Below are 144,179 nucleotides of genomic sequence, written 5' to 3'. Positions count from 1 at the left end.
ACTATCCTCTTATTGGGTATTCCGAGATTGCAACTAGGACTTGCTACTATACTTACCTTGGGTTTATGTGCTTTGGTTACCCTACCGCTAATGCCCCCAATACTACCCTCTGGAATATGTTCTGCGTTGAGTATCTCTACCTCTGAACTCTCTCCCTGTCACCTAGTTTAAAAAACCCTCTAACTTTTTGGCCATCTTCATTCCCAGCTGATCTGCACCCTCCTCATTTAGGTACAGTCCGTCCCTTCTATAGTACTGTTTATCAACTGAGAAGTTGGCCCAGTCCTCCAGGCACCCAAACCCCTCCTTATTGGACCAGCAACTCAGCCACTTGTTTACTGTTGTGTTCTGACAGGGGGATGACCCCCACCAGAACACTCCGGTAAGTGCAGTCTCTGCCCTTGGCTGAGAGTGCTGATCGGGAGCCGGTAGGTTGCTGGTTTTCCAGCATGCCCATCCACCAGAAGCCAGCCAAAAGGGGCGAATGTCCGACGTTTTTCATTTTTCATTGAACCGGCCGATGTCTCCTGACATTTGGGCCATGTGTACTAGGCATTAGTCCTGGGAACAGCACCCATTTTATCTTATGTAACAACCACATCCTACAAGGCTAGTGGCTTATCCTATCATTCTCCACTGGAGATTAGATTATCAAAACGTAGAAATGCTAAGTGACCTCAATGGAAGGTCAACCCATTTTGGTTGAAACTTAAAGGGTTTGTAAAGGATTTTTTTTATCTTAATAGCTTCCTTTACCTTAATGCAGTGCTGTTTTCATGTCCTCATTGTTCGTTTTTGCTCTCAAGTTGCTGTAATTCTTCTCTGATCTCCACACTTCCTGGTTGTCTGTTTCCTTATAACCACAGTATTGGGAGCTTTCTCTCTGTGGTCACTAATCAAGGAGGTGTGATTACTGTGTGTCTAAAACCCCACAGCACCAATCAGTTTCATTTTCCAAACCATCACTGTCCTGTATTGGCTCTGTGGCTCTGTACAGCAGAGAAGCAGGAAACATGCAAAAACGAAACTAGAAACTACAGGTACATTATATGATTGATTCTTATCTATTTTTAATCTAATCGTTTTTAAAAGGAATCGGTTAACTATTATGTCTCTATACCCTGTAAACAGTCATTTCAGCAAAACATTTTTTTTCCCTTTACAACTCCTTTAAAGTGGGGGTTCACCCAAAAATCAACTTTCTGCCATTAGATCCAGCATACTGCTGACATCTGCAGTATGCTGTTTTTTTTTTGTACTTATCGTTTTATCAGTCTATGTTATCCGGCTCCGAGCGGGGATTCCTTCCGGGTATAGGCGTTCCTAAGCCAAGCGGAGTTGATTGACGGGCTGCTAAAGCGCGTCATGCCTTCCGAACATACCCGAAGTGACGCTCGAGTGTTTACGGCACCTGCACAGTCAGCTCTACACGGCAGGCGCAGGCGCCGTAAACACTCGAGTGTCACTTCGGGTATTTTCGGAAGGTGTGACGCGCTTTAGCAGCCCGTCAATCAAATCCGCTTGGCTTAGGAACGCCTATTCCCCGCAGGAATCCCCGCTTGGAGCCGGATAACAACGGCTGATAAAACGATAAGTACAAAAAAAAAAACCCAGCATACTGCAGATGTCAGCAGTATGCTGGATCTAATGGCAGAAAGTTGATTTTTGGGTAAACCTCCGCTTTAAGAAGGCCATAGATGGTGTGATTTGCTTTCCTGCAACCCTGGGTTTCAGAGTAGAAAATGGCTTGATTCCCTTATCAACACAGTCAGTGTTGATGGAGGAATCCCTCCTGCAGAGCTTTTGTGTTCTCCTGGCAGGAGGGAGGATGCGGGGAACCGTCCCTGACGAGCGAACAGTGATTATTGCTAGTGGCGATAGGCGATGGCAGTAATTACATGGAAATATCTAACATGCTAGTTGTACCCAAGTTGTACCCAAGTTGACTGATGTGTACAATCAGCCTGCACACAGATGGTTCAAATCTTGGCTGGTTCCTGCTGAACTGGCCGAGATTTAAACTATCTGAGGCCATCTTAAAGCGGAGGTCCACACAAAAATGGAACCTCCCCTGTCCGGATTCCTCCCCCCCTGATTGGGTTATCATTGATTCATTCTTTAATATAGGTACGGTAAGAGTGCACACTTCCTTTGAACTTGTTGACTCTGCTAACCTTTTTTGGCCCCATTTTCATCTTATTTCCATCAACAGTATAAGAAGGTATATATTAGAATTTATTTCCCTTTTTTTTTTTGTATCTGCCTAATCTTTGTTACACTGATTCAATGACTCTTATGCCCTGTACACACGATCGGTTCATCCGATGAAAACGGTCTGATGGATTTTTTCATCAGATATCCGATGAAGCTGAGTTCCATCAGTCTTGCCTACACACCATCAGTTAAAAAAACGATCGTGTCAGATCGCGGTGACGTAAAACACAACGACGTGCTGAGAAAAATGAAGTTCAATGCTTCCGAGCATGCGTCGACTTGATTCTGAGCATGCGTTGATTTTTAACCGATGGATTTCCCCACAGAAGATCGTTTTTTTTCTATCGTTTTTTTAACCATCAGATCATTTTAAAACTGGTTCTAAGTTTTTTCACCGATGGGGAAAAAAAACGATGGGGACCACACACGATCGGTTCGTCTAAAGAAAACGGTCCATCAGGCCGTTTTCATCAGGAGAACCGATCGTGTGTACACGGCATTATTGTCTGTATGTCTTAATATTGGTCTATAGCCCTGTCACATCACCATTTCACATATATTCCTTTCTCACGGTTTTTACTTAAGCTGTAAGGTTTACTCACCAACCATTTTAGTCATTTGTATTTTTATCCACTTGAATATTTTGTATTTAGACGCAAACCCCCAAGTTTGTAGTTCCCCTATATTTATTTACCCCCTCTCTCTCACTGTTACTTTCCCTTCATTTTATCTCACTCTTTAGGGGTCATTACAACACAGCACATAGTTTTAGCAATTGATTTATCTATTCACAGTATTCACCAGCATTTTTCAATTTTATTTTTATTTTTTTATATTTTTTTCACATTAGTTATTATATCAATTTTCAAAATAAAATAAAATAAGGTACTCCAAATAATTCTTATGGAGTATCAAGATAATCAACCAAATAAATAAAATACAATTAAAACATTAATAATAATAAAAATAATGAAAAATACTATGGGCCAGATCCACAAAGAACTGCCTATCTTTAGGCAGACATAGCGTATCTCAGATACACTACGCCGCCGTAACTTAGAGCATAGTTTCCTTATCCAGAAAGAATTTGCGTCGTAAGTAACGGCGGCGTAGTGTAAATGTGTCGGCGTAAGGGCGCGAAATTCAAATGACTAAGATGTGGGCGTGTTTTATGTTAATTCATCTTGACCCCACGTAAATTACGTTTTTTTTAACGGCGCATGCGCCGTCCGTGGGGGTATCCCAGTGCGCATGCTCGAAATCACGTTGCAAATAGTCAATGCTTTAGACGTGAACGTAATTTACGCAAAGCCCTATTCGCGAACGTTTTACGCAAACAACGGAAAATTTGACGCTGTCCCAAAGTCCATACCTAACATTGCGTACACCTCATAGAGGCAGGGGCTAACGTTACGCCGAAAAAAGCCATACGTAAACGACGTAAAAAAATGCGCCGGGCGGACGTACATTTGAGAATCAGCGTATCTAGCTAATTTGCATACTCTACGCGGAAATCAACGGAAGCGCCACCTAGCGGCCAGCGTAAATATGCACCTAAGATCCGACGGCGTACTAAGACGTACGTCAGTCGGATCTAGCTCACATCCAGGCATATCTTGTTTTGTGGATACAAAACAAAGATACGACGGCGCATCGTAGAACTTAGTCGAGCTCTCACGTGTATTGAATTGGATATGGATCCACCGATCTCCGCACTGGGGAGCGCGACTGGGCACATTAAAAAAACATAGTTGGTTGTGTTCAGCAGTGCACAGGGCCGGCCCTATGATGGGACCGGGTGGTACCATGGGTACCAGGTAGCACTTTTAGGGGGGCAGCATATTTTTTGTGCTATAAATATATATATTTTTTAACTTTTTGCTATAATAAATATCCCCAAAATTTAGAAAAATAAACTATTTTCTTCAGTTTAGGCCAATATGTATTCTTCTACATATTTTTGGTACAAAAAAAAACACAATTAGCGTACATTGATTAGTTTGCGCAAAAGACATTGTGGCCGCCGGCAATTCACAGGTCCCTTTATACTCCTGGATACATGTATAGAGCCATGGCAGGTCCTTTTATACGCCTATATGCATGTATAGGGCCATGACAGGCCCTCTTTATACTGTACATCTATAGAGCCATGACAGGCCCTTGTTATACTCTTTTATACATGTATAGAGCCATGACAGGTCCTCTTTATATTCCTATATACATGTATAGAGCCATGACAGGCCCTTGTTATACTCTTTTATACATGTATAGAGCCATGACAGGTCCTCTTTATATTCCTATATACATGTATAGAGCCATGGCAGGTCCTCTTTATATTCCTTTACATGTAAAGAGTCTCGACAGGTCCTCTATATACATGTATAGAGCCATGACAGGCCCTCGTTATACTCCTTTATACATGTATAGAGCCATGTCAAGTACTCTTTATAGTCCTATATACATTTATAGAGCCATGACAGGTCCTCTTGATATTCCTTTACATGTAAAGAGTAATGACAGGTCCTCTTTATACTCCTTTATACATGTATAGAGCAATGACAGGTCCTCTTTATGCTCCTTTATACATGTATAGTGCCATGACGGGTCCCCTTTAGTTATCACAATATAAAATAATGAATGTGGGGGCCTTTTGGTTGGCGTGATTTTATTCGGGGGGGGGGGGCAGCATTTCATTCTTGGTCCCAGGCAGCACAATGTCTTGGGCCGGCACTGGCAGTGCAACATAAGGGGTCCCCTTTTTTGCCCTCCACTGTGATGACCATGAGTGCCTGTCCTTTCATGCCAATATATCAATATAGTAAACTATATCAAATTAAAATTTTCAGGTGTTGGGGCCCACACAATGCTCCCTCCCTTTTTCATCCCTCTGGGGAGCCTACAATTGTGTGACCACTTGTAAGCCTAACGGATTGGGGTGGTTGCTGCCCCTCGGGCTGGGGGGCGGGCGTCCCATCGACATGGTCCAGAATCATATCTGAGGAGATCATACTGAACTACTTTTTAACAAAGTCTCTGGTAAAGCGAGCTGTGGCAGAAAGGGTTAATATGCAGAAAACGTAAAGTTAAACATATGCTAGCACAATTTTTTGTAAAAAAAATGTGATTATATTATATATGCACACTATGACTAATAGGATATAAAAACATGTCATTTTTTTTATGTATTTTTAGAAATGTAAGAACCCCCTGGGGAAGATCCAAAATTCTGTAGGTCAAAATGCATTGGGGCATTTCCATGCATCGGACAGTGCCAATATCAATCAAATAGGGATTCACTGTTATATGCATATCTGTCTCTGAAACCATTGTCTGTCTCGCTTTTTGAACTTACCAGTGCTCATATTTTTAAACTTTTGTACATTGTGTCATTCTCTTGTCTCCTTTTGTTAATAAAACCATTATATTTTACAAATATTCAATTCTCATTTGCTGCTAAAAAAAAAACCCTGGGGAATTTTTCCTTTCTTTCCAAAATACCATATATTTAGCTGACCCCGCAGGAGAGGCGCTCAACCACTTCACAGACATATTTTTCTTGCAAAGAATTTTTTTTCTCACTGCATAAATATTATTAAGGCCTCATGTCCACGGACGTTTTAAAAAACGGGCTGTAAAGCTAGTACAGACGCCAGGAAAAAAGCGGCGTTTTTAACACAATTGCACGTTTTGCCGCGCTAGTTTTCAGCGGCATTTTTCTGTCTCTATTCAAAATAAATGGTTCCCTATGGGAGCCCATTGATTTGAATAGAGGTCGCACCAGAAGTCGGATCAAGACGATCCGACTTGCGGGGGGACTGGTGTGCGGAGAATCTTAAAGGGGAACCCCGCGCAAATTAAAAAAAAAATTTGCGTGAGGTTCCCCCACAGGATGATACCAGACCCTTCGGATGGATTTTAAGGGGAACACCTACACCGATAAAAGCACCTTGTCCCCATGTTGATGCCCCCGCCCACAGACCCCGACAACCAACGGCCAGGGTTGTCGGGAAGAGAACCATGTCCCCATCAACATGGGGACAAGGTGCTTTGGGGTGGGGGCGCACCCACCCCCCCATGTTGAGGGGATGTAGCCTGGTACGGCTCAGGAGGGGGGCTCTCGCTCATCCCCACCCCCATTCCTGACCGGCCTGGGCGGCGTGCTCAGGTAAGGATCTGGTATGGATTTTGGGGGGAACCCCGCGCCGTTTTTTAGGCGTAGGTGTTCCCCTTAAAATCCACACCAGACCGAAGGGTCTGGTATCATCCTGTGGGGGAACCTCACGCACATTTTTTTTTTTAATTTGTGCAGGGTTCCCCTTCAAGATTCTCCGCACACCAGTCGCCCCGCAAGTCGGATCATCTTGATCCGACTTCTGGTGCGACCTCTATTCAAATCAATGGGCTCCCATAGGGAACCATTGATTTTGAATAGAGAAAGAAACGCAGGATGAGGTTTACAGCTCTAGCGCTGGAGCTTCAGAACGCACTGGTCCTGTTTTTTTTTTTGCAGCTTAAAAACGGCTCAGCCATTTACAGCTCAAAAACGTCATGGTGGGCATGAGACCATAGGCTAACATGGAAAGCCGTTTTTAAGCTGAAAAAAACGCTCAGAAAAGTGTCTGTAAAAATGTCCATGGACATGAGGCCTAAGAGGTCGAAAGTATGGGTCATTTAGTGAAGTGAAAGAGGACTGCACTAAGGTAAAGGAAGCTATTTAGGGAAAACATTTTTTTACCTTTACAACCACTTTAATGATGAATATATGGACCATTTATGCGCTGGGCATAGATGGTCCTCTATCAGAAATGTGCAAAATAAATGGCCATATTCTCATACCTGAACTTTTATAAGTCCTAAACAAAGCATTTCAGTAGCACTTAATCTACGAATGAAGTAATAGTATGTCCTAAATCGTGGAAAGATGCTTTCTGCCCAGATTCTTATTACCCATTCTCACATCAGATGTTAAAATTCTAGATAGGGTCCTACCAAACCACTTAGCTAAAATTTATGCAAAAAAAAATACAAATCAGTTAGGCTTCATCCTACAAGATACACTGCTATTAACCACCTAAGCCCCGGACCAATATGCAGCCTAAAGACCCAAGGTGTTTTTACAGTTCGGGACTGCGTCGCTTTAACAGACAATTGCGCGGTCGTACGACGTGGCTCCCAAACAAAATTGGCGTCCTTTTTTCCCCACAAATAGAGCTTTCTTTTGGTGGTATTTGATCACATCTGCGGTTTTTAGTTTTTGCGCTATAAACAAAAATAGAGCGACAATTTTGAAAAAAATGCAATATTTTTTACTTTTTGCTATAATAAATAAATATCCCCCAAAAACATATATAAAAACATTTTTTTCCCTCAGTTTAGGCCGATACGTATTCTTCGACCTATTTTTAGTAAAAAAAAATCGCAATAAGCGTTTATCGATTGGTTTGCGCAAAATTTATAGCGTTTACAAAATAGGGGATAGTTTTATTGCATTTTTACTACTAATGGCGGCGATCAGCAATTTTTTTCGTGACTGCGACATTATGGCGGACACTTCGGACAATTTTGACACATTTTTGGGACCATTGTCATTTTCACAGCAAAAAATGCATTTAAATTGCATTCTTTATTGTGAAAATGACAGTTGCAGTTTGGGAGTTAACCACAGGTGGCGCTGTAGGAGTTAGGATGCACCTAGTGTGTGTTTACAACTGTAGGGGGGGTGTGGCTGTAGGACTGACGTCATCGATTGTGTCTCCCCTATAAAGGGGATGACACGATCGATGCGCCGCCATAGTGAAGCACGGGGAAGCCGTGTTTACATACGGCTCTCCCTGTTCTTCAGCTCCGGGGAGCGATCGCGACGGAGCGGCTATAAACAAATAGCCGCACCGTGGTCCCGGATCGCTCCCCGAGCGAACCCGACCGCCGCATGTAGCGGGGGGGTCCCGATCGGACCCCCTACCCGCTAATAGGCAAGGACGTACATTAACGCCCATGTGCCTGTACGTGCCATATTGTGGACGTACATTTACATGCGGAGGTCGGGAAGTGGTTAACTGGATGAGATAATTTCTGAATATGCCAATGCCAACAGATAATATGGAACATAGGGCTATTATGCCACTGGATGCTGCCAAGGCATTCAACAGCATCAAAAGACAATAACTGTTGGAGATTTGCCACACTTTTGGACTTGGAACACATTTAAATCCTGTAATCTGCATCTTGGAGGTGTATGTAAATTACCCACATTATTTAGGACACCTTTTGCTGAATTGAGGTACAAAACAGGGATGTCCACCTCTTTGCATTAGTGGCTTAACCATTGGCAGCATCTATAAGACAATCTGATACTATAACGGGCTTTAGGAGAGATAAGAGTGAAGATAAAATCACGCTACAGTGCCTTGAAAAAGTATTCATTCCCCTTGAAATTGTCCACATTTTGTCATGTTACAACCAAAAATGTGAATGTATTCTATTGGGATTTTATGTGATAGACCACAAGTGCCACATAAATGTGAAGTAGAAGGAAAATGATAAATGGTTTTCCATTTTTTCTTTTTTACAAATAAATATGTGAAAAGTGTGGCGGCCATTTGTACTCGCCCCCTTTACTCTGATAACCGTAACTAACATCTAGTGGAACCAATTGCCTTCAGAATAACCTAATTAGAAAATAGAGTCCACCTGTGTGTAATTTAACCTCAGTATAAATACAGCTGCTCTGTTAAGCCCTCAGAGGTTTGTTAGGGAACCTTAGTGAACAAACAGCATAATGAATGCCAAGGAACACACCAGACAGGTCAGGGATAAAGTTGTGGAGAAGTTTAAAGCAGGGCTAGGTTCTAAAAAAATATCCTAAGCTTTAAACATCTCACGGAGCTGTGCTCAATCCATCATTCGAAAATGGAAAGAGTATGGCACAACTGCAAACCTACCAAGATATGGCCGTCCACCTAAACTGACAGGATGGGCAAGGAGAGCATTAATCAGAGCCACAGCCAAAGAGGTCCATGGTAACTCTGAAGGAGCTGTAGAGATCCACACCTTAAAAGGGAGAATCTTTGGAAGAGTGGCAAGAAGAAAGCCATTGTTGAAAGAAAGCCATAAGAAGTCCAATTTTCAGTCTGCGAAAAACCATGTGGAGTAAGGTGACCAGATTTTTTAAATAAAATCCGGAAACATATTTTTTTTTTACTAGTAATGGTGGCAATCAGCGACTCTCTGCAATTCGTCGCCGCCGCCCGCCTCACAGCCTGGCAAGTCTTACTCTCCGGGCCCCAGCTACTACTAGGTGGAGAGCTGAGGAGAGCTCTCTGCCAGGGAGGGCAAGGAGATAAGCAGGCAAGGAGATAAGCAGATAGAAGAACATGTTCCCGATACTGAAAAAATATTCCCTCCGCTCCGACCAGCACATGATCATCAGAAAGGGGTACAGATAATAGAAAAATGACAGCCCCCCTAAGCTAGTAGGAGCAGTGGAGCGGGGTGTGTAATTTAGAATTTTATTTTCTGTTTTTGAAATTGCCCCAGCCCCTGTTCAAATCCAATCCGGGGACAAAACCGGGGACAGACTTGGTCCGGGAACAGTGTCCTTAATCCAGGGACTGTCCCTGGAAACCCGGGATGTCTGGTCACCCTAATGTGAGGGACACAGCAAACATGTGGAAGAAAGTGCCCTGGTCATATGAGACCAAAATTTTACTTTTTGGCCTTAAAGCAAAACACTATGTGTGGCCTAAAACTAACACTGCACACACGTCTGGGCAATCTTAGAAGTCTGCAAAGGATACTGGGGCGGATGTTCACCTTCCAGCAGGACAACTACCTTAAACATACAGCCAGAGCTACAATGGAATGGTTTGGATCAAAGAATATTCATGTGTTAGAATGTCCCATTCAAAGTCCAGACCTAAATCCAATTGCGAATCTGTGGCAACATTTGAAAATTGCTGTTCACAGACACTCTCCGTCCAATCTAACAGCATTTGAGCTGTTTTGCAAAAAAGAATGGGCAACAATTTCACTCTCTAGATGTGCAAAGCTGAGAGAGACCTACAGTACCCAAAAAGACTTGCAGCTGTAATTGCGGTGAAAGGTGATTCTACAAAGTATTGACTCAGGGGGGCTGAATACAAATACACGCCACACTTTTCACATATTCATTTGTAAAAAAGTTTGAAAACTATTTATCATTTTCCTTCCACTTCAAAGTCTATACTATTTACCAGATCTACCTAACTTTCTGAAAATATAATAAAATAAATAAAATTAATGTTAAGCTGATTTCTAAGTACAGTGTCTTGAAAAAGTATTCATACCCCTTGACATTTTCCACATTTTGGTATGTTACAACCAAAAACGTAAATGTGCCACTTTGTGTTGGTCTATCACATAAAATCCCAATAAAATACATTTACATTTTTGGTTGTAACATGACAAAATGTGGAACATTTCAAGGGGTATGAATACTTTTTCAAGACACTGTACTTAGAGTTCAGCTTAACATAAATTGTATTATATTTTATTATATTTTTAGAAAGTTAAGTAGATCTGGTAAATAGTATAGACTTTTCTGTAGTCCTGCAACAAAGCAAACCATCTATTTAAAGAGGCCCCAAAATAGTAGCTTTGTTTCCTGTAAGTGGCCTTGATGCTATTGTTCTGTGGGTGTGCTAGCCATGAAATGTCAGCTGGGGGAGTTAGACGTAATGTATGACATTTTGGAAAAATATATGCTGCAGGACTTTTTTTTTACATTCATGGCTTTTTCTTAAATTCTACTTAAATTCAAATAATTCTAATATATGCAAAAGCATTTTGCAACCCCCTTCACAGGAAAGTCCATTGGTTCAATTCCCAATAATATATATATTTTTACACGTAACTGCTTTAAAAACACACACACATACACACATATATATATATATATATATATATATATATATATATATATATATATATATATATATATATATACACATACACACACACATACAGTATCTCACAAAAGTGAGTATACCCCTCACATTATTGTAAATATTTTATTTTATATTTTCATGTAACACTGGAGAAATTACACTTGGCTACAATGTAAAGTAGTGAGTGTACAGCTTGTATAACAGTGTACATTTTCTGTCCCCTCAAAATAAGTCAACACACAGCCATTAATGTCTAAACCACTGGCAACAAAAGCGAGTACACCCCTAGGAGAAAATGTCCAAATTGAGCCAAAAGTGTCAATATTTTGTGTGGCCACCATTATTTCCCAGCACTACCTGGTTCCTTGCTAAGAGTGGATCTGATGTGGAATTTCTGATCAGAAGTTGGATTTTTGAATACAAGTGGAAGAGTTAAAAACCAGGAGTTTAAAACAAGAGTTAAGACAGGAGTCTTCTAAAACTGTAAGTAACTTCTTAAAACTTCCTACAAGTAATTGTATTGTAACTGGGAAATGAGTGCTAGCAGGGTTGAAGGGTTTGCTCAGTGCACAGTGTGTCACATGTATGCAAAATTGGTGCAACAGCTCCAAGATGGATACCGCTGTGACAGATGTGAGCAGGTTGCCCTTCTGGAAGCTCGTATTTGAGATCTGGAGGAGCAAGTTGCAACACTGGGTAGAAATGACAACCTTGAAAGGGGTCCTCTGCTCGCTGAGCAGGTGGTCAGTAAGGTTGATGTGGAGGATGGAGGGGCAAGTCAGGATTATCAGATAGGGAGATGGGTTAATGTAGTTAGAGGGAGTGGAAGGGGCGTGAAGAAAGGGTAGGCCAGTCCTGTATTTGTGCATCAAAACAAATTTGCCAATTTGGGTGATGATGTGGAGGTGGCAAACACAGAGGTGGCAGCCCTAGATGTTACTGCTACCCCTAACAGCCGGGAGAGCAACCCATCTAGTAGAGGTGGGGAGGGGAGTGCAGGTAGGCCTAGACAGTTGGTGGTAATAGGGGATTCTATAATCAGAAGGACTGATAGAATAATTTGTCGCCAGGATCGCTTCAACCGAATGGTTTGCTGTCTCCCTGGTGCCAGGGTTCGGCATGTGGTGGACCGGGTGGATAAATTACTGGGAGGGGCTGGGCATGACCCAGCTGTCTTGGTCCACGTTGGAACCAATGACAGTATACATGGAAGGTGGAGGCTCCTTAAGAATCAATTTAAAGAACTAGGCTGCAAGATGAAGGGAAGGACCTCCAAGGTGATATTCTCTGAAATATTGCCTGTGCCATGCGCAACACAGGAAAGGCAGGGGGAGATTAGAGAGCTGAATGCATGGCTAAAGACCTGGTGTAGGAAGGAGGGATTTGGGTTTCTAGAGCACTGGGCTGACTTTTCATTGGGGTGCAACCTATATGCTAAAGACGGTTTGCACTTGAATGGAAGGGGGTCTGCTGTGCTGGGGGAGAGGTTTATGGGAATGCTGGAGGAGTATTTAAACTAGCATTGAGGGGGGAGGGTGAACTAGAATTACATCAGGCACACAGGTCAGCTAGGGGTCAGACATTAATGGAGAGTGGAATGGGGATAGATGGGGGGAGGGTTATGGCAGGTGACAAGAAAGTTCCCATGTTGCAAACAGCCATTGGAAATAATGGGCCAAATTCTCAAAAAGTCTGCGTAACTTAAATTTCAGCAGTTAAGTTACACTGACTTAAAATTTCTACCTAAGTGCCCGATCGTCAAAGCACTTAGGTAGAAATTTCAGGCCGTGTAACTTAAGTGCCGCCGTCGTAAGGCGGTCCTCCTCTCCTGGGGGCGTTTAAAATTTAAATGAGGCGCGCTCCCGCGCCGGCCGTACTGCGCATGCGTGTGACGTAATTTTCCCGACGTGCAGCGCGCGAACGTAATTAACGCCGGGCGGCTTTGAGAATTTCGACGGGACACTAAAGTTGCGACGGGTGAAAAAAAAAGACGCGCCGGGAAAACAAATAATTAAAAAAAAAATGACAGCGTCGCTCAGCATGCATTCCTGAGAGGGAGAACTCCATGCCAATTTTCAAAGAAAAAAACGGCATGGGTTCCCCCACCAGGAGCATACCAGGCCCTTAGGTCTGGTATGGGTTGTAAGGAGACCCCCCCACGCCGAAAAATTGACGTAGGGGGTCCCCCTACAATCCATACCAGACCCGTATCCAAAGCACGCTACCCGGCCGGTCAGGAATGGGAGTGGGGACGAGCGAGCGTCCCCCCCCCTCCTGAGCCGTGCCAGGCCGCATGCCCTCAACATGGGGGGGTTGGGTGCTCTGGGGCAGGGGGGCGCACTGCGGGCCCCCCACCCCAGAGCACCCTGTCCCCATGTTGATGAGGACAGGACCTCTTCCCGACAACCCTTGCCATTGGTTGTCGGGGTCTGCGGGCGGGGGCTTATCGGAATCTGGGAGTCCCCTTTAATAAGGGGGCCCCCAGATACCGGCCCCCCACCCTAAGTGAATGGATATGGGGTACATCGTACCCCTATCCATTCACCTGGAGGCAAAAAGTAAAAGTTAGTAAACACACAACACAAGGCTTTTTAAAATAATTTATTATTCTGCTCCGGATGCCCCCCCTGTCTTCGTTATTAGCTCAATTACCAGGGGGGGCTTCTTCTTCCACTCTCCGGGGGTCTTCTCCGCTCTCCGGGGGGGGTTTCTTCTTCCGCTCTCCGGGGGGGGCTTCTCCGGACTCCGGGGGGCTTCTTCCATCTTCTCCCCTCTTCCGCTCTTGACTCGGCGAACCCCGGTTCTTCTGCAGCTCTCCGGTGCCTTCTTCTTCAGCGCTGGCTGCCTGCTATGTTTGTGTGTTAGCTCAATTAGTAACAGGCAGCCGGCGCGGTCTTCTGTGACGTCAGGTTCTTCTTCTCCCCTCTTCCGATGTTGACTCGTCGCCTCTTGTCGCTGTAATGATGGAAGCGCGCCTTGCATCCCATTTATATAGGCATCACCGTCCCATCATGCTCCGGTAGGTACCCACGTGGTGGGTGCCTACCCACGTGCACCCACCACGTGGGTACCTGCCGGAGCATGATGGGACGGTGATGCCTATATAAATGGGATGCAAGGCGCGCTTCCATCATTACAGCGACAACAGGCGACGAGGCAACATCGGAAGAAGGGAAGAGAAGAACAGAAGACCCTGACGTCACAGAAGACCGCGCCGGCTGCCTGTTACTAATTGAGCTAACACACAAACATAGCAGGCAGCCAGCGCTGAAGAAGAAGGCACCGGAGAGCTGCAGAAGAACCGGGGTTCGCCGAGTCAAGAGCGGAAGAGGGGAGAAGATGGAAGAAGCCCCCCGGAGTCCGGAGAAGCCCCCCCCGGAGAGCGGAAGAAGAAACCCCCCCGGAGAGCGGAGAAGACCCCCGGAGAGTGGAAGAAGAAGCCCCCCCTGGTAATTGAGCTAATAACGAAGACAGGGGGGGCATCCGGAGCAGAATAATAAATTATTTTAAAAAGCCTTGTGTTGTGTGTTTACTAACTTTTACTTTTTGCCTCCAGGTGAATGGATAGGGGTACGATGTACCCCATATCCATTCACTTAGGGTGGGGGGCCGGTATCTGGGGGCCCCCTTATTAAAGGGGACTCCCAGATTCCGATAAGCCCCCGCCCGCAGACCCCGACAACCAATGGCAAGGGTTGTCGGGAAGAGGTCCTGTCCTCATCAACATGGGGACAGGGTGCTCTGGGGTGGGGGGGCCCGCAGTGCGCCCCCCTGCCCCAGAGCACCCAACCCCCCCATGTTGAGGGCATGCGGCCTGGCACGGCTCAGGAGGGGGGGGGACGCTCGCTCGTCCCCACTCCCATTCCTGACCAGCCGGGTAGCGTGCTTTGGATACGGGTCTGGTATGGATTGTAGGGCGACCCCCTACGTCAATTTTTCGGCGTGGGGGGGTCTCCTTACAACCCATACCAGACCTAAGGGCCTGGTATGCTCCTGGGGGGGAACCCATGCCGGTTTTGAATTTAAAAATTGCCGTGGAGTTCTCCCTCAGGAATGCAAACCAAATGCCGTCGCTGGAACGGGCCTTTACAATGTGTGACTAACTTTCCACATTATAAAACCAGCCCTAGTTTTGCGCAGGCAAATTCGGAACTTACGCAGAAATCACAGTGCTGAAATGCTTTGAAAATCTGCTTAAGTCCTCATTTGCATACGCAAAGCTGCATTTCAATGAGAAATGCCCCCAGTGGCGGATGCGGTACTGCATCCTAAAATCTGACCGTGTAAGTGTCTTACACATGTCAGATTTTCTGCCTAACTTTGGAAAAAGCCTTTTGAGAATCGTTTCCAAAGTTAGGCACAGGGATACGCAGGCTGAACAGCAGTTAAGTCTGCGTATCTCTTTTGAGAATCAGGCCCAATAGTGCCATTTGTACTACTATAAATTATATGAAAAACACCAGAACAAAAAGGTAACAATACATTTAAGTGTTTGTTCACCAATGCCAGAAGTCTGCCAAGCAAAACAGGTGAGTTGGAAGCTCTGGCGCATGAGGAGAGCTATGATGTAATCGGTATTGCTGAAACTTGGCTTCAATCCTCACATGACTGGGCTATTAATATTCCTGGCTATGCTCTCTTTCGGAAAGACAGGGTAAAAAGGAAAGGTGGAGGGGTCTGTCTCTATGTGAGAAGTGACCTCAAAGCAAGCGTGAAAGAGAACCTGGTTGATGGAGAGTGTGATGAGGCTGAAGCATTATGGGTGGAACTGCATACAGATGTGCGTAGTTCAAAATTAATCATTGGAGTTTGTTATAAACCACCCAATGTTAATGAGGAGGTGGAGACTCAGCTCCTTGCACAGATGGAAAGGGCTGCAAGGGCTGGGACGGTGATAATAATGGGGGATTTTAACTACCCAGAAATTGACTGGATTAATGGCACTTCTGGGACAGTTAAAGGACACAAATTTAAAAACCTATTGCAGGACAATTTTATGGTGCAGTTTATTGAGGCCCCAACTAGGAATGATGCTCTGTTGGACCTGATAATCTCAAACCATGCAGAGCTTATTACTAATGTTCAGATAAAGGAACACCTGGGTAGCAGTGATCATAACATGATTTCATTTAATGTTAACTATAAGCAAGAAATACATACAGGAAATATTAAAACACTAAATTTTAAGAGAGCAAATTTTCCAAGCATGAGGGCTGCTCTCCAGGACTTGGACTGGGAGGGACTATTGGCACAATTTTATGGTGCAGTTTATTGAGGCCCCAACTAGGAATGATGCTCTGTTGTACCTGATAATCTCAAACCATGCAGAGCCTATTACTAATGTTCAGATAAAGGAACACCTGGGTAGCAGTGATCATAACATGATTTCATTTAATGTTAACTATAAGCAAGAAATACATACAGGAAATATTAAAACACTAAATTTTAAGAGAGCAAATTTTCCAAGCATGAGGGCTGCTCTCCAGGACTTGGACTGGGAGGGACTATTGGCACAGATGAAAACAGAACAGAAATGGGAATTCTTCAAAAAGACTGTGTGGAACCTCACTGCAAAGTATGTTCCCATGGGTAATAAGTTTAAAAGGCTAAAAATAAAACCTATGTGGCTCACGGTCAAAGTTAAAAAAGCTATAAACAATAAGAAAGTAGCCTTTAAAAATATAAAAATGAAGGAACACTAGTGTTGTTTAAATGTTACAAAGAATATAACAGGATATGTAAAAAGGAAATCAAGGATGCAAAAATTCAAAATGAACGACAGATTGCAAAAGATAGTAGGACAAACCCCAAAAAATTCTTTAAATATATTAATAGTAAAAAGGTGAAGTCTGAGCATGTAGGCCCCTTACAAAATAATCTAGAGTGGGTGACTGGGGACAAAGAGAAGGCAAATTTATTAAATGCTTTCTTCAGCTCTGTGTATACAATGGAGCATGCGGGAGCTCATGTCCAAAATGGGGGTGGGAGTGACACAGCCCCAAATCCACAATGGCTCAAAAGTGATATGGTCCAGAAATATTTAGACAGAATAAAGGTGGATAAAGCACCTGGACCTGATGGCATCCACCCACGGATCCTAGGTGAGTTGAGCTCTGTCATTTCAAAGCCACTGTATCTAATATTTAGGGACTCATTAATGACAGGAATAGTACCACTGGATTGGCGTAGAGCCAATGTGGTGCCTATATTTAAAAAGGGAACAAAGTCTTTACCAAGTAACTATAGACCTGTTAGTCTAACTTCTATAGTTGGGAAGATACTGGAGAGATTAATAAAAGACCACATGGATGAGTTATTGCTGGAAAAAAACTATTTAAGCAGCAGACAACATGGATTCATGAAAGACAGAAGTTGTCAGACAAACCTGATTTCCTTTTATGAAGAGGTAAGTAAAACCCTGGACAGAGGGGTGGCTGTGGACGTGATATATTTGGATTTTGCAAAAGCGTTCGATACAGTTCCGCACACACGGCTCATGTGTAAGGTAAGGTCTACAGGATTGGATATATCAGTTTGTAAATGGATAGAAAACTGGCTGAAAGACAGAATTCAGAGAGTCATGGTTAATGATTCTTACTCTGAATGGTCCAATGTTATCAGTGGTGTACCCCAAGGTTCAGTGCTGGGACCCTTACTTTTCAATATATTTATAAATGATATTGGGTCTGAGATCAAAAGTAACATTTCTGTCTTTGCAGATGACACCAAGCTATGCAGTGGAATAACGTCCGTGCAGGATGTCGCCAATTTACAAGCCGACCTCAATGCTCTGTCTAATTGGGCGACTGAGTGGCAGATGAGGTTTAATGTAGATAAATGTAAAGTTATGCACTTAGGGACTAAGAATATGCATGCATCATACATACTAGGGGGAGTACAACTGGGGGGATCTGTAGTGGAGAAGGATCTGGGGGTTTTAGTTGATCATAAGCTCAATAATGGCATGCAATGCCAAGCTGCGGTTTCCAAAGCGAGCAAAGTCCTTTCTTGTATTAAGAGAGGTATGGACTCCAGAGACAGAGATATAATTTTGCCCCTGTACAAATCATTAGTAAGACCTCATCTGGAATATGCAGTTCAGTTTTGGGCACCAGTTCTCAAAAAGGATATCGGAGAACTGGAGAAACTGATAAGAGGCATGGAGGAGCTCAGCTATGAGGAAAGATTAGAAGAACTAAATCTATTCACTCTTGAGAAGAGGAGAATTAGGGGGGATATGATCAACATGTACAAATATATAAGAGGTCCATACAGTGTACTTGGTGTTGAGTTATTCACTTTACGGTCAACACTGAGGACAAGGGGGCACTCTTTACGTCTAGAGGAAAAGAGATTTCACCTCCAAATACGGAAAGGTTTTTTCACAGTAAGAGCTGTGAAAATGTGGAACAGACTCCCTCCAGAGGTGGTTCTGGCCAGCTCAGTAGATTGCTTTAAGAAGGGCCTGGATTCTTTCCTAAATGTACATAAAATAACTGAGTACTAAGATTTGTAGGTAAAGTTGATCCAGGGTAAATCCGATTGCCTCTCGGGGGATCAGGAGGGAATTTTTTCCCCTGCTGTAGCAAATTGGATCATGCTCTGCTGGGGTTTTTTGCCTTCCTCTGGATCAACTGTGGGTATGGAGTTGGGTGTATGGGATTGTATTGTGTTTTTTATTTTGTTTGTTTATTTTTTTGTGGTTGAACTGGATGGACTTGTGTCTTTTTTCAACCTGACTAACTATGTAACTATGTACCTTAACCCTCTTGGGCATGGAGTTCACCAGAGCTTCACAGGTTTCCACTGGAGTCCTATTCCACTCCTCCATGATGACATCACAGAGCTGGTGGATGTTAGAGACCTTGCTCTCCTCCACCTTCCGTTTGAGGATGCCCCACAGATGCTCAGTAGGGTTTAGGTCTGGAGACATGCTTGGCCAGTCCATCACCACCTTTACCCTCAGCTTCTTTGGCAAGGCAGTGGTCTTCTTGGAGGTGTGTTTGAGGTCGATATCATGTTGGAATACTGCCCCGCGGCCCAGTCTTCGAAGGGTAAGTAATGCTCTGCTTCAGCATGTCACAGTACATGTTGGCATTCATGGTTCCCTCAATGAACTGTAGTTCCCCAGTGCCGGCAGCACTCATGCAGTCTTCAGCAAGCATTTTGCAGGCTTGACTGTGGACATAATATGAAAAATGGTCAGACTGCGAACATTTTCAAAAAGTTTGTCAGAGACTGTAGACATAATATGAGAGATGGTCAGAGACTGCAGACATGTTAACCTCCCTAGCGGTATGATTCTGTCTGGAATTTTGTTCCAAAAGCGGTACCATTTTTGTAGAATAATCTGAGGTGAAATCTGAGGTGATACAGTGAAATCCTGTCAGATTACACTGTATCATGTAACTTTATGTGTGTGTTTTACTTTTTTACATTGTAACATTGTAACTTTTTTGAATCTCCCGCCCACTTCCGCCACTGTGAGGCGCTGCGGTTCACAGAGACGGAAGAGAGAGGAGACATCAGAGAAGACATCAGCGGGGCTCTCACCGGGATTAGGTAAGAACACCGCTGCGCTCACTCTGCAATACATTCTGCCGGGGCTCTCACCGGCGATCACAGCGGGAAACCCCGCTGGATCGCCGGGATGTCACCACACCACCGCTGCGCTCACTCTGCATTTCCCCTGACTCATCTGACCGGCGATCCAGCGGGAAACCCCGCTGGATCGCCGGGATGTTTAGCCACCGCTGCGCTCACTCTGCATCCCCCCCAGCGGGACTAGTCTGACCGGCGATCCAGTGGGAAACCCCCGCCGGATCGCCAGGAATTTTTGGGGGAAAAAAAAAATGCACCCCGAGCGTGACTCGGGGTTACCGCTTCTGGCACTGAATGTTAACCCCGAGTCACGCTCGGGAATACCGCCAGGGAGGTTAAAAAAGAAGGTCAGAAACTGTAGATATAATACAGGAGATGGTAAGAGACTGTGAATATAATAAAAGAGTTAGTCAGAGACTGTGGACATGATACAAGAAATGGTCAGAGACTGCAGGCATGATACAAGGGATGGTCAGAGACTGTGGATATGATACAAGAGACTGGTATGTCACTCTATATTTAGGAAAGGGGTGGTGGGACTTAGGCCCCGTACACACGGTCGGACCGAACCGATGAGAATGAACCGAAGTTCAGTTTCATCGGACCAAACCGACCGTGTGTATAGGCCATCGGTCTGTTTTCCTTCGGTCCAAAATTTTAAAACATGCTTCAAAACCGAACCGATGGACCGCTGCCCGATCGGACCAAACCGATGGTTAGTACAGAAAAGCATCGGTTCAAAACCCGCGCATGCTCAGAATCAAGTTGACGCATGCTTGGAAGCATTGAACTTCGTTTTATTCAGCACGTCGTGTGTTTGACGTCACCGCGTTCTGACCCGATCGGATTTTGGACTGACGGTGTGTACGCATATCAGGCCGTACGGCCACTTCAGAGGTGAACCGATGAAAACGGTCCGACGGACCAGTCACATCGGTTTGGTCCGACCGTGTGTACAAGGCCTAATACATGTTTACTTTATATAGTTTTATTTAAATAAAGCTTGAGTTTTGATGACTAAGCTTAATGTTGGTTATTGATACAGATACTGTATTATACTAGTTTATTATGCTTATTAAATTATTTATATAATATTTATTATATATTTATTACTAGTTTATTATACTAGTTTGTTTTATCTTATTTATTTGATGCTGTATAAATTCTTGATAAAATAAACCAATAAAGTGCAACAGCCATTTCTCTTGCCAAAAATGTGTGTCTTTATTGCATAATTATAAATAATAATGTGTGTTAGTCAACACTTGGGGTTCCACTTGAATGAAGTGATGGTAAATCTTGGGGCTCATTTAGGAAACAAAAAGAAATTGCTAGTAAAGTGGGGAAAAGTTAGAACTTCTAAAAGTTTTGATTGCTGTTTGTGCCTTCATGCAATGCTGAAAACCTTTTCCCAATTTCTTTTATAGGTGTCATAGGGTAAGGAAATTAGGGAAAATCTTCCCAAGGTGGTCAAAGACAAAAATATAAAAGTGTAGAGTTGACCAATAGCGGTTCAAATCTTGTCCGATTCCACAGGGACCGGCCAAGATTCGAATCATGTATGGCCATGTATGTACTTAATTTGTGAATATTGCCAGTGGCTCCTCCCACTATCCTCATCCACCCTGGAAGAACACAATAGCAGGATTCCACCATCAGCAATTACTTTGTTGATGGAGGAATCAAGCGATTTTCCTTCCAGGAACGAAATTCGCTCTTTGGCCGGCCTTAGGCTATTTGTCCATGCACATTTACGACGTAAAAAAATGCCCCGGGCGGACGTACGTTCGTGGATCGCCGTAACTAGCTAATTTGCATACTCGCCACGGATTTCTACGGAAACGCCACCTAGCGGCTGCCGAAAAATTGCAGCTTAGATCCGACGGCGTACTGTCGGATCTAGCCGAGATGCCGTCGGATCTTGTTTTGTGGATACAAAACAAAGATACGACGCGGGAAATTTAAAATTACGCCGGCGTATCAATAGATACCCCGGCGTAATTCTTTTGTGGATCTGCCCCCATATATTGTTCACAAGGACATGGTGTCTGTGTATATTTAGCTACCCTTACCAGTATATAAGTTTGGAATTTATCTTTAACACCTGAAACTAGTTTTACAACAGGAAAGGAAAAATTAATTCCTTTCCAGCACTTCATTCTGTAAAGATGAGACAAGTAATACTGAATGACGTGTTACAGGTTTTTTTTTTAGCTTGAGGTGATTTTATTAGCAAATATATGCAAATCAGCAAATGCAAAAGAGCACAAACTGTTGAGTTAATGTTCCATTAAAAAAAATATATATATTACACTATATACAGTATATTATATAGAATGTATGGAGATTTAGTTTCTAGTTTTTCAATGAAAATATAGTTGAAAAGGAAATCTAGTAAAAATAAATTAGAACCTACCTGTACTAGGTAAAGTACATCAAACCTAAAAAACACAAATGGAAGAACTAAAAATTCTCAAGATAACCTCAGCTTATACATTCAAATATGGACCATCTGGCTGGAGTCACCAGGTTTTTACCACCGAATGCCCTCCTTATAATTAACTTCCTTGTAAGGATACGGAAGACCCATATCAGGCCCCACCTAACATTTCAGAAAATGAATGTGTAAAACCGGTAACACCAGGTCCACTTGCCATCCTATACCACCCTAATATACTCCCCAAACCTCTCCCATTCTCTTCCCTACCTCTCAAGCCCGGGCCCCCGGATGTAAACAAAGCCGCAATCGCGACTAATAAGCATGAGATCAGTGAATTTTTTTTCTCAATCTCATGCTTTTCAGCCTGGAGGAGAGATGTGGTGTCTTATTGACCACGCATCTCTCCATAAAGCGGACCTGTCATGAACCATTCATATTACAAGGGATGTTTACATTCCTTGTAATTGGAAAAAAAGTGATCAATTTTTTTTTTTTTTAAGGTGTAATTTTTTTTAAAGTCCCGCCCACATATGTAAACGCCGTTCAAACCACACATGTGAGGTATTGTCACATGCATTAGAGCGCAAGCAACAATTCTAGCACTAGACTCTGTGGGCCAGATTCACAGCCAGGCGGCGCAGCGTAACGTAACTGATTTAGGTTACACTGCCGCAAATTTTCTGGCTAAGTGCCCGATCCACAAAGCACTTACCTGGAAATTTGCGGCGGTGTATCCTAAATCCGTCCGGCGCAAGGCGGGCCCAATCGAATGGGGCGAGTCCCGTTTAAATTAGGCGCGCTCCCGCGCCGGACGTACTGCTCATGCTCCCATCGCAAATTTCCCGACGTGCTTTCCACGAAGTTACGACGCGCCGACGTTTTGTGAATCGCAACGGGTAAAAAAGACTCGCGCCGGGAAAAATATAAAATAAAAAAAAAAATCGAAAGCGACGCGGGAAAGACGGGTATACTTTTACATGGTGTACTAAGTTTACACTTTGTAAAAGCAGCCCTATCTTTGCGACGGCAAACTAACACTTGCGGCGACGTAACGACGGGAAAAAATTTCGTGGATCGCCCTAACTGCTAATTTGCATACCCGATGCTGGTTTACGACGCAAAATCCCCCCAGCGGCGGCCGCGGTACTGCATCCTAAGATCCGACAGTGTAAAACTATTACACCTGTCGGATCTTAGGGATATCTATGCGTAACTGATTCTATGAATCAGCCGCATAGATAGAAACAGGGATACGACGGCGTATCAGCAGATACGCCGTCGTATCCCTTTTGTGAATCTGGCCCAGTAACTCTAAACTGGTAAACTGTAAAAAAAATTGAAGCGTAGCCTATGGAGATTTTTAAGTACCGAAGTTTGGCGCCTTTCCATGAGTGTGCTCAATTTTAAAGCATGACATGTTGGGTATCTATTTACTCAGCGTAACATCATCTTTCACATTATACCAAAAAATATGGCAAACTTTACTGTTTTGTTATTTTTTTATTCGTGAAACCATTTTTTTACAAAAAAAAAAGGATCTAACATGGGTAACTACATCTTTTTATACAGGGTATGCAGCAGAGGTCAAGGGAGAAAGGAGGGAAGTTTTTTTAAGAATAGTTAGAGGCTTTTCTTCCACTTTAAACAAGATCCCTGAGAAGCCCAATTTTTTTGTATTATTCCGTTATTTTCTTTCTTTCTGTACCATTGTTTATAAGCATCCGAAAATGTAATAAAAATAAATAAATAAGGGCGCATGCGCGGAGGCTCCCGTGATGGCGGCTTAGGCTTGGAGCTCCGCACTGCCCCGGCCATTCCGCCGTCCTAGCCTTGGACGAGGGCAGCCGGCAGCCGAAATTTTTGGTTGTACACCTCTGGGAACCTCAGGGCTACTAGCCCATGCACAACAGCTCGGTCCGGCGGGACCGGAGGACAATCTATACGCCGACGGAGGTCGCGGTCGAATCCAAAATGGCGACCGCACCTCAGGTAATAGAAGCTAACGCTGGGGGAAAGCAGGAGGGCAGACAGGCTGCATCCCAGAACCCGGTATCCTATGCTGAAATGGCTGCACATGGAGCTCCTCTCCTCTTGTCCCTCTCACCTGCTGCCTCAGAGCCTCATAAAGGGAACCCATCACAGCAGCACTCTGTCCCTCATAATACCCATATGGGAGCCGCTCTGTCCCCCTCAGGCGCCATATTCTCCTCAGGCAGCCAGGAACCCATTATGCCTCAAAACACAGGGGAACTTTTCTTAAAACTATCTGAATTGCTGGAAAGGGGCTTAGCCACTACTGCTAATAAGATAACTAATGATATTAGATCCGATTTCCAAAACCTTGGCTCCAGAATGGAGGTGATAGAGCAAAAATTGGATATCATAGTTTCCAGGGCTAACCAGAACACTGACCATATACAGTCTTTACAAGAACAACTGGACACTGCTTTGAACAGAATTGACGACCTCGAAAATCGTTCGAGGAGAGAGAATTTTAGGGTCAGGGGGCTCCCTGAATCCATTTTGGATGTTCCCACAGCAGTTCAAGACCTCTTAAAGCACCTTTTGCCGTCAATTAATGGTCATAAATTAGAACTGGACAGGGCACACAGATCCTTAGGCCCTCTCAGGAAGGACGGCTCACCCAGAGACATTGTAGTAAAACCACATTACTACTCAGTGAAAGAGGAAGTAATGAAAGCCTCACGTCAACATCCTTCCATTTTGTTTCAAGGATTCAACATTCAAATTTTCGCAGACATATCCCCCCTAACCATCCAGAGGCGCAGGTCCCTGAAGCCCCTGCTATCTGTTCTGTCTCAAAAGGAAATTTGGTACTGGTGGGCCTTTCCATTTGCCCTGAAATTTTCAATTAATGGAAAAAATTATTCCTTCACATCCCTAGCTGAAGCTCATTTCGTTGGATCCAGCAATGGACACTTCTGCCCCACAGACAGGATCGTCCAAAAGGCCTACTCCTACTAGCCCTATTTCGCCGCCATGGAAATCTAACAAAAGCAGACGCATAAAAGAATCAGCCGCGACTTGACTTTTTCATGTCAACACACCTGCTTTCCTTCTAAAGGTTTCCTGGGATGTCCCTTATGGGGGCTTCTCTGCCGGGAGTTCCCAACATCATTGGGGAATCTCGGGTCTACTTGGACCTAAACATGTTCAACTAATTCCGTTTACTTTTGCTCCTCCTCAGGATCGACTTTTGCAAGTCTTATTATTACCTGTTTTTTTTTTGTTTTTTTTTTTGGCTTTTCAGTGCTACTATGCTACTTATATAAGTTCATGATTGTTCCAGTTTGGTGAGAAAATCTGAGATAAATACTCCTTTGGTATTTTTTGGTATTTTTTTATAACATCTACACTTATTTTTGGCCCTCTCAGAACCTTAATTTAGTTTTCATTGACTCATGGTCATTGAACATAGATGCAAAATTTAGCAATATGCTATTGTTCTAGAATTACATGTTGCCGAGTTTGATTTAAATCTATTCCTGATCCAAGGGCTCCGGCTGCCCTCGTTCTACAAGTTCTACTATGTTACAGTTTTTCTGGATTTACATAACTATGATAATTTTATGAGCCTTATTCCTCTCAGGGATGGCTATGGCCGGGGCAGATGCCTTGTGCCCACGTCCGACCTTCGACTGTGGATACTTCGCAGTCGGGAGTTGGACTGGTAGCCCTTAACTTGGGCTATGTGAAAGTTTTGTTTGGCGGGAGGGGGTTGGGGATTTTCCCCCACCACTCTCGTCGGTATCATTTAATATGCTTTATTATATGCATTTTTCTTCTTCTTTCCTGTTCTTCTAGTCTGTCCTCTATTGTCGCCAGTCTACGGACACAGCACCTTCCATGCCCTCCTCGGGGGTATGGTCCCACTGGTACCGTCTGCTCTCGGATCCCACGCCTCCTACCGTCCGGGGTAAGTTCTCATAGCTATGATATGATTTTGTATTCCAATGGTTATGCCACGTAATACCATTCCGTCTCCACTCCTTAGAGTGGTGTCCCACAACGTCCAGGGCCTGAATTCCCCGGTCAAACACAAGAAAGTGTTCCAATCCTATCGTTCACAAAAATTGGGAGTACTTCTTCTACAAGAAACCCATTTTCCTGCAAGTTACTCCCCCTCGTTCATCCACACTCATTACCCACAGTTCTTCCTGGCAAATGCTGAGGATAAGACCAGAGGGGTCGCAGTTCTTTTCGCTAAATCTTGCAAATTTAAATCGCAGTTGATACACAGGGACCCAGACGGCAGATTTATTCTAGTGAAGGGGTGGTTAGATGAGCAACTCTTTTTTGTATCTTACTACACTCCTAATAGAGGCCAACTTAAATTTTTTCAAGATATGTTTAACACTTTAGATTCACTACTGGAGGGGATAGTCATATTTGGAGGAGACTCCAATGTGGCTTTCGATCAAAGTCTTGATAAGTCCAGACCTTTATCATCACAATTAACACGTCCTACTAGGATTAGTTCACACTTAGCAAAGCTGGTCTTCCAACGAGGTCTTGTGGATGTCTGGAGGGAATTTAATCCCTCTAAAAGGGATTATACTCATTTCTCCAACCCTCATCGCTCCTACTCAAGGATAGACCACATTCTTGTTACCTCGAGGCATGTCCCCCTGATCACTAAAGCACTTATAAAGGATACGTCTCTCTCCGACCACTCAATGGTGATCTGTTCCCTGCGAGGTCGAACAAGCGACTATCGTCAATTTCATTGGCGCCTTAATGAAACCCTCCTTAAAAACCCAAATGTTATCATGGACATTGAGAAAGCATTACTGGAATACTTTAGCTTAAATGATGTGGAAGGGATCTCAGCTGAGACTTTGTGGGCCGCGCATAAAGCCTCGATCCGAGGTAAGATGATACAAATTGCTGCTAAACTGAAAAAGGCCAAAGCTTTGGAAATAGAAAAATTAGACAGGGAATTTTCAGAACTATGCAAACAGCACAAAAAAAAACAAACAACAATTACGACTTCCCAGTTGGAAACCGCTAGACTTAATCTTAATCTAGCGCTTACCGTAAGGGCTGAAGGGTCCCTGGGTTGGAGCGGAGCAAAATTTTACCAACATAAGGATCGAATGGGCACTATGCTGGCCACCAAACTATCACCGACTTATCGCACATTCTCTCTCCCAAAAATTAAAACTCGGGATGGGACTACAACCCTCAACCCTGAAAGCATACTTAAAACCTTCCAAGGTTTCTACTCTACACTTTACCAGTCCGATGACTCAGCTGGGATTCCTGAGATTCAGTCCTATATTGCCAAGCTACCTATTCCTAGCCTTCACAGGGAGCATGTGGAACTCATGGAGGCTCCTATCTCCGTGAGGGAAACATTGGAGGTGATCAAGAACCTGAAGGGCGGTTCGGCCCCAGGGCCGGATGGCTTCTCAAACCCCTATTATAAAAGCTTTGCCGATACCCTGGCCCCTCACCTTACAAGGTTTTTTAACTCCAAAAGAACGGGGGAGGACCTGCACCCTCATCTGAACGAGGCGTTCATATCTGTTATCCCCAAGCCTGATAAGGACCCGGAATTAGTTGAAAATTATAGACCCATCTCGCTGATCAATAACGACATGAAAATTCTTACAAAAATTTTGGCTAACAGAATAAATTCGTTCATTTCCCATTATATACATAGAGATCAAGTAGGTTTCATACCGGGGAGACAGGGCCCGGACCAGATCAGGCGGGCGATTGATGTGGTCTCAATATTGCAGTCGGGGTGGGATGGAGGTCATCCCCAGGAGGGTATGCTCCTTTCACTGGACCTTCAGAAGGCCTTCGATTCTATATCGTGGCCATACTTATTTGAGGTTTTAAGGAGGTGGGGATTTGGAGAGAGTTTTATGGGTATACTGCGTTCCTTATATTCAGGACCACAGGCGAAGGTCAAACTACAGGGATACTTCTCAGACCCGATACAGATTAGAAGAGGGACCAGACAGGGTTGCCCCCTGTCACCGGTGATTTTTGCATTGGCAATAGAAACCTTGGCCATTGCCATTAGATCTAATCAAGACATTACTGGTGTTTGTTGCGGACAACACACTCATAAGTGTGCTTTGTTTGCTGACGATTGTCTCCTTTTTGTTACCTCCCCAAATACATCCTTGACGGCCATTTGCAAAGTACTTGAATCTTTCGGACATGTCTCGGGATTGCGAGTGAATATGAACAAATCACATGCTTTAAATATAAATTTGCAATCCACAATGGTAGAGAATCTGAAGGCCTCCTTCAAATTCCAGTGGGCTGTTTCTTCCATTCGCTACCTTGGGATAAATCTAACTAATAGATTTGAAAATCTTTATCAGGCTAACTTTCCTCCTATGTACCGCAAACTCGAAATGGACCTAAAAACATGGGCCACTCACAAAATATCTTGGCTAGGGAGAATTAATTCCGTTAAAATGACGCTCCTACCCAGACTGCTATATTTATTCAGATCTCTCCCCATTGCAATAAAGAAAGATCAACTTAAAAAATTCCAGGGAAAGGTGCTTAAGTTTGTGTGGGGTGGTAGAGGATACAGGTTGCCCCAAAATGTTTTATATGGGCCCATAACTAAAGGGGGTCTAGGACTACCACATCTCTTTCGCTACTATCAAGCAGCCCGGCTGGCTCAGTTGTCTTCTATCTACTCCGGTCGAGAGAAACCGGATTGGATGGAGATGGAGGGACAGGCAGTTCCTCACAATTCTCTGGATGACCTGCTTTGGTGTCCCCAAAGACTGAGACCGGCCATTATGGCCCCTACACTCTCCCAAGCCTTCAGGCTTTGGGATGACTTGCGGAAGTCTCCAGCTATAACCTCTGCCATACAACCTTTGGCTAATCTATTTCAAAATCCCTATTTTAATCCGAAGGGGGACTCTACAATTTTTCGCTGGTGGTCGGACAAGGGACTTTATAGGATTGGACACTTTCTTGCCCCATCGGGACTGATCTCGTTAGCACATTGTGTGGGGACCTTAGGAATGCCGGATATAGAAAAAGATAGATACTCCCGAATATCTCAATTTATTAACTCAATCTGGAAAAATAAGCCAAATCCCCCTGACTTTACTCCTTATGAGAAATGGTGCATCAATCTTACAGAACAAAGAGGTGGCATTTCCATTGTATACAATTCATTATCAGAACCTACATCCAAAACTTCCTACATGGAGGCGTGGGAGAGGGATCTACAGATGTCATGGACCATGGAGAAGTGGCATGAGGTAGGGTCGAGGGCTTCTAGGGGTCTCATCAACATCTCTCTAATAGAAGCTAACCTCAAAGTATTTATGCGGTGGTATTTGGTTCCCTGCAAGCTAGCTGCAATGTTCCCAACCACATCTCCATTGTGTTTCCGAAATTGCCTAGCCCAGGGTTCTATGTTGCATACCTGGTGGGAATGCCCTAAAATCAGGGGATTTTGGAACAAAGTGTTCTCTCTCATTAGGAAGGTGACCGGGATACCGGTGGATAAATCTCCACAAATAGCGTTATTGGGGGTTAATGTCCCCCAGGCCACCAAATACACTCAAAAATTGATAGCCTTCTTGCTCACTGGTGCTAGGATCACACTGGCTGGGGCGTGGAAACAACCTTCTGTATCTTTCCAGAAGACCAAAAGGAAAATCTCTTGGATCATGCACCAGGAGAAAATGGTCAGTACAATACTCAATTCTTCCAAATCTTTCGAGGCTGTATGGGAACCCTGGGCTAGATATATAGGCATCTCTTTGTTACAAGGATAAGGGAGGGTGGGGGATATCCATCCTTTTTGGATTGCTGTTATTTTTGATTTTGGGACGTATAGAGCGAATCATATAGTCCGTAGCTGGCGACACTAATCTATGTTCTCTTTCTTTCTGGTCTTCCTCTGTCTCTCTGTTTCTTTTCTTTCCCTTTTTCTCTTCCTTTTCCTTTACATATCTCCATAAATATATTAAGGTATGATAGGCAGTTGCATCTTGAAAAGATTACAGTAGAGAACTTTATCTTCTCTCTTCTTTGTTTATGTTTATGTGTTATAGTGAGCACTGGAGATTACTGCTTGTTAATTAAGCTCTCGTCAGGAGTCTCATGCTTTCACTAAAATATGGAAATAGGCTAGTTTAATCCCTACGTTGGGATGGGCCCATGATCTCGGAAATATCAGTTATTCCGGGATAGGGGGTCCACTCTCACCCTAAGTTAGGCACACATTGCGAGCTGAACGCATTCACTGGTTCTTAGGCACAGTATGAACCCATTGGGGGTGCCGGGAATGCAGTCAGTACCAGGTGCCATTTTATTCCTTTTTGATCGCATTCTTATTCTCGTTTTCTCCCTTTTGAAGACTTTAGTCTCAAAGTGGTGAAAATATCCTATTACATGTATAAGTGATGTCCTTGCTCTAAACTCCTTTTGACAATATTGTTACTTTAGTCTCTGAACTGTATGTATACCTTTTAGCCCCAGGTTGTGCTGGAGGCTCATGCCATGTACTGTACTGCCTTTCAATAAACTGCTTTGAAAATGAAAAAAAATAAATAATAAAAAAAGGAGGGGTAGAAAACACGGAACGTTAAAAAGTTATACGTGTATATAGAGCAGGATATCCTGTATTTGTAGGTGTTTTAAACACTGAGCTGTCAGCTTCACAAATATTTACAAAGCTATCACAACTGCTAACGATCTAGCATCAGATATGATTTTTCCTTGTAAATGCATACATGCTAAAACAATTGTATATGTAACACACATATATATATATATATATATATATATATATATATATATAGTACATCTGACAACAAATGCAGTATTCTTGATCTAATCTTAATTCTCAAGTTTTTTTTCCTCCTGAAGAAAGCAGTCTTTCTGGTTCAGGCATCAAGCAGAGTCTTTTAGCCAGATTCACGTAGATCGGCGCATCTTTGTGCCGGCGTAGTGCATCTCATATGCGCTACGCCGACGTAACTCTGAGAGGCAAGTGCAGTATTCACAAAGCACTCGCTCCCTACGTTGCGCCAGCGTAACGTAAATTGGCTGTCGTAAGCCCGCCTAATTCAAAGTAGGAAGGAAGTGGGCGTGATACATTTAAATTAACCGTGACCCCATGTAAATGAATGGCCGAACGAACGGCGCATGCGCGTGCATGCTCAGAATCACGTCGCATATACTCCCTAAGATACGGCGGCTCAATGCCTAAGACGTGAACGTAATCTACGCCCAGCCCCATTCACGTACGACTTACGTAAACGACGTAAAATATGACGGCTGTTCAGACGTCCATACCTTTGCATGGGCTGCGCCTCCTATATGGTGGTTTATCTTTACGCCGGACGTACGCCTTACGTAAACAGCGTAGATTACTGCGACGGGTGTAAGTACATTCATGAATCGGCGTATCTTGCTCATTTACATATTCGACGCGTAAATCAATGGAAGCACCCCTTGCGGCCAGCGTAAATATGCGCCCAAGATACGACGGCATAGGAGACTTACGTCGGTCGGATGGAGCCAAAATTCAGGCGTATCTTATTTCAAGAATCAGGCGCATAGATACGACGGCGCATCAGTGCACTTACGCGGCGTATCAGAAGATACGTCGGCGTAAGTGCTTTCTGAATCCGGCTATTTGTGTCTTCTTCCTGGACTTGGGTGACACAGTCATGTAAATCTTGGTGTCTGTTCAGTTCCAGGCTGTGTTCACAAATGTCTGACACAAATCAGCGTGTGAATGTGATTTGCTCTACAGCGGCCATGGTTGGATTTATGCATAGCCAACATAAACCATAGCCAAGGGTGACAAGGATGTTGGGGAAGCCACACAGGTACCCACACGTCATATTGCTGACTGGGTCCATACTCCCAGAACCAAGCTGATAGCAGAGTGGGGTTGCAGTTTTCACTGCTTTTCTACACCTTGGTCCTAGGAATACTGATGCAGAGTTGGTAGTCTGTCCCTTTTACCCTTTCCACCCCTAGCTTCCAAGTACCTTGTGTGACTGAGACAACTGATCTCGAGCTAATCTTGGGGATCTCTAGGGCTAGAGTCAACTGGAGTGAAAGGAGGGCAGCACAATATACAGTTGTAATCAAACGTTTGCATACCCTGGCAAAAATTGTGAAATTTTGGCATTATTATTGAAAATATGACTGATCATGCCTGTATTTCTCCTGAGGTTACCTGTGGGTTTTACTTTTTATCCTGAGCAATTCTTCCGCCAGTTGTGGCTACACTCTGACCTTGGCTTGGTATCAAAAGAGACCCTAATTTTCCACTTTTTAATACGTGATTCAACAGTACTTGCTGGCATATTCAAGGCTTTGGATATATGTTTATATCATTTTCCATCTTTGTAAAGTTTCATTACCTTGTTATGCAGGTCTTTTGACTGTTCTATTCTACCTCCTCATGGCTCAGTGTCTAACCTGCTTAGTGCATCCATACAAGAGCTAACAAACCCATTGACTATTTATACACAGACACTAATTGTGATCTAAAAAGTCACAAATGTGGGAAATTAAAGGAGTATACAGAGTATACCGGCCCCCCGTTATACTTGCCTGAAGTTCCGCGCTTGTCCCCAACATCCTCTTTGCTGCTCAGCCCGGCCGCTGATTGGCTAGAGCGGATGGATTGAAAGCAGTGCAGCCAGTGACTGGCTCTGCTGTCAATCACATCCAGTGACGCAGCGCGCCGAGGGGCGGGGCCGAGTGATACAGTGAGTGGCTATGGCCGCTCGCTGTATCACAGGAGCGCGCCCGCAAGGACTACACACAATGCGAGCTCTCTCGCATGACTGTATGTAGTTCTTGCAGGGAGCACCAGTGACAGCCGCAGAGGGACCTGAGAAGACATGGATTGGGGCAAAACGAGCTGCACAGTGGAGGTAAGTATAACATGTTTGTTATTTAAAAAAAAAAAATTTTTGTTTACCACCCCTTTACCCTTTAATTGCCATTTTAACCTGCGTGTGCCACGTTCAGTGTATGAAAACATTTTTATCATTATGATTTAAAAAGGATAAAAAAAACTATGGGCCAGATTCAGGTACATTTGCGGCGGTCTAACGTATCCCATTTACGTTACACCGCCGCAAGTTTTAAGTGCAAGTGCTTGATTCACAAAGCACTTGCCTGTAAACTTGCAGCGGCGTAGCGTAAATGCTTCCGGCGCAAGCACGCCTAATTCAAATGGAACGTGTATCATTTAAATTAGGCGCGTTCCTGCGCCGAACGTACTGCGCATGCTCCGTTTTGAAATTTCCCGCCGTGCTTTGCGCGAAATCACGTCGCACCAACGTAATCTTTTGAACGGCGACGTGCGTTACGTCCATTCCTATTCACGGACGACTTACGCAAAAAAAAAAAAAAAAAGTTACTACAGTTATGTAGTGTGATTACTGGGGGAGCTGAGATGAGTAGATGTTTTTTTCTACAGACCAGTTTTAAATCTTGCTCCAGGCCTGAGCAAAGGTTCCTGTTATTCTACATACAGCATATAGGTGTTATCCCTTTGGTTACTTTTATGTAGCACTTTAGTCATGACTCTGCTTCTCAGTGTTATCTGTTTCTGGTTTCCTGGTTTCGATAAAATGTACCCTTTTGGTTATGACTCAGCGTCTATTCTTGCTTGCTGCTTACATGGCTTGCATCTACTCTTTTTTTTTTTATTCTAATTATTACATTTTGTTAATAAAACAGTGCAATACTAAAAGCAAAAACAAGTGCAAAACAGTACCTATGAAAGAAAAGAGAGCAGAAGCACTGGCCATGCAGGACCACCCAGCCCCCCATATAAGACCCCCCTATCCCACATCCCTCTACTTAAGACAGCAGTCACCCCTCTTGACATCCCCAACAGACATATCAGTGATAGAATGCAAAGACCACCAGGACAGTAATACAAAAACGAATTTGGACCCCATATAGGCTATGCCCCATTTCACTTCACTTCAATAATAGCCATTATTGTTTTTTTACTGGAGGCATATACAACAGCTTATGTACAGAACAGAAAACTGATAGTTCATGGACCAACTCTTCACTAAAAGGACAATCAGCTCCATTCCAGCTCATGGCCATTTTGATCCTTCAATAACACAAGTCTTCCATCTGTCTGTATCTCCGGCCTAACCTTTATTTCAGCTGGAACATTGTGGGCTAGATTCACAAAGAGTTACGCCGGCGTATCAGTAGATACGCCGACGTAACTCGGAATCTAAGCCCGTCGTAAGTTTAAGTGTATGCTCAAACTGAGATACACTTAAACTTAGCTAAGATACGACGGCCTGCGCCGTCGTATCTTAGGGTGCAATTTTTCCGCTGGCCGCTAGGTGGCGCTTCCGTTGATTTCGGCGTAGAATATGTAAATGACTAGATACGCCAATTCACGAACGTACGCTTGCCCATCGCAGTAAAGATACGCCGTTTCCGTAAGAGATACGCCGCGTAAAGATAAAGCTGCCCCCTAGGTGGCGTAGCCAATTTTAAGTATGGCCGTCGTTCCCGCGTCCACATTTTTAAATTTTACGTCGTTTGCGTAAGTCGTCCGTGAATGGGGCTGGACGTAATTTACGTTCACGTCGAAACCAATACGTTCTTTGCGGCGTACTTTGGGCACTAGAAACTAGAATCTCTGTGGTCATCAGGAAACAGACAACCAGGAAGTGTCCAGAACAGAGAAAAATTACAGCAACATCAGAGCAAAAACGAACAATGAGGACATGAAACCAGGACTGCAGTTAGGTAAAGGAAGCTATTTAGCTAAAAATGTTCCTTTAGTGACCCTTTAAAGATGGCCCTGACCATCAGATATGACTGTACAGCCAGTTCCATCCCTGCAGTCAGAGCTTCTAGTGGTAATCATTTAGCAGCATCAAAATAAAGCATTTGGCAAGAGCCTTTTGCCATCTGCTGATGAGATAGAGCAGGGGTGTCAAACTCAATTTCATCACAGGCCGCATCAGCAGTAAGGTTGCCCTAAAAAAGGCCAGTTGTATCTTGGGTGTGCTACTTACAGAGTGCAGGGTTCAGGGGTGTGCTATGTACAGAGTGCAGGGTTCAGGGGTGTGTGGTGTACAGAGTGCAGAGTTCAGGGGTGTGTTATGTACAGAGTGCAGGGTTTGGGGGTGCACAGAGTGGAAACCTAATCCCCCCAAAGCTTCCTTATATCTCTTTCTCCTACCTGACCCGGCTCTAGACCTTCCTATGTAGGCCAGTCTGCCTCGCCTTGCAGGGAGATCATTCTCTCTCTCAGATTCTGGAGATCTGTCCCCGCCATGCCCTGCCCTGAGTGCTTACAGGGTTCTGTTAGTTCATGAGAGCAAAGCTGTCCCTTGAAAACACAGGCTTCTGTAATTACAAATGGCAGCAGGGAGCTGGAGCAGAGGGTGAGTGTCAGAGGTGGAACAATAGAGTTTTGGCTACAAACCTGGTGTGAGGGCCACATGACAAGGCCTGGCGGGCGGCTTTTGGCCCACGGGCCTTGTGTTTGACAAATGTGACATAGAGGATCCTTTAAATGTGACAGAGACATGTGACATTGTAAGGTCATCGCCCATATCCCCCCCCCCCCCGCAACTTGTTTATTCAGATAATGTTTTGTATTTATTAAAAAAAATACAAGCTGCTATTTTTGGTGGTTCTAGGCACCAACGGCACATTGGAACTGAAATATTGCCAGTAGCAGATCCACATTAGCGTAATATAGGCAGCTATCAGAAGTTCAAGGCTACTGAGGGGCCCATGCTTGTCTGTGCCACTATTGTAGGTCCTGGGTATTTGAGGAACGCCAAAAAAACTTAATCTAATGCCTCGTTTCCACTGAGCGGATCGGTTCGGTACGGTTCGGTACGATATTTTGGGTGTTTCCATTATGAAAGTGTGCCATAAAAGCGAACCGTACCGGACCATTCTGGGTCCTGCTTCAGATGCGGGGCCATAGAAAATGGAACGGTTCCATTAGGGCGGAGATGCAATACATTCCACTGATTGGTGGACGTGCTAGGCATTTTTTCTAAATCCTGTATGGTCTTATGCCACGCAGATTTTAGGCTGCATTCTTGCGTTGACCGCTAGGGGGCGCTCCCATTGTGGTCAGCGTATAGTATGCAAATTGCATACTTACGCCGATATACAATGTTGCACGGGCCCTGCGTACGCAAGTTACGGAGTTTCCGTACGGCGTCTTTAGCTCTTTAGCGTAAGGCTGCCCCTTCTAATAGTAGGGGCAGCCAATGCTAAAGTATACCCTCCGTTCCCGCGTCGTGAAATTTGAATTTCACGCCGTTTGCGTAAGTGATACGTGAATGGCGCTGGACGCCATTCACGTTCACTTTGAAGCAAATGACGTCCTTGCGACGTCATTTGCCGCAATGCACGTCGGGAAAGTTTCCCGACGGCGCATGCGCTTTACGATCGGCGCGGGAACACGCCTAATTTAAATGATTCCCGCCCCCGGCGGGATCATTTACATTGCGCGCGCTTACGCCGGGCAATTTTGCCGGCGCGCCCTCGCAATTGACGGAGCTACTGCTCCGTGAATCAAGGGCAGCGCAAAATATTTGCGGGGGCGCAGGGCAACGATTTCGCCCTCCGCAAATAGAGCGCAGATCTCTTTGAATCCGGGCCAGTGGCGGCTGGTGGGTTCTTCTTTTAGTGGGGGTGGCAAACAAACAACTACACCTGGCGGTGCGGCACTGAGACAGCGCCCCCCCCCCTTTGGGCGGTCCGGCACTTACCTGCTCGTGTGGTGGGGTTGTGGTGTCCTCTTCTCCTCTCCAGGAGTGTGGGCATCGGCGGCTCAGGTGTCCGCACCTCAAGTTTTCTCCGCTGTGTATCTCCTCCTCCACCAAACCGATAGGCATCACATAGGATCGCGTGACGCTTTGGCCAATTGGGAAACAGGTTTCGCGAACTGCCTCCTGATTGGTGGGGAGGAACTTTAGTGTGAAAATAGCGAAAATTCATTCACTATCGTCACACAACTGGGTGGGCTCGGAGCGCAATGCTCTGCTCTCCGAGGCCACCCTTTTTAAAGCCTATTGAAGCCTCTGGCTCTAATCGGGTACTTCAAAAAAACACCCCCACCCCACATTGGAATCCTTGGATCAGGGGGGTATACGCATGGATAGGGGAGGCGGCACCCATGCCCGCAACTGGTTAAAGTACAACTAAAGGCAGAACCTTTTTTTTAGTTTTGGATAGAGTGGAGATGGAGATGAAGAATACCTGTCAGTGGGGCTTTTTTTCAGCGGGAACGTGGGGAAACACAGTTCCACCACACTCAGCACTGAATGTATGCAATGGTAAGGGGTGCTGGGATGTGATGGAGGGTCTACTGATGCTGGCTGCTGGGGTATCCATTGTTGCTGGAGAGGATATCTTTTTGCGTGGCAATCTATTGTCACTGGCGGAGGATCTTTTGTTACTGGCAGGTCATTTGTTGCTGGAAGGGATCTATGGTTTAGGGAGGGGTCTACTGTTGCTGGAAGACCTGTTGTTGCTGCTGGGGGTCTATTGCTGCAGGCAGCGGGGGATATATATTATTGTTTTTTCTTGTTATCATTATCAAATTCCATACAAATTACTTAGCACTACAAAACGATACTTGGCTCTATATTCTCTAAAAGGGGCCGTGACGGGATGCTAGGTGGGGGGTGGAACCAAGTCTGTGCTCAGAGCTGGTTAGGGGCAGAACCAAGGGTCAGTGCTCAGAGGTGGGTAGGGGGCAGAGACACAAAGTGACTTAGAAGGGGGGAGTTCCTGCACCTATTCTCTGAGAAAAAAAAGCACTGCCTGTCAGTTTTTATTGCTGCCTGTGCCCCTAGAATCCATCCTCTCTATATGTCCTGTTTGCCATTATCATTAATAGTGAAAGTAAAAGAAAATCCAAAATTTTGAGTCGTCTCCAGAAAACGAATAGAGGGGAAATCTTCGAATGGCGACACTAGTTCTTGTAACCTGGGCGGCCCCAAGGGGCTCCCTTAATTTGCAGGCATTTCTTCTGACTTCCTGTTTTGGCTATAGGACAGGAAGTGAAGAAAATCTCCCCAAAGGGACACAAATAGAAAAAAATAAACCGACAGGGGTTATAACCCTTGCTTACTCCATCAAAAATTGAAAAAAAAAAAGATTTGCCTATAGTTCTACTTTAAGGCGAGGAGACATGTCCGATGAAAACGGTCCGCGGACATGTCTCCTGGGAGCTTTTGGTCTGATGTGTGTACACACCATCAGACCAAAATTACAGCAGACAGAGAACCCGGTGACGTAGAAGACACCGACGTTCTCAAACACGGAAGTGCAATGCTTCTACGCATGCGTCGAATCAATTTGACGCATGCGCGGGACTTCGGGACGCTGGTTACACATCATAACCAGCGGACATGTCCGATTAGGTGTACTAACCATTGGACATGTCCAATGGACATGTTTCCAGCGGACAAGTTTCTTAGCTTGCTAAGAAACTTTTGTCCGCTGGAAACCTGTCCGCTAGGCCGTACACACGGTCGGACATGTCCGCGGAAACTGGTCCGCGGACCAGTTTCAGCGGACATGTTCGACCGTGTGTACGCGGCCTAACTCTAATCAGCTCTAAATAAAGTACAACTGAAGTCAAAACTTGTATTTTTTTATTGTTTTAGTTTTGGATGTAGTGGAGAGGCATTAGAACACTTGGTTTTCCATGCTGTCTGTGCCCCCACACCCCCATTAAAGAGATTCATCTTCTTAGTTTACCTTTACCACCAAAAGTTAAAGAAACCCTCACATTTTTGGTTGCCACCTGATAAAGTTAGAAGCAGTCTGTATATACTGTAAAAATATATATTAGCCCATATTGCGCACAGGGAGAGGAAACACGCACACAGAATTGTTGCGAGAAAGATCTCTCGTCTATTGAGAAACTTAAAACGGCTTTAGTACAGTTTAGAGATAGGAATAAATCACGTGTAAGCAATACAATTCTATGTCGTAGTAGTCGCTCATGGTCACAGCTGGCTATACTCCTAGGAATAATGTTATCTCGGTTTTTCCCATGAGAACGCAGCTGAAGAAAACATTTTTTAAAGAAGAATCCTGTGTAATGAATATAAATTAAAGTCTCTAATAAAGTCTTGGCTTCTGAAAATTATGTATTTTTTCGGGTTGTAAAAATGATTGTGTGTGGGCAAAAACGAAGTTTTAAACCCGCGCATGTCCAGAAGCAAGTTATGAGACGGGAGGTAAAACTACCATTCATAATAGAGTAAGCACATTCATCACGCTGCAAGGCCTCGTACACACGACCGAACATGTCTGCTGAAACTGGTCCGCGGACCAGTTTCCGCGGACATGTCCGACCGTGTGTAGGGCCTACCGGACCGGATTCCTGGGCTAGCGGACAGGTTTCCAGCGGGCAAAAGTTTCTTAGCATGCTAAGAAACTTGTCCGCTGGAACCATGTCCATCGGACATGTCCGATGGTCAGTATGACTCATCGGACATGTCCGCTAGTTATGACGTATAACCAGCGACCCGAAATCCCGCACATGCGTCAAATTGATTCGACGCATGCGTGGAAGCATTGAACTTCCGCGTCAGAGAACGTCGGTGTCGTATACGTCACCGCGTTCTCTGTCCGCGGGGATTTTGGTCTGATGGTGTGTACACACATCAGACCAAAACATCCCAGCAGACATGTCCGATGAAAACGGTCCGCGGACCGTTTTCATCGGACATGTCTGGCCGTGTGTACAAGGCCTAAGGCCCCGTACACACGACCGAGGAACTCGACGTGCCAAACACATCGAGTTCCTCGTCGAGTTCAGGGTGGAAGCCGCCGAGGAGCTCGGCGGGCCGACTTTCCTCATTGAACAACGAGGAAATAGAGAACATGTTCTCTTTTCGGCCCGACGAGTTCCTCGACGGGTTCCTCGCTGAAAAGTGTACACAAGACCGAGTTTCTCGCCAGAATCCAGCTCCGACCGAGTTTCTGGCTGAATTCTGCCGAGAAACTCGGTCGTGTGTACGGGGCCTAACAGACAAAAAAGCGCAAATCGTCTTTTACAAACAAGGAATCAGCTAAAAGCAGCCCAAAGGCGAATAGAACTTCCCCTTTAGAGTGCCGTCGTACGTGTTGTACGTCACCACGCTTTATTCATCATTTTTCAAAAACGATGGTGTGTGGGCAACATCGTTTTTAATGATGAAGTTGGACATGCTGAAAAACAACTTTTTTCCATGCCGAAAAACGATTGTGTGTACACGGCATAAAGAATAGCTCTGAGCAACTTGCTTACCACCTAAACAGTAGTAGAGGGAAATCTTCCAATGGGGACACTGGCTTAGGTGAACCGGCTCACAACCAGTCATTTTCTCACTTTGAAGACATTTCCTGAAGAGTGTTTCAATTTTGAAAGGTTTTCATTATTTCTGTAAAGTGTGAATTAACCTTTTAACTTCTTCATTTCCTTCTCACTTTACCATTGCGTATGCTGTTTTTACCATACTCATGTAAGTTTTTCTTTTTTATGCAGTGTTGTGTTAAACAATAAAACAATTACACAAATGGTAAAAAAAAATGCCTTTATTTTCTTTGTAAATAACATTGCTGCGCTTTGTCCAGGAAATGTAATTTTAAAGTAATTTTATGTGGGGACTGGTTTGGTGGCATGACATTTTACTGGTACATATATGAAAATAGTAATATCACACTTCTTAATAGTTCCATTCTTGTATATGAGAGAATATTCAGGTTTTCCAGCTGCTGCTTTTAGGGCTCACCGAGTCATATAATGTGCACTACAGGCGTAGGGGAATCTGAAGTGTACACATACATGGTCCAGGGTACACTAAAACGTCCCACACATTAGTCATTATTATTTTTTTCCGTTCAACCAGCAGGTAAAGTGAATGACCTGATTCCCCCATCTACACGTTCAGGCCCGGTTCACACTGGTGCAACCATCTCACTGACTTTGAGAGCACAATTCGCATGACAAGTCAAAATTATTGTTTCCCCATGAGAGCCGTCTTAAGCCCTGTACACACGATCGGTTTGTCAGATGAAAACGGACCGATGGACTGTTTTCATCAGACATGTGTGGGCCCCATCGGTTTGTTTTCCATCGGTGAAAAAAAATAGAACATGTTTTAAATTTTTCCTATGGATAAAAAACCGATAGAAAAAAATGATCGTCTGTGTAGAAGTCCATCGGTCAAAAATCGATGCATGCTCAGAATCAAGTCGACGCATGCTCAGAAGCATTGAATTTAATTTTTCTCAGCACGTCGTAGTGTTTTACGTCACCGCGTTTTGGCATGGTCGGATTTTTGACTGATGGTGTGTAGGCAAGACTGATGAAAGTCAGCTTCATCGGATTAGATTCCATCAGATATCCGATCGTGTGTACGAGGCTTTAACTGGTCTGACTTTTGAAAAAGGTTCCTGCACTACATTGGTCCGACTTCAGCCCATTGGGGCATATTCTTAAATATCTGAGGCGGCGGAACGTATGTCCTTTACGTTACGCCGCCGCAAGTTTAAGTGGCAAGTGCCTGATTCCCAAACCACTTACCTGTAAACTTGCGGCGGCGTCGCGTAAAGTCCACCCGCGCAAGCCCTCCTAATTCAAATGATCCTGGTAGGGGGCGTGGATCATTTAAATTAGGCGCGCTCCCGCGCCGATCGTAATGCGCATGCTCCGTCGGGTAAATTACCCGACGTGCATTGCGCTAAATGACGTCTCACGGACGTCATTTGTTTTGACTGTAACGTAAATGGCGTCCAGCGCCATTCACGGACGACTTACGCAAACGACGTTAAATTTTCAAATTTCGACGCGGGATCGACGGCCATACTTAACATTGAGTACGCCACCTAGGGGGCATCTTTATCTTTACGCCGCGTATCGCTTACGGAAACGACGTTAAAACCCTACGGCGGGCAAGCGTACGTTAGAGAATCGGCGTGACTAGTCATTTGCATATTCTACGCTGACCGCCACCTAGCGGTCAGCGTAAATATTGCTGCCTAAGATACAACGGCGCAGGCCGTCGTATCTTAGGCATGTTTAAGTGTATCTCAGTTTGAGAATACACTTAAACATAGGATCGGACTTACGTCTGCGTATCTGCTGATACGCAGGCGTAAAGTATTTGAGAATATGGCCCATTGAATTTAATGTTGCATCCAAGTCGGATCAGCATCTTAACTGATCCGACTTGTGACATGCGACATGCTCAGAGGCAATGTTAGCAATGCAAAATGTATTGAAAAAGAAACAGCGTGGGGTCCCCCCCAAAATCCATACCAGAAATTTTGGTATGAATACTAATTCACACGGGGGGCCGGCATCTGGGGGCCCCCTCATAGATGCCAGATTCTGATAAGCCCCCTTGCCCGCAAATCCCCACAACCAAAGCCCAGGGTTGTGGGGAAGAGACCCTTGTCCCCCTGGGAACAAGGTGCTTGGGAGTGCCTCCAAGTACCCCCTCCATGTTGGGGGCTTGTGGCCTGGTATGATTCAGGAGGGGGGGGGGGCGCTCGCTTGTCACCCATTTCTTTCCTGACCTGTCAGGCTGCATGCTCAGATAAAGGCCTAAGGGTCTGGTATGGATTTGGTGTGGGGACCCCATGCCGTTCTTTCAAAGTCGGATCAAAATTGGATCCTGTTCATTAATGGGGGGTGGAAACCCTTGTGTTTTTTCACCTGATGAAAAAACACCTTGCTGTGCCTTACCCCCCCCCCCCCATTTTACTTAACTGAATCTCCGTGGGCGTGATCCTGTGTCGCTTTCCCCGCGGCTTCTTGGCTCTTCATTGGATAGATTGATAGCAGCACAGCCATTGGCTCCCAGTGTGGTCAATCAAATCCAATGGAGCGGCCGCCGGGGGGGGTCGGGGTCGAGTCAATACGCTATGGATGGTGATTGTATGACACAGGAGCGCGCCTGCAAAGTAACTCCCTCGGGAGAGAGCTTCCCAGAAGGGGTTAGCTATTGCAGGGAGGAGCCGCGAGAGCCACCGTGGGACCCCCAGAAGAGGACGATCGGGGGCCCCTCTGTTCAAAATGAACTGCACAGTGGAGGTAAGTATGTTTGTTATTTAAAAAAAAAAATTAACCCATAGTATCATTTTAAAGTAGCATGGAAGTCGGTTCGATATCGGACCGAAGTTGCAGGACAAAGTCGGATCAACAGTCGGACGACTTTCATGTCACGCCAGTGTGAGCCGGGCCTCATTGTGGATAGGGGACTCCTCCCATTGAGCTATTGTATTTTGACAGTGGGGAGACTTACCCAGCATATGAATACACAAATCAATGCTGCTGGCTAAAGCTGGGAGCGCTGATTGAGTGACAAAAAAACAAGAGTGGCAGTGTTAAGTTTGACGTAAAATTTTTATTTAGTTTTGGTTATATAGCCAGATTCACAAACCTGTGCCTAACGTTAGGCAGGCGTAGCACATATACGCTACGCCGCCGTAAGTTAGAGAGGCAAGTTCTGTATTCACAAAGCACTTGCGTCCTAAGTTATGGCGGCGTAGCGTAAATGTGCAGGCGTAAGCGCGCCTAATTCAAATTGTGAAGAGGCACATACTCCAAATTACGTCGCAAAGACTTATTGGTTTCGAAGTGAACGTAAATTACGTCCAGCCCCATTCACGGACGACTTACGCAAACGACAAAAAAATTTAAAAATTTGACGCCGGACCGACGTCCATACTTAACATTGGTTGGGCCATCTTTTTGGTGGACTAACTTTACGCCTGAAAACGCCTTACGTAAACGGCGTATCTTTACTGCGACGGGCAAGTGTACGTACGTGAATAGGCGTATCTTGCTGATTTACGCATTCTAGGCGTAAATCAGCGTTCATGACCCTAGTGGCTGGCCTAAATAGACAGCTAAGATACGCCGGCTTAACTCTTTCTGAATCTGGCTAATAGTCTTTTGACTATGCCATTTTAGGTTTAGTCGTATTTTAGTCACCTGAATTGTTTTAGTTTTAGTCGTACTTTAGACGACTAAAATAGTGTTAATTTAGTCTGCAAAAATATTTTCATCTATGAAATTAACACTGCAGAGCGGATGTACAGAAGTCGATTGGTGGATCGACGTCTGTAAAATCATCCTGCCCATGCATCAATCAAAATTTGTCTGTTCCCTGTTGAACCGGCCATATTTCGCTCCACGTATGGTCAGATTTGTACTGCTGCTGGTTAGTGTTCTTTAAAGTTTTATCAAATTTTAGGTTATGTCTTTACCCTTATCTTTCAGTTTGTAGACAGTTTTTTTCCTGAGTATTTTTCTTTCCATACCTTATCAACTGTTTTAAAGTGGCAGATTTTCCAGTTATAAGGGTATCTTTTACCTGGAAGAATGAAATAAAGTAGAATTCACATTTACGTAAAACTCATGCTGACATTACTCATTCTTTCTCGCCAAGTCTGATGTCTGCGACTCATAGTGCAAGGGAGAGGCATGTGACCCAGGAAGCTGTGAGGAGGAAATAGTAATAGTGAAGTCATCATAAATACGAGCTCATATCCTGTATATGTATTTCCACTATCTATTTATTTGAACACCTGGAGTTAAACAATAAAACCCAAGTTAGCTTTTACTCAGCATGAGAGGCGGTACTTACATTCAATGGCCCAGATTCAGGTAGATTTGCCCCTTTTTTACGGAGGCGCAGGGCAGCGTTTTTGCCCTGCGCCCCAGCAAATTTCCTGCGCTACCCGCGATTCACGGAACAGTAGCTCCGTAAATTGCGTGTGCGCTGTGTAAACTTGCCCTGCGTAAGGGCGCCTAATGTAAATGATCCCGTAGGGGGCGGGAATCATTTAAATTAGGCGCGCTCCCGCGCCAAGCGTAGTGCGCATGCTCCGTCGGGAAACTTTCCCGACGTGCATTGCGGGAAATGACGTCGCAAGGACGTCATTTGCTTCCAAGTGAACGTGAATGGCGTCCAGCGCCATTCACGAATCACTTACGCAAACGACGTGAAATTCAAATTTCGTGACGCGGGAACGACGGGTATACTTTAGCATTGGCTGCCCCTACTATTAGAAGGGGCAGCCTTACGCTAAACACGCTGTACGGAAACGACGTAACTTGCGCACGCAGGGCTCGCGCAACATTGTGAATCGGTGTTAGTATGCAATTTGCATACTATACACTGAGCACAACGGGAACGCCCCCTAGCGGTCATCGCAAGAATGCAGCCTAAGATATGCGGGCATAAGAGCCTTATGCCGCGCAGATCTTAGGCTGCAGTCGGCGTAGCGATGTTCCTGAATCAGGAGCATTCGCTACGCCGGAGCAAGTAAGCAATTGCGCGGTGTAACCTATGGTTACACAGGCGCAATTGCTTCTTGAATCTGGGCCAATGAGAATGGTCCCTTGTGCTGGGGGTCACTGTCTCAGATGAAATCCGAAGTCCTCTGCCCCCACCCTCATACCCACACAGCAGTAATTTTGCATAAGTTAATACAGCAGTTGGACCTGTCAGAGGCACTCGTCAATAGTGCAGACTATGCCCACTCTTTCTGCCCCCTCCTTCATTCATAGAAGCTGTACTATAGCCTTCATCTATGAATGGTGGCAGTGCTGTATCTTGGACAAGGTCAAGGTCTACGGCTGCACTTTGCAGGGGGCAGCAAAAAAGCCACCTGAGACTCTACTGGCCACTGTTTACTAGAGCCGCCTGGTGTCTAGCAACCAGTGACATCACGGCCACGACTCCCTGGCCCTGCCCATAGTTTAAAGCAGAGGAGGATTTAACTTCCTCCTCCTCCACGCCTAGTGTTCGTTGGGCCCAAAGCAGCTGCCAAGTTAAGCCCCTTGTCACGGAGAGTCCTGCCGGTCTGGTGGTGGTAGGGTGTAGGGCAGCGGAGCTATATCCGCCAATCCGGTGCCAACAGCAGCGACGTCTTCACACAATGAGAAGAAGGCCCCAGTGGCTGGCTAGAACCGAGAGCCCGGGAGGGAGAAGACCTCCACCACCACCCTGACCTGAGAAGCAGCATCCCTGGCACCTCCCAGAGCCTGCACTCCTTCTCCAACCTCCACTCCCAGCTGTGACATCAACAGGAAGACAGGGTGACCGAGGGACCAGAGGAAGAGGATGGCCGGAGGTAGGTGCCTCACACACACATACCCACAGGGGGAGACAGGAGTGACTGCAGGCAGGGCTAAGGGGTCTCTTACCCTTCTCTTTCTCCCAGCCCCCTCTCTCGCTCTCAGCCCCCCTCTCTCTCCCAGCCCCTCTCTCTCACCCCTCTCTCTCTCACTCCCTCTCACCCCCTCTCTCTAACCCCCCTCTCTCTCTTACCCCCTCACTCTCCGTTACCCAATCTCTCTCTCTCTCGCACCCCTTCTCTCTCTCGCCCCCTCTCCCTCACCCACCCTCTCGCTCTCTCCCACCCCCCCTTAACCCCTTCTCTCTGTCTCAACCCCTCTCTCTCTCTCTTTCTCCCCTTTTCTCTCTCACACCCTTTCTATCTCCCACCCAATCTCTCTCTCACCCCCTCTCTTCCTGTCACCCCTCTCTCTCTATCCCTCACCCACCTCCTCAGTCCTACCCCCTCTCTCTCTCACCCCTCTTTCTCACCCCCTCTCTCTCACCCCACTCTCTCTCACCCCCTCTCTCTCATCCCCTGTCTCTCTTGCACCCCCCCTCTCTCTCACCCTCTCTCTCCCACCCCCTCACTCACATTCTCTTTCTTGTGAAATCTCAGGGGTTCATGCTGGGACTTGTAGTTCTTCAATTTTGGAGGGAGTCACATCCATTAAACAGGAAGGGGTGGGGTAAATTTACAGAGGAGGAGGAGGGGGCGCCCAATTTTAGTCTTGCCTAGGCCACTAAATGGCGGACAGGCAGATGAATGAAAGGTGCGCTTCACCTATTAATAAAGGCACCTCATCATTGCTGGAAGCTATAGTACCCTCACAGCACAGTAAGATTACCGCTGCAGGGGTTGAAAATAAAGTAGAGCAGTTGGGAGACAGGGGCAGATCATTGTCAACATATATAACTTGGCATTATTTTAACTGAATCATGCTGTATTCTTATATTTGGCCTTTCCAGAATACCTAGTTCCACCCAAAAGCTACAGCAATGATAGAGACAAGAGTCATGATCATTCATTGCATTTTCCTTAATTAATGTAGAATAAACAAAAAATTGGTGGTTAGCTGAGATATCCCCCTGCCTAGCCTAAGGCCCCTTTCACATTGGGGCGTTTTTCATGCGGTACAGCACTAAAAATAGCGCTGCTATACCGCATGAAAAATCATGCCCTGTAGTGTTCAATGTGAAAGACCGAAGGCTTTCACATTGAAGGGGTGCGCTGGCAGGAGCACACCAAAAGTCCTGCTAGCCGCATCTTTACCGCGGTATAGGAGCGGTGTGTTCACCGCTCCTATACCGCGCCTTCCCATTGAAGTCAATGGGAAAGCGCGGCAATACCGCGGTAATACCGCCCGCAACGCGGAAAAATCCTTCCCCCCACCCAAATCACCCCTTCTAGCTCAAATACCCCCACCTTCCCTCCTAGCACACATCTTCATCCCTCCCACCCCAAATCCATTCCCCTAGCACAAATCCTCTTGCCCTAAATCCCCTCTCTTAGCACAACCCCCCCCCCCCAATGACCCTTCCTAGCACTAAGCTCCTCATACCCCCTCCTAGCACAAATCCTTCTCCTCCCAAATTGCACCCCCTAGCATAAATCCCCCCATCCCCCCTCTTACCACACATTAAACTACCCCCACAAATTACCCTTCCTAGTACAAATCCCTTTGCCCAATCACCCACACAAATCCTTACCCCCACCCAAATCACACCTCCTAACTCAAATCCCCCCATCCCACCTCCTAGCACACATCTTCCTCCCTCTCACCCCAAATCCACCCTCCTAGCACAAATCCTCTCACCCCAAATCCCCCCTCCTAGTAAAAATTGCCTTTCCTAGCACAATTCCCCCAAAATTACCCATGCTAGCACAAATCCCCCCCCCCCTCCACCTGAATCACCCCTCCTGGCACAAGTCCCCCATCCCCCCTCCTAGCAAAATCCTCCTCCTCCCAAATCACCCCTCCTAGCACAAATCCCCCCTCTTACCACACATTGCAAACCCCCCCATCCCCAATTACCCTTCCTAGCACAAATACGTTTGCCCCAATCACCCATCCTAGCACAAATCTCCTCCATCCCCCCTCCTAGCATAAATGCTTCCATTCTGGATTCAGCCTTCTGACACCCAGAATTATTGGCTGCTAAAGATTCTAGCAGCACTTCTAGCTCTGCAAATCACTGAACATTGGATTCATCACAAGCGGTATTGGTAAGTATCATATATGTAATATACATGTGTCATAATGACAATGGCCCAGATTCACGTAGGAGATATGACGGCATATCTCCAGATACGCCGTCGTATCTCTGAGTCTCAGGCCCCATACACACGGGAGGATTTATCCGCGGATACCGATGGACCGTTTCCACGGATAAATCCTCTCGAGGATTTCCGCGGATTTCTATGCGATGACGTGTACACACCATCGCATTGAAATCCGCGCCGAAATCCTCTTGCGATGACGTGCCGCGCCGTCGCCGCGATTATGATTACGACGTGCGCAACGCTGTCATATAAGGAATTCCACGCATGCGTCAAATCATTACGACGCATGCGGGGGATCCCTTCGGACGGATGGATCCGGTGAGTCTGTACAGACGAGCGGATCCATCCGTTGGGATGGACTCCAGCAGATGGATATGTTCTGCATGTCAGCAAATATCCGATCTGCTGGAATCCATCCCAGGGGAGATATATCCGCGGAAAAAGATCCGCTGGCGTGTACACACCATAGGATCTATCCGCTGAAACCCATTTGCTGGGATTTATCTGCGGATAGATTCTATGGTGTGTACGGGGCCTGAGGCGTCGTATCTTGGCGCCTGATTCAAAGAATCAGATACGCCAGAATTTGTCTAAGATCCGACCAGCGTAAGTCTCCTACGCCGTCGTATCTTAACTGCATATTTACGCTGGCCGCTAGAGGCGTGTACGCTGATTTACGCCGAGAATATGTAAATCAGCTAGATACGCCAATTCACGAACGTACGCCCGGCCGTCGCAGTACAGATACGCCGTTTACGTTAGGCTTTTTCCGGCGTAAAGTTACCCCTGCTATATGAGGCGCAGCCAATGTTAAGTCGGGCCAGCGTAGAATTTTCTGTCGATTACGTCGTTTGCGTAAGTCGTTCGCGAATAGGGCTGTGCGTCATTTACGTTCACGTCGAAAGCATTGGCTTTTTGCGGGTTAATTTGGAGCATGCGCACTGGGATACTTTCACGGACGGCGCATGCGCCATTCGCAAAAAGTATCATTTACGTGGGGTCACAATAAATTAACATAAAACACGCCCACATGTTCCACATTTGAATTAGGCGGGCTTACGCCGGCCTATTTACGCTACGCCGCACAACTTTGCTTTGTGAATACTGCACTTGCCTGTCAAAGTTGCGGAGGCGTAGCGTAAATAGGATACGTTACGCCTGCTCACAAATACGCGCTCCCTACGTGAATCAGGGCCAATGTCTCTTGGAGACAAGTTGACTTTCCCTAATTTAAAAGTCCCATCAAGTGACACAGTCCCGTCATTAGAGTAAGTGGGGAAGCTTGAATATTCTGGGAACTGCAACGCTGAAACTCAGAATGAGAAGTGATAAAAATTCAGACAAAAGCATTATAACTACTCATTATTGTCATGTAAATTTCAAAAGTTTCCAACCTACAAAGGTACTAATTTACTTCCTATAAGTGTGACAGAAAGTACGGTAATCTGTGGCAGAGCCAATAGAGGGGAATATTTGAATGACAACATTTAAATAGTCACCATAATTTCCAGGTACAGTCCAAACCTCTACACATTGATTTCATTATTCTCAGGGTACAAGGTCCTCAAAGCTTGGTCTAAGGGGTCCCCAAAGAGGAAGTGATGATCACTGCTAATCAGCACTAGTCCCTCCAGGGAAATGGTTCATCCTTTATAAATTATTCACTCATTTAAATATTTTTTGGCTTTAACAAATGCTGAATAAGCACATACTTTTCATTCAGTGAACCAAAAAAATCAAATTATGTATAGTGGCCCAGATTCAGGTACGGGCGCGCACTGATACGGCGGCGCAGCTTATAGTTTTTACGCTGCGCCTCCGTAAATTACTGGAGCTACGCTTCATTCACAAAGCATTTGCTCCGTAATTTGCGGTGGCGTATCATAAAAGGGGCCGGCGTAAGCGCGCGTAATTTAAATGATCCCGTAGGGGGAGTGGATCATTTAAATTAGGCGCGTTCCCGCGCCGAACGTACTGCGTCGGGAAAATTTCCCGACGTGCATTGCGGTAAATGACGTCGCAAGGACGTCATTGGCTTCGACGGGAACGTAAATGGCGTCCAGCGCCATTCACGAACGAGTTACGCAAACGACGCAAAATTTGAAAATCGCGGCGCGGGAACGACGTCCATACTTACCATTGGCTGCGCCTCCTAATAGCAGGAGCAGCCTTACGGCAAAAACGACAAACGCAAACGACGTAAAAAACGAGGGCCGGCCGCGCGTACCTTTGTGAATCGGCGTGAGTATGCAATTTGCATACTCTACGCTGACAACTACGGTTGCGCCACCTAGCGGCCAGCAAAGCAGGGAGTAAAAAGCGGCACGTTGCTTAGTAAAGACACCACACATTTTTAGGCACACAGTTAGCCTTTTGAGCACCCTAGAGGTTAACCCCTTCCCAGGCAGTGTCATTAGTACAGCGACAGTGTATATCAGGTGTAGTGAATAAAAATTCAAGGAGGTCCAGTAACTAAGAAAAAAATTCCGACCGAGGTCCGAATGACAAGTTGGTGCCAAGAAAGATTGTACGAGTCTTCTTTTCTTTTTTTTTGCGCAAGCCGCACTCTCTGGCACTTTTCTTTCTGTTTCCTCCACACACTCTGGTAATACTCTGTAAATGTAAATGTCCCCAATAGTGTTCCCCCTTACATCAGGTGCCCCTACCAGAGTAATTCATCAGACTACCCCCATAAATCTGTTGCCACCATCTGAGTGCCCACTTACATCCGGTGTCCCCATCAGAGTGCCCACTTACATCCGGTGTCCCCATCAGAGTGCCCCCTTACATCAGGTGTCCACATCAGAGTGCCTCCTTACATTAGGTGCCCCTACCAGAGTAATTCATCAGACTATCCCCCATAAATCTGTTGCCACCATCAGAGTGCCCACTTACATCAGGTGTCCCCATCAGAGTGCCTCCTTACATTAGGTGTTCCTATCAGAGTGCCCCCCTTACAGCAGGTGTCCCCATCACATCAAGTGTCCCCATCAGAGTGCCCCCTTACATCAGGTGTCCTCATCATAGTGCCACCTTACATCAGGTGTTCCTATCAGAGTGCCCCCTTAGATACACACCGCGTTTAGATGTGTCATTCAAATGAATGGCATCTCAAATGCGAGTGTCCCCATCACATCAGGTGTCCCCATCTGTGTGCCCCTTAACATAAAATGTGCCCACCAGTGTTGCTCTTAAAATAAAATGTGTCCATCAGCATGCCCCTTCACATAAAATGCACACATCAGAGTACCCCTTCACATAAAATGTGCCCATCAAAGTGCCTCTTAATAAGAAATATGGCCATTAGAATGCCCCTTACTATAAAACATGCCCATCAGAGTGCCCCTTAAAGCAGAGTTCCACGAATTTAATAATCAGACACTCACCTGCCCCACGGTCCAGCGATGCAGGCACACAAAGCCTCGCTCCTCTCCCCCTCCTCTCTGACTGTGGGTGCCCGGCTGTGCACTGTGAATGACCGGGAAATCTTCTGGGACCCATGACAGGGGAGGAAGTGGGAGCCTCTAAAAACAGGGTACCCACCCCCCCACCCCCAAATGTGGCATGTCAGGGGGTCAACAGCACTTAAAGCGGAAGTTCAATATAAAATATGCCCATCAGAGTGCCCCTTAATATAAAATGTGCCCATCAGCATGCTACTTATTTCATGTTAGGGACATTCTGATGGGCACATTTTATGTAAAGGGGCACTCTGATGGGCACAACCAAATATGACTATCAGTGTGCCCATTAAACAATATGCCCATCAGTGATCACCTTAGAAAAAAACGTGCCCCACATACCTTGCTTGCAGGACTCAGCACAATTGGCAAGCTACAGGGGACTGAAGCTGCAAGATATACCTTGCAAGGAGTGAGAGCCAGGAATCGAGAGCCGCAAACAGCAGGTGGGTTGGGCGAGCACTTTATGCCACGCCCCAACTCGCGGCTCGGCTGGGAGTGAGAGACAGAAGTCAGGAGCAGGGGGCGAGGCACACACATGACATCACTGGTTGCTGGGAAACCCGTGGTCCCAGCAAACCAGTGACTGCTGACATTTGGCACTACACTGGCAGTCTGGTGGTCCGGGCAGGAGCGGCGCTCAGTCCTTACTCGGACCGCGGGCCGCCATTTAATGGCGGCTGGTGTATATTATTAGTACTGATCACTGTATTAGTGTCACTGGAGATGTCAGCGTCAGTTAGCCAGTTCCCCTGACAACATTAGTTAGTGTCATATTTGTCGCTGCACTAGCGCAGTCCCATTTTAAGATGCTGATCACCGCCATTACTTTCACGCAATATACACTTATTGGATTTTTTTTTTACATGTCTTTTTTTTATACTATGCGCTTGAAGAAGATTAGTACCATAATAGCCAATATTTCATAAAGTAAAAAATATAGTTTGTTATTCAAAATTTAATTTTTTTTTTCATTTATATAATAATAATAATAATAATAATAATAATAATAATAATAATAAAAAAAAAAACTGTGGTTTTAAATAATAAAAAAAAAATGTGAAAAGAAACAGAAATAAAAAAAAGAAGAGGTTCCAGGGCTCACAGAAGATTTTACAAGGAGTCAGAAAAACACAGTAAGAAATCAAAGAAAATTATTTTGGAGACTAATGCTGGCCATACACTATACGAAAATTCGGCCGAACGAACTTTCGAAAAACGAAAGTTCTTTCGTGAGTGCAAACGATAGTGCCATCATGTGATGGGCGATAAATCGTTCAGTGGACATAAAAAAAAAAAAATGGTTCGTTTTTTTTTACATATACCTAGTACAGAAAGTTCGGACGGGAAACACATTAACCTTCCGATTTATCGTTCGTTCCGCAGAAAATTTCCAAACTTGTCCTTCGTTTTTTCGACTCAAAAACGTCCAAACGATTTTCGATTTTGTGCCCATTAACTGGCCGAAAAACGAAAGATCTTTCTTTACGACCGATTTTCGGACGAATTTTCGTATAGTGTATGGCCAGCATTAGGATATTGTTTAGTGTAACTATAATGATATCAATTGACCCTGACCTGCCCAATTTTTACTATTTAGCACAGCTCTAATTTAAAGCAGATTTCCGGCCACAATTTCACTTTTTAAATATAAATACCCCTGTAATACACAAGCTTAATGTATTCTAGTAAAGTTGGCCTGTAAACTAAGGTGCGTTTTGTTAGGTTGTTACAGCATTTAGACACTTTATAAAATAGAAATTGACTGGGGCCATCTTAAGTGTGGGCATCATGAAGCCAGACTGTATGACTTCCTGGATTTCAGCCTTGCAGATCTCGCACATGCTCAGTGCTGCACAAGCAGTGTCAGATCAGGTTTCAGCACCTGTGCTGTCCAAGTCACATGATTCTTTGAGACTGGGGAGTGCACAGACTCCTGGAAAGTTACACCCACTACATTCCCAGGAGTCTGTGCGGTGTAGGTTAGGAAACATTAAGCACCTAGGTGCAGGGAGTGGGAAGATTAACTATTCTGCCTAGTAACAACACTTTGAAGGCATCTAAAAAAAAAAAAAATTTGTAAAGGACTAATGACATTTTTTTAAAACTACTGATGTAATGTTATATTTATGGGTGGAACTCCACTTTAAGCGGTAGTTGAGCAGTCATGCAAAGCTGTACCCAAATTAAATTTATATATTTTTTTTCACAAAAATAGAGCTTTCCTGACAGACTCCCATGGGAGCATACGTTTGGGTAGCTCCGCCCTCGCTCCTACCGCATAGGACCCCACTCCCATAAATTTTCAGGCTGAGCCAGAGACTACGTTCCTTTTTTGTCCTCCTCACTCATAGGACCATTTCATATGAAGTTGACTGCGCAGGCGCCGTGAAGAGCCAAGTCCTATTTCGGCTATTTCCGGGAAGCGTGACGCGCCATAGCTGGCCGTCAATCATGTTCCCCTCTTGATAGGAACGCCTACTCCCCGAGGGAGTCTGAAACGGATTAAACAGTGAGTACAGCGGAATAAAATAAATGCATACTGTAGCTGACGCTAGTATGCTGCATGGCATGATAGACAAAAAAACATTTTTTTTTTAGGGTGAACCCCCTGCTTTAACCGATGAAACGTTCCTTCAGTCCGTTTTCATCGGTTATGACCGATCGTCTGTACACGGCCTGAGAGATACTAAATGCAAATACATATACATTTGTGCTCAATAGTTTGCATACCATGGCAGAAATTGTGAAATTTTGGCATTAATATCGAAAATATGACCGATCATGCCAGGGGTCAAGTCCTGGGGAAAAAAGTGTGGGAACTCCCACCGAAGATCCACTCCCCCACCAAAAAAAATAAAAAATGATACGCTCATATGCGTAATTACTAAACCGCATGTTTGTTTTTTTCGATCCACTGTACCTTAGTAATCCTTTATGTTACTGGCCGCTTCCTGTATATGGATTCATCAGGTAGTGTGCGGGTATTCTGTCACTTCCTCGATGCCGCAATGTCTCCTGGGAGCTTTTGTCATTGTTTCCAGGAGCAAGAAAGTTCTTTCTAAATCTCGCGATAACTTGCGTCAGACCTCCGAAATGTCTCCTGGGAACAATGACAAAAGCTCCCAGGAGACTTTGCGGCATCGAGGAAGTGACGGAATACCCGCACACTACCTGATGAATCCATATACAGGAAGGGGCCAGTAACATAAAGGATTACTAAGGTTCGCCTGCCCCTGACAGTGACTCGAGCTGGGCATCGCCGCTTAGTGAAGGATTGGCTCGGGCGGCTCGGCTGCTCTAGTCCTGCAAAGGGAACTGAGGGCCTGATTCCCAAAAACCTGTGTAAATTTAGGATTATCTAACTTATGTCATTTAAGTTACGGCGCCCTAAGTTGGTGTCGTAAGTACCGTATTCTCAGCGCATTTGCGGTCAAAATTGCGCCATCCTTAACCTAAGTTCCAATGCGTAAGGCGTGGTTATGGCAAGTGGGAATGAAGTGGGCGTGCTTCATTGTAATGAGCCGTGACCCCATGCAAATGAAGTGCCGGCCGTACTGCGCATGCGCGCACGAATCTGGACCTCACTGCGCATGTGCAGAACTTTGGTCAGCGCAATCAGTGAGATAGGTAAAAGGCCAAGCGTACTTAGTTTGAGGATCGCCCTGTGTCTAAATAGCCCCAGTCAAACACACTTCTATTGCAAAAGTATTTCCCTGTGTTCCCTTCCTAAAGCAAGTTGCTTCTGCTTTGAACGTTTGTCAGTGTTTGTTGGTAAGATTTGTTTGTGAGAAAAGTGTTTGTGGAGTTGGAGGGTATAGTTGGTGTTTGTTTTTCCTAATTTGTTCTTTGTTTTGATTGTTTGCCTGTTTGTTTTTGATAAGTGTTTCTTTTTTGGTGTGTGATTGTTTTTTGTTTCCCTTTTTTGCCTGTTTGTTTTTGAATTTATAGTAGCTGTCTGTATTTTTTTTTTTGCTTGTTTTTATTTTCTTTGTTGTGTGTGTGTATTGTTGTTTGTTTTTTGGGTGAGTTCCCTGTTGCTGGGTGTTGTCTGTCATGGCTCCCAAGCGCAGGAAGCTTAATTTTACACTGGCAGAGAAGCATATACTTGCTCAGGGCGTCATTAAATATGGGCGATTTCTCCATGGCCCTGAGAGCCACAACACCACCCCGGCCAGGAGGAAGGAGATCCTTAAAAATATTACCGATCGGATCAATGCGGCGGGGGGGGGGGGGGAGACCAGGACCATCGCTGGAGTTCAAAAAAAAAAAAAATGACTTGAGGAGCGTGTCCCGGAACAAGCTGGCAACGCTGCATGCCCATACCAGGGGCACTGGAGGAGGGGGACCCTGCCCAGTCAGGATGAGTGAGGAGGAATGGGCAGTGCCCCAGTGTTTCCACCCACAGCAGGTGGTGGGCCTGCCTGGCTTTGACAATGATCCTCTTATGAGGACAGGTAATTTTTTGGAATTTCTATCTGGTGATTAGCATGTGTGGGTGGGGGAAGGGAAGATGTGCCAAGTGTGTGGATCCAACGACCTGTGATTGTTTTGTGTCCTCCCCAGATGGCCAGGAGGTTGCAGCCCCATCAGCCCAGGAGTTTGCTGGGTCATCAGCCCAGGAGGTGGCAGCCCCATCAGGGCAGGAGGTGGAAGCCCCATCAGGGCAGGAGGTGGGAGCCCCATCAGGGCAGGAGGTGGCAGCCCCATCAGGGCAGGAGGTGGCAGCCCCATCAGGTCAGGAGGTTGCTGGCCCATCAGGGCAGGCTGCTGCACCACCCCCAAGACAGGCTGATGCAGAGTCCCAAGAAGGGCAGGATTCGCCATGGGAGGGGAGTGCCTACAACTCCCCTAATTTGGATGTTGAGTGGGAGGAGGATGAGGGGGAGGAAGATGACAATATTGAGATTGGGCAGCAAATCATGATGGGCCAAGATATGACCTTTGAGTCATCCCCTGAGGGAACTCCACAGGCGCCCAGCAGTCAGGCCACCATCATGGGTCGCCCCTTCCAACCCTCCTCCAACATGCAGCAGCACCCATGGCTCACTCCAACTCCTCCTCCAAGGCCACAAGCCTCAGGGGCAAGTAGGAGGCCGACCCCGGAAAACAGGGGGGGGTTGGTGCGTCTGCCGGTCAGTCTGTTGAGGGACAATGTCCGGCAGACCCGCAGTCTGTCTGCAATCAAAAAAACTATGACCAACGTGGAGCACAGCCTGGGTGCAATGAGGGAGTCACTGGGTGAGGTGGCCACCAACTCAGTGGGGGTCATCACGTGTTTGTGGGACCTGAAAAACGCAACAACAGGCGTGGCCCAGGAGGTGACTGCCCTCACCCAGGCTGTGCAGGCCAATACCCGGGCTGTGCAGGCCAATACCCGGGCTGGCCAGGCTAATACGGCTGACATTACTTCCTGTCTGACAAGGATAGCCGTTGCCTTGGAGGGAAGGCCAGCAGGAGGACAGACACCAGGGGAGGCTCCTTCTTCCCCTGCACAGACCCCCCCCATTAAAAAATACTCCCTCCCCTGCACAGACCCCCCCCCCGTGAAGATCCCCCAGTCGGCCGTGGCCGTCCCCGTGGCCGTGCCCGTGGCCGTGGGCAGCCCAGAAGGAGCACTCGGCAACATCCTTAAGTTGCAGGGGTACTTATTTTTTTATTTTTTTTTTATTTTTTTTGCTACTGTACTTATGATTTGGTTTATGTGTGTGAATGATGTGTGAATGTGGGGGGGGGTGGCATTCCTGAAAACATAAGGGTGTCACCCTCAGTTTTGGTGGAGTATGGATCCCCAGGACCAGGGAGAAGTCATCCTAGGTTCCTGAATGGTGTATGAATGCACAGTGACATAATTGGAGCCGTGGCGGGGCGTTACTGCTCCCAAGTACCAAAGGGGGGGGGTACTTGGATCTAATCCAATTCGATGTGCATGTGATGTGTCTGTGCTAGGGACCACAGTGACGTGCATTCATGCATTCTCATTGTGAGATAATTAATGTGCGTTTTGTACCAAAAAAAAACATTCTCATTGTCATATAAGTAATGTGCATTTTATGTGCAAAGAAAATGTTTAAAGGTCACATAATCTCTGTGATTTATTCTGGGCAAAGCAAAAAAATAAAGATAATTAGGGTCCATTTACTGGGCAAAGATGCCTTCAGCCAGTTGTCTCCTTATTACCTGGCCCTCAGCAGTCCGGGTAGAGGGGTTTGGGGGGGGGGATTGCCTGGGTGGGGGGTTAGGTCAGGACATATCTCAAGATGCAGGCCCCTTCTCACAGCATAATTATGGAGGATGCAACATGCCCCAATAATTTGGCAGACAAAGTCTGGGGAATACAAGAGTGTACCCCCAGTCTTGTCAAGGCATCTGAATCTGGACTTGAGAAGGCCAAATGTCCGCTCTACTATTGCCCGGGTTTGGATGTGCACCTCGTTGAATTTGCGTTCTCCGGGTGTTTGGGGGTTCCTAAAGGGGGTCATCAGGTGGGGTCCCAACGCATATCCAGAGTCACCTGTAAGGGAAAAGACAGGAGGATATTAGTCATGCATGTGCCCCTTGTGATGTCTGCATCACAGGGGGGGCATACCTGACACCAATGTCACTCACCAATCAGCCAGCTGTCTCCATACACATTCTGCTCCAAGTCTTGGTAGATCTTGGTCTGCCGTAGGATGTAACTGTCGTGGCACGACCCTGGAAACTTGGCACAAACGTGCCAGATGAGGCCATGGGCATCTACGATCACCTGGACATTGATCGAATGCCAGCCTTTCCTGTTTCTGAACAGGTGTTCAGTTTCATGGGGGGGCTGTAGTGCCACATGGGTGCAGTCTATCGCCCCGATGGTCCTTGGGAAGCCAGCAATGCTGTAGAAGTCTGTCATGGCTTGCAGACGCTGCTCCTCCTGGGTGGGCATCACAAACTGGTTGGTCATGCGCCGCAGTATGGCAGGGACCACCTGATGGACACATTTGCTCATTGTCGACTGCACCATCCCAGCCAGACCTCCAGATGCACGCTGGAATGAGCCACTGGATAAAAAATGGAGGGTTGCCATCACTTTATGAAGAGGTGTCAGGGCATGGGAGCGTCTGGTTGGGGTGATAAGATCCTCATGAAGTAGTTGGGTGATCTCCAGGATGGCCTCCCTATCAAACCTGTAGTTGCCATACACCTCATAATCTGGCATTTGCAAAAGATCACGCCGTGGACGATAAACTCTCGCCTGTGCCCTCATCCTCCTCCTCTGTGCCCTCCTCCTCCTTTGTGCCTGTAAGGCAGCAAGTGCCGTCAGAATCATAGCTGGCCCTGGCATTTTTACACAAAGATCCTTCTCAACTATAGCTCTAAGCTCTAGTCACTACCTACAGCAAACGCTTCTACAGCAGGTGTAAAATTAGGGCTGGTTTTATAATGTGGAAATTTAGTCAGAAAAACTAACAGGTGCGCACAGGGCGGAAAATACGGCGCACACGCTTAATTTTGAGAATCGCCCTAACTCCCTCATTTGCATCTTTGCCTATCAAAAACAGCGGCGAGCCTAGCGTAATTTGCGCCCGGGGATGCGCAGGTGTAACTAATTTAAGTACGGCTGAAAATACGGAAATCTTTGCTTAACTCGTTTTGAAGATCGTGCGCAAATATACGCGCCGTGTAAATTTAGAAAACTTGAGTTAAGTCTGCGTATCTCTTTTGGGAATCAGGCCCTGAGTTCCTGCTGTGAAAAAAGTGCAGGAACTCCGTTCCCACGCGTTCCCGCAGGACTTGAGCCCTGGATCATGCCAAAAAAATGTATTTTATTCAAGTATAGCAATCACATTAAGCCAAGAAAAATCCCAATAAGTATCCTGATGTGAAACAAAAAGTGCAGCGCTAATATATGATGGTCAATGTGAATCAAATGTGACCAATGGTGAGCAAATTAAGTCCAAATAATGAATCTCCAAACAAGTAAATGGATCACTTCAACAGGTGGGTAATTCACAATTCAAAATGAATGAGTGATAGATGGATATTTTCTCATATGGTATATGGCTTGTCTGAAGTAATCATCCAAAACATCAAGATAAATGAAATGGGTACTCTTACCAGCAGGTGTGGACTCACATGTTAATACTAACAGCAAGTCTGGAAGGCGTGATGGTCTCAACAGACCTGGAACTCTGCATGGATGGTCACTCCGGGCGGTGGTGGCTGTATTAATCCAATCAAACGAATACTTCCAGAACAGGTACCAAGCGAATGTGATTAACCACTTAAGCCCCGGACCAATATGCTGGCTAAAGACCCAAGGTGTTTTTACAGTTCGGGACTGCGTCGCTTTAACAGACAATTGCGCGGTCGTGCGACGTGGCTCCCAAATAAAATTGGCGTCCTTTTTTCCCCACAAATAGAGCTTTCTTTTGGTGGTATTTGATCACATCTGCGTTTTTTAGTTTTTGCGCTATAAACAAAAATAGAGCGACAATTTTGAAAAAAATGCAATATTTTTTACTTTTTGCTATAATAAATATCCCCCAAAAACATATATAATTTTTTTTTTTTTCCTCAGTTTAGGCCGATACGTATTCTTCTACCTATTTTTGGTAAAAAAAAAATCGCAATAATTGTTTATCGGTTGGTTTGCGCAAAATTTATAGCGTTTACAAAATAGGGGATAGTTTTATTGCATTTTTATTTTTTTTATTTTTTTTACTACTAATGGCGGCGATCAGCGTTTTTTTTCGTGACTGCGACATTATGGCGGACAATCCCGGCCAATTTTGGCACATTTTTGGGACCATTGTCATTTTCACAGCAAAAAATGCATTTAAATTAGATTCTTTATTGTGAAAATGACAGTTGCAGTTTGGGAGTTAACCACAGGGGGCGCTGTAGGAGTTAGGCTTCACTTTGTGAGTGTTTACAACTGTAGGGGGGTGTGGCTGTAGGTGTGACGTCATCAATCGTGTCTCCCCTATAAAGGGGATGACGCGATCGATACGCCGCCACAGTGAAGCACGGGGAAGCCGTGTTTACACACGGCTCTCCCCGTTCTTCAGCTCCGGGGACCGATCGCCGCACTCGAGCGGCGGTCGGGTCCGCGGGACCCGCGGTCCCGGAGCTTCGGACCGGGTCGCGGGAGTGCGCCGCGGGCGCGCGCCCGCGACCCACGGCTGGGTACAAGTACAGGACGTATATATACGTGCTTGTGCCCAGCCGTGCCATTCTGCCGACGTATATGTGCAGGAAGCGGTCCTTAAGTGGTTAAACAATGCAGGGCAGATGGCCGGCCTCAATGAGCAGGCAGAACATGCGTGATCATAGAAATAAAAAAGAGAGTGCTCCAGATGGTGCAAATCAAACTAAACCTTGGAAGGTTTTATTTGAAAAAATGTTTACATAAAATCACGTGAATAAGGTAAAAAGCAGTATAGGGTGCTTGAAGTAGCAGATCCCGACGCGTTTCAGCTTAAAAAGCCATCAACAGTGACACGCTCAGGGCTCCCACTGATTCTGCATTATGGTGAGCTGAACCAGCCATTTCCCCGATAAATTGCCCCTACCAAGACTAGACTCTGGATCCGCCCCTGGTCTGTGCAGCCTCTGCATCCCAATTAACATGAATGGGACTGTCTGGACGTAGATGGACGCAGACAAAACACGGCTCTCGTACAGTTGTACGCATAAGTACGCCAGTGTCTGGGGAGCTTTATATGGAGGAAATACCCTCTCATTCACTGTACATATTAGGTTATGTCACCGGCATACCTCCAAACTTTTTCAGGTGGGAACAGCTATTAACAAAAGTATGCAGACATATGACACACCCCCATCACGCCCCCTTAAAGGAGAATTTAATAAAACTAAATTAGTTAAACCCAGAAGTTTTTTTTTTTTACCACTACTACTCCTTTATACTGGCTTTTAAAATGTTCAAATGCAGCAGTTTAGAAATTGGATGAAAGATTTAGCACTGGGAAACTTTGAAAGATAAAAAGTGCATTTTATATACAACTATATAAATCAGACCAAAATAAAGGACAAAGGGACAATGGGACTTTGTTCCAAATCAGGGACAGTTGGGAGCTATGCACTGCACTGGGTTGCCAAAACATACAGAACATTCTGTTGCATTGTGAAGCAATCATTGCGTCTGTAGCAGTAACTATGGAATTCTCAAACAATCAAAGGACATAAGAGTCACTCTGATTTCCTTTTAATCATGTCACATTACAGTTACGTTGTTTGTCCCAAAACAGAAACGTGTATTGAATATTATGAGACAGCAGTACGTGATTATCTAACCTCCTAAAAAAAAATCTTGACCCTGTTTAGAACATGTACAGACATGTGCGTTATCCTATGACCATGCTTATATAAGGGAGTTACAAGACAGTATATAACTTCATTTTCATTGCAAAGAAACAATAATCTATCAGCCAAAAAATTCCAGCCCGGACAAAAGCCATTTCTTCCAACAGAGCTTAGAATGATATCAAACTCAAGACCCAAAATGTAATATATAGAATTTTACTAGTTATTAGATGTTGTGCTTGCATTTGTTTTCTTTCTTTTTTTTTCGGTTTTCAACTGGTGATCTGACTAGCGGTGACCTGTCCAAACGGGGCGCAGCCCCCCTAATCCATGCGCCCGGCCCCTAATTTACATGCAGGTCACTTGGACGCATGGATTCCAATAGGTTTATTTTTTTTTTAGAAGCACGTGATTAGAGACAGAGGGCCAGATTCAGAAAGAATCGCGTAAGTTTGGGCGCCGTAACTTAGAAAGGCAGGTACCGTATTCAGAAACAACTTGCGCCCTAAGTTACGGCGGTGTAGCGGATATGGGCCGGCGTAAGCCCGCGTAATTCAAAGTAGGTTTGCAGTGGGCGTGTTTTATTAAAATGAACCGTGACCCCATGTAAATGAGGGACCGAACAAACGGCGCATGCGCCGTCCGTTGACGTATCCCAGTGCGCATGCTCAGAATCACGTCGCAAATACTCAATGCTTTCGACGTGAACATAACTTACGCACAGCCCTATTCACGTACGACTTATGCAAACGATGTAAAATACGACTCTGTTCCGACATTTTCGATGTCCATACCTAACATGACTTACCCCTGCTTTATGAGGGGTAAAGTTACGCAACCCAAATCTCCATAACTAAAGCTGGCCTTACACACTGCCCTACATGGATGTCCAACTCATTCTTCAAGGAAGTGGAGCGATGTAAGGGAGTTTTTATACGGGGGGAGCTCTTCCCAGATTGGCAAGATTTACTCTGATTCTCCCAGTGCGCTGGGGAGGATTGGCACTGCCGGACCTTCAAGTAGACTTTTGGGCCGCTGTTTTGGTTACCGTCCGATGGTGGTTCACGCATTCGCCGATGAATGCGGCGGTGTGTCTAGAGGCTGGGTTCACTTATGAAGCTGGGAAACTTGGTCTATAGGGGACCCCGGGCTTATCCTGTTCTACCATACCCCACTAGGACCATACTCAGGATTTGGGCTACGGCTAGGAAAATATTTAATCAACCTAACCAATGGTCCCCTTTCACTCCACTGTGGGGGACCTCGGAATGTGCCTGTTGTGGGGGAGACATTGGCTCATATTTTCATATGTTCTGGAAGTGTCCAGGAGTAGCCCAATTTTAGGTGCCGGTGGTCAACCTTGTGTACTTCCGCCTCCAACTGATCCTCCTGATTACTCCCGAATTGTTGCTATTAGGTATTCATGATGACGATCAAGGGCCTAGAAACACCAAACTGCTAATCTAATTTTTGTTGTGCTATGCTCAGGGCTTTTTTTCAGGGGGAACTTGGGGGAACTCAGTTCCACCACCTCTGGCTCAGACCCTTTGGTGCCCGCTCACCACAATCACTTGTAAACACATAAGTCTGGTTTCTGTGTTTACAAGTGACAGCTCTGCACTCTGTGTGTAACCCCCCTGAACTCTGCACTCTGTATGTAATGCAATCCTGGTATTTAATGCCCCTTTAGGACCCTTCTACTGTTTGTGAAATCTGAACGGGTCGTGGTTGAGTTCCTGCACCTATTTTCTGAGAAAAAAAGCTCTGACTATGCTAGATGAGAAATAATTCTCAAGTGGAACTTCCGATCCCCTCCCTCCGTAGTCTCTTGGAAAAAGTCAATGAACTCTGCTCTTCCTATGTACAAACTAATGTATGTCAATAGAAATTGCCTTAAGAAATATGAGCGAGTATGGCAGCCCTGGACCGCATAGGGTGGGGTTATCCCCTGTAGAATCTGTTCCTCGCAGGTTGGCTGCTAAGGTCCCTCATGTGAATCTTTGCCTGTTGTAGGGTATTGTTAAAGTGTTCTTTATTTCTTATTTTGGTAAAGTATAATTTTGGTATGATGACTATGCTCCTCCATCCTTGTCAGTGTATATCATATAACTTTACTTATTTCCATGCTGTATTCAACCAATGTACCATGTTCAATAAAGGAACATCCTGTTTTTGTAAAAAAATAAGCTGGCTATACACAAGTTGAATTTCATTTTTACAGGTACTTATACAGCGCCATCAATTTTCCGCAGCACTTTATATATACACTATATTGTCAAAAGTTTTGTGATGCCTGCCTTTACACGCACATGAACTTTAACCAGTTGCTGACCGGCTCACGCTGATATACATGGGCAAAGTGTCACGTTCCCACAAATTGCCGTATAGGTACGTCAGCTCCTTTAAGAGCAATAGCAGGTGCGCCCGCTGCACGACGGAGGACGCGATTGCAGACGTGTGCCAGAACAGTAAACACACAAATCCTCGTTCTGACAGGAGAGAGGAGACAGATCTGCGATCTGGTTGTAGTAATTATGAACAGCGATATGTCTCCTCCCACAGTCAGTTCCACCCCCTCCACTGCAAGAAACACTAACCAAAGAACACATTTAACCCCTTGATTGCCCCCTAGTGTTAAACCCTTCCCTGCCAGTGACATTTGCACAGTAATCAGTGCATTTTTATAGCACTGATCGCTGTATGAATATCAGTGGTCCCAAAAATGTGTCAAATGTGTCCAACCTGTCTGCCGCAATGTCGCAGTACCGCTAAAAATCGCAGATCACTGCCATTACTAGTAAAAAAAAAAGCAATAAAAATGCCTTAAATATATCCCCTATTTTGTACATGCTGTAACTTTTGCACAAACCAATCAATATACGCTTTCATGCGATTTTTTTTACCAGAAATATGTAGAAGAATACATATTGGCCTAAACTGATGAAGAAATTTTTTTTTATTCTTTTTATTGTAAGAATATAAATTGTACTACAAAACAAAGCCTATTGGGCATATCCAGGCTTAAGTGAAAACGCACACATTAAAAGACAAAACAACAAAAGGCAAGGTGGTTGGTAACCAAGGCTAATGCCCCGTACACACGACTGGAAATTCCGACAGCAAAAGTCCGATGTGAGCTTTTGAATGGAACGTGTGTATGCTCCATCAGACTTTTGCTGTCGGAATTTTCGCCAACAAAAGATTGAGAGCTGGTTCTCAAATATTCCAACGGAATTCCGACGTGCAAAATTCCGACGCATGCTCGGAAACAATTCGACGCATGCTCGTAAGCATTAAACTTCATTTTCTCGGCTCGTCGTAGTGTTGTAGGTCACCGCGTTCTTGGCGGTCGAAAGTTCCGAGAACTTTTGTGTGACTGTGTGTATGCAAGCCAAGCTTGAGCGGACACACGATCAGATTTTCCGTCGGAAAAACCTTGGATGGTTTTTCCAACGGAAAATCCGATCGCGTGTACGCGGCATTAGGGGAACTGGAACCAAGGTATCTGGAGTGTGCAAAGTAAAAGAGTCGGGTGGTACATTCTTTGTATACAGATCCACATCTAAGCAGTAAACAGAGGCAAAACAGAGTATCCTATGAAGGGGTTGCAGAGGATCCGACAGTATCTCTGGACTCTGTCCAAATATCCCATACTTTGGAGAATTTTATTGGACATTCCCTAGATTTATATGTAAATTCATACAAAGAAACAACTTTATTGGTTATATTGTTCCAATAATCGAATGTAGAGGTAGATTTCCATTTAAGGAGTATTTTCTTACGTGCGTAAAACAATAAGAGGCCTATGAAAGTTCTCATAGATCTAGAGGTAGCTAGTAGGTGAACGAGATCTAAGGCTTCGTACACACGGCCAGTAGTGTTGCTCACGAATATTCGTATTGCGAATATTCGGCTCGAATATGGCATATTCGAGTATTCGCAATATATTTCGAATTTCACGGTGAATATTCGCAATTCCGAATATTCGCATTTTTTCAATTTTATTTTTAAAACAGATCACATCCTATCGACGTCTAAAAGCATTGCTGGTATGATTAGAGACCCTGGGCCGAGTAGCTAAGCTGAGGCGATCCTTTTATGTTGCCGAATTAAAAAAAAAAAAATTGCGAATTTTCGCTAATGCGAATGCGAAAATGATTGCGAATTTTCGATAACTGTGGTAGGAGAACTCTGATTGTCTCTGATGCAAAAGGGGGGGGCTTTGTGTATGTTTCTGTTATGAATATTTGTATGTTTGATATTTTTTTTTGTAAGAAGGAAAAAATTGCGCATACCTTAAAAAAAGGGGAGAATACAGCAGCAACTCAAAAATGTTATACAACATAAATTAATACAAGACAGAAAATGGAGTCGCTCTACAAGAATAAAAAATATGTCTAGTGACAAGACATGTGGGCAAATTATAAAATAAGCAAGCGCAAATAACTTGTGAAATACACAGTGAAACAAATATATAAAGAAATATAGTCCCAATAATAGAAAAATAATCTTTCATAAAAATGTCTTTGATATGTGAAGTGAAAAAAAGTCCAAAGCATGCAGCATGAACGTGTTCAATCTTCAAGGTGTTTGATTGACAAACGGCTGTGACAGATGGATAGAGTAAAGAATCACCACCAATGCAAAACACTTTTTATTTTCTATTGTAAAATATCACGAATATTCTGAGCCAATCAGAGTGCTCCTTCCGCATTTGCCGAATATTCGCAATTATTTTGTATTGTAAAATATCAAGAATATTCTGAGCCAATCAGAGTGCTCCTTCCGCATTTGCCGAATATTCGCAATTATTTTGTATTGTAAAATATCACGAATATTCTGAGCCAATCAGAGTGCTCCTTCCGCATTTGCCGAATATTCGCAATTATTTTGTATTGTAAAATATCAAGAATATTCTGAGCCAATCAGAGTGCTCCTTCCGCATTTGCCGAATATTCGCAATTATTTTGTATTGTAAAATATCAAGAATATTCTGAGCCAATCAGAGTGCTCCTTCCGCATTTGCCGAATATTCGCAATTATTTTGTATTGTAAAATATCACGAATATTCTGAGCCAATCAGAGTGCTCCTACAGCATTTGTCGAAATTGCGCAGTAAATATCGCATTCGCATTTTGCGAAATTTCGAAAAAATATCAAGAATATTCTGAGCCAATCAGAGTGCTCCTACCGCAGTTATCGAAAATTCGCAATTATTTTCGCATTCGCAATAGCGAAAATTCGCAATCATTTCATTTCGATAAAATATCACGAATATTCGAATTTAGCGAATATATCTCGAATATTCGACTATATATTCGAGATATATCGCGAATTCGAATATGGCGTATTCTGCTCAACACTAACGGCCAGACATGTCCGATGAAAACGGTACGCAGACCGTTTTCATCGGACATGTCTGCTGGGAGGTTTTGGTCTGATGGTTGTACACACGTATACGTATACGACACCGACGTTCTCTGACGCGGAAGTTCAATGCTTCCACGCATGCGTCGAATCAATTCGACGCATGCGCGGGATTTCGGGACGCTGGTTATACGTCAATAGTTTGGTCGAGGCCAACGTGAATGAAAAGGTTAAAGAGACATAGATATTGAAGAGAGTGGTTTACCTAGACTCGTAGCTTCAGTTCTGGACAAGGTTAAATTTATGGGCTGATTGCCAAATTGCATCTGAAAGGCGTGTCTCAACTGAAGGAACCTAAATCGATATGAATTGGGGAGGGCGTATTTAGAAGATTTTTTTTTTTAACTGCTTAAGCCCCGGACCATTTTGTTGCTAAATGACCAGGCCACTTTTTGCAATTCGGCACTGTGTCGTGCGACATGGCTCCCCAAAAAAATTGACGTCCTTTGTTTCCCACAAATAGAACTTTCTATTGGTGGTATTTGATCACCTCTGCATTTTTTATTTTTTGCGCTATAAACAAAATTAGAGCGATCATTTTGAAAAAAATTCAATAGTTTTTACTTTTTGTGATAATAAATATCACCCAAAAAGATATAAAAACATTTTTTTTCCCCTCAGTTTAGGCCGATACATATTCTTCTACATATTTTTGGTAAAAAAAAAAACGCAATAACCGTTTATTTGGTAAAAGCAGAAAAAATTAAAACAGCCCGCACAGAGCTTGTTAATAGTCCTGCAGCAGCGCTGCAAACTCCTGGTTTGATAGGAAAAAATGCTAGTGTAGGATGGCCAGATCAGATGTAGCCAGAATATGTGCTCCAATCACCAAAAGGACAATCACCACGTGGGGGGATATAGGGTCCCCTTCGGGGGAAACACTCACCAGACGGTTTCTTTAAAAATAGCGTTTCAATATATATCTCCTCGCATGCTGCCCTTAGATGTTGAAATCTGCATACCCCTCTCACTTCTGGATCACCGCTTTGTCTTTTCACTCTCAAAGTATCATATCCACAGATGTATAAGGGAAGGAAAAATCCATATAGTGCAGTATCGTTTTAAAAGCTTTAATGTCACCCCAAAAAATACATATACACCAGTCCCCTTATAAAACATGCGTACCAGATAGTAAAATTAGTCAGGCAAATATATAACATATGGATGTTTTGTGCAACTCTCACTGTTTGAGTCTGGACACCTGAAGACTGCTCTGGAGACTTTCCTGCAGTGTTTCACTTCCTGGTTTCACAGTCAGTGGAGCGCAAACGTTACTTTCGGTCGGATGCTGGATCGCAGCGCTCTGACGTTTCGTCCGTTCGGACTTTTTCTAAGAGCGTGCTGGTCCCTTGCATCCACCGGATAGATATAGTATAAAGCGCTGCCTGCCCACCAATGACTGACACAGATGGGGATGACGCTCCACCTGTGTGTCATTCGTTCCTCCTCCCCTCCGAGCGCCGCACAAGGCCACGCCCCCCGGCGGGGAGGAGATCACTGGGGTTTTCTTCCATGCTGCGCTCCCATTGGCACTCACTGCTCCCACCATAGAGCATACAGATGAGTCTCAAATGGCGCGCAGCAGACAGAGCTATTATTAGTAGTGGGGCCGTTCTATTGTGAAGGAATCAGGGTGTTTTACATGCTACATACTCAATTATGAAAATATGACTGCCTTGGACTCATTGTCCCCCTCCTCCCGGAGCGCCGTATTAGGCCGTTTATTGATTGGTTTGCGCAAAAGTTATAGCATCTACAACATAGGGGATAGTTTTATAGCATTTTTATTAATATTTTTTTTTTTTTTACTAGTAATGGCGGCGATCTGCAATTTTTATCGTGACTGCGACATTATGGTGGACACATTGGACACCTTTGACACATTTTTGGGACCATTGTCATTTTTACAGAGATCAGTGCTATAAAAATGCACTGGTTACTGTGAAAATGACACTGGCGGTGAAGGGGTTTACCACTAGGTGGTGCTGTAGGGCTTAAGTGTTCCCTAAGGTGTGATTCTTACTGTAGGGGGCATGGCTTGCTGTGACACGTCACTGATCGTGTTCCCGATGACAGGGAACACAATCAGCGACAGTGTCAGCTAGGCAGAATGGGGAGATGTTGTGTTTGCACTAACATCTCCCCGTTCTATGTCTCTGTAAGATGATCGCGGTACCCGCGCTCACGGATATCACTGCGCGAGCGTGCGCCCGCAACAACCTTTTCTTAAAGGGGACGTATATATTATTATTATTATTATTCAGGATTTATATAGCGCCAACAGTTTGCGCAGCGCTTTACATCAGGGAAGATGGTACAGTCACAATACAAATCAATACAGGAGGGACCCTGCTTGTTAGAGATTACAATCTAGAATATAATCCTTCTGCCTGCCCGTGCCATTCTGCAGACGTATATCTGCGTGTGGCGGGCGGCAAGCGGTTAAAGACATTTTTGGGGATATTTATTATAGCAAAAAGTAAAAAATATTGTTTTATTTTTCAAAATTGTCATTCTTTTTTTCTTTATAGCGCAAAAAATAAAAACCGCAGAGGTGATCAAATACCCCTTTACTTAACATCAAATATATCTGATGCTATATCAACTTTAAGTGGTCAATGTATAAAACGTTAATACAATCAGGGCAAAAATCGTGGTACTTCCTCTATTATGTGTGATTCCTATATAGCCAGCACCACCTAGTGGCCATAATGTGTTTTTTTTTCTACAAATACCTCAATCAGGAAAAGGGTATTCTAAATGTGCTATTGACATTAAGGGGCAGATCCACAAAAGTATTACGCCGGCGTATCTCTTGTTACGCAGCGTAATTTCAAATTTTGCGCGCCGTATCTTTGTTTTGTATCTTCAAAACAAGATACGACAGCATCTCGGCTAGATCCGACAGGCGTACGTCTTAGTACGCCGTCGGATCTAAGCTGCAATTTTTCGGCGGCCGCTAGGTGCCGTTTACGTTGAATTCCGCGTCGAGTATGCAAATTAGCTAGTTACGGCGATCCACGAACGTACGTCCGGCCGGCGCATTTTTTTACGTCGTTTGCGTTCGGCTTTTTCCGGCGTTTAGTTAAAGCTACTGTTATGAGGCGTACTCAATGTTAAGTATGGCCGTCGTTCCCGCGTAGAAATTTTAAATTTTTATGTCGTTTGCGTAAGTCGTTCGCGAATAGGGATTTGCGTAGAATGACGTCACCGTCGGAAGCATTGGCTTGTTCCGGGTTAATTTCGAGCATGCACACTGGGATACCCCCACGGACGGCGCATGCGCAGTTAAAAAAAATGTAGTTTAAGTCGGGTCATGACGTATTTACATAAAACACGCCCCCATCACAGAGATTTGAATGGTGCGCCATTACGCCGCCAAAGATACACTACGCCACCGTAACTTACGGCGCGAATTCTTTGAGGATTCGAAAAAAAAGTTACGGCGGCGTAGTGTATCTTAGATATGCTGCGCCCGTCGTATTATTGCGCGCAGGTACGTGGATCTGCCCCTAAATTTTCACCACATGAAAACAACTCGTGCAATCCATGCATACAAACAAAAGAAAACAAATAAGTTCACAAATTAAGTTATGTGTAATAAAATAGAATGACACAGGGAAAAAGTAATGAACAAGTCAACTGAAATGTATTTAATACTTCCTACAAAATCCTTTGTTGGTAATGACAGCTTCAAGACACCTCCTGGAGAAACTAGTCGCATGCATTGCTCAGGTGTGGCCCATTCTTCCACACAAATAGGTAGATTCACACACATTGGCCTAACTTTAGGGCGGCGTAGCCTAGCCTTTTTAGGCTACACCGCTGTAAATTAGTTAGGCTATTAGTGATTCACAATCTACTTACCTGCTAATCTACGGCGGTGTAGCCTAAAACGAGCGGGCGTAAGGGCGCCTAATTCAAATGACTTGGAGGGGGGCGTGTTGTATGGAAATGAGGCTTGACCTCACGTTTTTTGACGTTTTTTGACACTGCGCATGCGCCGGGCGACTACATTTCCCAGTGCGCATTGCGGCTAAGTAGGCCGTACGGGCCTATTGATTTTGACGCGTACGTAAACGACGTAACTCCCGATTCGCGGACGACTTACGCAAACGACGCAAAAATTTCGAACCTCGCGGCGGGAACGGCGGCCATACTTTAACATTGTTATTCCACCTCATAGGTGGAATAACTTTAGGCCACCTAAGGCCTTACGGAAACGACGTAATGCGACGGTGTAGGCCTGGCGTACGTTCGTGAATCGGCGTATCCCCTCATTTACATAATCTACGCCGGCCGCAATGGAAGCGCCATCTAGCGGCCATCAGAAACATTGCAAGCTAAGATAGAACGGTGCAAGCCGGCCTATCTTAGCTTTGTTTAAGTGTATCTCTGTTTGAGAATACACCTAAACAAACGCCGGCGTAGATTCAGAGTTAGGTCGGCTTATCTACTGATAAGCCGGCCTAACTCTTTGTGAATCTACCTAAAACAGTCTTCAAATCTTAAAGGTTCCATGGGCCTCTTCTATGAACTCTGATCTTTAGTTCTTTCCATAAATCTTCTATTGGACTCAAGTCAGGTGATTGCCTGGGCAGCTTTATTTTCTTTCTTTGGAAACCAATTGAGAGTTTCCTTGGCTTTGTGTTTGGGATCATTGTCTTGCTGAAATGTCCGCCCTCGCTTCATCTTCATCATCCTTGTAGATGGCAGCAGATTTTTATCAAGAATGTCTTAGTACATGTTTTCCATTCATCCTTCCTTCAATGATATGAAGTTTGTCGGTACCGTATGCTGAAAACCAGCCTCACACCATGATGTTCCCACTTCCAAACCTCACTGTTTGTATGGGGGGTGTTTTTGGGGTGATGTGCAGTGCCATTTGATCTCCAAACATGGTGTGTATTATGGCATCCAAAGCAGTGGCGGCTGGAGCTCAAAATTTTTGGGGGGGCGCAAACAAATGAAAAAAAAAAAGACAATTGCAGCCTCACTGTGCCCATCAAAGGCAGCCACTGTGCCCATCAATTGTCGCCACTGTTCCATGCCATCAATTGTCGCCACTGTGCCATGCCATCAATTGTCGCCACTGTGCCATCAATTGTCGCCACTATGCCATCAATTGTCGCCACTGTGCCATGCCAAACGCAGCCACTGTGCCATCAATTGTCACCACTGTGCCCATCAATTGTCACCACTGTGCCCATCAATTGTCACCACTGTGCCATGCCAAACGCAGCCACTGTGCCATGCCATCAATTGTTACCACTGTGCCCACATCAGTTGTCGCCACTGTGCCCACATCAATTGTCCCCACTGTGCCCACATTAATTGTCCCCACTGTGCCCACATTAATTGTCCCCACTGTGCCCACATCAATTGTCCCCACTGTGCCCACATCAATTGTCCCCACTGTGCCCACATCAATTGTCCCCACATCAATTGTGCCCACATCAATTGTCGCCACTGTGCCAACATCAATTGTCGCCACTGTGCCAACATCAATTGTCTCCACTGTGCCAACATCAATTGTCCCCACTGTGCCAACATCAATTGTCCCCACTGTGCCCTGTAAAATGCTGCCAGTCAGATTGCCCCCCCCCCCCCCGCCCGGCACTTACCTTTCTGGGGTTCGCCACCCTCCTTCCACGGTCCCTCGATGTGTTCTGCCGCCCTCGATGACGCTTCAGCCAATCAGGTTACTGATAACCAGAATCAGTGAACCTGATTGGCTGAGATGGCCGTCAGTCTTATCCAAGGGACGTAGCCCACTACGTTCCGAGGATAAGACATCCGGGAGCCGACCAGCTGTCGTTATTCTGAAAATCGTCACCCAATGTCCGGTTATCTGAATAGGCTGGCCACAATAACATACACTCATGCATGTATGTTACTGTATTTGCACGGCGCTGCAGAATGAATTTTTAAAAGCCTTAAAGGGCCCATTTGGTTTTTTATATGACTACAGGAGGGGGGGGGGGGGCGGCGCCCGGGCGCCCCCTATAGACGGGCCGCCACTGATCCAAAGAGTTCAATTTTGGTCTCATATGACCAGACTATATTCTCCCAGCATTTCACAGGCTTGTCTAAATGTTGTGCAGCAAACTTTAAAATGAGCTTCAACATGCTTTTTCTTCAGCAATGGAGTACTGCCTGCATAGTGAGCATGCGTATAGGCCATGGTGGATGAGTGCATTACTTATTTTCTTTGAATACTTCCAGGTCTTTCTGAAGCTCTCCACAAGTGGTCCTTGGCTCTTGGACAACTCTTCTGGTAATTCTTAACACTTCTCTGCCAGAAATCTTGGGAGAAGAACCTGGTTTATGGTGAAATTATGTTCTTTCCACTTCCGGATTATGGCCCCAACAGTGCTCACTGGAACATTCAGAAGGTTAGAAATCCTTCTGTAACCAATGCCATCAGTATGTTTTGCAACAATTGGATTGTGAAGGTCTTGAGAGAGCTCTTTGCTTCTATCCATCATGAGATGTTTCTTGTGGGACTCCTTGGTAATGAGATGCCTTTTAATAGGCCATCAGTTATTAATTTGCACTGACAAGGGGCAGGATTGATTTCTAGTTACTGATAAATTTCAGCTGGCATATTGGCTTTCCATGACTATTTGCACCTCCCTTTCTTCATGTGTTCAATACTTTTTCCCTGTGTCATTCTATTTTATTACACATAACTTAACTACGTCAGGACCGGGTCTATTTTTCAGACTTGGTGTTTACAAGTTAAAATATATATTTATTTATTTTTCTAGAAAATTACTTAGAATCCCCAAACATTATATATATTTTTTTCAGACACCCTAGAGCAGACCTGGGCAAACTACGGCCCGACGGTCCTTTTAAGCCGGCCCACCCCCGCCGCCACGTTAATCACCGCGGCGGGGAACATTACAGACAGCGTTCGTTTGAACAGCTGTTTTCCCCGCCGCGCATAGACACTCAATGCTCTGTCTAATTGGGCGACTGAGTGGCAGATGAGGTTTAATGTAGATAAATGTAAAGTTATGCACTTAGGGAATAAGAATATGCATGCATCATACATACTAGGGGGAGTACAACTGGGGGGGTCTGTAGTGGAGAAGGATCTGGGGGTCTTGGTAGATCATAAGCTCAATAATAACATGCAATGCCAAGCTGCGGTTTCCAAAGCGAGCAAAGTCCTTTCTTGTATAAGAGAGGTATGGACTCCAGAGACAGAGATATAATTTTGCCCCTGTACAAATCATTAGTAAGACCTCATCTGGAATATGCAGTTCAGTTTTGGGCCCCAGTTCTCAAAAAGGATATCGGAGAACTGGAGAAAGTGCAGAGAAGGGCAACCAAACTGATAAGAGGCATGGAGGAGCTCAGCTATGAGAAAAGATTAGAGGAACTGAATTTATTCACTCTTGAGAAGAGGAGAATAAGGGGGGATATGATCAACATGTACAAATATATAAGAGGTCCATACAGTGAACTTGGTGTTGAGTTATTCACTTTACGGTCAACACTGAGGACAAGGGGGCACTCTTTACGTCTAGAGGAAAAGAGATTTCACCTCCAAATACGGAAAGGTTTTTTCACAGTAAGAGCTGTGAAAATGTGGAACAGACTCCCTCCAGAGGTGGTTTTGGCCAGCTCAGTAGATTGCTTTAAGAAAGGCCTGGATTCTTTCCTAAATGTACATAAAATAACTGAGTACTAAGATTTGTAGGTAAAGTTGATCCAGGGTAAATCCGATTGCCTCTCGGGGGATCAGGAAGGAATTTTTTCCCCTGCTGTAGCAAATTGGATCATGCTCTGCTGGGGTTTTTTGCCTTCCTCTGGATCAACTGTTGGTATGGAGTTGGGTGAATAGGATTTTACTGTGTTTTTTTTTTAATTTTTTTAATTTTTTGTGGTTGAACTGGATGGACTTGTGTCTTTTTTCAACCTGACTAACTATGTAACTATGTAACTATGTAACACTCCCCCTTGGACGGATCTGTCCAATCGCGAGCAAGGGGGAGTCACATAGACACTCCCCCTTGCTCGCGATTGGACAGATCCGTCCAAGGGGGAGTATCTATGCGCAGCGGGGAAAACAGCTGTTCAAACGAACGTTGTCTGTAATGTTCCCCGCCGCGGTGATAACAGTAGGCAGGGCCGGGAGGGGTCACTGTGCCCATCACACGCAGCCACTTGTGCCAACACATGCAGCCACTTGTGCCAACACATGCAGCCACTTGTGCCAACACACGCAGCCACTGTGCCACCATAAATTGTCGCCACTGTGCCAATCACACGCAGCCACTGTGCCAATCACACGCAGCCACTGTGCCAATCACACGCAGCCACTGTTCCCATCAAACACAGCCACTGTGCCAATCACACGCAGCCACTGTGCAATCAATTGTTGCCACTGTTCCCAAACACAGCCACTGTGCCAATCACACGCAGCCACTGTGCCAATCACACGCAGCCACTGTGCCAATCACACGCAGCCACTCTGCCCATCAAACGCAGCCACTGTGCCAATCACACGCAGCCACTGTGCCCATCAAACGCAGCCACTGTGCAACCATAAATTGTCGCCACTGTGCCAATCACACGCAGCCACTGTGCCAATCACACGCAGCCACTGTGCCAATCACACGCAGCCACTGTTCCCATCAAACGCAGCCACTGTGCCAATCTAACGCAGCCACTGTGCAATCAATTGTTGCCACTGTTCCCAAACACAGCCACTGTGCCAATCACACGCAGCCACTGTGCCAATCACACGCAGCCACTGTGCCAATCACACGCAGCCACTCTGCCCATCAAACGCAGCCACTGTGCCAATCACACGCAGCCACTGTGCCCATCAAACGCAGCCACTGTGCCAACACATGCAGTCACTGTGCCATCAATTGTTGCCACTGTGCCCATCACACGCAGCCACTGTGCCATCAATTGTCACAACTGTGCCCATCAAACGCAACCACTGTGCCATCACACGCAGCCACTGTGCCATCACATGCAGCCACTGTTTAATCAATTGTTATTGATTAAACAGTGGCTGCCTGTCCCCAGCCTCTGTCCCCCTCCTGTGTCATGTCCCCAGCGTCTGTCCCCCTCCTGTGTCATGTCCCCAGCGTCTGTCCCCCTCCTGTGTCATGTCCCCAGCGTCTGTCCCCCTCCTGTGTCATGTCCCCAGCCTCTGTCCCCCTCCTGTGTCATGTCCCCAGCCTCTGTCCCCCTCTTGTGTCATGTCCCCAGCCTCTGTCCCCCTCCTGTGTCATGTCCCCAGCCTCTGTCCCCCTCCTGTGTCATGTCCCCAGCGTCTGTCCCCCTCCTGTGTCATGTCCCCAGCGTCTGTCTCCCTCATGTGTCATGTCCCCAGCGTCTGTCCCCCTCCTGTGTCATGTCCCCAGCGTCTGTCCCCCTCCTGTGTCATGTCCCCAGCGTCTGTCCCCCTCCTGTGTCATGTCCCCAGCGTCTGTCCCCCTCCTGTGTCATGTCCCCAGCCTCTGTCCCCCTCCTGTGTCATGTCCCCAGTGTCTGTCCCCCTCCTGTGTCATGTCCCCAGCGTCTGTCCCCCTCCTGTGTCATGTCCCCAGCCTCTGTCCCCCTCCTGTGTCATGTCCCCAGCGTCTGTCCCCCTCCTGTGTCATGTCCCCAGCCTCTGTCCCCCTCCTGTGTCATGTCCCCAGCCTCTGTCCATCTCCTGTGTCATGTCCCCAGCGTCTGTCCCCCTCCTGTGTCATGTCCCCAGCGTCTGTCCCCCTCCTGTGTCATGTCCCCAGCCTCTGTCCCCCTCCTGTGTCATGTCCCCAGCCTCTGTCCCCCTCCTGTGTCATGTCCCCAGCCTCTGTCCCCCTCCTGTGTCATGTCCCCAGCGTCTGTCCCCCTCCTGTGTCATGTCCCCAGCGTCTGTCTCCCTCCTGTGTCATGTCCCCAGCGTCTGTCCCCCTCCTGTGTCATGTCCCCAGCGTCTGTCCCCCTCCTGTGTCATGTCCCCAGCGTCTGTCCCCCTCCTGTGTCATGTCCCCAGCGTCTGTCCCCCTCCTGTGTCATGGGCTTTGTCGTAACTCTGAACCTACGCCGTCCTAAATTTAAGCGTATTCTGGAAACCAGATACGCTTAAATTAGGCTAAGATACGAGCGGCGTAAGTCTCCTACGCCGTCGTATCTTAGGGTGCAATATTTACGCTGGCCGCTAGGTGGCGCTTCCGTTGAGTTCGGCGTAGAATATGTAAATGACTAGATACGCAGATTCAGAAACGTACGTGCGCCCGGCGCATTTTTTTTACGTCTTTTACATATGGCTTTTTCCGGCATAAAGTTAGTCGAACAAATAGCTGGCCTAGTCATGTTAAGTATGGCCGTCGTTCCCGCGTCGAAATTTGAAAATTTTACGTTGTTTGCGTAAGTCGTCCGTGAATGGGGCTGGACGTAATTTACGTCGAAACCAATACGCCCTTGCGGCGTACTTTGGAGCAATGCACACTGGGATATGTATATGGACGGCGCATGCGTCAATCACGTCGGGTCATCACCCATTTACATAAAACATGCCCCCCTCATCCTCATTTGAATTAGGCGCGCTTACGCCGGCCCCATTTACGATACGCCGCCGTAACTTAGGAGGCAAGTGCTTTGAGAATGCAGCACTTGCCTCTCTGACTTACGGCGGCGTAGCGTAAATACGCCACCTGAAAGATTTATGGCATTTTTATTATAATTTTTTTTTCTACTAGTAATGGCGGCGTTCTGTGATTTTTTTGGGACTGACACATTATGGCGGACACATCGGACACTTTTGACACTATTTTGGGACAATTGTCATTTATACAGTGATCATTGCTATAAATAGCCACTGATTACTGTGTAAATGACACTGGCAGGGAAGGGGTTAAACACTAGGGGGCGATTAAGGGGTTAAGTGTGTCCTAGGGAGTGATTCTAACTGTTGGGGGGGGGGATTGTTGCTCTAATAAAGATGTCTGGGCTATAAGAAGATTGGCAAGACCTTAAAACTTAGCTGCAGCACGGTGGCCAAGACCATACAGCGGTTTAACAGGACAAGTTCCACTCAGAACAGGCCTCGGTCGAAGTTGAGTGCACGTGCTCAGCATCATATCCAAAGGTTGTCTTTGGGAAATAGACGTATGAGTGCTACCAGCATTGCTGCAGAGTTTGAAGAGGTCAGCCTGTCAGTGCTCAGACCATACTCCGCACACTGCATCAAATTGGTCTGCATGGCCGTCATCCCAGAAGGAAGTCTCTTGTAATGATGATGCACAAGAAAGCCCACAAACAGTTTGCTGAAGACAAGCAGACTAAGGACATGGGTTGTCCTGTGGTCTGATGAGACCAAGATAAACTTATTTGGTCAGATGGTGTCAAGTGTGTGGCTGCAACCAGGTGAGGAGTACAAAGACAAATGTGCCTTGCCTACAGTCAAGCATGGTGCTGAGAATGTCATAAACTGGGGCTGCATGAGTGCTGCTGGCACTGAGGAGCTACAGTTCATTGAGGGAACCATGAATGCCAACATGTGCTGTGACATACTGAAGTAGAACATGATCCTCTCCCTTCAGAGACTGGGCCACAGGGCAGTATTCCAACATGATAACGACCCCAAACACACCTCCAAGACGACCACTGCTTTTCTAAAGAAGCTGAGGGTAAAGATGATGGACTGGCCAAGCATGTCTCCAGACCTAAACCCTATTGAGCATCTGTGGGGTATCCTCAAATGGAAGGTGGAGGAGCGCAAGGTCTCTAACATCCATCAGCTCTGTGATGTCCTCATGGAGGAGTGGAAGAGGACTCCAGTGGCAACCTGTGAAGCTCTGGTGAACTCCATGTCCAAGAGGGTTAAGGCAGTGCTGGAAAATAATTTTCACTTAGGGGTGTACTCACTTTTGTTGCCAGCGGTTTAGACATTAATGGCTGTGTGTTGAGTTATTTTGAGGGGACAGGAAATTTACACTGTTATACAAGCTGTACACTCACTACTTTACATTGTAGCAAAGTGTAATTTCTTCAGTGTTGTCACATGAAAAGATAGAATAAAATATTTACAAAAATGTGAGGGGTGTACTCACTTTTGTGAGATACTGTATATATGATATTATGGTTTGAGTATTTTAATTGCTTCACATTTTTGTATATTTTTATTTAGACCCCCTTTGACACTGAGCTGCCCATAGCGTAGGCGGTAAACACACCGCTCCTTCACCGCTAAAAAGATGCAGCTAGCAGGACTTTTTTTTACCGTCCTGCTAGCGCAACGCTCCAGTGTGAAAGCCCTCGGGCTTTCACATTACAGACAATGGAGCAACTGTTTGAGGGCGGATTAAAGGGGCTATTTTTAACGCTGTATCGCCGGCAATACACCCTCAGTGTGAAAGGGGTCTTAATGTGTATTACAATCCGTGTATTGTGGTCACTATTGACAGTTATTTATTTATATGACATTTAAAGGAAGCACACCTGTGTGTGTGTGTATATATTAGGGATGAGCCGAACACCCCCGCGTTCGGTTCGCACCAGAACCTTCGAACGGACTGAACATTCGCGCAAACATTTAGAACCCCATTGACGTCTATGGGACTCAAACGTTCGAATTCAAAAGTGCTCATTTTAAAGCCCCATATACAAGTTATTGTCGGAAAACGTCTTTGAGAACCCGGGTCTTGCCCCAGGGAACATGTATCAATGGGAAAAAGTTTTAAAAACAGTTGTTTTTTCTGGAGCAGTGATTTTAATGATGCAGCATCATTAAAAACACTGCTCCAGAAAAAACGACAATAAAAAAAAAAAAAATTCCATTGATACATGTTCCCTGGGGCAAGACCCGGGTTCTCAAAGACGTTTTCACAGGCATACTATAGACACCCAGCAGGTACAATATGTAAAGGAATTATTCATTTTTTTTTTTTATTTAAGCATCATTAAAAAAATAAATGAAAAATTCCTTTAAATATTGTACCTGGTGGGTGTCTATAGTATGCCTGTGTAGCTTTATGGTGCACACTGCAGAGGACACAGGCAATAAACCATGTAAGAATACTGCAGCTAGCACAATCACCGGCCTGCCAGTAAATTAGGAAGAACTGATCTAGCTATACTATACAGTGTATAAATATATATACAACACCTGGGATGTATATATATCCTCTAAACACTGTAACATTAACTGACTAACCTGCCTGCCTGCTCTATCTACCTAGAAAAAATGTCACTCTCTCTGTCTCTCTCTGACTGATCTATTCTCTAAACAGCGCCGGAACACACTACACAAGGCCGACCTGCAGGTGGCCTTTTATAGTGTGGGCGTGTACTAAACCTCCTGAGCGAAATTTGGCCAAAGCCACCCTGGCTTTGGCCAATTACGGCTCTCTGTACTGACGGCGCTGTGATTGGCCAAGCATGCGGGCCATAGTGCATGCTTGACCAATCATCAGCACGCAATGCTGCAGTGAATTATGGGCCGTGGCGCATCACTTGAATTTGGAGCGAATGACCCGTTTTGTACGTATTTCGACGAACGATCGAACATATGATGTTCGAGTCGAACATACGTTCGACTCGAACACGAAGCTCATCCCTAGTGTATATATAGGTACAGTATTGCTTTACGGTTGTGTATTCCAACTCTGTGTGCAGCTTCCAGGAGTTCGCTCAGCACAAAAATACTTTTGTGATTAAATTGTTTATTTATGACGACACGGTATGTCAGACACTTCCTCACATTCCCAATGGTTCTCATACAGCAGGATGCTCTGGTAGCATGGAGTTTGCACCAAATCCTACACCCCCCCCCCTTCCTCTCCCTTATTTTTGCTGTCAGGAGTGAGCCCTGCTGTAAAAGGATTGCAAAGGGATTATAATATAAAGGTATTTGAATAATAATGATAATAAAAAAAAAAAAACATTTCAATTATGCATTATTTTGTGTCTTGTATACCTGCCTGGAGTTCAGCTTTATCTTAACAGTGAAAATCCTAGGAGAGGAGAGTCAGCAAAATGCAAAACTTGATTATATATATATTCCAAAACTTTTATTTATATTTTATTTTTTTAATGTAGTATTGAGATTTTCCTGGATTTCTCCAGCTTTTATCAGAAGACTCCCTAAAAAAAAAAAAAAAAAAAAGTCAAAAGTTGAGCATGTAGGTTTACCTTATTTCCACTAGAGGGCAGTATGGTACATGCAGCTTTACCTAGCATAAACTTCAGCATTATTTTTTAGAGGTTAGATGGATGAAAGCGCACACAAAGACACATATAGAGAAGTATGTTTTAGTACCACATTCATTACACATGATTCAGCATGTCTTATATTTATGCTCTGTGCAAAGATTGGTTTAATCCCTAAAATAGCTACAGCCATTTCAAAGGACAAAATACCACCAGTCGGGATGAGGTTATGCAATCATGAAAGCACTTCTCAATTTTTTTTTTCTTTATTGGCTGATTTTATTTATTTTTTAACCAGACTAATCTACTACAAAATGAACCACTTAGGTCCATCATCTCTTAGTGCCACGGGAAGAAGCGCCGTCCTGTTTTTTTGGGCCACATATGTGCAGCCTATACTCTCTCCTGTCTCCTATGATGAGCTCAGTAGCTGAAACAGGAGAGTGTATATGTAAGGGAAGTCAAAATCAGGTACCCCATAAAAAAGGATTATAGTTCTGCTAATGGAAAAAGTAAAACTCATGGCATTTCTATTAAATCACCAGTAGATGGCAGCATAGAGTAAAAATCCTGAATGAAATAAAGCACCTTCTAATGTAACCATTGCTAATAAGCAGGGGGAACAAAAAAGACTGACCTTTGTCTCTGGTGGGAACACAATAGCAGTTGCTACCCAGTCTATCAGTCTGAAGGTCATGTGTTTGTGTCATTGCAGGTAAGAGGGAGCATATTTAAGGCTATAAACAGGGTGAGAGTGATTTAATGTACATCCTTGTTATCATTAAAGACTGCCATGTGATTAATTAACATATCAACACATGTGCAATTGTTTATCATTTCCTATGAGGACGTTATTCCTGTATATGAGAATTATGTTTTTACAGATATTGATGTGTATTATTATGTGGGAACACAATAGCAGTTGCTACCAAGTCTATCAGTTTGAAGGTCATGTGTTTGTGTTATTGCAGAAACTTTTCAATAAAAACACTTCTGGTTTCACCCAGCCCGCTCCCTTCGCACATTGGAATTATTGACCATACTTTCAGCATATGTGCAACATATATGTAGCGGCCTGCTCCTGTTGAACAGGTGCTGCTTTAAATTTAGTGGGGTCTGAGCTGTTATCTGGGCTCAGACTAATGTGATTAATGGCAAATTTAGCCTCTGTAAATCTTGGAAAAAGAAGTGCCTTGTGTTGACATTGAAATTCATCAGACTCTCCTTTCACCCTGGACAGCGAGAAGATAGAGGTAACGTGCCACCCAAAAATACTCAGCAGCTCCTTCGGGGGTAGTGCTACACGTGGGGGCTCATCCGGGATTGGCTGTTACCTCTAGCAACAGAATTGGAAAGTAATTTCGCTATTGAGAGTCTGAACTTGACGGGGTGTTGAACTGTGTTCATGAAAGAAGGGGTTAAGGTCAGGTTGATTGGTGGAGACATCGGCTGCACGTGGAGCGACGTGCCAAGAAAAGAACCAGAAGTGGGAGGAGTTCCCACCTCCTGCGTGAGACGTGAGTGTGTCTGGCACAGAAAGGATTTGATTACTAGATTGGAGATTCAAGAGCAGTCATGTCAGTGTATTTACCACCACCAATGGGACCGAGGCCCATGATGTTCCAGGCCGGAGCTAGTGTGAGTTCCGCACCGGTAGGAGGATTACTGACGGATACAGGCATCCGGATGAAACTGCAGGGGCGTTTCATGCTGTATACCAGCGGCAACTTGGATGTGCTTGGTATGTCGTGCCCAAAATGTGAAGGATTGGCAGTCCAGCTCCGACCCTTTGGCCGATGCTTCCAGTTTGGGGAGTACCTGTTTGGAGTGGATCAGCCTACCGGATTGCCCCGCACCTATCGGGGGAACTGGGTCACAGGCGCCGTCACTTTGGAGGAAGCTACTGCTTGGCCTACTTCCAACTCTACACCTGCTGTGTCTACTACGGTGAGTGACACCAACAGTGATGTCGCTATAGCAAGTGTTCCTGAGCCACCAGTAGCTGTTGTTCCTGAAAGTCTTTGCACTGCAGTTATTCCTACTACACCCGCCGGGAGGAAGGTGGGCTAAGTGAAGGCTTCCCGCAGCTGTGGTCGAGGCCTACCCCAGCGTCTGCTGGGACCGGACTCCGAGAAAGAAGTTGCCCTCGTGAAGTCCGCGACAGGAATTGGTAAGCAGGCTGGGGATAAAGTGACAAAGATTGTGCACAAATGTTTACCTGCTGAAGAGTGGACTCTGATCTGGTCTCTTTGTCAGATACCGGTGATGACCACTGGTTCGAGCCAGAGTTCCCTGAGCTAACGTGGGACAAAAGAATAGACCTCCCTTCCACTTATCACTCAGAGAAATGTTCTTCTATGGACTCTGGGGAGACAAAACCTTGGGCGGAAACCCCGGGAGTGAACCTAGAAGTTGTTGTGAACCTAGGAATTGTTTCTGTTAGAGAAGATGCGCCTCCAGCTTTGACGCCTCTTCTAAAAAGATCTCCGGAGGCATGTGTGATGCCGGGACTGGGACATTCCCGCACCCTGCCCAAACTCGCCCGCTTGCAAAAGTTTTTGATGAAAAGGGTGGCTCTTGATTATGGATGGGAGTTTCCTTATGTGCCAGAATCAATCATGGAGGAGATTGAGGCAAATCGTGAGAAATGGTACGAAGAAGCCATATGGGACTATTTAAAAGTGCCTAAGCTATCCCGGAATCTGGACTTTTCTTTTATCATGGCTCACCGTTTTGAAGGATGTCGGCTATCCTGGAGTTATGGCCGACACATTTACTCTGATCAGGTGGTCATCCAGAGGCCTGGCAAGGATGACGGAGTATATTTTATCACCACCCTTGATGATAAAGGAAGATCCCTAACCCTGCCGGATCCCCGGTTTTATTTGGGAAAGACTGGCAGGACCTGTTTGGAGTTTTTAACTTTAAAAATAAGTTTAATGAAGGAGCTACATTTTTTGCTCACTTGCTGAGAATTTTGAACTGGGGGGGGGACTAGTCAGTTAGGACAGGGCCTTTGAGTTTTCCGAGATCAAGAACTTGTTTGCCCAAGGATTTGTGCAACCTTTTCGAATTGTGTTCTCTGCTACTAGGCGGCAGTAGTTAATAATGCTAGGGAGGGACTTTCTGTTTAAGCCTAGCTATTGTCCTTAGAAGGAAAAGGAAAGTTCCACCTTTTCGAAGGTGCAACTTTGCTCTGCCTTAAAATGTACATAATATTAGGACTAGGATTATGTGTGTTCTTGTGTTTTTCTGTTTTCTTTTAGGTCAGTTGATCTTCTATCAAAACTGCTGGAGAATGGGCGGGTTAGATAGATAGGAAAAAAAATGTAAATTTGTCATAATGTCATAATGTACACTGTGTTCCTATTTTCTTCTTTTCCCCTTCCCATCCAATTTTTAGGTTCAGGTGTTGGCGCTCAGGCTTGAGACGCCATTGTTCCCGTCTTTTTGTAGCAGGGGGAGTATGTAGCGGCCTGCTCCTGTTAAACAGGTGCTGCTTTAAATTTAGTGGGGCCTGAGCTGTTATGTTATCTGGGCTCAGACTAATGTGATTAATGGCAAATTTAGCCTCTGTTCCAGCCATGGCTGTGCTGGGAGTTCCCAATATTGTTCGCCTGGGGGTGGCATTGCCAGGTGTCCCCCTTGGCAGCAAATCAGTGGGAGTGATCGCCCTGCTGTGCATGCTGCTGAGGGGTGCTTAAGGGACAGACGCCATTGGCGGGGGTTCGTTGTTCACGCCTCGTGGCCTGCCTGGCCTGAGGTGCGGGTCATGAATCCTGACTCCGGGACCACGTTGCGGCTTCGCCTGGTAGGCCCAGTAGTCAGACTGGGGGCCTGTTACTCTGAAAGGGTGATCCTGTGCTGTCCGTTCTGCGGGAGGAAGCCACTTGATGAAGGAAGCCAGTGGAGGACCTATCCTGAAGAGGGCCATGCAAGAGGCTGGTATCTTGGGAGTAGGCCTGGAAACTTAATCGAAAGATGCACCATATGCTGAAAGGCTCAACGGTGGTCGCCTGTCAGATCTAAGTTCTACAAAAGTTAATCTGGAGAGTTCTGGGTGGACCAAAAGTGTCTCCTCATAAAGAAAGGTCTAAGGCAGAGACTGTACATTATTCTGTGCGCCATCCCGGCTGCTAGGCCAGTGGGAGGGACCTATCCGGGTGAGCGATACCCACTCTGGCTAGAGTGGTGATGAGAACTGTTTGCTGGAAGCAGGACTGTTTCCTATTTGTGATTATGCACCTGAACCTACCTACCCTTCCACCCCTTTTACTTATTTTCTACTGAAGTTCTGCAAATAAATCTTGGAAAAATAAGTGCCTTGTGTGGACATTGAAATTCATCAGAATCTCCTTTCACCCTGGACAGCGAGAAGATGTAACGTGCCACCCGAAAATACTCAGCAGCTCCTTCGGGGGTAGTGCTACATATACATTACACATGTGAAAGTCAAAAAAACATGACTACACTCCGTCCCATGGTACTAGGGGGTGCTGGTCCCTACAATAACTTGGACAGAGGCTGTAGAGGATTTGAAGATGGATTCTTCTATATGCAGTTGTGGACTTCAAAGTGTATATCGAAAAGGGAGTCGTGTTTGGAAGGCAGGTTTAGCCCTCTCCCACAATAGGAAATAAGAAGAGACAGCTTTCATAACAGGTTCAGAAGACAATATAAGCCTTAGAACATATAAAGAAGCACTGGCCGGTTCTTGAACCTCCAAAGAAAATTTGTCTGTTCAGGGACTTAAAGAGGAAGTAAACTCAAATGTTTTACTTGTACCTACAGGTACAGTTTTGCACTCTGAAAGTCCGGCATATGCAGGAATGACGTCATTGCGGCTCCGGCCACTTTATAATGAGCTAGTATGCGATGCATACTAGCTCATTATGCCTTTGTCTTGCAGTTTTTTTTTTCACCAGGGTTTACAACCTCTTTAAAGGGGTTCTACAAATGCCAAAAATGTCTACCACGTAGCGTAAGAAAGAATGACGGCAGGAAAAGAGAGAGATTTAAATCCACTATAACTAACAAGGAATACCAAATTGACAAATTGGGGATTTGTGAAAAAAACATTCAACCATGTCTTAAAAGAAAAATGGACTTTGTAGGCACAACCCAATAAAATTTGATACTTTTAATAGAAAAATACAAAATGCATAGCAATTGCACTATAATAGACAATAAGGCAAAACAAAACAAGAACAGAAACAAAATAAGGGCCCCATTCTTATCACTTAAAATGAACACTCAATAGCCACAGGGCTAAATGTAAATTATACATATATTGCGCTGGGTGGAGTGATAATTTCAAAAGACGAGACCATTGGATCCTTTACGAAATAAAATTCAGCTCGACATGTTTCGCTTCTTCGGGAGCTTCGATAAACGGTGCTTTTTTCGTTTGAAAAAGAGAGTTAACACTATGCGTGCCAATTGTTGGTCAGCCACACCCAAACCCACAGGGATGTTACAGGGGGGGGGGGGGAAAGGTGGAAACTGATGCGTATCACTCCTAAAGTCACCATACACCAAAAGAGCAATGTGGGAACAAGTTGGAGTATCTCTGATATTTCTTTGCAGATTTGAAGTTTGAATAAGTGAAAAAATGGAGGACGTCCTCAAAAATCCCACAACAGATCCCACAGTAAAAGAATGAATGAATGAATGAATGAAAACTTATATAGCGCAGCACATGCAAACTTAATCGCCTCTGGGCAAAAGACAGCCAAAATCTTAAAAAAATACATTTCAACAATAAGTGTGGTATTATTGCTGGTAAGGTAGTCTCCTAAGGAACCACTAGATGGCAGTGGATAGTATCCAGAGCGCCTCCAGTGTAATGCCCCGTACACACCATCACTTTATGTGATGAAAAAAAACGACATTTTCTGTGAAGTAAAAAATGACGTTTTTGAAACTTCAATTTTCAAAGACGACGTTGCCTACACACCATCGTTTTCTCACAATGTTCTAGCAAAGCGAGGTTACGTTCTCACCACTTTTTCCATTGAAGCTCGCTTCATAAGTAGCTTCTGGGCATGCGCGGGTGAAAAACCGTTGTTTTAAACAACGTTTTTTACTACACACGGTCAATTTCTGTGAAGTAAAAAATTACGTTTTGAAAAACGACACATAAAATTGTAGCATGCTTCAATTTTTTTTGGTCGTTTTTTACAAGACATAAAATGACGTTTTCCCCCACACACAGTCAATTAAAGTGACGTTTTTAAAAACGTCGTTTTTTTTCATCACATAAATTGATGGTGTGTACGGGGCATAAGGAGTAAACTATGTGGATCCTGGGGTTGAGGAAAACGAATTCCGCAGAACGCCGCCGCGCTGGTGAGATGTCCAGCCAGTGCACCCTCCAGACAAATTGATCACGTGCAATAGTACACGTTACTTATGTTAATGAATGCCCATGCCGGCTGCAATATGTGGGTTGGACCACCAAGCCCCGTTTGTTAGCATTGGGAACACATCAATTATATTAGAAAATGGTTCTCTAAGCATAGCCTCTCAAAGCACTTTAGGGATGCACACCAGAGACCCTTCAGGGTTAATTTTTTATGGGACAGACACCATCAGGGGCCTTTAAGAGGACCTGTCATGCTTTTTTCTATTACAAGGGATGTTTACATTCCTTGTAATAGGAATAAAAGTGACCAAATAAAAAAAAAAAGGAAAAAAAAAAAAAACAGTGTTAAAATCAAAAAATGAAGTAAAATAAATAAGATTTTTTTTTTTTTTTGAAAATTATTTTTATTGAAGAATTTTACCACAAAAAAAAAACACAACAATAGACAAGACATGACATAGACAGCTCAACTCCGTACAGCACTCAAGGGGAGATGGCTGATATAGCAGGTTAACATTGTTCTCTGCAGTGTATACATGTTGTCAGGATAATACATACAATGACCGGCATACATAAAATCAAACAAAAAGAAAATAAAAAAAAGGGAAAGAAGGGGGGGAGCCCGGGGGGAGGCGGCGGGTGTCATCCCAACAACTATGTTTTAACCAGCAGTCTCGGATTCCTCCACCCAAGCCTGCCAGACCTTATCGTATTTCTGTGGGCATCCGCGATTGGCATATGTGTCTCTGTACAGAGGAAGGCTGGTGTTCACCAGTCGCCGCCACTGCACCAGAGATGGGGTTGAAGGTTTTTTCCAATGCATGGTGATGTTTTTACGGGCGTAGAAGAGCAGTAGGCTAACTAAAGTACGTTTGGCTGAGGTTCGGACGATGTTCTCCACTATGCCTAAAATACATATCTCCATATTTAGAGGCAATTGTGTCCCAGCAATTTTGTTAGTCAATTCCAGCACCGCCTCCCAGTAATGTACCACCTCTGGGCACTTCCAGAAAATGTGGGCGAAGTCACCCGGGGATGCGCCGCATCTCCAGCACTCCTGGGAGTGCGTGGGGTTCATTTTGTGTAGCCTGTAGGGGGTGAAGTATGCCCTGTGTACAATTTTGTATTGCACCAACCTGTCTCTAACTGACACCAAGGTAGTGAAGGGAAGGTCCCATATCTCATCCCAGTCGTCCGTGTCTAATGTAGGGATGTCAGTGCGCCACCGGGATCGCAGTCCGTCAAGGGGAGGGAGGGACACAAAGAGTAGATAGGAATAAGATTTTATTTTATTTTTTAAAGCGCCCCATCCCGACAAGCTCACGCGCAGAAGATACATGAGCAGCGCCCGCATATGAAAATGGTGTTCAAACCACACATGTGAGGTATCGCCGCGATCGTCAGAGCAAGAGCAATAATTCTATTCCTAGACCTCCTCTGTAACTCAAAACATGCAACCTGTAGAATTTTTTAAACGTCGCCTATGGAGATTTTTAAGGGTAAAGCCCCATACACACTATCAGTTTTCCTGCAGGTTTTTCTCTTCAGGTTTACCAAAACCATGTAGTGCAAGGGCCTGCCTGATTGCATACAAATTGAAACTCTTGAGGTTTGACCTCATATTAGATGGTTTTGGTAAACCCGAAGACAAAAACTAATAGTGTGTATGGGGCTTCAAAGTGTGACGCCATTCCACTAACGGACGCAATTTTGAAGCGCAATTTTGAAGAGTGACATGTTGGGTATCAATTTACTTGGCGTAACATTATCTTTCACAATATAAAAAAAATTGGGCTAACTTTACTGTTTAATTAAAAAAAGCTATTTTTTTCCAAAAAAAAGTGCACTTGTAAGACCGCTGCGCAAATATGGTGTGACAAAAAAGTATTGCAATGACCAGAATTTTATTCTCTAGGGTGTGATGCCCCGTACACACCATCACTTTATGTGATGAAAAAAAACGAAAATTTCTGTGAAGTAAAAAATGACGTTTTTTAAACTTCAATTTTCAAAGACGAAGTTGCCTACACACCATCGTTTTTCTCACAATGTTCTAGCAAAGCGAGGTTACGTTCACCACGTTTTTCCATTGAAGCTCGCTTCATAAGTAGCTTCTGGGCATGCGTGGGTGAAAAAACGTCGTTTTAAACGACATTTTTTGCTACACACGGTCAATTTCTGTGAAGTAAAAGTTGACGTTTTGAAAAACGACACATAAAATTGAAGCATGCTTCAATTTTTTTTGGTCGTTTTTTAGAAGACATAAAACGACGTTTTCCCCCACACACGGTCAATTAAAGTGACGTTTTTAAAAACGTCATTTTTTTTCATCACATAAAGTGATGGTGTGTACGGGGCATTAGAATTTCTTTTATAATGTTTGGGGGTTCTAAGTAATTTTCTAGTAAAAAAAATTGTTTTTAACTTGAAAACACTGGGCTAGATTCAGATGGATTAGCGGATCTTTAGATCCACGTAATCTATCTGATTTCCGATCCGCCGGCGCAAATTTGAGAGGCTAGTGCAGTATTCAGAAAGCACTTACCTCGAAACTTGCGGCGGCGGATCGTAACTCCCCCGGCGGAATTCAAATTCCGTGGCTAGGGGGAGTGTAGTATTTAAATCAGGCGCGTCCCCGCGCCGATTTAAATGCGCATGCGCCGTCCGTGAATTTTCCCGGCGTGCATTGCTCCCAATGACGTCGCTAGGACGTCATTGGTTTCGGCGTGAACGTAAATTACGTCCATCCGTATTCGCGTCCGACTTACGCAAACGACGTAAAAATTCAAAACTCGGTGCGGGAACGACGACCATACTTAACATAGGATACCCCTCACATAGCAGGGGTAACTATACGCCGGAAAAAGCCGAACGCAAGCGACGTAAAAAAAAAGCGACGGGCGGGCGTTCGTTTCTGAATCGGCAGAAATCGGCATTTGCATATTCGTCGCGTCAAAAACCGAATCGCCACCTAGCGGCCGGCGGGAGATTGCAGCCTAAGATCCGACGGTGTAAGTCACTTACACCTGTCGGATCTAAGGGAGATCTATGCGTAACTGATTCTTATGAATCAGTCGCATAGATCCGACCGTCGGATCTCAGAGATACGACGGCGTATCTCTCTCTGAATCTCCCCCACTGAGTCTGAAAAACAGGCTCGGTCCTTAAGTGGTTAAACAAACATGTTATACTTACCTCCTCTGTGCGGTTGGTTGACTGACTCAGGGAGGTTGGATGACTCAGCAAACACCATCTCTAGTGATTCCCCCTGCTTTCTGGAACCTTGGAGAAACTTCCAGAAGTAGAGTGTGGAGTCTAGGAGGAGCTGCTTGGAGTATTGATGAGGGCCCCAGCCAATCCCCAGCAAAAATGCGCTGGCAGGGGGCGGGCCACCTCATAAATACTCATGAGTCATGCCAGCAGGGGCAGTTGGATGGAGGAGAAGGAGTGCTAAGGAGACTGTCGGTGGCCATTGAGGGTGTCCCCTAGTCTGGGGGTGACCTCGGGCCTGGGGCTCGGGTGCTGAGGGGATCCTCTCCAACACACCGAGGAATCCTGTCCTGGAGGCACAGGAGCAGGTGTGAGGACAGCGGGAGCAGGTCTGCACATCCGGGAGATCTCCTGACAAGCAGGGTTGGACTGGCCATCGGGACTGGCCCACTCCGCACACCTCTCCTGTACATACCACCCACCCCATACACTCCGCACCCCTCTCCTGTACATACCACCCACCTCCATTCACTCCGCACCCCTCTCCTGTACATACCACCCACCCCATACACTCCGCACCCCTCTCCTGTACATACCACCCACCTCCATTCACTCCGCACCCCTCTCCTGTACATACCACCCACCCCATTCACTCCGCACCCCTCTCCTGTACATACCACCCACCCTATTCACTCCGCACCCCTCTCCTGTACATACCACCCACCCCATTCACTCCGCACCCTTCTCCTGTACATACCACCCACCCCATACACTCCGCACTCCTCCCCTGTACATACCACCCACCCCATTCACTCCGCACCCCTCTCCTGTACATACCACCCACCTCCATTCACGCCGCACCCCTCTCCTGTACATACCACCCACCCCATACACTCCGCACTCCTCCCCTGTACATACCACCCACCCCAGACACTCCGCACCCCTCTCCTGTACATATCACCCACCCCAGACACTCCGCACCCCTCTCCTGTACATACCACCCACCGCCATACACTCTGCACCCCTCTCCTGTACATACCACCCACCCCATACACTCTGCACTCCTCTCCTGTAAATACCACCCACCCCATACACTCCGCACTCCTCTCCTGTACATACCACCCACTGCCATACACTCCGCACCCCTCTCCTGTACATACCACCCACTGCCATACACTCCGCACCCCTCTCCTGTACATACCACCCACCTCCATTCACTCCGCACCCCTCTCCTGTACATACCATACACTCCGTACCCCTCTCCTGTACATACCACTCACCCCATACACTCCGCACCCCTCTCCTGTACATACCACCCACCCAATACACTCCACACCCCTCTCCTGTACATACCACCCACCCCATACACTCCGCACCCCTCTCCTGTACATACCACCCACCCCATACACTCCGCACTCCTCCCCTGTACATACCACCCACCCCATACACTCCGCACCCCTCTCCTGTACATACCACCCACCCCATACACTCCGCACTCCTCCCCTGTACATACCACCCACCCCATGCACTCCGCACCCCTCTCCTGTACATACCACCCACCCCATTCACTCCGCACCCCTCTCCTGTACATACCACCCACCTCCATTCACTCCGCACCCCTCTCCTGTACATACCACCCACCCCATACACTCCGCACTCCTCCCCTGTACATACCACCCACCCCATACACTCCGCACCCCTCTCCTGTACATACCACCCACCTCCATTCACTCCGCACCCCTCTTCTGTACATACCACCCACCCCATACACTCCGCACTCCTCCCCTGTACATACCACCCACCCCATACACTCCGCACCCCTCTCCTGTACATACCACCCACCTCCATTCACTCCGCACCCCTCTCCTGTACATACCACCCACCCCATTCACTCCGCACCCCTCTCCTGTACATACCACCCACCTCCATTCACTCCGCACCCCTCTCCTGTACATACCACCCACCCCATACACTCCGCACTCCTCCCCTGTACATACCACCCACCCCAGACACTCCGCACCCCTCTCCTGTACATATCACCCACCCCAGACACTCCGCACCCCTCTCCTGTACATACCACCCACCCCAGACACTCCGCACCCCTCTCCTGTACATACCACCCACCCCATACACTCCGCACCCCTCTCCTGTACATACCACCCACCGCCATACACTCTGCACCCCTCTCCTGTACATACCACCCATGTGTAAGGAGGGGGGTCAGTATATGTGTAAGGAGGGGGGGTCAGTATATGTGTAAGGAGGGGGGTCAGTATATGTGTAAAGAGGGGGGTCAGTATATGTGTCAGGAGGGGGGGTCAGTGTATGTGTAAGAAGGGGGGGTCAGTGTTTGTGTCAGGAGGCGGGGGTGAGTGTATGTGTCTGTGATTTTTTTAATATGCAGCATGGTGGGGGGACGGGGGTAAATGCACTGCCACTGGTCATAGTAACTGATGTATTAGACCCCTTTCACACTGAGCCGCCCATAGCCTCGGCGGTAAAACGCCGCTATTTTTACCGCCGACAATTGCGTATAGTTTACTGTGTTTGTGTGTGTTTTCAAAAATTAAGTGGGCCGGTCTGGATGAAGTCCAGGGCCAAATTTTTGTGACAAGTCAGCCGGGTGGGTTGGTGAATGATCAGTCTGGGAGGACTGTGTTGTCAGTCTGGAGAGGACTGTGGAGAAGTTAGCCTGGAGGGCTAGTGAAAGGGGCAGCTGCACCCAGGTGAATCTGGCAGTGCCTGAAGAGGTGGTGCTGGGATCAGTAGCTACAGGGATGTAAGCTGGACACTAAGGGCCATATTCTCGAAAAATATCCGCCTGCTGCGCTTAGGGCACTTACACTCCGCTGTCCCAACTTACTGGAGCAGGTGTTGTATTCCCCAAACACTTGCTCCATAAGTTGGGACAGCGGAGTGTAAGTGTCCCGGCGTAGCCTGGCGGATCTCCAAGGGGGCGTCTTCTATTCAAATGAAGCGCGCCCCCGATGCGAAAGAACTGGGCATGCGCCGGGCTGCAAAAAGCCCAGTGCGCATGCTCCAGTTCTCGGCGGAAAACGTCAATGACGCCGACGTGTGCGTCATTGACGTAAAGTCGTATTCAAGAACGACTTACGTAAACGACGTACTCGACGAAAAAACACGACGGGGACCCGACGCCATCCGTAACATGGCCTACGCGAGACTTGCGGAAATTTAATCCTCCATATAGCAGGACTAAATTTCCGCTTACGCAAACGACGTTAGCGACGGTTACGCGACGCAAACTCGTTCGGGAATCGGCGTAGAAGGATCATTTGCATATGCAAATGACTCCTTCACGTAAATGCCATCTAGCGGCGGCCGGCGTCATTGCATTTAAGATCCGCCAGTGTAAGTGACTTACAGATGGCGGATCTTAAGTGTATCTATGCAAAAATGATTCTGAGAATCAGGAGCATAGATACACTGGCCAAAAAAGGGAGTTACGATGGAGTATCTGACTTACTCCATCGTAACTTCACTGAGAATATGGCCCTAAATTTGTTTCACACTTAAAGGGGCCTCGGGTTACTGCCTGTAATAGGATATTGCTTTTAAAATCTGAGTGCTGTGTCAGATTCACCAAACAGTGTGCCAGCTGGAGTTCTGCAAGCAAATGTGCTGGAGGAAGTGAGGAGTGTATATATGACTGTATATAGAAGAAGTTGTCCCTGAAGTTATTTGAAGTCAAGTGGGCATCCCATAATTCCCAATCCATATACAAGTTTTAATCTCTCAATAAATACCAAAAATAAAGCACAGACTCTTCTCTGACTTGGAGTGACTGTGATTCAGTGTGCCTGGCTGTGCAGGGTGGGGGGATCCCATTCTACTTGCAGCTCATTAGGGGGTGCGCTACATAAGTCTTTTATTTTTTTTTTATCTTCCTTTAGCCACTTCAGCCCCGAAGGTTTTTACCCCCTTAATGATCAGGCCATTTTTTGCGATACGGCACTTTGTCGCTTTAACTGACAATTGCGCGGTCGTGCAATGTTGTACCCAAACAAAATTGATGTCCTTTTTTCCCCACAAATAGAGCTTTCTTTTGGTGGTATTTGATCACATCTGCAGTTTTAATTTTTGCGCTACAAACAAAAAAAGACAGATAATTTTGAAAAAAAAACATTTTTACTTTTTGCTATAATACATATCCCCCCAAAAAATATAAAACAAAACAAATTATTCATCAGTTTAGGTCAATATGTATTCTTCTACATATTTTTGGTTAAAAAAAGCGTATATTGATTGGTTTGCACAAAAGTTATAGGCCCAGATTCACAGAGTGTGGGCGCACATTACGCCGCCGTAGCGCAAACGCCGCACGCCACGCCGGCGTAGCGCGGAGAGGCAAGCATTGAATTCAGCAAGCCAGTGCTCCCAACGCTGCGCCAGGGAGTGGGTTTCGTAGGCGTATGCCAGCGTAGGTGGAAGTGGGCGTGACCCATGCAAATGAGGTGTGACCCCATGCAAATGATGGGCCGAGCACCAGACAGATACGTATCACGAACTGCGCATGCGCCGTGACGTGGACGCACCCCCCTGCGCCTGCTCACAACCACGTCGGAATAACTGCCTAAACTACGCCGGATCACTGCGTACAGTGTGAACGTAACCTACGCCCAGTCAGACACACGTCCAACGTAAAATACGCCGGCTTGTGTTCCCTGGTGCAGACCTTTGCATGTCTGCTGCTAGATTGCGCCTCCTATATGGGGAATAACTTTACGCCCGATGTACAACTTACGCGCCCCTCGCGTAGCCTGTGTCGGGCGCACGCAGGTTCGTGAATCGCTGTATTTCCCTCATTTGCATGTTTGAATGGCTAATCAATGGGAGCGGCACCATGCTCCCAGCCTAAATGTACGCCCACCCTACGCCGGCGTAAGCAAGATACGTCGGCGGGGTGTAGCCTGGTTTTAGGCGCATATCTGTTTGTGGGTCTGGCGCACAGATACGACGGCGCACATTTGCACTTACGTCGGCGTAACTTGTTATACGTCGGCGTAAGTGCTTTGTTAATCTGGGCCTAAGCGTCTACAAAATAGGGGGTAGAATTATGGACTTTTATTTCTTTTTTATTGTTTTTTTACTGGTAATGGTGGCGATCTGCGATTTTTAGGGACAAGTGCCATTTTTTGGGGACCAGTGACATTATTACAGTAATCAGTGCTAAAAAAAATGCACTGATCAATGTATAAATTACACTGGCAGGGAAAGGGTTAACACTGGGGCAATCAAAGGGTTAACTGTGTTCCCTGGGTATGTTATAACTGTGTGGGGGATGGGTTCACTGGAACAACACATTGGGGCTGATTTACCAAGCCTTTACTCCATGACTCACTGGTGAAGGGGGTCCCGGTGAATTACGGCGCTGAAGACGGGGGTGGGGTGCCAGTGCACCCCCCGCAGAAACCCTCGTAGAAGCCCCCCCTTCACCAGGAGCCTCACTGGTGAAGGGGGTCCCGGTGAAAGACGGCGAAGCCCGGGGCCTAATGGGGTGGTGGTGGGGGGCCCCGGCAGAAGACCCCCGGCAGACTAATAAATTAATTTATTCATGTGTGGTGTTTTATTTCTTTACATTTTTTTCCCCAGGGGAATGGGTAGGGGTACGATGTACCCCCATACTCCTTCACATAGGGTGAGGGGCCGGAATCTGGGGGCCACCTTATTAAAGGGGCCTCTCAGATTCTGATAAGCCCCCCGCCCGCATACCCCGACAACCAACGGCCAGGGTTGTCGGGAAGAGGCTCTTGTCCCTATCGACATGGGGACAAGAGTGCTTTGGGGTGGGGGGGCAGTGCCCCCCTCCCCCACAGCACACACTCCCCCATGTTGAGGGCATGCGGTCCGGTACGGCTCAGGAGGGGGGGGGCGCTCGCTCGTCCCCGTCCCCATTCCTGTCCGGCCAGACTGCGTGCCTGGGATGAGGGCTTGGTTTGGATCTTGGGGGGAACCCCACGCTGGTTTTCGGCGCGGGTTTAACCCCTTATGTTCCAGACCAAGCCTAAGAGCCTGGTATGCACCTGAAGGGGAACCCACATTTTTTTTTTTTTTTTGGTCTGGAGTTCCCCTTCATGAACAGCGATCTGTCATTTACCCCCCCCCCCCCTTCAGTCCCCCCCCCCTTCAGTAAGAACACACCCAGGGAACATATTTAACCCCTCCCTCGCACCTAGTGTTAACCCCTTCCCTGCCAGTGGCATTTTTAGAGTAAGCAATGCATTTTTACAGCACTGATCGCTAGAAAAATGCCAATGGTTCCAAAAAAGTGTCCGATGTGTCCGCCATAATGTCGCAGTACAGATAAAAATCGCTGCAATAACTAGTTAAAACAAAAAAAAGCCATATTTTGTAGACGCTATAACTTTTGCCAAAACCAAACACTAAACGCTATTTGGGATTTTTTGGAACCAAAAAGATGTAGAATACGTATCGGCCTAAACTGAGGGTTTTTTTATTTTTTAGAATATATATTTTTGGGGATATTTATTATAGCAAAAAGTAAAAATAATTTTTACATATGTGGGCGGGACTTACGCAAGTCCTGCCCACATATATAAACATCGTTCAAACCACACATGTGAGGTATTGACGCGTGCGTTAGAGCGAGAGCAATACTTTTACCACTAGACCTTCTTTGTAACTATAAACTGGTAACCTGGAAAAAAAAGAAAAAGGTCGCCTATGGGGATATTCACGGAATTAATTTTGGCCCCATTGCAGGAGTGTTTCCAATAGTAAAGCGTGACATGTAAGGTATCTATTTACTCGGTGTAACATCATCTTTCACATTATCCCCAAAAATTGGGCTCACTTTTGTGTTTTGTTAATTTTTAACCACTTGAGCCCGGACCATATTTCTGGTCAATGACCGGGCAAGTTTTTGTGATTCGGCACGGCGTCGCTTTAACTGACAATTGCGCAGTCGTGCGACGTGGCTCCCAGGGAAAAAAAAAAAAAAGCTCTCATTCCATTGCAGCTTGGTTCCTACATGTGTGATGAACTGAGCATGCTCAAACACTTAGAAAAAAATTATCCTTTCTTTTTAAAAGGTGAAAAACACTCCTTGGATGCTCATAGAGCATGGTTTGGGTTAATTGCAGGTGTGCCCAATTACAAGCTCACCCAAACTAGAGACTGCAATTTGGTCATGTGATTTCAATTGCTTCATTACTAGCACTGTTATAAAAAGCTTGGATCGATCAGTCCTCAGCTGCCCTCAGAAGGGGCAGGCTGGCAGAAATGCTGTTGCTAAACACAAATGTGGTTTGTTGCATGGGTTTTGTTTTATTTTGCCAATGGTTTTGGTTTATTTTTAAATGATGTTCACTTTGATGTATTTGTCTATGTGGCCTTATTTTATGAAAAATGTGTGAAGCTATGGTTATTTAGAATTTTGAAATGTATTTTTGTTTGTTTGTTTGTCTTTTTTTGCTTTCCTTGTTTTATTGACCAATAAAAATTACTTTAAAATTGTTAAGTTTGTCTTTTGTTACTTTTTCATGCTACATATGTTGACAGCTGCAGCTGAAATCGGTTTGGGCCTAACAAATGATGTGTGATTTTTATCTAAGCTTCTTTCCTGGTGTGTAATCATGAAATGTTTGCCATGTTTATTCTCCATGACTTTAAAGACAAAACTGGTAAGTATTTTCTTTTTTCTGCAGTGGTCCTCAGCCCTCAAGTACCCCCGACAGGACATGTTTTGTGGATTTCTCTTATCAAGAATTGCTGTCCAGACTGTCTTTTAAAGCACATGTGCAAGATGAAGGAAAACCTGCAAACATGGCCTGTGTGGGGGGGGGGGTTTGCTATTGGTGGACAGGCTTGACGTGCTGATTTACAGCACTGTGCTTAAATCTAGCGCAAGGCAATCCTATTCAAATTGTGGGTGTTTGAGGGAAGCCAAGTGAGTGTTAGAACCCCTGCTTTGTGTTTTTTTATTTTTGTGTTGAGCTTTGTGTCCCTTTTCTTAAAATTGGCTTCACTTCCTGTCACACAGCTGAACAGGAAGTGAGGTTAAAACCCTACCAGTGTCATTTCTTGGGGACACAGGTCAATCTAACTAGTGTCCCCATTAAGCAAATTGCACTCCAGCACTACTGTGTACACCCCAAATCATGGGTCTTCAAACTACGGCCCTCCAGTTGTTCAGGAACTACAATTCCCATCATGCCTAGTCATGTCTGTGAATGTCAGTGCATTACAAGGCCTCATGGGATGTGTAGTTCTACAACAGCTGGAGGGCCGTAGTTTGAGGATCCCTGCCCCAAATGATTATTTAGTTTGGGGTTTAGTAAAGGCAAAGCCACTCTGCAGTACAAGCATAGTTGCTGAAAATCAGAGAGGAAGCACTGATGGTTTTAACATCCAATCCTGTAGAAGCAAAGTTGTTTTCTTTCTTCCTTGCTTTGCACGTGTAGTGCAAAGTGGATTTGCCTTTAGTAAATGGACCCCAAAGTCCAAGATCCCTAATAATTTTGGGTGTACACAGCAAAATGCTAGAGTGCAATTTACATAATGGGAAACTATTTAGCTTGATCTGTGTCCCCAAGAAAAGATATTAGTAAGGTTTTACCCTCACTTCCTGTTTGGCTATGTGACAGGAAGTGAATGAATTAGAAAGGGTGAAGACACCTCACAAATGTTGTCACTATCAGGGGTGCAGACATCCCCAAAAAAATTAGCAGATAATACTTATTTGCAAATTAATAATTTTTTTGACATTGGGTGGGGTGCTCTAACACACACACATTCATACATATTAGCAACGCTGTATCCTGGCCTATTGGCATGGTTATATTTTCTTAGGGCTCTCAATAAAACTCTATGAAATTTGTGCTTAAACTAGAACCAGGGGCGGACTGACAACTCATGGGGCCCCCGGGCAATAGAAGATTATGGGGCCCCTCTGGCTTACAGATGGCCACCACGCCAGGAGGTAGTGCAGAGGCGGGCAGCTAAAATCTTGGGATATTCACATTAAAAGCATGTCATTTTCGGACATATCAGGGACAGATCTAAAAAAAACACAGATTTTTACATACTGTCCCTGGTTTTACTGAGCCTGGCAACCCGGATGGGGCCCCCTAGTGGCATGGGGCCCACGGGCAGTGCCCGAGTGACTCAATGGTCAGTCCGCCCCTGACAAGAACTATAATCAACAAGTTTTATTTTCTTTAATTTTGGATAGAGTGAGGGAGGGTTATAGGCCCTGTCAGTTTATTTTGTATTATCTGTGTCCAATTGGGGAGATTTGCCTTCACTTCCTGCCCCATAGCCAAACAGGAAGTGAGAGAAAAACTATGCAAATTAACCACTTCCCGCCCAGCCTATGGCCGATTTACGTCCGGGAAGTGGTTACACAATCCTGACAGGACGTCCTGCAGGATTTCATGCCGCGCGCGCGCGCCTGTGGGGGCACGCAGCGCGGCGATCGGTGATGCGGGGTGTCAGTCTGACACCCTGCATCTCCGATCTCGGTAAAGAGTCTCTCAAGGAGACGGAGACTCTCATGAAATCCTGCAGTAAAGAGTCTCTCAAGGAGACGGAGACTCTTTACCACGTGATCAGCCGTGTCCAATCACGGCTGATCACGATGTAAACAGGAAGAGCCATCGATGGCTCTTCCTCACTCGCGTCTGACAGACGCGAGTATAGGAGAGCCGATCGGCGGCTCTCCTGACAGGGGGCGTTCGCGCTGATTGTTTATCAGCGCAGCCCCCCCTCGGATCACCACACTGGACCACCAGGGATGCCCACCCTGGACCACCAGGGTGTGCAAAAAAAAAAAATATTGAAAAAAAAAACCAAAAAGCATTAAAAAAAAAGAAAAAAGATGCCAATCAGTGCCCACAAATGGGCACTGACTGGCAACCTGGGAAAATCAGTGCCACCCCACAGTGTCCATCAGTGCCACCCCACAGTGCCCATCCATGCACAGTGCCCACCTATCAGTGCCCACCTGTGCCACCCATAAGTATCCATCAGTGCCACCCATAAGTGCCGCCCATAAGTATCCATCAGTGCCGCCCATGAGTGCCCATCTGTGCCGCCCATGAGTGCCTATCAGTGCCGCCTATGAGTGCCCATCAGTGCCGCATACCAGCGCCGCCAATCAATGCCACCTCATCTGTGCCCGTCAGTACTACCTCATCGATGTCCATCAGTGCCATCTCATCGGTGCCCATCAGTGCCGCCATATCAGTGCCCGTAATTGAAAGAGAAAAACTTATTTACAAAAAAATTAACCTAAAAAAATAAAAACGTTTTTTTGTTTCAAAATTTGCAGTCTTTTGTTAGTTGTTGCGCAAAAAAAAAAATCGCAGAGGTGATCAAATAACAACAAAAGAAAGCTCTATTTGTGGGGGAAAAAGGACGCCAATTTTGTTTGGGTACAGTGTTGTATGACCGCGCAATTGCCATTCAAAGTGCGACAGTGTTGAAAGCTGAAAATTGGCTTGGGCGGGAAGGTGCGTAAGTGCCTGGTATGGAAGTGGTTAAGGGAATCCAGTGCCCCCCCAGAACTAGTGTGTGGGTCCCCTGAAAATTACTGGGCGGGTCATACAAAAACAGGGTGTGACCTTGACAGGAAGGGGTGGGTCATTTTTCTATTAGGAGGTGCAGATATGTAGTCAGGCCTAGGGCAGAACCAAACCTTAATATACTACTGCATATTAGGGCTTATTTAGACCGGATCCGATTTACAGCGTGTTTTTATATTGTGAGAGGAAACCCACGCAGGCACAGGGAGAACATGCAAACTCCATGCAGATGGTGTCACGGGCGGGATTCGAACCAACGACTCTTTTGCTGCTAGGTCAAAGTGCTATACACTACACCACTGTGCTGAACGAACATGATTGCAGCTGAAAGCATGAGAACTTTTTTTTTTTTTTCAATACCATGCTTTCCAGCCTTATTGACCCCGCCTCTCTCCATAAAGAGGACCTGTCACACACTAGTCCTATTACAAGGGATGTTTACATTCCTTGTAATAGGAAGAAAAGTGATCCAAAATCAAAAAAAGTGTCAAAAAAGTGCAAGAATAAAAATATGAGGTAAAAAAAACAAACAAAAAAATAAAATAACGCCCCTGTCCCTAGAAGCTCGCACTCAGAAGCAAATATGCATGTAAGTCCCGCCCACATATGTAAACACCATTCAAACCACACATGTGAGGTATTGACGCGTGCGTTAGAGCGAGAGCAATAATTCTAGCCCTAGACCTCCTCTGTAACTCTGAACTGGTCACCTGTAAAAAAAAAAACAAGCATCGCCTATGGATATTTTTATGTCCCGAAGTTTGGCGCCATTCCATGAGTGTGTACAATATTAAAGCGTGACAAGTTAGGTATCTATTTACTCGGTGTAACATCATCTTTAACATTATCCATAAAAATTGGGCTAACTTTACTGTTTTTTCTTTTTTAAATTCATGAACCGTGTTTTTTTTTTGGGCCAAAAAAAAGGCGTTAGAAAAATTATTGCGCAAATACTGTTGGAAATCAAATAAAAAATGACCGCTAACTTTATTCCCTAGGGTGTCTGCTAAAAAATTATATATAATGTTTGGGGGTCCTGATTAATTTCCCAGGAACAAAATATAATTTTTACATGAAGGAGAGAAGTGCCAGAATAGGCGCGGTATGGAAGTGGTTAAAGTGAAATAATAAAAGTGAAATATTCCTTTAAATTTCATACAGGGGGGGAGGGGGGGGACACGCATGTTTCCCGTGCTTAGAACTGTCCCTGTACAAGATGTCATTTCTGAAGTGAAACAAAAAAAAGGAAGTTTAAAGTACTCATGGCTATAAAGAATACAGTCATTGCTCATTAAAAAAAAAAAAAAAAGGGGGGTCCCTCCAAATTAAATTACCAGGCCCTTCAGGTCTGGTGTGGATTTTAAGGGGAACTCCACCCCAAATTGAAAAAAAAAATGGCGTGGAGTCCCCCTAAAAATCCACACCAGACCCTTATCCGAGCACGTTGACCTGGCCGGCCGCAGAAAAGAGGGGGGGACAGAGTGCGGCCCCCCCCCTCTCCTGAACCGCACCAGGCCACATGCCCTCAACATGGGGAGGATGTCCCCATGTTGATGGGGACAAGGGCCTCATCCCCACAACCCTTGCCCGGTGGTTGTGGGGGTCTGCGGGCGGGGGGCTTATCAGAATCTGGAAGACCCCTTTAACAAAGGGGACCCCCAGATCCTGCCCCCCCCCCTATGTGAAATGGTAATGGGGTACATTGTACCTCTACCATTTCACCCCAAAAAAAATGTCAAAGTGTTAAAAATGACAGTAGCCGGTTTTTGACAAATCTTTTAATAAAATCTTCTTTTCTTCTTTCCTTCGGGTTTCTTCTGCTGCTTCTTTCTTGGGTCTTCTCGTCCACATCTTGCCCGACGTGTTCTTCTATCTTCTCCGTCCGTCCTTCAGCCTTCTGGTCCCGCATCTTGCCCGTTGTCTTCTCCTGTCTTCTTCTCCGTCCGTCCGCCAGCCTCCTCGTCCGCATCTTGTGTCTTCTCCGGTCTTCTTCTCGGTCCGCCAGCCTTCTCGTCCACATGTTTTTCTTCCCCGGACCCAGCGTTTGAATTTGATTTGGCCGCCGTGTTCCCGCTCCTGGGACCCGCCCCCCTCTGACGCCACAAGTAAACTCCTTAGAAGGTCAGGAACAGCAGATCTCCATGTTGTCTCCTGTCAGAACGGGGATCCGCCTTGTTTACATAGTTCTGCCTCTCTGACGAGCCATTGGGCCTCTCTGTGGAGCTTTTGCGGGTGGTTGTTGTCGGACATCGAGTCTGCTGGAGCCGCACGCTCCCATGGCACGCCCACAGTATCTATTGCATGAAATGACGTACAGGTATGTCCCCCAGCCACTCTGCTGGCTGGTAAAAAGGCCGCAGGGGAAAGACACTTTATGGCCGCCGCTACACAGAGCTGCACTTGCAGAGCTTCAGCAGAGCGGTACACTGTCACCTCCCTGTCAGGGATCTCCACCCAGCCCGACATGAGCCCCGTCCGATGTGCTGCAGCATAAAGGGGTTAATAAACACTGCCACCAATGCAGGACACTGCCACTGGTCACTAATGCACCAGTGACCAATGGCAATATATTAACTCCCTACATATTGCAAATAGCATTACAGATTAATGAACCCCCTCCCACCCAGCATATCAGTGTCCATCAGTGCCATCTACCAGTGCAGCCTCATCAGTGCACTGTATCAGTGCTGCCTATCCATGCCCATCAATGCCAATTTATCAGTGCAGCCTCATTAGTGACCATCATTGCCGCATACCAGTGCCCATCATCGCCGCATACCAGTGCCCATCAGTGCAGCCTCATAAGCGTACATCAGTGAAGGAGAAAAATTATGTATTTACAACATTCAATAACAGAAAGGCCCCATACACACGATAGAATCCATCCGCTGAAAAATCCCAGCGAATGGGTTTCAGCGGATAGATCCTATGGTGTGTACACTCCAGCGGATCTGTCTCCGCGGATATTTATCCCCTGGGATGGATTTCCAGCGGATAAATATTTGATGACATGCTATCAAATCTATCCGCTGGAATCCATCCCAACGGATGGATCCGCTGGTCTGTACAGACTCACCGGATCCATCCGTCCGAAGGGATCCCCCGCATGCGTCGTAATGATTCGACGCATGCGTGGAATTCCTTATATGACAGCGTCGCGCACGTCGCCGCGTCATAATCGCGGCGACGGCGCGACACGTCATCGCCAGAGGATTTTGGCGCGGATTTCGATTCGATGGTGAGTACACTCCATCGCATGGAAATCCGCGCAAATCCTCGAGAGGATTTATCCGCGGATACGGTCCACTGGACCGTATCCGCGGATAAATCCTCTCGTGTGTATGGGGCCAAACTGCCCCATAACTCGTTTGTTAAGCAAAAAATAAAAAACCCAGTGGCAATTAAATACCACCAAAAGAAAGCTCCATTTGTGTGGAAAAAATGATAAAAATGTCATATGGGTACAGTGTTCTGAATTGTTAATTTATATTGTTATTGTTGAACCAAAATTCTTTGGTAAGAATGAATTACAAAATAAGCATTGAAAAGTTAATATTCTATCTTATCTACCTAACACTTGGTAGTTATTACCCAAAAATTCTAATAAGTATCTTTTTTTATTTTTTTATCACGTAATAAAAGCGCAAGGCTCTAATTGGCTTCAAAAAGGGTGGACTCGGGGTACAGAGCACTGCTCCCGAGCCCACCTAGTTGTGTTACATTAGTGAATTAATATTCGCTAATGTCTTCCTGTTTCTTCTCCTGGCCAATCCTGATCGGAACAGAAAGACATTAGCTGTCTTCTAGTCCTAAGACCCGATTGGCCGCGAGTCCTAAGTCCTCATTGGCCGAGAGCAGAAGCGACCGCCGGGATTCGAGAGGAGACAAAGGGGGGGGGGGGGGGGCTGCCAAATCTGCAACCCGGATGGGGTAAGTGCGGGACTGGCGGGAGACAGGCGAGCAATGCGGCTATCGAGCAATGGGGAGGAGAAGCGGGGATCGATTGAGCTAGCGCTCGGGGGGGCGGTTGGTTGGCTGGCTGGGGGGGCCAAGGAAATTAAGAACCATCCGCCACTGGTAGACACCCCACTCTGCTTATACACACACAGCGACTGGGCATTGGCAGTGAAACGCCACTATTTTTAGCGGTGCTTTACCGTTGTTTTTGCAGCGCTTTTTGCCCACTATCAGGGAGCTTTTAACCCCCGCTAGCGCCTGTAAAATGGGTTAAAAGTGCCCGCAAAGCGCTGATACAGCGGCACCGCCCATTGATTTCAGTGCGCTGCAAAGATGCAGCTGGCAGGACATTTTCTGACTCCCTGCTAGCACACCGTTCCAGCGTGAAAGCCCTCTGGTGAATGGGGCCACTCTTTAAGGGCGCTTTGCAGGCGCTATTTTTAGCCCAGTGTGAAAGGGGTCTTAAGCCTCGTACACATGACCGGTTTTCCCGGCAGGAAAACTGGCAGGAGAGTATTTGGCAAGGAATCCCGGCCGTGTGTATGCTCCCTAGCAGTTTTCCCGTCAGGAACCTGCTCTCTATTTTCCCGTCGGGATTCCCGGCAGAGTGTTTCCTGCCGAGAAAACCGGTCGTCTGTTTGCTTACCTGCAGGGTAGAAAAACCGTGCATGCTCGATAACACTTCAACGCATGCGCGGTAGCGTACAAAGTTAGTGTGGGGTGGACCCCGCAAGATGGCGGTGATGGAATCATATGTGACGAGACCCCGGCTCGTTGGAGTCGATGATGTCAACGCGTTCTTGCCATTCAAAAGAAAGGCGGGTTTTTGTGTGGCCATGTGGAATCCCGTCAGGGAAAACCAACGTTTTTTTTTCCGACGGGATTCCTGGTCGTGTGTACAGGGCTTAAGGCTGGCCATACATCATACAATTTTCGACTATAGATTTCCTTTAGATTTACCAAAACTAGGGTTGTCCCGATTCCACTTTTTTAGGACCGAGTACAAGTACCGATACTTTTTTTCAAGTACTCGCCGATACCGAATACCGATACTTTTTTAAAATGTGTCCCCAAATGCAGCGATGTCCCCCACGAATGCAGCGATGTCCCCCACGAATGCAGCGATTTCCCCCACGAATGCAGCGATGTCCCCCACGAATGCAGCCATGTCCCCCACATATGCAGCCATGTCCCCACATATGCAGCCATGTCCTCCCACATATGCAGCCATATCCCCCCACATATGCAGCCATGTCCCCCCACATATGCAGCCATGTCCCCCACATATGCAGCCATGTCCCCACATATGCAGCCATGTCCCCACATATGCAGCCATATCCCCCCACATATGCAGCAATGTCCTCCCACATATGCAGCCATGTCCTCCCACATATGCAGCCATGTCCTCCCACATATGCAGCCATGTCCTCCCACATATGCAGCCATGTCCCCCACATATGCAGCCATGTCCCCCACATATGCAGCCATGTCCCCCACATATGCAGCCATGTCCCCCCACATATGCAGCCATGTCCCCCATATATGCAGCCATGTCCCCCCACATATGCAGCCATGTCCCCCACATATGCAGCCATGTCCCCCCACATATGCAGCCATATCCCCCACATATGCAGCCATGTCCCCCACATATGCAGCCATGTCCCCCACATATGCAGCCATGTCCCCCCACATATGCAGCCATGTCCCCCTACATATGCAGCCATGTCCCCCCACATATGCAGCCATGTCCCCCATATATGCAGCCATGTCCCCCCACATATGCAGCCATGTCTCCCCATACCTAGATGCCGCCGCCTAGTTAATCAGCGTGCGGGGAACATTACAGCTTTCATTTGAATAGCTGTCTGTTGCCGCCGCACCGTGTATAGACACCCCCCCTTGCTCGTGATTGGACGGGTGATCTGCACTTTGATAGACAGATCACCCGTCCAATCCCGAGCAAGGGGGAGTGTCTATACGCGGCGCGGCGGGGAACAGACAGCTATTCAAATGAAAGCTGTAATGTTCTCCGCACGCTGATTAAATAGGCGGCGGGGGCATTGTGGTATGCGGCGGCATTGCGGCTGCGACAGCGGCGGGGGGGGGGGTTTGATTAGTATCGGATCTGTTTGCGGGAGTAAATGCTCAGTATCGGTCCCGATACCGATACTGGTATTGGTATCGGGACAACCCTAACCAAATCCATATAATATGAGGTCAAATCTTAACACTTTCAATTTGTGTGCAATCAGGCAGTCCCTTGTACCACACAGTTGAAGGTAAATCTAAAAGAAATTTAATAAGAAAATTGTATGGTGTATGTTACCGGCCGGATCACCAGGTGCAAATAAGGGAAAAGGAAACGAATGCAGAAACCACATTTAAGGATTTATAAGCTGCCATAAAATGTATTGTTTCTGGGTTTAATATGGCGTTAAACATGGAGACATAAATACTAATGGTATCTAATTTCTAGGAGACCCTTCTATGACCACTATTAATTATATGTGTGCTTTAGCTCACCTCAAACATGCCAGATCACTTTCATCTCAGCATATGCCAGTGTTACCACATAGCAAACACTGGCCACTTGTGTCTATGGTCTGGTACTGTTTATTTAGTCTGGATTGTATCTGCCAAATGTGTGTGATCTGCCGAGGTTCGTCACTTCCAGCTCAGCTCCCTTTCAAATAAACAGCAGACATATGGGAAAATGGCTATAAATCAGGATAATAAAAGAAACTGTGGAACAGACACCTACTTGTGTAATAATATTGTACACTATACCAAGATACATTACATTGCATAGACCCAATTTTGCAATGCGTTTATCTACGATTCCAAAATACTGTACCAGTTTTCTTCCCTGTGAACTTATAGCGAACCTTCAGTAATTTTTTCAACTTTCCATCTATTAAATCATTCTGCCCTTGTTGTTTGAACTTTGGATAGTATTTTTTTTCTGCCAGTAAATACCTTATACAGCTCACTTCCTGTTTCTTGTCTGGTCATTAGCCTAGGCTTATGACATCATGTGCAGCTCTCTTTCACTCCCATGAGAGTTTGCCAGGAAGGGAGGGGGGTAAGTCATAAGAGGGCCAATGAGAGTTGCATAGTTCCCTTGTGTGTCTGTGTAAATCCAGGAAGTGAACAGGCAGCAGCTTCAGCTGCCCACAGTTAAAATGGTTGCAGCCAGACTCAGTGGAGGGAGATTTCTGCAGCATATTTGGCAAGTACAGAATCACAGTATATATAAAATAATATGCAAAGTGGTTGGAGGGAAGCTTGAGAATGGCAAAGATGTTTTTATTACAAATTATGTGAGCAGACTGCAGTTCATCTTTAAAGTTCAGATGAAACCCTTCTTTAAGAACTTTCAGCAGCAGATTTAATCACTTACTTCTTTATCTTACTCCTTGCCCATGTTCCAGTTTAAGCTGGTGCCATGACTGCTGCCCCACGTTTCCTTTCTCTTGCAGCATCCTATGAACTTTAAACCAAAGACTACCACAGACTCTACTTTATATTTTAATATAATGTATATGTTATGTGTGTAGCCGGGTGCTCTGCCGACTATAGTAGTGTTGGACTTTGAGAACAGAGCAGGCTCAGGATACTGGGACATTCAGTTTTTTTGTGGAGGCGCTGCACTGTGGGGGTGGATGGGGCTGCAAACTACAAGGAACACCCTGCAACAGCAGAAGGAGAAGGCAGAGTTTTCCTGGGCTTTGAGCAATAGGGGGGTGTATTGCAGTGTGGGGACTAGAGGAGTACAGACCTGTTGCCGGTGTGTGCCTGTGCTTACACCAGGGAGAGAAAAAAAGTGACTGTTGACCAGAAGGATGAGAGCTGAGCTTGTAAGGACTGGAGCACTGAGGATAAGCCTGTCAGGACTCGATTGTGAGTGCTGAGTTACTGGGGACCCGGTTCCAGAGGACAGCAGACTGATCAGTGCCCAGGGCGAGGTTGTAACGTCACACCTATAACTTTCCACTAAGTACAACTATAGTTGCTTCTTTCCCAGTCAACTCTCTTCGTTTCTTCCTTCTTTCCGAATACCCTCTCACTTCCTGCGGCCTATTTAAACTCCCAGGACTGACAGGAAGGTGTTCCTCTATTGCTGACAGAACGCCACTGTCAGCTGGGCTTCCAGACTCACGTGATCTAAGCTCCAGCTTCCTGAACTGGACCACCAGAACTCCTTGTTCGCTACAGCAACCAGCTCCAGGCTCCCAGGACGCTCATCCATGCCCAGTTATCTGCAACCGCAAGTACTCTGCTATAGAAACTAGGGTTGTCCCGATACCACTTTTTTAGGACTGAGTACAAGTACCGATACTTTTTTTCAAGTAGTCGCCGATACCGAATACCGATACTTTTTTAAAAATGTGTCCCCAAATGCAGCGATGTCCCCCCACAGATGCAGCCATGTATCCCCCCATCCAGCCATTGTCTCCCCCCATCCAGCCATTGTCTCCCCCCATCTAGCCATTGTCTCCCCCCATCCAGCCATTGTCACCCCCCATGCAGCCATTGTCTCCCCCCATGCAGCCATGTATCCCCCCATCCAGCCATTGTCTCCCCCCATGCAGCAATGTATCCCCCCATCCAGCCATTGTCACCCCCCATCCAGCAATGTATTCCCCCAGCCATTGTCTCCCCCCATCCAGCCATTGTCACCCCCCATGCAGCCATTGTCACCCCCCATCCAGCCATTGTCTCCCCCCATCCAGCCATTGTCACCCCCCATGCAGCCATTGTCACCCCCCATGCAGCCATTGTCTCTCCCCATGCAGCCATTGTCTCTCCCCATGCAGCCATTGTCACCCCCCATGCAGCCATTGTCACCCCCCATGCAGCCATTGTCACCCCCCATCCAGCCATTGTCACCCCCCATCCAGCCATTGTCTCCCCCCATCCAGCCATTGTCACCCCCCATGCAGCCATTGTCTCCCCCCATCCAGCGTCTCCCCCCATCCAGCCATTGTCACCCCCCATCCAGCGTCTCCCCCCATCCAGCCATTGTCACCCCCCATCCAGCGTCTCCCCCCATACAGCCATTGACTCCCCCCATCCAGCGTCTCCCCCCATCCAGCGTCTCCCCCCATGCAGCCATGTCCCGCTTACCTGCATCCCCGCTGCCGCCGACTGTGTAATACGCCGGGAACATTACAACTTTGAATCGCTGTAATGATTGGAGGATTAGATGAGGGGATTGGGTAACAAACCCTGGGACTTTAAACGGTGTCAAGGTTTAAATGGATCAGAGAGTAGTAATATAGATAAAAATATAATTTATTAGAGAATACAATATATCAAAAAATTGAAACATAACAATAATGATCCTTGTAGTCATATAGCGGCTTGGATGGAACAAGCAACGCCCAGACCTGTTAGAAAGTGCCCGACATGTTTCGCTATAAGCTTCATCAGGAGCATATAAACAGGGAAGGCTACAAGGAGTAAACAAAGAAAAACATAAATATTATACAGTCGAGTCATTGGCGTGTCAGCAACATTACAGTGACAAGCATTTAGAAAGTTTGAACAATAGATAGTGATGATCAATCACAAAAATAAAAATGAGGGGGGAAGAACAGTTGGATAATGTCAAATATTCATGAATAATACATAGATCACAAAAAACATGTATGGATAAAAGTGATCAAGAGCAGACTTACCAAGCAAGATCAAAGATCATCAAATCATAAACAGAATATATGTTAAAACTACGCATATAGAGCCATAGTTCATAGCCAAATTAAGCCTGTAGATATAAAGCCACACTGGAACCAGTCCATACAAGGATTGTCAAATAAATGCTGCAGTAAAAAAGAGAGGATGGATAGAATTAAATATATGTGAGGTATATAGGGTGTATACAACATGTATATCCATAGACTCACAGACATATGCATGTATATGCACGCATAAAGATTTATACAATGACCCTGTACTTGCAGGGTACTGCATCAAAAATACTGATGCTGTATGAAGAATATATATATATATTTGAAAAGAATTCAAAAAATACCTATTTGGGTTGATAGGGTCCGGTAATGAGACTGGCAACAGTATATAGATGGATCCAGCACATAAATGGTTAACAACCACTGAACATTAGCAGGAAGAAATCCCCAATGTGGAAGACTGGTAATATAGAAAAATATATATATAGAGAGGTAAATATTTAGTAAAAAAGATCAATCAATAGTGATATCAAAAATATATATTTTAAAGGGTATTCTAATGATAAGAGTCCATCAGATGGAGAGCAGCAATATTACTACTCTCTGATCCATTTATACCTTGACACCGTTTAAAGTCCCAGGGTTTGTTACCCGATCCCCTCATCTAATCCTCCTTTAATTGTTACGGGATGTGGTGTCTTTTGATTTGACTTTCTATGCCTCATTCATCCCGCTGTAATGATTGGCGCCGCGCTGCGTATAGACACTCCCCCTCGCTCGGGATTGGACAGTTCACCCGAGCGAGGGGGAGTGTCTATGCGCGGTGCGAATCATTACAGCTATTCAAAGCTGTAATGTTCCCGGCGTATTACACAGTCGGCGGCAGCGGGGATGCGGCCAATGGCGGCAGGATGCGGCGTCACGGCGGCGGCAGGGGGGGGAAGTATTCTATATTGGTATCGGGGGTATTTGCGGGAGTACGAGTACTCCCGCAAATACTCGGAATCGGTCCCGATACCGATACTAGTATCGGTATCGGGACAAGCCTAATAGAAACCAATTGCTAAACGCTGATCTCCATACTTGTCGCTTGCTTCCAAGTTAATGTTCACTGCTATAGATACCAGCTCTCATGTTAATGTTCACTGCTACAGATACCAGCTCTCATGTTAATGTTCATTACTAATCCCTAGTGTGCAGTCCCAGTACTGCAGCTATACTTATCCTTATACCATTAATACCAAGATTTACTTTAATGTTGCTTATGCTGGAATAAGCACTATTTACTTTAATGAGGCTGTGATGATAGAACCCAAACTCTTAACTGAGTTAAGAGTGAAACCTGGGTTCGAACCTGAGAAGTCTCCGCAGTTGCGATCCATAAACCTGAATCTAATTTGGCGTATTGTTACAGAGGTTTGCTACGTGCCAGGGCTGGTGAGCAGACACAGCTGTGCTTAGTTCACCACTGTTAGGCAGTCTTCTGTTGTACTGAACTGCTATTTGCCTTGCGGACCCCAAAAAAATCACTGCATGCAGTCCTAAAGAGACAATATTGAGTGCACCACCGTACAGATTGGGCCCCAGCATTATACAGCTAATGCTTGCAAGTCAGGTGCCAGATAATGTACACCTGCCTCACAGGGGTACCCCTTTTTCATGGAAAATATACGCACACCTATTAGTTAATTGCATTCAAACTGACACTTTTACCTGTTTATTGTTTGTGTGTATTTCCGTTTATTTGGCCTTGTAATAAAATACGCACTTTATTTACAATCAAGGAGTTTAATGTCTGTTTCCTGTGTGTCTATGTTATGTTTTTGGTAGTATACCAGTACTTAAAGTACCCAAAATTATATTAAAGTCTTGTTTTTTTTTTTTTGTTTAAACATAACAAACATGTCATACTTACCTGGTTCCTCCTCTTCACGGGTCCCTCACCAGCACTCCTGGCCCCTCCCTCCTGCTGAGTGTCCCCCACAGCAAGCAGTTCTCCAAGTGCAGTTGCTCCAGAGCTTAGTAAATGAGGTAAGGCTTCACTTTGCAAAGAGTACCCAATCACGTGCAAGGAAAATAAGGCATCAACATGATTGGATGATGGAAGTCAGCAGAGTTTCTGCTGATTTTCTGAGCTCTGGAGCAACTGCACAATCTTTTTTCCTTAAGTAAATCAACCCCTATGTGTTCTACTCAGATGGTCCGTAAAGACCCATTATTTATGATAAGTTATTTCTATGCAAAATGAAAGAAAAAGTTGGTTTTAGATACACAGACCAAACTCTATATTAAATAACATTAACAAAGCTTGTTGATTTGGCATTCTATTTCACAGTATCTAATTTGCGCCAAAAGACGGAGAAAAGAAGATATTTTCATCCAGATAGTAATCGCAACATGAAGTTTTTATTAATGATTAACTGTTTCTGAAACTTATCAGATTTTTTCGGCAAAAAACACTGTTCCAAACAATGTCCTTTAATGAAAAGGAACCATCGGTCTGATAGACATTTTATTCTGAGAAATAAATGCTGTTCATGGACGTACAGTACAAAAATAATGTGGACCATTCCTCTTGCAGGAAATACTGAACAAATACAAGAAAAGTTCTCCAACAATAATGCTTATCTGAGTTTTCTAATTTTATCAATCATAAGCAGGGATGAGCCGAACACCCCCCCCCCTGTTCGGTTCGCACCAGAACCTTTGAACGGACCGAACGTTCGCGCGAACATTTAGAACCCCATTGACGTCTATGGGACTCAAACGTTCGAATTCAAAAGTGCTCATTTTAAAGCCTAATATGCAAGATATTGTCATAAAACATCTTTGAGAACCCGGGTCTTGCCCCAGGGAACATGTATCAATGGAAAAAAAAGTTTTAAAAACTGTCGTTTTTTTCAGGAGCAGTGATTTTAATGATGCTTAAATAAAAATAAAAAAATAAATGAAAAATTCCTTTAAATATTGTACCTGCTGGGTGTGTATAGTATGCCTGTGAAAATGTCTTTGAGAACCCGGGTCTTGCCCCAGGGAACATGTATCAATGGAAAAAAAGTTTTAAAAACGGTCGTTTTTTTCAGGATTCCTGTACCTAGCAGGTACAATATTTAAAGGAATTTTTCATTTTTTTATTTTTTTTATTTAAGCATCATTAAAATCACTGCTCCTGAATCCTTAGGTGTAAACTACAGAGGACACAGCCAGTACACACCAAGTAGCTTTAGGTGCAAACTACAGAGGACACAGGCAATAAACCACATAAGAATACTGCAGCTAGCACAATCACCTGCCTGCCAGTAAATTAGGAAGAACTGATCTAGCTAAACTATACAGTGTATAAATATATATACAACACCTGGGATGTATATATATCCTCTACACACTGTAACATTAACTGACTAGCCTGCCTGCTCTATCTACCTGCAAAAAATGACACTCTCTCTGTCCTCTCAACCACCGCAACTCACTACACAAGGCCGACCTGCAGGCGGCCTTTTATAGTGTGGGGCGTGTACTAAACCCCCTGAGCCATAATTGGCCAAAGCCACCCTGGCTTTGGCCAATTATGGCTCTCCGTTTTTTGCAAGCTGTGATTGGCCAAGCATGCGGGTCATAATGCATGCTTGGCCAATCATCAGCCAGCGATGCCGCAGTGAATTATGGTCTGTGAAACGTAACTTGAATTTTTCGCAAATGACCCGTTTTGTTCGTATTTCGACGAACGATCGAACATACGATGAACATGAATTTGACTCGAATACGAAGCTCATCCCTAATCATAAGTACTATTTCTACCTGAGCTGCCCACATAACTGCAATGCAAACCTATTTTTGTTACTTACTGTTTCAGGAGTCTATATAGTTCATCTTTTTTAAACATATGTGGACTTTGGTACAAGATATAAAGATTGTCAAACTTTGCAATATTTATATAATCTGTGTATGTACAGCACAGTACTGGCAACTCAGTCTTTGGGGTAGTGCGGCGGCAGTAACACACACTCAGTCCAGTTGTAATTGACAGAACTTATATTGAAGACAAGGTAAAAGAGTTCACAACAAGCCCAGCAGAAGGAAGCCCAACTGGGGACACTGACGGATGACAGCAGTGTGTAGTCTTGAGGGACAGAATGCGGCCTGATCGGTCCAAGCCAAAGTGGGGAGGTATCCAAGAAGAGTGGCTGATCCCTAGGCATTTCCTTCTCCTCTGCAACCTTTCCTTACTGTTATTACTGTCCCTGACAGAAGGGTGACATGTCCCTACACTATCCACACGTTGAAAGCGCACCAAACCCAGGATCCAGGATCTTAACCACTTCCCACCCAGTCGCTGCATATGTACGGCTGGGGTGGGCGCTTCCTCCTTCTGAGTGGACATTCAGAAATGTCCCTCAGAAGGAGGGGGATCGCGTGTGACCACACAGCGGAGAAATCCTAATGTGCTTGTGTCACCCGGACACGCCGCATCTCAGATCGGCAGGAGGGCGCTGTGATTGGCCCTCCTGATCACATGACGGCCATGTCCAATCACAGCCGCCATGTGATGTAAACAGAGAGCCACTTTCTAGGCGATCGGCTCTCCTCTCCTCACACATTAGTTGTCGTGAGGAGAGCGGATCGCTGGAGCCGGCTGGAGATTAGTGTGTATGAGCTGTTTTTTACAGCTTTTTACTCACTGATCACCAGCCTAGTAACACACGATGTAAAACACACATGTCCCCACACAATGTCCCCACACAATGTCCCCAAAACACCTGTCCCCCGACATATGTATTATATGTCTCAATGATTATCTGCACACATATGTCCGTGATCACCTGCGCACATCTGTACATGATCATTTGCGTACATTTGTCCGCGATCACACCAATTATTATATACTTAACGGGATTTATGACAAAATTCGATTTTATTGCATTTCTTTTCAAATAGAATAAAGAAAATATTGTTTTTTTTTTCAAAATTTCCAATATTTTTTCGCTTATATCGCAAAAAAAAAAAAAACGGAATCATGAATAAATACCACCAAAATAAAGCTCTATTTGTGCGAACAAAACGATAAAAAAATGTAATTTGGGTACAGTGTAGCATGACCGCGCAGTTGTCATTGAAAATGCAAGAGCGCTGAAAGCTGAAAATTGGCCTGGGAAAGAAGAGGGTGAAATCGCCCAGTATTGATGTGGTTAAATAGATTCTGCCTGACACCAAGATGCCCACCAGAGTCACATTTGTTGTCAGCTTTCAACCAGAATGCTGCCCCAGTGGCTCAGGAAATTATAGAGGAACCTTGTCCCTCCTAACCTCCTCCCCCCTTGCACTGCAGCTGCAGTTGAGTGCTACCTGCAGTGGAGAAAATAGACTGCACCAGCCTACAAGTCCTTACAATTATGGCCATCTCAGTAGAATTCAGAATCATGGTGTCAGCTATGTTTACTGTACAATCATAAACATGGAAACAAGTCTCATGCTCATTAACTGGCTAACAATCTCATTGGCATGCATGAATAGCCATCAGAAGGAAGTCTTTAACTACTTGCAGACCACCATCCGTTTATACATTGCAGCAAGGCGGCCGCTCTGTGCCAGAACACGTACCTAGTACGTGATCTGACACTTCCAGGTCTGGGGCACGCGCGCACATAGCCGGCGACCTACTCCCGCTGTGATTGGACACATCTGGAGCGATGTCCACGGGGGAACTGCCAAACGTTTGGGAGACAGACAGAACAGTGGTCTGCCTATGTAAACAGGGCAGACCACTGTTCTGTGAGAGGGGAATGTACTAATCCTGTGTTTCTGCTAAGCAGGAACACAGATCTTTACCTTTCTCCAGTCAAAGCACCCCCCAAAGTTAGCAAGCACTCTTTAGGAACACATTTAGCCCTTTGATCGCTCCTGATGTTAACCCCTTCTCTGCCAGTGTCATTTGTACAGTGACAGTGCATATTTTTAGCACTGATCACTGTATTAGTATTAGAGTCACTGGTCCCCAAAAAGAGTCAGTTAAAGGGTTTGTAAAGGAATTTTTTTTTATCTTAATAGCTTCCTTTACCTTAATGCAGTGCTGTTTTCATGTCCTCATTGTTTGTTTTTGCTCTCAAGTTGCTGTAATTCTTCTCTGATCTCCACACTTCCTGGTTGTCTGTTTCCTGATAACCACAGTACTGGGAGCTTTCTCTCTGTGGTCACTAATCAAGGAGGTGTGATTACTGTGTGTCTAAAACCCCTCAACACCAATCAGTTTTGTTTTCCAAACCATCTCTGCCCTGTATTGGCTCTTTGGCTCTGTACATCACAGAAGCAGGAAACAACATGCAAAAATGAAACTAGAAACTGCAGGTACATTATATGATTGATTTTTATCTATTTTTAATAATTTTTAAAAGGAATCAGTTAACTATTATGTCTCTATACCCTGTAAACAGCCATTTCAGCAAAAAAAAATGTTTCCTTTACAACTCCTTTAACCACTTAAGCCCCGGACCAATATGCTGCTAAATGCCCAAAGGCGTTTTTACAATTCGGCACTGCGTCGCTTTAACAGACAATTGCGCGCTCCTGCGACGTGGCTCCCAAACAAAATTGACGTCCTTTTTTCCCCACAAATAGCGCTTTCTTTTGGTGGTATTTGATCACCTCTGCGGTTTTTATTTTTTGCGCTATAAACAAAAATAAAGCGACAATTTTGAAAAAAATGCAATATTTTTTACTTTTTGCTATAATAAATATCCCCCAAAAACATATATAATTTTTTTTTCCTCAGTTTAGGCCGATACGTATTCTTCTACCTATTCTTGGTAAAAAAAAAATCGCAAGAAGCGTTTATCGATTGGTTTGCGCAAACTTTATAGCGTTTACAAAATAGGGGATATTTTTATTGCATTTTTATAAAAAAAAAATTTTACTACTAATGGCGGCGATCAGCGATTTTTTTCGTGACTGCGACATTATGGCGGACACTTCAGACAATTTTAACACATTTTTGGGACCATTGTCATTTTCACAGCAAAAAATGCATTTAAATTGCATTCTTTATTGTGAAAATGACAGTTGCAGTTTGGGAGTTAACCACAGGGGGCGCTGAACGTTTTAGGCTTCACCTAGTGTGTGTTTACAACAGTAGGGGGGTGTGGCTGTAGGTCTGACATCATCGATTGTGTCTCCCCTATAAAGGGGATGACACGATCGATGCGCCGCCACAGTGAAGCACGGGGAAGCCATGTTTACATACGGCTCTTCCCGTTCTTCAGCTCCGGGGAGTGATCGCGACGGAGCGGCTATAAACGAATAGCGCCGTCGTCCCGGATTGCTCCCCGAGGGAATCCGCCCGCCGCATGCAGCGGGGGGGGGGCTCACGATCGGACCCCCCACCCGCTAGAAGGCAAGGACATATATACGTCCTTCTGCCTGTCCGTGCCATTGTGCAGACGTAAATAGTCGTGCGGCGGGCGTTAAGGGGTTAAGTGTCTGATTTGTCCGCCGCAATATCGCAGTCCTGCTATAAGTCGCTGATTGCCGCCATTACTAGTAAAAAAAAAAAAAAAGAAGAAAAATATCCCATAGTTTGTAGACGCTATGGGCAAGATTCACAAAAGAGATACGACAGAGTATCTACTGATACTCCGGCGTATTTTCAAATTTGCCGCGTCGTATCTTAATTTGTGATTCACAAACAAGATACAACGGCTTTTGGCTAAGATCCGACAGGCTTGCGGCTTCGTACGCCTTCGGATCTTAGGCTGCAATACTTCGGCCGCCGCTGGGTGGAGTTTGCGTTGTTTTCCAGCGTCGGGTATGCAAATTAGCTTTTACGGCGATCCACGAAGCTACTCGCGTGCGTTACGTCGGCGCAAGTCATTTTTTCCCTTAACTTTACTCCACCATGTTAAAGTATGGCCGTCGTTCCCGCGTCTAATTTAAAAAAAAAATTTTGGCGTAAGTACGTTACGCACGTCGCCATTCACAAACACATCGGGGCGCCGTAAGTTCGCGCAAAGCACAGCGGGAAAATTTCAAACGGAGCATACGCAGAACGTCCGGCGCGGGAGCGCGCCTAATTTAAATGGTACACGCCCCATTTGAATTGGGCGGGCTTGCGCCGGATGGCTTTACGTTACACCGCCGTAAGTTTACACGCAAGTGCTTGGTGAATCAGGCACTTGCGCTGAAAACTTGCGGCGGTGTAACGTAAACGGGTTACGTTACGCCGCCGCATTTGTACCTGAATCTGGCCCTATAACTTTTGCGCAAACCAATCGTTTATTGAGATTTTTTTTACCAAAAATATGTAGCAGAATAAATATTGGCATAAATTGATGAACAAATTCGATATTTTATTTTTTATTTTTTTGGGTATGTTTTATAGCAGTTTTAGTTTTTTTAGTTTTATAGTTTTTTTCACAATTGTCAGTCTTTTTTTGTTTATAGCGCTAAAAAAAAAAAAATGCAGGGGTGATCAAATCCACCAAAAGAAAGCTCAATTTGTGGGAAAAAAGGACATCAATTTATTTTTATTTTTTTGGGTACAGCGTTGCATGACCACACAATTGTCAGTTAAAGTAAAGCAGTGCCGTATAGTAAAAAATGGCCTGGTCAGAATGTAGAATACATATCGGCCTGTTTTTTTCAAAATTGTCGGTCTTTTTTTGTTTATAGCGCAAAAAATAAAAACCGCAGAGGTGATCAAATACCACCAAAATAAAGCTCTATTTGTGGGAAAAAAATGACATCAATTTTGTTTGGGAGCCACGTCGCGCGACCGCGCAATTGTCATTCAAAGCGTGACAGTGCTAAAAGCTGAAATTTCGCCTGGGCAGGAAGGGAGTAGTGCCCAGTGCCCAGTAAGCAAGTGGTTAATTTTGACTTTTCTAATGCATTTAGGCAAAAAGGCTGACATTGTGCTGAAATCTCCATATTTTTACCAAAATTGGGGTAAAACCCTCAATTTTGCTTATCCCTGGTTTTAAAAAGGAGTAGAGAAGGGTTAGAGTCGCTGCCAGTTTATCATTTATGCCTATGTCCAGGTTGTGGATATTTACCCTTAATTTCCTTCCTGGACATACCCCACCAGATCTTGACACAAAGGAAGCCACCATGGCAGGAAGTGAGTGCAAATCTGGCCTTATGTAAAAAAACAGCAATATAAAGAGGATAGAGGTTCTAATACGTCCATACTGTAAAACCCCAAAAATCAAAATTTTCACAGGAGTTGCAATTTAATAAGTGTCACCTAATGCAAGTAAGCCATATTGCCCTTGTATGCTTTAATCCAACCACCAGGAGACCCTCACAGAAAAGGCATCAGAAAAATGGTACTCTCTATAATATGTAACTTCTACTCCACAATATACTATGGCATTCGCCATTTTCCAGACTCGGCAGAAAACAAGACATGAACTCCTCATAGTGCAGACTTGTTTATTAAAATGTATTTAATGTTAAAAACAATCAAACTCACATGTAACTGTAGCACCCTTCTAGTGTAGGTAAATTTTAGTTTTTTGGCTCCTTCTGTAATGAAGGGAGTAATTATTGTTTGTTTTGGTCTTTTCAGGGTTTCACAGGCTGAGAGTTTGATTGCTTCCCCCTGCCTCTGGAATAGGCTTCCAGAACATAGGGAGGGAGAATGCAAATAACCAGCCTGAATATTGATCAGGGCCTAGCCAATCCATGGGGAGGTGTGCCCAAATGGTGGCTGGGAATCTGTTAAATAGCCAAGAGCCCTAGAGAAAAGGTATTTTTCTCCAACAAGGAGAGTTTCAAGCCTGGGGAGCTATAGGCTGAGTTGCTGTTCTGGGAGGTCTCAGCGGAACATATTTAATTATATAATTATTTAATTATAGGATTCCTAAGGGCCTGTCTAGATTATACCTCTATGAGTGATTATACATTCAAATTAGAAGCTATCCCCTACTTTATACATTAAATGTAATCTGTTATTAACCATCAGCCATTTTTGCACCCTTCTCTCCTTACAATGTATAGGATAACTGAAGTGTGTCCTATACATGTACTACTTAGATTTTTGGCAACACTATATCAAAGTAAGAAACTATATTAGCCTTTGCCATTGGAGTGCCTATGTGATGTCCTGGGAGTTTTGAGGAGGAAGGGGGTTAATTTTACCCCCCTGTATTGCGTACTGATGCCCCCCTCCTGCACCTCTGAGGTGACCAATACTTTGATTGTTTTAGACTGCAGGTGAGGGTTGGTTGATGTGATTGCAAACACTATATCCTATTCACGATTATGTTTGTTTTTGTTCTGTATTATTTTTATTTATTTATTTCTTGCTACTTTAGAATATGTTGACCTCTTTGCTCCTGATGAAGCAGACTGGTGGGTCTGGGAAACATGTTGAGCTATCTCAATGCATCACAACCACTTAAGGTGTGCAATAGTTTGTTGTAAAGGGGCTGTGTCCCCTGATGTTTAAGATGTACCCCAATTAAGTGGATGATTATATGCCATTTAAAAGGTTTTCATTACACAGATATGTCCTGTTTTATAAAGACATTTTATATGAATGATTTTAATTTTGTATGAATTAAGATATCTCGTTTTATCAAATATAATGTGTTTTTTTGTGGTGCCTTTCAAATGTCATTTTTTATATAGTCAATTATTTAGGATGTTGCACCTGTAGTGAAACCTTTTCTCATTATCTACAGTATGAGGGGAACTTTCATATTTGGGTGAAGGATCGTTTTAATGAGGTTTGCCTGGTTTTTGGTTGGACTCCAATTCGCATTCATTCCGCAATAATTCCAGTCTGGTGTTTGCAAGTTGCTGGCCCTCAGAAAAAAATCGGCTTCAGTATCCATGGTAGCTTCTTCAAATGAAAACACGCATTCAAAGGGTCCAAGGCGTGTGCTGGAGGTTATAATGCTCAAGCTGACACATCCTTAATGCCAACCAACTTAAATATATATATATATATATATATATATATTTCACAATCCAACAACCAAGATATTATTTAACAGAATAAAATTTGTTAGAGACCAAATAAGATATAGATCCTACGCGTGTCTCACTTTGGAAGTCCAATGTGCCCCAATAACCTTCTGGACTATGTAGTATAGGCGTGTTTGGTTCCCAACTGAGTGGCACTTTCCCATACTTTAATGTGGTCGCTTTTTATGAAGTTAACTGCGTCACATCAGGAATTATGAGATATTTTGTGCTGAGCTGTTCTGTGTGACTATTTAAAATAGGAAAATTTATGACAGGTGTCACCAGGAGTCTTTTGTAGACCCTGCTATTGGAGGTTTTATGACATCTCAGCATCCTTAATTAGCTGGCCTGTTTTATATCAAGTGTCACCTAAGCTGGGCTGTGTTTCATCAAAGGTGACACCTCCAATGGCTACCTAGCACAGACATGAAATTTAAATCTGACCAACTTGTGAATTTTGGAGAAGTGAGGGCGGCACTGTGTTCAGTATGACTGCCCATTCTCCCTACACAGGTTGGGATTTGTTAAACCTCACTATGGTTATATAGAGTATTAGATACATTTGCATATACTGTTATCGCTTCATGTTTGTATATTCTTGGGCCCTTTATTTAATTTAATATCAGTTCTATTGTGACAAGGGTGAAGCTATTGTTAATTATGTTGTTTATCAAAATGAATACCTACATTTTTTTGATACTATGTATTTTAATTAATATTTAAATGTGGTGTTTGATTCTGTGCTCTCAAGGGTTTTACTCAGGTGTGTATATAATATATATATATATATATATATATATATATATATATATATATAATATATATATATATATATTGTGACAGGAAGTCAGGTAAATCTGTGGGTGTTGTCACAGACGGGAGATACATTTCTGCCTTGTTTAGACAATACACCAATTGTTATTAGGCGTCGGCTGCAGAAGCAGCCAGAAAAGGTTTAAGGGCGTTGGAAAACTTCAGCTTTTCAGAATGAGGCAATTAAGGCCTCTATAAGTAATCCAGAGGATTACCACTGATTTTCTGCATCCTGAGGCTTTCTGAGTGAAGGAGAGCAGTAGCTGAAAGTCTTCTGAGGAAGTGAGGAGGTGATTGATTTTTCTGTGTGATAAAAATCAAAAGACTATTGTTTTTCTGCTGTATGGCCAGCAGTGTCTGCCCAGCACTAGGCTGTGCCAGACTCCATAGGTAGGTTCCTGTGTGGTGAAGGTAGACGCCCCAAGTGGCCAGGGTTTATTTTATGTTTGATTTTGTTTATGCTGTTTGGATGCTTGCACTTGTTTCCAGCAAGATGGAAGAATAAACCAAAATCTTTGTTTTCAAACCGTCTTCGACTGCCTGTCTGTATAAATTCAGTGTGTAGTGAACCCATCCAGGGGGTCACATACCCCGCTACCGAGCTAACCCCTTACAATTTATATATATATATATATATATATATATATATATATATATATATATATATATATATATATATAAATAAACTGAAACTGATCTTTAAAGCTGATTTCCATGTTTTCTTTCACGTTATATAGTTTGTATGGACCAAGCTGGTCCAAACAACCTATTTCCTTCACTATGTGCTGCAGTGTCTCTAAGCACTGTATGTACAGCATGTAGCTTCAGCTACATACAGTAGAGTGTTGGGTTACCATCTCATACCTGAAACAATATCGAGTTGGCCTGAGCTGCGCTCAGCCATTCATAGACGGCTTTGTATTCTGTGAATGCATACAAAGTTTCCTGTGATTGGCTCAGGTGGAGAGGTGGGCTGATATGTCATGACCAGCTTGGTCCAAACAAACTATTTAAAGTGAAAGAAAACATTCAAATCAGATTCAAGAGCAGACACTATTTAAATTACACATTCTGTCTCCGTACCTCCACCTCTGATAAAGTCATTATGGCAAAAGGCATCAGGCCATGCGATCTGGATCGTGAGTCAGAATATTTCATAGACACACCGGATTGCTTAGATAAAACCCCATTTGGTTTATTCTGATTAACACAATGCTATGTGCACTAGTTCATACATGTGAGTTTTGATTGTTGTCTGAAAAATGGCAAATGTCATATGCTATTTCTGTAGCGCTACCCCCACAGGAGTTGCTGGTCATTTGGGTCCTCTGCTCTGGTCCAGCCCTATGTGAGGCCTCACTCTCACTGACAACCCCCTGTATACCTTTCTGTAAGCCCCAGTAGGCACGCAAGAATTATACTTACAACTCTTTAAAAAATAAACAGACAGTATTAGCAGTATTAGCAGATTAAAGTTATAAAAGTAAAACAGGGTATATTGGCATATGAAAGTCAATTAGTATGAACATAGTAATAACTGTAAGACTGACTTCGCAGGTTTTCTTGAACAGAATTCAAACTTCAGCATATACTGTGACCCTCAAAGGCTCTGCAAAAGAAATGAAACACCCCAAGTGACCCAACGGAGTAACAAACATAGACTGGGTTTTTTTGCCTTCCTCTGGATCAACTGTGGGTATGGAGTTGGGTGTATGGGATTGTACTGTGTTTTTTATTTTGTTTATTTATTTTTTTATTTATTTTTGTTTGCGGTTGAACTGGATGGACTTGTGTCTTTTTTCAACCTGACTAACTATAACTATGTAACTATGTAACTATCTCACTTGCGAGCTCTCAGACAAAGGGGCTAGATTTAGGCCTGCAATATAAAGATTTAGGGGCAGATCCACAAAGATCTGCGCCGGGCGCAGCGTATCTAAGATACGCTACGCCGCCGTAACCTATCTTTTTTTTAATTGAATCCACAACGAATCCGCGCCATAAGTTACGGCGGCGTAGCGTATCTCTCGCGGCGTAAGTGCGCGGAACTCAAATGGATCTAATGGGGGCGTGTTTTATGTTAATACGTTGTGACCCGACGTAAACAAAGTTTTTTTGGAACTGCGCATGCGCCGTCCCTGGGGGTTTTCCAGTGCGCATGCTCGAAATTAAACCGGAACCCCCCAATGCTTACGACGGTGACGTCATTCTACGCAAATTCCTATTCGCGAACGACTTACGCAAACAACGTAAAAAATTTAAAATTGTACTTAACATTGAGTACGCCTCAGTATAGCAGCTTTAACTATACGCCGGAAAAAGCCGAACACAAACGACGAAAAAAAAAAAGCGACGGGCCGACGTACGTTCGTGGATAGCAGTAAATAGCTCATTTGCATACTCAACGCGGATTTCAATGGGAACGCCACCTAGCGGCCGCTGAAAAATTGCATCTTAGATCCGACGACGTACGAAGACGTACGCCTGAGGATTCAAAACAAAGATGCGACGCGGGAATTTTGAAATTACGCCGGCGTATCAATAGATACGCCGGCGTAATTTCTTTGTGGATCTGCCCCTTAGGCCCCATACACACAAGAGAATTTATCCGCGAATACGGTCCAGCGGACCGTTTCCGCGGATAAATCCTCTCGAGGATTTCGGCGGATTTTCATGCGATGGAGTGTACACACCATCGCATTGAAATCCGCGCCGAAATCCTCTGGCGATGACGTGTCGCGCCGTCGCCGCGATTATGACGCGGCGACGTGCGCGACGCTGTCATATAAGGAATTCCACGCATGCGTCGAATCATTACGACGCATGCGGGGGATCCCTTCGGACGGATGGATCCGGTGAGTCTATACAGACCAGCGGATCCATCCGTTGGGATGGATTCCAGCAGATGGATTTGTTTGGCATGTCAGCAAATATTCGATCTGCTGGAATCCATCAATGATAAGTATGGCCGTCGTTCCCGCGTCCAGTTTTTAATTTTTTACGTAGTTTGCGTAAGTCGTTCGCGAATAGGGATTTGCGTAGAATGACGTCACCGTCGTGAGCATTGGCTTGTTCCGGGTTAATTTCGAGCATGCGCACTGGGATACCCCCACGGACGGCGCATGCGCAGTGAAAAAAAACGTTTACGTCGGGTCACGACATATTAACATAAAACCCCATTCCATCCATTTGAATTCCGCGCCCTTACGCCGCCAAAGATACACTATGCCGCCGTAACTTACGGCGCAAATTCTTTGTGGATTCGAAAAAAAAATAAATTATGTGGCGGCGTAGTGCATCTTAGATACGCTGCGCCCGGCGGATTCTTACGCGCAGGTACATGGATCTGCCCCATGATTCCTAGACAGTTGCTCCAGAGCTTAGTAAATGAGCAAAAGCTCTGCTGACTTCCATCATCCAATCATGGGCAAGCAAAAAAAAATGTCCTTGCACGTGATTAAGTATTGTTTGCAAAGTGAAGCTTTACCTCATATACTAAGCTCTGGAGCAACTGCAAAGTGCACAGTGTTTTTGCTTTTAGTAAATCAAAGACTCTGCCTCCTCCTAAGGAGCTGTGTTCCAAAAGGGAGAGGCTTCCCTTCTAGGGACCGCTCAACCTAAGTCAATATTGTCGGCCAAATTAAAGCTACTTTGGGCAGCTGGATCAGTGTGTGATCAATGTGTGATTAGGGTTGCCACCAGGCCCGGACTGGGACAAAAAATAGGCCCGGGCATTTTAGGCTGAGCAGCCCATTTTTTTTTTTTTTTTTTTTTTTTAATACAGATCGGGGAAGCGTGACATGTTTGTTATTTAACCACTTGCCTACTGTGCACATACACCCCCTTCCTGCCCAGACAAGATTTTAGCTTCCGGCACTGCGTTGCTTTAACTGACAATTGCACGGTCGTGAGACATAGCTCCCAAACAAAATTGACGTCCTTTTTTTCCCCACAAATAGAGCTTTCCTTTGGTGGTATTTGATCACCTCTGCGGTTTTTATTTTTTTGGGCTATAAACAAAAAAAGAGCGTCAATTTTGAAAAAACACACAATATTTTTTACTTTTTGCTGTAATAAATATCCCATTTTTAAAAAAATATATATATATTTTTCTCAGTTTAGTCCGATGCGTATTATTCTACATATTTTTGGTAAAAAAAAAAAATTTGCAATAACCTGGTTTGCGCAAAAGTTATATTTCCTACAAAATAGGGGACATAATGATTTTTTTTTTACTAGGAATGGCAGCGATCTGCGGTTTTTTTTTCGGGACTGCGACATTATAGCGGACACATCGGACACTTTTGACACATTTATGGGACCATTCACATTTATACAGTGAACAGTGCTATAAATATGCATTGATTACTGTATAAATGTGACTGGCGGGGAAGGGGTTAACCACTAGGGGGCGGGGAAGGGGTTAAATGTGTATCCTGGGTGTGTTCTAACTGTGGGGGGTGACTGGGGGAGGTGACCGATCTGTGTCCCTATGTACAAGAGACCCAGATCGGTCTCCTCTCTCCCTGACAGGATGTGGAGCTCTGTGTTTACACACGGAGCTTCACGTCCCTGCACAGTTACTGGCCAATCGCATGCGCACTGTGTTCCCAGTGACGCGACGTGTGCGCGCCCTAGAGGCTTTAAATGACAGGACGTCATATGATGTCCTGTCAGAACAATAGAGCATTCCGCCCGCCGTCATTTGACGGCGGGCGGGTGTCAAGTGGTTAATCAAACCCCGGCCCCCTCCTGTCATAGTGCGCCCCAATTGTAAGCATCTGAGACATTTCATGGTCTGCAGCTGTACATATACAAGAGGAGTGTGCAGCTGCAGGGCTATCCTGGCTGGAAAGCTCAGGATAGTTTAGACTGGGATCCATACACACCTGAGCTCACTCCTGCCAAGTGAAATGCTGCAGCTGGCTTTAGGGCCTCAGCTCGGGTTCACACTACTGCGGTGTGAGACACCACATGTAATTCGCACAGGAATCACAGCACATTCCTGCGTGAATTACATGTGGTGTCTCTGGGGTGCGATTTGAGCCATGGATTTGTATGGCTCAAATCGCACTGCATTCAAACCAAACTGGTGCAGGACCCTTTATTGTCCACACCAGAATCAGATTGCATGGGTGTTCACACCCATGCGATCCGATTCGTCAAACTGAGCTGCGTTTTGTAAACCGATTGCGGGGTGTCGTTAATTTAACATACACTCTGCAATTGGTTCACATGGACAGGTTGTGATTTTAGATTCAGTGCTGAAACCGCAGCAAATTTTCTGTGAATTCACATCTAGTGTGAACCCAGGCTAAGAGACAACAGTTAATTAAGGGCACATTAAAAATATATTACCCAAAATTATATATAAAATAATCCATTTAAAGTGTATATACTGTATGATTTTTTTGTTAACACTGCACCACACTTACCAAGCCAACCAGTACTAAATATACCACAATTACAAACACAAAAATAAAATTAAAAATCACATATACACTTTAAATGCAGGACACATTTTGTGCCCAAGAACTGTCCCTCTCTCACACAATGTTTTACACCCGCATTTACACAGCACGATGAGAGCATGCTTTGGTCTGGTCAGTGGTCTCTTTTACACAGTAAAGAGTGATGCTGAACTATTTTTTACTGTGTAAAAGAGACCACTGGCCAGACCAAAGCATGCTCTCATCGTGCTGTGTAAATGCGGGTGTAAAACATACTTTTTTGCAAAAACAGACATGCTGCCATCACTTACGTTTTAGCAGTCTTTTCCAGGCCCTGGTATCTGTGGCTGCAGATACATCTTTCCGACATCAGGCAGAAGGAGATTCCTCCAGGCATCTCCTCCCCCTTAATGGTCACATGACCGGTCTTGACCTCTTAATTTCCTCCTTCTAAGCTTGAGAAGAAGGCTGGCTGGACAGCCGTGGAGCTGGCCGTGGTGAGCGGCGCCAGCACCGGCACAAGGAGAAGCCAAGCTTGCTTCCTTGAGAGTGGGGACCCGGCCGGAACTCTGCCTGAAATAAATGCGGCCGTCTCAGCAGAGTCGGCCGCGGAGGCGGCCGCGAACGTGTCGCTGAGAGGCCGGCCAAGCAGCTGAGAGTGGGGAGACATGAACTCGTGGCCCGGCGGCTACCGGCCCACCGGGCAAATGCCCGGTGTGCCCTATGGCCAGTCCGGGCCTGGTTGCCACCTTTTCTTCAAGCCAAACCCGAACACTTTAGCTGTCTGGAACACCTTTGGGTGCCCCAAGGAGAGTAGTAATGAGGTGCGCATAGCGTGCCGCAGCGAATCGTGGGTGTGGCCAGATTACTCTTCCCGACATCATCATCCTGCTATCCAGTGATGCCAAAACCTGCCACCAGACGGCCGCTGAAGCTCTCGGACAGCAACATATTTGTGTGTGACTATCTTAGTTACTTGGGGAGCCACAGCCTGGTCTGAATTCAGTAATGTGTCCGGGTTTCAGTCCGTCTGAAACCTGGACACATGATTCAAAACCCAAGCTGTCCGGGTGAATCCCGTACAGGTGGCAACCCTATGTGTGATCGATGTGTGTTCAATGTGGGATCAATGTGAAAATGTGCAAAAGTGTTAAATTCTCTTTTAACCTCCCTGTCGGTATCCCCGAGCGTGACTCGGGGTGGATTTTCAATGCTAGGATCGGTATCCCCGAGTCACGCTCGGGGTAGCTGTGCAGAGTGTGCAGCAGCGCGGCTTACCTTCTCGCTGGATCCACAGGCAAGTTACTTACCTTGTTCCTGGATCCAGCGATGCATCCCCGCTGTATGAGCGAGCGGGTCCTCGCTCGATTCACAGTGTCCCCGTGTGCCGCCGATCTCCGTTCCCTGCGACGTTGCGACGCACGGGGGCGGAGAACGGCGCCAAAATTTTTAAAAAAGTAAACAAACACTATACATACAGTATACTGTAATCTTATAGATTACAGTAATGTATGTAAAAAATACACCCCCCCCCCCTTGTCCCTAGTGGTCTGCCCAGTGCCCTACATGTACTTTTATATAATAAAAACTGTTCTTTCTGCCTGCAAACTGTAGATTGTCCATAGCAACCAAAAGTGTCCCTTTATGTCAAAAATGGTTTTAGATCAGCTAGAAAACAGCGATAATAAATTACAATCACTTGCAGAATTGTGCGATAGCGATTTGTGGGGAAATTCGTCATAAAAAAATAATGAAAGTAAAGTAATGACAGCGACAATTCTGCAACTGAGCAAATTTCAGTGATTTTGAGTTGATTACATTATTGAATAATTTTTATTATAATTATATTATTATTTGTTATAATTATTTATAATTATTTATTATATTATAATTTATCATTTTGTTTTTAAAAAAAAATCATACCCGGGATGCCTACTAGACTCTTGTTTGGACAGTTTTAAGTGAGTTATTCCTAAGAATTGCAGGCCTACAGTATAAAACGCCAAATTTCCTTACAAAATAATTGTACCGCTTTTGGTACGTAATTTCAGACAGAATCATACCGCCAGGGAGGTTAAGAAATAAATCGGGCCCCCTACTTCCCTGGGGGGCCCATAGCAGCCACATGGGCTGCTATGGCTGTGGTTCTGCCCTTGTTTTCTTGCATGTTTATCAAAGTAATCGGCTCATACAAAGCACTGCAGATTTGTTGGCACGCTTTGACCATAATATAAAAAAAACAATCCCTTGGCCATTATTGCACATAACCTGCAGCGAGAGGCCAATGTACCGAACCACAAAGACTGATCGGTATCAAAGCAGCACAAAGCTTTTAAACATCTAAAGCTAAAAAACAGCCTATGTTTAGCTGTAAAAAAAAAAAAAAGCAACAGTGAGAACGCGGTGAGGAGGGCGAGGGATTAAACCGTCTGTACACTTCCCCCTGCCAGCAGTCAGTCAAGGTCAAGGCACGGTGCCCATTAGGTTTTCTCATACCCTTCGACATCGAGCTCATATCAGTTCTAGGCCAAAATAACCCCGTGCAAAACTGCATTCCTTCTACTCACGAAAACTCCTTATTTTGTCTTTTTTTTTCTCTCCTTAGCCAGCCTCTCCTTTTTATTCCCCTTCCAATTTGCTCAAGTTTGCTTTTTCCTGTCTGGTATTGAAAAAAGAAAAAAAAATATGACAGACGCCTTTTCTTCTCTTCCAAGGAAAAAATCTGGAAAACCTAAGACTTTGTCTGGATATATGATCTCATCGCGCTGCACGCGTGTCTGCAAGCCTTTTAATGGAAATTCAAGAAACACCTCAAGGCATGCAAAGTTTTTCTTTTCTTTGTGCGCCGTGCTATGAAAACGAATACATGTTGCAGCTTGCGCCCTTCTTTTGAGCGTGCAAAGGCTGCGTTCTTATGTAAATAGCAGTTTGTTCGGGAAGTCTGCTGCCGTCTCCGCCTGGTTGATCTGGAAGAAATTGGGCTAATTATGTGTTATGAGAAAGTATGCCTGCAGAGATTAAAGCAAAGGCGACAATCCTAACAGGCGTAGTGTACACATTTAAAGGGAATCTGTCACCAAGGAAAGAGCAGGTGGTCATGCAGAATTTTTACAAATCAGATAAAGCAGCCTGTGAGCATCAAGATTAATGACTAAATACAGTAATGCCGCGTACACAGGACCGTTTTTCATGACGAGAATTTTTTTTTTTAATTGGTCGTGAAAACGGCCGTGTGTAGGCTCCAGAGCATTTTTCTCGACGAGAAAAATGGGCGTTAAAAATTTAGAACCTGTTCTATTTTTTCTAGCCGTTTTTCACGTTGACGTTGACGTTGTGAAAAACGGTGGTGTGTAGGCTTTAACGAGGAGGAAAAAAACGTGAATGCTCAGATGCAAGTTATGAGACGGAGAGCTCGTTCTGGTAAAACTAGCGTTCGTAATGGAGATAGCACATTCATCACGCTGTAACAGACTGAAAAGCATGAACACTGAAAACCAAACTTTTACGAACACGCGGTAGCACGAAATCAGCAAAAGCAGCCCAAAGGGTGGTGCCATTCGAATGAAACTTCCCCTTTTAGTGTTGTACATCACCGCGCTTTGCTAGAGCATTTTTTTTCACGATCGTGTGTATGCAAGGCAGGCTTGAGAGGAATCACGTCAAGAAAAACTTTGTTTTTTTCCCATGACATGAATAACGGTCGTGTTTACGCGGTATAAGGCTGTGATCCTGTTGAATAATTATTTGCAGTGTTCAGGCATGGGGGGGGGGGGGGGGGGAGGCGTATGCACTAAGATTATTATTTTTTTTTACATCTGTGTCCCATTGCGGAGTTTTCTATTCTCTAGCTGTCTTGTAGATACAAGAAGAAGCAAGAGGAAATCTCTCCTAAATGCGGGAAATCCGTTCATAGGCAGTCGTTATTGGCACAAGTATGCCCATCGCAGGATTTTGCCTGTATTCCTGCTCTTGTGACAGCTCAAATTTTTTGAAATATGCTGTCACTTTCAGTCCCAGTGACAATGGTCATCAGGACAAATGGAAGAACAGTGACTCTCTCCAGTGGGGACACAGACAGCAATAACAATCTAACTGAGGTTCTAACCCCCTGAACACATTATGCAAAACTAAAAAAATTTAAGTTTTGTGTTTTTATACAATTTAATAAAGCAGCCGCCGCCAATCAGTGGTCATGGACCACGAGAAAATTTTGGTGGTCCCCAGAGGTGTGGCGGATGTATACCGCCCAATGTTGTTTTCAATGGGAGCTCGAAGTCAATACTGTCAGCGTGCATTGATACCCGATGCCTCCTTAAGTTCAGGCTCCTGTGATCTCAGAGGGGGGGGGGGCCAGGAGTAGTGCAGAGAGCAGGAGGTTAAGGAGGAGGGGACTTCTAATGGCAGTGCTGACCATGGGAGGGAGCACAGAGCACGAGCACATGGCTGGATAAGGAGGTGTAGCATTACCACCATTGGAGCTGCTGGATTTTTGGGCGGCGTGTTACCTCGTGGCTCCTCTGAATTTTCTAGGGGTAAATAATGCGTATGTGCATAAAAAGAAGTAAAGGAATGTCCACGACAAGTGCTCTTTTGCTGTGCTCTTTATTACCCAGCCGGGTAAAAACAATAACTTGTGGTGAGGAAAGTAAATCTGAAGAATATAGGAGAATAGCAGATTCAGGCGTAATGATAGGAAACAGTCCTGCTCCCAAACGTAACACTTCTCTTCACCACTCCCGCCGGAGTGGGTTTAGTGTACCCGGACAGGCCTCTCTCACTGACCTGGCAGCCGGAGTATCACTCGGACAATTATAGGAATAAGTCTCTGCCACAGACCCTCCTTGGTGAACTTGAACTTGGGAGAAAGTCTCTGCCACAGACCCCTCTCAAAGAGCCTCAGAAGTTACCTCTGCCACAGGTTTCCTCTGGGTAGAATTCTCGGAGATGTGCCTCCTTGGTTGAGTTACGTCTGGATCTCCTTCAACTTGTCGCCCAGGTACCGACTGACAGGTGCTCAGTCCTGCAGTGTCCGGCTACCTGTGATCCCCGGTGGTTTCATCCAAGCCCTATTGGACCACCAGCCTCTCAATGGAGCTCCTCAGACGGACTCCCCACCGAACAGCACCCAGATTGGGATCTTCAAAAGAAGGAACCCAGTCGCTCACTGGATCCCCATCGCTGGTTCAGATGCTCTGGGCCAACATGGTCCCAGAACCAAGAACAACGTGTGGCACACACGCCCCGGCTGGGTAGGCTATAGCATTGGGGCGCCGTGACTTGGCCACCCCAAAGATGGGCGCCACACTGGACGAAGAAGACCCAGAACCAATAGCGTCTGTCCCATAAATACCCCTCCCCAGCAGGCACAGCGAGGACAAACCCCAGTGACTGGCCGCTGGGAAGAGCACCCAAACCTCGACTCCACTGCTGCCACCTGCAGTACTGGGGTTGAAAGTACACCCCAGCACAGCAGAATGGGCTCACAGCACAGCCAAGCTGAGACAGAGACCGCAATTTGCTACTAAAAATCTGGATCAGAGTTTAACTACACTCTGATCTATACTTAAATTTGACCAGCACCAGTACTATTAAGTACATGGGCGCTACAGAGGTGAGATCCAATAATGAGTGTGCAAGTTAGCAGTGTGATGCAGAGTACAGGAGAGGCATAGGGGGGCAGAGAGCTGGAGCAGCGTGTGTATAATGCAGCAGTGTGATCAGGGGGAGAGAGCCGGAACATTGTGTGTATAAGGCAGCAGTGTGATGCAGAGTACAGGAGAGGCAGAGGGGGCCAGAGAGCTGGAGCAGTGTGTGTATAATGCAGCATTGTGATCAGGGGGAGAAAGCCGAAACATTGTGTGTATAAGGCAACAGTGTGATGCAGAGTACAGGAGAGGCAGAAGGGGGCAGAGAGCTGGAGCATTGTGTGTGTAGCACTACCCCCGGAGGAGCTGCTGGTTTGTTTTGGGTTGCACATTTACCTCGTGGCTCTTCCGAATACCTAGGGGTGAATGGTGCATATAGCAGTAGTAAAGGAATGTCCGCAACAGGTGTCTTTTCTGTGCTCTTTATTACCCAGCCGGGTAAAAACAATAAACTTGTGGTGAGGAAAGTAAAGTTGAAGAAAGAAGGAGAATAGTAAATCCAGGTGTAGCAATAGGGAAACAGTCCTGCTCCCGCATGTAACACTTCTCTGCGCCACTCCTGCTTGAATGGGAATAGCGTACCCGGACAGGCCTCTCTCACTGACCTGGCAGCCAGAGTATCGCTCAAACCTTTGAGGAAAAGTCTCTGCCACAGACCCTCCTTAGAATGAACGTCAGGGAGACACCTCTGCCACAGGCCCTCTCTGATTGCAAATACGGAGGTAATCCTCCTTGGTAGAATTACGCCTGGATCTCCTTCTTAACGTCGCCCAGGTACCGACTGACAGGTGATCAATCCTCCAGTGTCTGGCTACCTTGATCCTCGGTGTTTTTTTAAATCCTTTTGGACCGCCAGCCTCTCATTGGCGCTCCTCAGATGGACTCCCCACCGAACAGCTATACCGCTTGGGATCTTCAAAAGTGGGAACCCAGTCGATCAAATGTTCCAGACCAACATAGTCCCGGAACCAGGAACACCGCGTGGCACGCACGCCCCGGCCAGGTAGGCCATGACGCTGGGGCGCCGTGATGTGGTCACCCTAAAGGTGGGTGCCACACTGGACGAAGAAGACCCAGAACCAATGGCATCTGCCCCATAAATACCCTCCCCCAGCATGCACAGCGAGGCTCAACCCTCCTGATTGGCTGCTGGGGAAGAGCACCCAAACCTTGACTCCACTGCTGCCATCTACTGCACTGGGGTGGGAAGAACACCCCAGCACAACAGAATGAGCCCACAGCACAGGCAAGCTGAGACAAAGACCCAATTTAAACATCTTAATCAGATCAGAGTTTAACTACACTCTGATCCCCCTCTAAATTTAAATAGCACCGGTACTTTGAAGTAACCAGGCACTACATGTGTATAACGCAGCAGGGTGATCCAGGGGGAGGGGGGAGAGACCTGGAACATTGTGTGTATAAGGCAGCAGTGTGATCTAGGGGGAGGGGGCAGAGAGCTTTGTGTGTTTAAGGCATGTAAAATGCATGTTAGTGGTTTCAAAATTGACAGTTTAGTGGTACGTGAGGTCCGAAAGGTTGGCGACCACTGTAATAAAGGTCTCCAAACCAATATGTTTCCATTGTTGACTTGTCTACAAAGTCTGCCTTTTTTTCACATGCAAAAATAAATAAATAATATTGCTAATGAGGGGCCATTTGTTGGCACAAGAACAGGTACAGGAGCAATAATTTAAAGCCCATTGCATAGAGTTACCAGTTGCCCCTGGTTTCTGGGGATAGTTCTAGCTTTCAGGAGGCTGTCCCTAGATAAAGTGTTTCTGATTGTGTGCTCTTTTTAGAAATGGCAATCACAATATTTACAACCCGCACGTTCCTGAAAATTACTGTTTGGTATTAATGGGAGCTGCAGTGACCACAGGCTGGGAACCGTAGACACTCAGGCCCAGATTCTCAAAGGGCTTACGACGGCGCAGCGCCATGTACGCCGTCGTTAATCCTAATCTGGGCCGTCGTATCTATGCGACTGATTCTTAGAATCAGTTACGCATAGATATCCCTTAGATCCGACAGGCGTAAGTCTCTTATGCCGTCGGATCTTAAATGCAATTTTTTTTTTGCCCGCTAGATGGCGCTTCCGTCGATTTCCCTGTCGAGTATGCAAATTAGCTAGATACGCTAATTCACGAACGTACGCGCGGCCGACGCAGTCAAGTTACGATGTTTACGTTAGGCTTTTCCCGGCGTAAAGTTGCCCCTGGGGGTATGAGGCGCAGTCAATGTTAAGTATGGCCGTCGTTCCCGCGTCGAAAATTTATAAAATTACGTTGTTTGCGTAAGTCGTCCGTGAATGGGGCTGGACGTAATTTACGTCTACGTCAAAACCAATGACGTCCTTGCGACGTCATTTAGAGCAATGCACGCCGGGAAATTTTAGGGACGGCGCATGCGCAGTTCGTTCGGTGCGGGAACGCGCTTCATTTAAATGAAACACGCCCCCTACCCGCCGAATTTGAATTCCGCCGGGTGATTTACGCTACGCCGCCGCAACTTTACAGAAAAGTGCCTGAAAAACTTGCGGCGGCGTAACGTAAATGAGATACGTTACGCCCGCACAGAGATACGCCGATCTCTGTGAATCTGGGCCACAATGCGTAGAAATGTCACTAGAACACCAAGGATTCCTCAAAGGGGGCCATAGTTTTATTTTGTGGTCACATGGTACATACAAAGGCAATGTTTCAGAGCCACGCAGGGCCCCTTCGTCAGGCAAGTGGAAATTGAGTCCCTAGTCTAATGCCCTGTAGACACTACTGGAATTCCCGACGGCAAAAGGTCAGACGGAAAAGATATTTTGAGGGGACACAAAATTTACACGGTTATACAAGCTGTACACCAGGGGTGCCCAACCTTTTGAAACGCGAGGGCCAGTTAAGCGACTTGGTAACTGGTCGTGGGCCACAATAAACGGAGCGGGTGGCTGACAGGTCCATGTCTTCTCTGCATATGCAGAGCAGACGCGGACACGGCCCACTATACTTTTTTTTATTTTTTTTATAGCGGATTAGATTGGAGGTAGGACAAAAGTCGGTTTACATCTGCCACTCCTTAGAGGTGGATGGATGGTCCAATTGAGTCGGACTGACCGTGTAAAAGGGGCCCAAGGCTGCTTTCACACTGATGCACTGTGATCTGCCAACGCAGTGTACCTTTGGCTTTCCTGGATGGTCCAATTGGGTCGGACTGACCGTGTAAAAGGGGCCCAAGGCTGCTTTCACACTGATGCACTGTGATTTGCCAACGCAGTGTACCTTTGGCTTTCCTGCACTTTGCAATAGACTTCTATTTTATTCTGCATGTTTGGTGCATTTTCAAAATGTGTATGCCTCAGTGCAGGTAACCTGCAGGTACGCTGCTCTGCACCTGCGGATCAGTTTGAAAGCAGCCCAGTAACCACTGCAGAACAGATATGCCTATATATACACATTGGCCCAGATTCTCAAAGGGCTTCCGACGGCGCAACGCAATGTGCGCCGTCGTAAGTCCTAATCTGGGCCGTCGTATCTATGCGACTGATTCTTAGAATCAGTTACGCATAGATAACCATTAGATCCGACCGGCGTAAGGCTCTTACGCTGTCGGATCTTAAATGCATTTTTTTTTTTTCGCCGCTAGGTGTCGCCTCCATCGTTTTCCCGGTCGAGTATGCAAATTAGCAAAATACGCGAATGCCCCTGCTATATGAGGGGCAACCAATGTATGGTCGTCGTTCTCGCGTCGAAATTAAAACATTTACGTTGTTTGCGTAAGTCGTCTGTGAATGGGGCTGGACGCCATTTACGTTCACGTCAAAACCAATGACGTCCTTGCGACGTCATTTAGCGCAATGCACGTTGGGAAATTTTAGGGACGGCGCATGTGCAGTACGTTCGGGGTGGGAACGCGCCTAATTTAAATGATCCACGCCCCCTACCCGGATCATTTGAATTAGGAGGGCTTCCGCCGGGGGATTTGCGCTACGCCGCTGCAACTTTACAGGCAAGTTCTTTGTGAATAAAGCACTTGCCTGTAAAACTTGCGGCGGCATAACGTAAATGACATACGTTACGCCGCCGCAGTTTTACGCCCAGATACGAGAATCTGGGCCATTGATTTTAGTAATAAACTGACCTTTAATGACAGTATTCTATTCCATCCCAGAGCAGGAGATCGCGGGCCACATCAGAGGGCTCCGCGGGCCACTGGTTGGGCACCCCTGCTGTACACTCTCTACTTTACATTGTAGCGAAGTGTAATTTCTTCAGTGTTGTCACATGAAAAGATAGAATAAAATATTTACAAAAATGTGAGGGGTGTACTCACTTTTGTGGGATCTTCTTTTTTCTTAGGATCTTACACAAAGGAATATGATGTCACCTATGCCTAGACACTGCAGGCAGAAGCTGGGCATGGTAACTGTATTTACTAGCTTATTTTTTATTTTTTTTTACACTCTGCAGCATTTTGGCATGAGGGTGGGGGCCCTTTTTAGTGCAAGGTGTGATTTAAATCCCAACTGGGAATTAGTCAAAGTCTAGTGCTCACTGGAGCGCCAGATTATGGAGAGGGTGGGAGCGGCTGGCTGATGCCCTGTACACACGATCGGAAATTCCGACAGAAAAAGTCCGATGTAAGCTTTTGAGCAAAAGTTTCGACCGTGTGTATGTTCCATCGGACTTTTGCTCTTGGAATTTCCGCCAACAAAAGATTGAGAGCTGGTTCTCAAATTTTTCGACGGAAAAAATTCCTATCGGAAAATCCGATTGTCTGTAGCAATTCCGACACGCAAAATTCCGACGCATGCTCAAACAATTCGACGCATGCTCGGAAGCATTGAACTTCATTTTCTTGGCTCGTCGTAGTGTTGTAAGTCACTGCGTTCTTGACGGACGAAAGTTACGAGAACTTTTGGGTGACCGTGTGCATGCAAGCCAAACTTGAGCGTAATTTCATCGGAAAAAACATCCAAGGTTTTTCCGATGGAAAATCCAATTGTGTGTACGCGGAATCAGTGGAGTGAAACCCAACAGTAAAGATCTTTCCCGAGCCTGTACTGGCCCGCTGTCAGCTGAAAATGGGTCACAGGACAGAACAAACTGCACTTCTGTGATCCCCACGAGAAGCCTGAATAGCTTTGGCTATACTTCACCTTTTAGTGATGGAGGGCAGGGCTGGTGCTACCACTAGGCAAACTAGGCAGCCACCTAGGGCAGTGGTCATCAATCCTGTCCTCAGGGCCCACTAACAGGCCAGGTTTTATGTATTACCTTGGGGAGATGCAGTCTAGAATACTGCAATATAAATGTAAAAAATAATCAGCGCAATAAAACACACATAAAAAGCAAGCAGCTGAACACTAGGATTCAATTGATAAAATTCCTGAAAGTAAATACAAGTAGATAGTGCAGCGCTAAATGTCCAATATTAGAAAGTCCATAAAAGAATCTTCTCTAAAGTGACTGGTGATAAGTAAAATCATGCAGGTGCTGTAACGTGGAATAAAGCAGAAACACCTCCACCGATGGTAGCAATGGCCGCTCACCTCACAGATATGACCCTCTGTTAGATTAGGTCATATACAGCAATCCCATAAGGGTATCTCCAATAGCAAGGAAAATCCAGCAATGATAAAGAGGTCTCCAAAAGGATGGTCAGCAGTGAAGCATCCAATCCTAGTCAGTGTATCCTCCTTAATTGCTTGAAGGCACAAAGGACCTCAGCGCTGAGTATATTCAGAACTCACAAGTGTGAAAACACCAGATGAGTCTAATGAAACTGGGAGACCACGGAGATATTTTTCATTGCTATCTTCATCAACACAGCAAGCTCACACTGTGAGCTTGCTGTGTTGATGAAGATAGCAATGAAAAATATCTCCGTGGTCTCCCAGTTTCATTAGACTCATCTGGTGTTTTCACACTTGTGAGTTCTGAATATACTCAGCGCTGAGGTCCTTTGTGCCTTCAAGCAATTAAGGAGGATACACTGACTAGGATTGGATGCTTCACTGCTGACCATCCTTTTGGAGACCTCTTTATCATTGCTGGATTTTCCTTGCTATTGGAGATACCCTTATGGGATTGCTGTATATGACCTAATCTAACAGAGGGTCATATCTGTGAGGTGAGCGGCCATTGCTACCATCGGTGGAGGTGTTTCTGCTTTATTCCACGTTACAGCACCTGCATGATTTTACTTATCACCAGTCACTTTAGAGAAGATTCTTTTATGGACTTTCTAATATTGGACATTTAGCGCTGCACTATCTACTTGTAGAATACTGCAATCACTGAGCAGCAAATGATATCAGCTGTGATGTATTTCAGTTATCTTGAAACAGTGTCACTTCGGGTATTTTCGGAAGGCGTGACGCGCTTTAGCAGCCCGTCAATCAAATCCACTTGGCTTAGGAACGCCTACTCCCCACAGAAATCCCCGCTCGGAGCCGGATAACAACGGCTGATAAAACCATAAGTACAAAAAAAAAAAACAGCATACTGCAGATGTCAGCTGGATCTAATGGCAGAAAGCTGATTTTTGGGTGAACCTCCGCTTTAAAGCATTTGTTGCCCCAACATTTCATATACCTGATATGTGCCTGCAGTGCCATGTACTTGTATGAGAAAGTCCCCTTTTATGTATTGCTTCCTCTGTGTGAAATCCCTGGTGTTCCTGCCAGTCCCTCTGCTTTCCTATTAAAAACTGATCACACTAAGCAGGAAAGCACAGCGTGGTCAGTTCTCTAGCTGTTCTGGGAACTCAGTGCATTCTCCTCCAATGATCAGACTTGTCCTGGCACATTCCTGCTGCAGAGGCATTCACTGGGAAGCTCAGTGGACTGCTGCTTCTCCTCTCCCATCTCTTATTCAGCTGAGAACAGAGGGAATGTGATCACTTATTAAAAAAATGATATCTATACAAAAATGTTTTGCTTTTCATTTCTATTTTAAACTGAATGGGGTGATCATTTACAGTCACTTTAATTTCACGTTCTCCATTGACGTCAATTGTAATTTGTTTAGTGGTGATCACCTTGGTTTGGCTTATTGGAATTTTCCATTGTACAGTATGTACCCCCCCATAGGGAATTCTCAGTCTCCTAGGAAATAGTTATCTACTCCCATGCCCATGCATCCCTTGGGCCAGTCTTCTCCATACCACGAAGTACAGGGGAATTAAACTGGTTCAGAGATAAGCTGGTACACTTTGATGACTGAATAATCGCATACAGGGAGTTGCCTGGCTCGCAGGGAAGGCCTTAGGGCTGGTATTGTGCTATGTATGTTTGACTTGGGAGACAGCCCAAGATAATATCCATTTTTGGGGAGAGAGCTGTCACCAGCAACGCCATAATTACTGAATGACCATCTACCTCCTGCTGTACAGAGTTGGCAGATAATTTCCAACTCTCACACCCAAAAGGATGAGATTTGGGTGTGGTTGGAAGGTATGAGTAGAGAGAGACAAAAGGATTGCCTCTCGTTTGAACTGCCTTGTTCAATGTGCCGATGCAGCCTGGTGGGGAGTAGACATGTGCAAAAGGAAACAATTTGTTTTGTTTCATTTTAATTTGTTATTTAATTAATTTCGTTAAGTTAGATTCGTTAAATTCGTTTTCGGAATTCGTTCGTTTTCGAAAAAACCTGGTCGAATTCGAAAACTACCGCATTCGATAATATTTCTACCGGATTCGAATTCAATAATATTTCATCCGCTATTGTTAATATTTCAACCAAATTCGATGATATTTCAACCGTATTGGAAATTATTTCAACCGGATTTGAAATTATTTCCACCGGATTGGAAATTATTTCAACCGGATTTGAAATTATTTCCACCGGATTGGAAATTATTTCAACCGGATTTGAAATTATTTCCACCGGATTGGAAATTATTTCCACCGGATTGGAAATTATTTTAACCGAATTTGAAATTATTTTAACCGAATTTGAAATTATTTCCACCGGATTGGAAATTATTTCAACCGAATTTGATTGTATGCATTTGTATTTGTATTATTGTATTTGATTATTTCTATTAAATTCCATTCTGTTCTTTACTATCCTTTGATTTTCATTCTATTGTTTTATTATTTTATATTCTATTTTATTGTATTCTTTTTTAGAAATCGATTTATATATTTTATATTTTGATTCAAATTTGCTTTCAATTTTAATTCAAATTTGTTTTCGATTCGAATTGTTTTTGAATTCGATTCGAATAGAATTTGTTTTCGAATTTGATTCGAATTCGTTTCGCATTCGATTCGAATTCGTTTCAAATTCGAATTTCGTTCGCGTTTTTCGAATTTGTTTAAATTCGTTAATTTTGTAATTCGGAAGTTCGGATGTATCCGAATTTCCGAATAATGAAAAATTTGTTCGAATTCGTAACGAAACGCACATGTCTAGTGGGGAGCTGCCAGGAGGTACAACATGTGCAACAGCCGTGCACACAGTACAAGTCTCTGGCCATCCCCATTTTAGGATATGAGTGTTTTGAGGAAAGTAATGTCTGGTACACGCAATGAGATTATCCAACGATTGAACAATTTTTTTTTGCATGCTGATCGCATATCAAAAATAAAGAGTTACGAAAGTTACGAAAAATTCTCATACCACAGAATAACAATTAGGAATTGATGTCAGTGCGTTGTTTATATCAGTGGTCATCAACCCTGGGTCAGGGCCCACTAAAAGGCCAGGTTTTATTAGGGTGGCCACGTGTCCCGGATTGCCCGGGACAGTCCCGCATTTGGCAGGTCTGTCCCGGGCACCTTTATTCCAGGACAATACAGTGTCCCGGAATGAAACTGACACAGCCACCCTCCCCAAGCCAAACTAATGCCCCCAAAAAAGGCCGCCACGTCACCGCTTTACTCGCTGACAGTACTTGTCCTGGCCGGGAATGCCTAAAGGAGCACAGTCCCCGACCCCTGCTTGTGATTGGAGAAATCATAAATCCTGCCTCTTGTGTCCAATCACTGTGCTGTAATTTGTTACACCACAAGCTTATTTTTGGGAAGGGGGGTGTCCCTGAATGGTAGTTTGGAAATGTGGTCACCCTAGGTTTTAAGTATTACCTTGGGGAGATGCAGTCTAGAATACTGCAATCACTCAGGAGCAAATTATATCACCTGTGATGTATTTCAGTTATCTTGCAAACCTGGCCTGTTAGTGGGCCCTGAGAACAGGGTTGATGACCACTGCATTATATTGTATTATTATTTGTGTATTTTTTGAACGACAATTGTACTAATTAAACAAAAATTGTACAATCTGGTGTCATATGAGATCTTCGTGCTTGTCCGATCGGATAATATCAGATCAACTGTCGTGACCGGCTATCAAAAGCTATGTACTAACGATCAGATCATCGTGCGATTGCATCGAAAGTGGTATTTTTCGTACGATATTCTGATCGTGTGTTTGGGTCATAAGGCTGGATTCACACTAACCCTAGGTTCACACCTATGCATTTTTTAGTGCGTTTTGCCGTTTGCAGAAACGCATTACAGTCCATTTGACATGGTTTCCTATGGTACATGTTCATATCTATGTGTTTTGCAGCCAGTGC

Source organism: Rana temporaria, chromosome 2, assembly GCF_905171775.1.
Source record: "Rana temporaria chromosome 2, aRanTem1.1, whole genome shotgun sequence".
NCBI classification, from domain to species: domain Eukaryota; kingdom Metazoa; phylum Chordata; class Amphibia; order Anura; family Ranidae; genus Rana; species Rana temporaria.
The sequence above is the reverse complement of the archived record's forward strand: the minus strand, read 5'-3'. Positions refer to the sequence as shown.